General features: G+C 38.2%; 5 protein-coding genes across 9 annotated transcripts in view; 3 read left to right on the forward strand and 2 right to left on the reverse strand.

Annotated features, from left to right (window-relative positions):
• Positions 1 to 4,582: 4,582 nt before the first annotated feature.
• On the reverse strand, positions 4,583 to 7,593 carry mrps6 (mitochondrial ribosomal protein S6). Its single transcript, XM_014473282.2, has 2 exons — positions 7,107 to 7,593; positions 4,583 to 4,686 (listed from the first exon to the last, which is right to left on the reverse strand). Exon 1 carries the CDS (start codon positions 7,474 to 7,476, stop codon positions 7,144 to 7,146), a length of 333 nt encoding a protein of 110 aa, XP_014328768.1. The 5' UTR covers positions 7,477 to 7,593; the 3' UTR covers positions 4,583 to 4,686; positions 7,107 to 7,143.
• Positions 7,594 to 8,006: 413 nt separating this feature from the next.
• nolc1 (nucleolar and coiled-body phosphoprotein 1) lies at positions 8,007 to 15,740 on the forward strand. 2 transcript variants are annotated; one of them, XM_023327410.1, is made up of 14 exons: positions 8,007 to 8,166; positions 8,425 to 8,480; positions 9,595 to 9,733; positions 9,824 to 9,944; positions 10,027 to 10,127; positions 10,214 to 10,385; positions 10,646 to 10,783; positions 10,857 to 10,946; positions 11,039 to 11,503; positions 11,989 to 12,807; positions 12,964 to 13,767; positions 14,487 to 14,617; positions 14,694 to 14,777; positions 14,879 to 15,740. In XM_023327410.1, exons 1-14 carry the CDS (start codon positions 8,056 to 8,058, stop codon positions 15,035 to 15,037), a joined length of 3,390 nt encoding a protein of 1,129 aa, XP_023183178.1. In that variant the 5' UTR covers positions 8,007 to 8,055; the 3' UTR covers positions 15,038 to 15,740. The 2 variants fall into 2 exon arrangements, with proteins under 2 accessions (XP_023183178.1, XP_023183177.1); XM_023327409.1 differs by having other exon boundaries at positions 8,008 to 8,166; positions 11,989 to 13,767.
• A 3,497-nt stretch (positions 15,741 to 19,237) lies between these two features.
• On the reverse strand, positions 19,238 to 61,778 carry micu1 (mitochondrial calcium uptake 1). Of its 4 annotated transcripts, XM_005810987.3 has the most exons (14): positions 61,639 to 61,778; positions 55,261 to 55,425; positions 54,341 to 54,518; positions 50,391 to 50,553; positions 46,561 to 46,604; positions 44,062 to 44,073; positions 35,397 to 35,402; positions 34,595 to 34,709; positions 32,190 to 32,272; positions 31,168 to 31,368; positions 28,370 to 28,507; positions 25,056 to 25,164; positions 21,598 to 21,687; positions 19,238 to 19,937 (listed from the first exon to the last, which is right to left on the reverse strand). In XM_005810987.3, exons 2-14 carry the CDS (start codon positions 55,422 to 55,424, stop codon positions 19,777 to 19,779), a joined length of 1,464 nt encoding a protein of 487 aa, XP_005811044.1. In that variant the 5' UTR covers position 55,425; positions 61,639 to 61,778; the 3' UTR covers positions 19,238 to 19,776. The 4 variants fall into 4 exon arrangements, with proteins under 4 accessions (XP_005811044.1, XP_005811046.1, XP_005811045.1 ...); XM_005810989.3 differs by lacking the exon at positions 44,062 to 44,073; XM_005810988.3 differs by lacking the exon at positions 35,397 to 35,402.
• An 8,261-nt stretch (positions 61,779 to 70,039) lies between these two features.
• On the forward strand, positions 70,040 to 135,636 carry mcu (mitochondrial calcium uniporter). The gene is made up of 9 exons (XM_005810986.3): positions 70,040 to 70,205; positions 101,052 to 101,162; positions 122,483 to 122,546; positions 124,898 to 125,068; positions 126,237 to 126,341; positions 126,423 to 126,583; positions 128,604 to 128,807; positions 129,623 to 129,739; positions 131,116 to 135,636. The coding sequence occupies exons 1-9, from the start codon at positions 70,089 to 70,091 to the stop codon at positions 131,194 to 131,196; spliced, it is 1,131 nt and encodes a 376-aa protein (XP_005811043.1). The 5' UTR covers positions 70,040 to 70,088; the 3' UTR covers positions 131,197 to 135,636.
• Positions 135,637 to 136,693: 1,057 nt separating this feature from the next.
• The window catches only part of oit3 (oncoprotein induced transcript 3), an 11,844-nt gene continuing 4,358 nt past the window's right edge, over positions 136,694 to 144,179 (forward strand). Inside the window, exons 1-5 of the mRNA XM_023327422.1 lie at positions 136,694 to 136,896; positions 140,493 to 140,867; positions 141,522 to 141,632; positions 143,650 to 143,772; positions 143,856 to 143,978. Of these exons, the coding sequence (XP_023183190.1) occupies positions 136,839 to 136,896; positions 140,493 to 140,867; positions 141,522 to 141,632; positions 143,650 to 143,772; positions 143,856 to 143,978 (790 nt within the window). The 5' untranslated portion in view covers positions 136,694 to 136,838. The remainder of the gene's footprint in view (positions 136,897 to 140,492; positions 140,868 to 141,521; positions 141,633 to 143,649; positions 143,773 to 143,855; positions 143,979 to 144,179) is intronic.

Raw genomic sequence — 144,179 nt, forward strand, 5'->3', positions numbered from 1 at the left:
GCTTGCGACCAAAACTTGACCTTTTGGAGGCAAAACGCACTAAACACGTAGCAAAGAAAGACGCAGAGAAAGTAGCAAAAGAGCAAGGATTTGACCGGATTGCTGAAGAAGAAAGGATGTTCAAAGAACAAGAAGAACGTGCCCTCATTGAAGACAGCAAATACAAAATGATGCAAAGAGACAAGGCCGTTGAGAATTTTAACAGAGAACTCAATAAGCAAGGGATAAAAGAATACAACAAGGTGTTGGCGGCATATCAGCGAGACAAGAAGACAGCTGCACAAAAACTTGCAAAAGAAAGTGGGGAGATTAATTCTTGGAACAACAAAGCTGATGAACGCATTAAAAATGACGCTATTAAACGGAAACAGAACACAAGGGCTCACGCCGACGATTATGTTGGCCGGATGCGTGAAAATAAACAAATTGCAGAACAGAAACGACTACTTGGACTAGAGGAGACAAGGCAAATTATGCTCCGAGATGCATACCTAAACCAAAAGGAAAATGAGGACAGAGAGAAATGGAGAGAAAGGGAAAGAAATTGCATTGCGCAAAATGTTATAAGGCCGAAACTCTCTAAAATGGAGCAGGTGGCAAAATCTCGCAAGGAGTGCCCAGTGAATTGGGGGGATTTTCTCTCGACCTCTAGAAATCCAGAAAAATATAAAGCCGACAGATTAAGAGAGACTCAGGTGAAGATACAAACCGTGTATGACAAGCTGGCGAAGATAAAAAATGAGGAAGCTTCCAGGTTGGCTTCAATAGAGGATAGAATGAGGAAAGACGAGGCACAAATGAGGATAAAGGAAAAACAGCGAGCGGAGGAAGAACAGGAGAGAAAGACTGCAATGGAAAAATCTGTTTCAGAAGAAAATGCTTACCGAGCAAGACAGAAACTAGAGGGGATACAAACCGACAAGGAGAAGAACAGAAAAACTTTTTATGAATTGAGGGAGGCTGAAAAGTTGTATGAGGCCGAACAAGAAGAAAAGAACCAACAAAAACGACAAATCACCCTCGACTTTTCCAACTTCAACCTTCGAATGGCGGCAGAGAAGCGTGGCAAAGAGAGATGTAAGAAAAACATGGACATGGAAGAACAGCGGAGGCTTCATCACAGTTTCACTACTGTTTCAGATCCAATTATGGAATACATGAAGACTGAACTGCAGAAGGCTGAAGACAGGGGGCTGGATGTACATTACATCCAAAGCAAATTTAGGAAACCCAAGCCACCTCCAAAAGTTGGTGATTCTTGCAGGGTTTTAAACATTTGTCCCAGTTATGACACTTGTCCCAGTCTTGACACTGGTACCAGTCTTGTCACTAGTCCCAGTTTTAAGCCAGACCCAGCAAATATCATCAAAATGCAACATGCGCAGATAATGAGGCATTTCCAAATGCCAAAAGATGGTTCTCTGCCACCTATAACTTCCAACACTCCCTGCAATTGACTAAAGTATCTAAAACAGTGGTCTCAATCTGCAGTCCTCAAGAGCTATCTTGCATCTTTTAGATGTGCCCCTTGTCCTACACACTTAAATGGCAAAACTGCCTCACTAGCATGCAGTCAAGCTCTACAGAACTCTGCTGATATGCTAGTATGGGCGTTAGGTGTGCTGAAGGAAAGAGACATCTAAAAGTTTCAGTAGACCATCCTTTCAGAACCAGAGTTTGAGACCACTGCTCTAAAACGTGCCCCAGTTCTGCAATTTAATCTCATCTCTTCATCTCTTGTCTTGTCTTCTCATCTCGTCTTTGTCTTGTCTGTTGATTCTCTCCGGGTGCTCCGGCTTTTCCTCAAGTCCACAAACATGACACTTAATTGATCTCTTTAAATGACTCCATCCCCATAGATTCTGTATAGAAAATGCTATAAAATATGTATAGAAAATGGGTGGATAATGGAAGTCAACTTGTATACAACTGGATAAAAAGTTAAATTAATACAGTAAAAATAACAAAATCTCCCCACTATGGAATAGCCACCTTAATGTGTGCACTAGGTGTCCCCAACTCCAGTCCTCAAGGGCTACCATCCTGCAACTTGTAGATGCATCTCTACACAAACACACCTGGATCAAATAAACTCCTCATTACCAGCCTATTGCTGGTGAGGGAATTCAGTCATATTGGAGCAGACATGTATCTTAAAGTTGCTGGATGGTAGACATTGAGGACTGGACTTGGGGACCTTTAGGTCATATCATAAACAGGTTGGTAGTTTATATAAAATAAGCCTTACTCTCTATGTTCAACAGTATACTTGTATCTGCATACTCATTAGATGCTTAAATTTGCATACAAATGCCTGTTAGTTTGTTTGTTAGTTTACTGACTTATTTTTGTTTATCAGTTTTAGACATGGTCAAAAGATCCTGGTTAAATAAGCCAATACTCCACACACCCTTCTTAACAACCTCTCTGGGGTCATATAATTGACAATCAATCAAGCAATCAACTCAACTTATTAGGTCCCCAAAAGGAAATTCATTGGCAAAAATTAGTTGGGACGGCTAACACATTCATACAAATTTTTACACAGCAATTGATGAAACAAAATAAGGTCTATCTGACGAATATCAAAAAATAAAATTAGATAAAGAACACATAAAAACATGAGCTAAACATTATACTGGACAGCAGCAATTCGATAGCAACTTAAAGTTAGTGCTAACCTGACCATTGCCTTCCTGGGCTATTCTGCTCGATTAAAATTTGGTTTATAGCTCAGTCTTGGCTTTCTCCCATTAATTTGGATTTCTCCGGAATTAATATTAACAGTCATCTTGTTTAGCTTAACACTTCAGAGTGGGGGATGGCTATTTACATCATTGGCAATAACCGGTAAGCTTCTTAACTGAATTGGCGCATTACATACAGTACAGACCAAAAGTTTGGACACAACTGTGTGTCCAAACTTTTGGTCTGTACTGTATGTCACAGCCAAACATGATACACAGCTCTACATTACGATGTCACCAGGTGACTCAGAACCCTCAAGTCACTGAACAGATGCTTAGACCAGATAAATGTGTGGAGGTGCCAAAACTTTCTTCAGTTGAATAGAAATAAAACTGAAGTTATTATTTTTGGACCTAAAAAGGGACAATCTACAGTCAATGCAGAGCTTCAGTTATTACAATTAAAAACCCAACCCATTCTCACTCCCAACTCGTCATATATTGACGCATCGGACGGTCAGTCCTCGTCACATATTGACGCGCAGGGTACCCCTTTCGCGTCAATATGTGACGCGAGGGGTTTTACCCTATGCCTTACCGTCATTTTTGCCCTAAACCTAACCAAATCGTCGGGTTTTGAAGGTTCGGCAGCGGTTTCTAGAACCCTTCGCGTCAATAATCCACGTAAAACATGTGACCTACCCAAATCGTTAACATGTGACGCTGAAGGACCCTGCCCAAGTCGTCACATATTGACGCGAAGGGGGTACCCTTTGCGTCAATATGTGACGCATGGTCAGAAATCGTCCCGACTCGGTTGAAAAACCAGCGATCAGGCTGGAGAGCAGTGTTGGACTCTGACCTGAACATTCAGAGTCACATAAAGACAGTTACAAAGTCGGCCTTCTATCGCCTGAAGAATATTTCCCGGATTAATGGACTAATGTCTAAGCGAGATGTAGAGAAACTCATCCATGCGTTTATCTTTAGTTGCATTAATTACTGCAATAGCGTCTTTACAGGTCTGCCTGAAAAATCAATCACAGCTGCAGCTGATCCAGAACGCTGCTGCTGGTGTTCTGATTAAAACCAGGAAGATAGAGCACATCACACCTGCTCTAAAGTCTTTACACTGGCTCCCTGTGGCTATGCACCTTTTGAATGAATAACAAAGACCACAGTTTCAAACTTAATAACACTACAATACCATTAATGTATAATTTATTGGAATTTGTATTTTTTCATCTTGTATTGTTACTTTTCATTCATTGCTCCTCATTTCTTCATGTACCTTTTACATCAGGAATAATAACTTGTTAAATAAAATGTTGGGAATTTCTTGTACCCTTCTCCTGTAATACGTCTTTAGACATCACAATTGATCCATGTTTTACTCACTATGGAAAGAATACTTGCTGTAAATGTCATAAGAAACGCACTTGAGCAATTCCTTTGTCAATTTTTTTTTTTTAAATAAAAAATAATTTTATTTTATTCTATTGAGGTCCAAATAAAAAACCTAATTTCAACAGTAAAAAACAAAGGCATATCTTGTAAGTACATCTACCTGGGTGTCACAGTTATGTTTTTTAAGGTGTGGCTTTTATCAAGCATCACAACAACTGCCTGGCAACTTTCTTGGAAAACCCCAAGCAAAGCGTGGTTTATAAATAGCAAGACTGGTTTTCTTGGGGAAATTCTGAGGCAGTTTTTAAAAACAATTTCTTGAACAACTGTCATCTGGTATGGATGTCTACTTGCATTATCATACATTTACAAAAAAGAACTATCCACAGAGAGTCAAGTCAGTGAGCGTGTGAAAACATGAACAGAAACTGCCATCACATGGCTAAAGAGCACATGGCCCACACTGTCTGCAATGAACTACAGTCAGAGAAAAGGAAATGGTAATTTATTTCATTACATATACAGTAATATCACATCCAACAGCTATGGGCAGGTCAGCAGCATGTTGTTCCGTCCTCATGAGCAGTGAAGCCTGTGAAACAAACATTACATATAGTTAAAGAATAGTAATCAGCACAGAATAAAGTAACAGCAGGTAAAAAAACATGTAAACATTTCTGTATACAGTAAACCCGTTTCTACAAGTGATTCAAAGTGAGACGCATGTTTATTTATAGTGCAGCACAAGAACTGCATATTCTCAACAGAACAAGATGCTAAGTGCATCTAAATTAAAACTGTGCAAAGAATATGATGAATGGATGTGGCATGTAAAAACAAGAACAGCAACGTGTGCTCCATGATGGCTTAATTAAGAAGAAAACATCTTCCTGTTTCAAAAGGAGAGATTTGGTTTTCTCGCATTTTGCCATCACATTTCTAAATCCGTCACAGCTGAGATCATTTCTGCTTAGTGAGACATAAAAGTCAGATGAAACAGGAAATGTTGAATAAAATAGTCCATCTTGTCCTCATGTGTTTTTCAAACAGAAAAATTTGCCTTTTATAAATCAGGTAAAACTGCATCAATACGTATTAATGACTGACAATCTCAGTTTAAACATAATTCACTTAAGCATGTTTGATCTGAAAATATATATTTAGCTTAATTGTCTTTCTTATATTTGAAGAAAGTCTCCATAAAGTTAGGCTGAAGGTAGAAGACAAATAAAGCTTGAGCATAATTTTCAAGGCTGCCATGTTTATATTGAACCACCTGTGAGTAAGTTTCACTCTGACACTAAAGCTTTTCAAAACATCTGCAAGCAGAAATTACATGTAGAAAGACTGTTAGCCTTGTATAGATGTTTATATTTTGATCAGCTTTAGAAGGAAAAATCTGGTAAATCAGGATACAGAGCTTGACACACTTAATCCCTCTGGCTGAGCTTTTCACATTATTCACAGCCTATTTTTTTATTTTACTTTATTTTATTTTACAACTGATCACAGATTAAACAGCTAACTGCCTTTTAATTATGTTTCTAAACCTGGAATATATATACAAAAGAGCTTAATGTTTACAAAACGCTTTACATAATTTTAAAGCATATCTTTTAGACATAAATACTGTATTTTAATTCGGCCTTATATGTGCCATTTATCATCAAGCAAGCACATAGTTTACGGTTTCTACGGTTACAGATCTCCTGCAATAGCCTGCATGTCCGCCTGTACATGAGATGCACCATCAGACAGTCTGGAGGAGTTCTGGTTTTCCAGATTATTTTTTCTAAGGACCGGAACCACAATCAAACTCACTTCTATAAAGTTTGATTTAATAAAAAATAAAATAAAAAATGTGCAGAAAGTTCCTTGATAGAGAGTAGTCCTGAGTTGATCAGAAAAACAAGAAATTACAACATTATTCCTGATTTATGCATTAAAGCAAATATTACTTTTATTTGACTTTGACTAAACTCAAAAGAAAGCAGAACAAAGAACATACTGCTTATTGATCTACTTATAGATCAAAATCTGTAGGAGTTGTAGTTTTGATGCATTAAAATGAAAAAATGAACAAAAATCTGATTATTTTATATTTAACCTGTCAATCACTGATTTGAGCCTATCAATGGAAACTTGGATAAGTAAAAATATCATAGGTTTCACTCTATATTTTTACCTCAGTTTATGTATCAAATATGAATAAAACATACATGTTAAAGGTTACATTATCCCTGCTCTATAATGGATTAAACATTAACCATTAAAGAGCAGTGTAACCACTGTAATATTTGTTTTTTTTACTGATGTTCATCATAACTTGAGCATCTTATACCAGTTCAAATTTGAATTTAAGAATTCAAGGAACATGAAATAAACACAAAATAAAAATATTCTAGGAATAATTGATAACAAAATGTTCCTAAAGTAAAATTTGAATTATTCAAGGTAGAGTTGTGCAACTCTACCTTTTGGTGGAGTTTGGTATCGATTCGATACCAAGTAAGCACAGGGTATCACAGAAAGATACCAATATTGATACTATGTATTATCTAGGTTTTATATATTATCAAACTTCTGAACAATAGGTATTTTTGTGCTTTATCCTTTCAGTTATTTTATTAAAACCAATCATAGAATTCGGACAAAGTTTACAGATGTCTAAAAAAGACTTTCAGAACAGAAAAAAAATTGAAAAGTGAGAAGAAAATTGTGTCAATCTTTTCCTAAATATATAAAGTGCAAAAAATATATAATTTGAGAGAAAATCTAAACAGTTTTTTGAGGTAGTGTTGAGAAAATGCAACTCAAAAATAAAATAAAATTTTAGGACGCAATGCGATCCGTTATGGATACCGATTTGGTATCTATATTATTATTTCTTATCAGTCATCTATAATCTATAATACAAGCGTTAAATTAACTAGGACTTTCCACCTTTCGTTAATAGTTAACATCTACACAACTCAAATTAATCGTTGTTTGTTGCTATGTGCAATTCATCACCTGCGTTATTGGAGAGATTAAAAAAAAGTGAATGACGTTATTGTAAGGGGCCACAGCAGCTGCTTTGGGGCTCCTGCTCTTCCTTCTTCATCACAGTGGGTCTCACCACGTCCACGTCACGGTGCAGGTGGTTGAGCAAGTCGTCGAGGATGCTTGGAGCACAATAAAAGTCCACCAGAAAGTAAGTCCCTCTGCTGTGCCTCTGGTTGTGTTTTGTCATCTTGTAAGGCAGCATCCTCTCTCCCAGGTTCTCCAGGTTTCTCACCACCGCGCCGCGCTCCATCAGGGTCTCCACCGTGCGCCGGACGACGGCCGCCGTCTCCGGTCGCTGCATCGCCTTCAGGATCAGAGCCAGCTCGTAGCGAGGCATGGCTGCAGTGAAGTGGTTCTCTTTTCAAAGGTTTCAATCTGGTTAACAACAAGTTGGTGTCATTGCAGTGAAGGCAACCATGTTATGACACGAGGGACACGGAAGGACTTCAGAATCACGCATGCGCATAACCTCCAAAGAGCACAACTAATTATAAAAATAAAGTTTGAAATATTATATCAAACTAATACAAATATATAAATATAAGTAAAATCCTACAGTAAAAATATGTACCTATTGTAATAAAAAAAATATTCAGTGGCATTCTTTGAAGTTCGGAAAATATACTAGCAGTAGAGGTCTCACTCTGTCCGAAATAGAAAAAAACCTAAACTTTTAAGATATACTTCACATAGAAAAATAATTAACGGCATCTTACATATTGTATTGAATGTAAGACATTGTTTGGTTTATTTTATTATCACACAGTCAGAAAGAACTGTTACCAGTTTTCTGAAGATTCTAAGTATTTTTTATGGAACGGAGGCGGCCATCGCCTCAGAGAGTCGTCTGTTTACGCAATCATGAGGCGCCTGCGCACTTTAGTCACTTCCTCTCTGTCCTAGGAGCGTGGTAAAGATGGCGGAGCCAAACTCTGTCCCGAGTGATCTCTATAAATGCGTTTATTCGTTCCTGCTGGAGAACAAGTTCACCAAGGCGGCTCAGCAGTTCCTCAAGCAGACAAAAGTTGTAAGTGTCTCATTTTGAGCCGTCTGTTGTTTTGCAGGGAGAGGGTCTATAACCTAACTGAACGCACAGGTGACGTGGGGGCCCCGGTGAAATTAACAACACGTGCAGCTGTGTTGTAGTCGCCACTTGTTTTAGAGAAAATGCATTAATTTTTCTTATTTGTGAAAGTATAAAGAAGAAACGAGTCGATATGTGTAGTTGTGATTGAGACAGTTCTTTGACATGAAAGATCAAGTTGCATTTTCTTGCTTCTTCCAGATTCCACAAGATCAAAATGAAGAAAGTCTGGTCAACATCTACAACTTCTGGGTGAAGTCAGTTGCCTTTCATTTTTAGACTCTTTTTCATCAGTATTTCCTCTTTACTGAGAAAAGTAATCTTAGATGATACTGGCAATATCGTCACTGCACTCTTATTTGTTAAATATGGTAGAAAATTGCTGGTGCGCCCTTCAGTTTCAGATTTATTCATTATCAAGAATGCTTGAATAAAATGCTATTGTTTTTCAGTCACATACTTCAATGTACCTTTGTCACAATAAATAAAAATTCAGTTAAAATATCTGGCACAAATAAAGCACTTTTGTTTGATTTTGATGACTTTTGTGATAAAATAAAAAATATATTTTCTCTATAAACTTAAATTTAAGTCCAAGTAAATACATTTTAATGCAGGAATTGTATGTTATGGCCATATTATGACTTGACAGTCTTCCAACAGGTTGTCATTGACACCATGTCTGTCTCGCTTGTCAAATTAATGAAAAGCGTAGTGGAATGAAAAAAGTATGGCATGGAGAACCGCAGTCTTCAGAGCAAGATGAAGCAAAGCCCATTTAAGAGTTAGAGGACGACAAAGTCAAGAGTTTCAAGAGCCACGAGCCTCAACTATCACTATTATTTTTCTGAATTTTGGGGGTTTCATTGGCGCTAAATCATTGACAAAATTAGCAGGATAAAAAGACTTTCAATATATGACCATGTAATGTTTTGAAATAATGAATTGAAAATCTCTTGTAATTTATCTGTAGCTTGCTGTATAGACTTGAGGACCTGAGGACATAACTCACTAAGACGTTGTGTTTGAGCGTACTCCAATGGTTATATTTGGTGCTATTGAGTCAGATGAGATGGAGTTGGAGCACCACAGGGTGCAGTGTTATTCTTGATGTATATGATGAATTGTAGAACCATTCTGATCATTTTAAATATTTAACAATTCAGAAAATACTAATGTGGAAGCTCTAATATACTACAGATAGAATGAATTATTTAAAAAATTAAATTTCTTACTGATTTTATTAAGAAAATCTGGCTGTTTTGCCTGTTCTAATGTTTCAACTTCGAGAAGCAGGAGATCGTGTAAATTCAAGATTTCCTGGTGAATAATCTAATTTGTTAGGAGTAATGGCATTCATTTTCCTCTAAGGTCTCCTGAGGCCAGGAAACGGAAAGCAGCTCCAGCATCAGTTAATGGACCATCAGCCAAGAAGGCCAGGCCCAGCGCAGAAAGCTCCAGCAGTGAGGACTCAAGTGACTCTGAGGAGGAGAAGAAGGCTCCTGTAAAGGTGGGAATCAAAACCTTCATTCTGAAACTCAAAATTTTTGCAGAATTTTCAACTGCACTCAGTTTCTAAAATTACATTTTACGTATGCAGGCTGCTCTTAAGGCTGCGCCTGCTGCTGCAGCGGGTAGCAGCACGAGGAAGAAGGACAGCAGCTCTAGCAGCGAAGAGTCAGACTCTGAAGATGAGCAACCCGCCAAAGCTCCTGCAGCGAGTAAGTCAGAAGACGGCAAGAGTTAAACAGCGTAAAGCTCATAATGAAAATGACTTTACATACGTTTTGCTTTTGATAACAGAAGTCGTCACAGCAGCCAAAGCAGTTGCTTCTGCTCAGAAGAAGCAGGAGAGCAGCAGTGAAGACAGCTCCTCTGACTCTGAGGATGAACCACCAGCAAAGGTAAACAGGAAAAAAGTTCTCCAACCATCATTGTAGAAATGTATTGAAACATGTAATAATGGTTTAGTGTGTTTCTGTTCTGTAAGGCTCCTGCTAAAGCTGCTCCAGTAAACAAAGCTGCAGCTCCAGTAAACAAAGCTGCAGCTCCAGTAAACAAAGTTGCAGCTCCAGTAAACAAAGCTGCAGCTCCTGCTGAATCCAGCAGTGAAGACTCTTCATCTGAAGATGAAACTCCACCAAGCAAAAAACCCAAACCAGGTTTGATTTTGTTTTAAAGTTTTTAAACTTTTTTATTTACTTATAAACAACAGCAATCTGTCCATCCATCCATTTTTTTCATCTACTCTATCAACTTTTTTACAGTCTGTCTTTTGCAACTTCCATATTAGAAGCCTAACCGCTAGAGACATATCTGTGATAAATTGATAGTTATAAATGTTGATATGAAAAATGTAAAGGATGTTTGTTCCTGCAGTCCTTTGTGACCTGATTGTAAATGTCCACCTCTGTCCTGTCAGGACCGTACAGCGCCGTCCCTCCTCCTGCCTCCATCCAGAAGGCTCCTGCTGCAGCTGCTGCTAGCAAAGCCAAGGCCAGTGAGTCCTCAGAGAGCAGCGATGACAGTAGTGATGAAGAGGAGAAGAAGAAGGCGGCTGGTAAGTTTCTCAGCTTTCTCATTCTGACTTGTCAAAAGATTTAACTAGTGACTAAACAGTTAAATAATTACAGTAAAACCTGCTCCTGTGAAGAAAACCACCACAAAACCTGCAGCGACCAAACCTGCAGCAAAGAAGCAAGAGTCCAGTTCAGAGAGCTCCGGTAATGATCCCAGAACCCAAACGTTTTGTACTCTGGTTCATGTGAAGCTCAAGAGATAAAATACATTTTTGCATGTGTTTATGTATTCTTAGATTCAAGCTCAGATGAAGAAGAAGCCAAGAAGCCTGCGGCTAAAGCAGCCCCGGCTAAAGCAGCCCCGGCTAAAGCAGCCCCGGCTAAAGCAGCCCCGGCTAAAGCAGCCCCGGCTAAAGCAGCCCCGGCTAAAGCAGCCCCGGCTAAAGCAGCCCCGGCTAAAGCAGCCCCTGCTAAAGCAGCCCCTGCTAAAGCAGCCCCGGCTAAAGCAGAAGACTCTGAGGAAGACTCAAGTTCAGATGAGGAGGAAGAGGAGGTGAAGAAACCTGCAGCAAAGACTCCTCCTGCCAAACCTGCTGCTGCTACTAAAGCTGCTGCGTCCATCACTCCTGCTAAAAAGGATTCCTCCTCTTCCTCAGAGGATTCCAGCTCAGAGGAGGAACAGAAGGCGGTTAAAAAACCAGCAGCCAAAGCTCCATCTGCAAAAACTGCTGCAGCAAAGAAAGACGAGACCTCGAGTTCAGGTGAAGAACGGTGGAAAGGAGCAGTTTAGAGCTGCAACTATCGATTACTTTAGTGATCAATTATTAAAATTGGCACATCTGCTGATGATTTTTTTCCCTGTTTTTATTTAACCTCTTTAGCTATTTTATACAATTTTAGAAATGCATAAAAAGAGGCAAATTAACAAATTTCCTTTTAAAATAACCATTTTATTTCCCTCAGTGTATCTGCTCTGGGTGAAGCTAAAACTATGAGGCCACTTGAAGAGTTTCTGATAGAACATATATACAGACAAAAGGTGTTTTTATCTTAAATTTATAATGTGTATATATATTTTGTACAGTTTTGGCTTAATTACTGCTCTGGGCGTGTTTTTCAGCAACTTGCATTTTTAAAAATCTGTATAGTCCAGTTAACGACTAATTGATTACTTAATTATTAATCATTTCAGCCATAGAGCATTTCATGTCATCCTGGTTTTGATGCAAATGTTTTGTCTCCTCAGAAAGCAGCTCTGAAGATGAGGCTCCAGCAAAGCCGCCCACCAAGGCCGTGACCCCGAAGGCCCAACCTGCTGCCTCTAAATCCCCTGCCAAGGCAGCAGAGACGAGCTCAGACTCAGAGGATTCCTCTGACGAAGAGGACGAACCCCCAAAATCTAAGCCAGCTGCTAAAGCAGCTGCTGCTGCCCCTAAACCAGCTGCCCCAAAACTCGCTGCCCCAGCTGCAAAGCCTGCTGCAGCAGCAGACAGCAGCTCCGACTCCTCCTCTGAAGATGATGAGCCGGCGAAGACCAAACAAACAGCCCCTAAAGTGGCAACACCAGCTTCAAAAGCTTCAACTCCTGCAGCCAAACCTGCAGCAGCAGCAGAGAGCAGCTCAGACTCTGACTCATCAGACGAAGAAGAAGAGCCAGTTAAGGCTAAGCCAGCGTCAAAACCTGGAACACCTGCAGCCAAGGCAGCTACCCCAGCCTCAAAGTCTGCAGCTAAAATTGCTTCTAAAACTGCAGCTGGCACATCAAAGCCTTCAACACCTGCAGGAAAACCTGCAGCAGAAAGCAGTTCTGACTCTGACTCTTCTTCTGAAGACGAAGAACCAGCCAAGGCTAAACTTACAGCAACTAAAGCACCTACCTCAGCCTCAAAGCCTGCAGCTAAAACTGCAGCAGAAAGCAGTTCTGACTCTGACTCTTCTTCTGAAGATGAAAAACCAACCAAGGCTAAAATTACAGCAACTAAAACATCTGCCCCAGCCTCAAAGTCTGCAGCTAAAACTGCTGCTAAAACTGCAGCTGGCACATCAAAGCCTGCAACACCTGCAGGAAAACCTGCAGCAGAAAGCAGTTCTGACTCTGACTCTTCTTCTGAAGATGAAGAACCAGCCAAGGCTAAACTTACAGCAACTAAAGCACCTACCCCAGCTTCAAAGTCTGCAGCTAAAACTGCAGCTGGCACATCAAAGCCTGCAACACCTGCAGGAAAACCTGCAGCAGAAAGCAGTTCTGACTCTGACTCTTCTTCTGAAGATGAAGAACCAGCCAAGGCTAAACTTACAGCAACTAAAGCACCTACCCCAGCTTCAAAGTCTGCAGCTAAAACTGCAGCTGGCACATCAAAGCCTGCAACACCTGCAGGAAAACCTGCAGCAGAAAGCAGTTCTGACTCTGACTCTTCTTCTGAAGATGAAGAACCAGCCAAGGCTAAACCAACAGCAACTAAAACATCTTCCCCAGCCTCAAAGCCTACAGCTAAAACTGTCGCTGGAGCATCAAAGCCTGCGACACCTGCAGGAAAACCTGCAGCATCCTCTGAAAGCAGCTCTGACTCTTCCTCTGAAGATGAAGAAGCAGCTAAACCCAAAGCTGCAGTGACCAAAGCAGCAACCCCGGCCTCAAAGGCTGCCGCCTCAAAGCCTGCTACTCCTGCTACTCCTGCAGCAAAAACTGGTAAAACAAAGAGCAGCTCAGAGTCTGACAGCTCCGACTCAGAAGAAGAGGCCTCTCCTGCTAAACCTGCAGCCACCAACGGCAAAGCAGCGACTCCTAAAGCTGCAGCTACAGTGGCAAAGGCAACTGGTAAGCCTGCTGAGTCTTCGTCCAGTGACAGCAGCTCTGAGGAGGAAGCAGCCTGTAAAACTAGTCAAGTTAAAGCTGCTGCTGCAGCAAAGAGCAAGACGATGGCGGCAGCCAAAGCCGAGGAGAGCAGCAGCTCCTCAGACAGTTCCTCAGAAGACGAAGCTCCGCGGAAAGCAGCCACGGCTCCCCCCACTCCCACAGCCAACAGTGAGTTCCTTGCATGTTTGTCTCCAGCATCAGATCATTTCTTTGTATTGGTCATCACTTGATCACTCAGTTATGCAAAAACATTCAACCTTCTAAACCAGGGGTGGCCAAAGTCGGTCCTCGAGGGCCGGCATCCTGCATGTTTTAGTTCTCTCCCTGGTAGTACCAACAACCTTGTCAGTGTTGTTCTTAGGCCTTTTATTGGGCCATCATTTGATCCAGGTGCATTAAACCAGGGAAAGAACTAACACATGCAGGATGCCGGCCCTCAAGGATCGACTTTGGGGACCCCTGCTCCAAACTTTTTCCTCTTTGAGTCAGATTTCATAAAACACAAGTGGTTCATAATTGTGAAGTTCAGGGAAAATTATACATGGTTTCCAAAATTATAGACAAAGTGTGCACCACCAGTAAAGTGTGGCGTTGGTGTCACACAAAAGGCTCAGGATTGCTTCTTTCTTTTTATCACCTAAATTTGCTTTAAATCTACTGAAAACTTCCTGCTTGACCTGTCTGCTGTTCTGCTTCATAAAGCTGATTTCTATTTTTTCTGTGGGCATTTGGAGCACAGAATTTAATTTAGGGGCATCAGAGTTAAAAGGTACTGAACATAAATGCACACCACTGTTGGATTATTCTTGCCACCTCATGAATATGCTCAATGTTTGGATTGTTTTCTCAAAGTTTGAGAATAACTCTGAAGCCTCTGATTCATGCAGATACAAATGGAAAGAGGAAACGTGATGAAGAGTCATCAGAAAGTGAAGAGGAGGAAGAGGCAGCTGTAAAGACGCCAAAAAATAAGAAAGTAACGACCACACCGCAGACTTTCCCCAAAGCCAACAAGAAGGTAAAACCTCTGGAACTGATGGCGATACATTCAGATTTTATTGATGAGAAAACTGATGGAAAAAACTTTGTTGCAGTCCACCAACGTACCGTTTCGTAGAATAGTCGAAGAACGCGTAGAAGTCGATCCCCGACTGGCAGATAACTCCTTTGAAGCTAAGGTGAGTTTAGATTTCTCTCAACACTTCACTTTACCCTTGAAGTCATTTTTTTTATTTTTTTCCCCTACTTTTTACATTTTCATTTCTGCTTCTCCTGCCAGCATGGAGCCAACGGAGACTGGGGACAGAGAGCTAATGAGGCTCTCAAGTTTACCAAAGGAAAGTCATTCCGCCACGAAAAGACGAAAAAGAAGAGAGGGAGCTACCGCGGCGGAGCCATTTCCACCTCAGTCAACTCCATCAAGTTTGACAGTGATTGATCTCTCTTAATCCAGCTGTAACCCAGCTGTGTGCTCAGGAATCTGTTGTTTGGTCCCTCAGCCCTTGGAGACGGTCTGAGCATCACCTGAGCAACTGAGCCCAGCTGGCACTTAATGTACTCATCTACCTTTGGTCTTTGATCTGATTCAAGGTGTGATATTACTTATGGCCACTAGGTGGCTGCAGGCCGCCAACTGATGGTACAGAGCTGAAGCTTATGTTAACCTGCCCCTCTGTCTCAAACGATTTGTGTCCTGTAACTTTCATTCTATAGGTTTAATTGTGAATTATCTCTCAGTGAATGATATCCATCCGACCTGTCAGGCTCAGTATGTGTTTTTTTTTTTTTTGTAATGGATCTGAGGTATTGTTAAATTTAGATTTGGAGCAGTGAGTGTTTGGGCTTTTTTTCCCCTCTTACAATCACAGTAAACATTAAAGTTTTATACTGTATTTATAGTAAAATTTTATTCCAGGTGGGATTGTTAGAGCCACCAATTTCTGCTCCATGCCTTTTCTAAAGGAACTTTTGTTTTGATCCTGTTTGTTTTGATGTGAGGATGCTCATGTTAACCCTCCACATTGTTCATTAGTGATGATGAATTATTAGTAAAACTGAGAGCCATCTTTTCAGTGTAATGTTGAAGCTTCTGTTTTTTTTTTATTATTCTTTTAACTTTAAATAAAAATCTAACAATAAAATATTTGCGTTGAGGGATTCTGATGCTTAAAAAATTTATTTTTCACACTGAAACAAATGGAACAATTGTTCAAAATGAAAACGTCACAGAATTCAATCAAATCTTTACAATTACATTTTATTTACATTTTTTTATTTATCAAAATCAAAATTTTACATTTAAATTTTTTCCTTCATATTTAACAATTGAAAAAAAATAATAGTAATGCCTCTCTCCTAGCTCTATAGAGGTTGGTTGATAGAGCAACCAAACACTGTTCTGAAGAGTAGCATTACTTCAAAATAATGCATGAGTAAAATAAGTACCCTGCATTAAAACTATTCAAACAACTTTATTTTTCAAAAAGTTATTCATGAAATATACATAGTCACTACCAGCCTTTGCACTAAACCCGTCTACATGGTAAAACATGGTGGTGGCAGCATTATGTTGTGTGAATTATTGTCTTTATCAGGAACAGAGATGATGAATTGGACTAAATAGTGTTTACTGCACAAAAACTTACAAGGTTGCAAAAGACTTGAGATGCAGAGGAGGTTCACCTGCCAGCAGAACAATAACACTAAAGCAACTAGAACTGTTGTTCTGAACTACAACAATGGTTTATCAAAGCATGTGTAACCCAGAGACCTAGTCAAAGCCCAGACCTATATTTATTTGAAAATCTGTGGGAAATATTTCAGCCTCCAGATGTCTAGTGAAGGGTTGCAGCTGTTACTGCAACAGAATATCTTTATGCAAAGTATAAGTTTCCTTCCATTTTGAAGTTACGCACCATTTTGATATCCTAAAAGATGTACAATTTCACAAAAAATTGTGGCTGTGACCTAACAAAATGTGAAACACTTCAAAAAGTATAATAGTTCTGCAGGGAACATTAAATTTGTGTATTCTATAGTCTTACACTAAAAGAAAAACCAAAAGTTTTCATGGAGAAAGTACAAAAATAATTTTAGGTCATTAAATGGAACCGTTTGGGTTTGTTTCCATCGCAGCCTCCAGGTGGCAGCAAAGCACTTCTGTGTTTCTGTTTACATGTGGAACAGAGAGTACAACATGAACTCTGTTACTGGATGCCATGGAGAAGCTCTGAGTGGGTTTCTGGGTCCAGAAACCAAAAATGTCTGGTTTCCCTTTCACTAACAAGCCTGTCAACATGTGACAGTACGCCTCTAGCATTTCACTTTAGTTAAACAAATAATTTGACTGGATCTCCATGACATTTACAGGTGCTATCAGTCAGAATATTAGCACCTCAGCTGCATTTCTTTCAACCTTAAATGAGAATTTAACACTAGATTGCACATTAAGCCACATATAGATATAAAAAGGGTTTATTCTCATCAGCTTCATCTTCTCATTATATATGTCATTTCTGATAATGGGGCTCTGCTATCAGGAAAACATGGACAACTTGACGGCTTTCCCTCCAGGATGTTTAATTTTGGGTGCAGCTGAGTGTTTTACAGCACCACAGTGGAAAATCCACAATTATGTTGGCAGATCCTGTCACTCATCGCCCACACAAAGCATATAAGTGGGAAAATTTCAGTGTTAAAAGTAAGATCTTGGCAAGTTCAGACAGGAATAGTTGTGAAATGTGGTGCTTTATCAGAAAATTGTTCTGTTATTTAAGAGAATAGGTTTTGTATTCATGGAATCAAACTAGATGATTGGTCAAGAACCTATCGCTGCTTTAATGTGAAACTAAAGCTCTCCTATAACTTTTAGAAACTATTAAGATCATTATTTTCACTACTATGAAAATAAGATCATTATTAATGAAATAAAATAAGATTTCCCTACCCTTCACATGGGTGTAGGGTCACCCATGGGTTTGACCAATTCTCCCACATGAGCTTTGGCTGCCTCCAAAGTGCCTCCAGTTACTTGCTATTCGATTTCTATGTTCAGATGACAGTTTTTGAGATGCTCAAGGCTTGGAATGTTTACCAAACTCAGCCTTAAATATCTCAAACCCTTTAATATCTGATCTTTCCTTTGTCTTCATGATGCCTTTTGTTCTCTAACAAATCTCTGAGCCCTTCACAAAACAACTTACGCTGACCTTAAATTAAATACAGCTAGACTCTATCGATTAGGTGGAGTCTGCAGGTAGGCTAATTGGTACCACTGGATGATATTTATGGTTACAATGTTGTGTACTGGGAACAAGGAAATGCCAACTTCCCAGCCGGAAAAATAAATTGAAACGCCCTATGAAGCCGGAATTCCCAGTGGAAAAAAACTCCCGACTACTACCCCCAGTTACAATCTTTAAAATCCGACTTTGCCACAAGAATATGGCCTCTTCTGACGTCAACAGTGGCTGTGGTGGAAACATATTACAAGACACATGTAAGAATGCATGTAAAATATTTGTTACATGTAGCGCCAGCAACTCTAAACAAATTAAAAGTGGTATTTGCTTATGGAAACTTAAAATGATGTAAGAAGTACTACAAACATGGGCGCCGCCATTTTGAAATCCGACTTCTTCACTATCTGGTACCTGTTAATCTCTGACTTCCAAGGTAACTGGAGTGCAGCTCAGGAGTGCAGCTGAATACAAATGGTCTAAAATCTCATTAATTTTCTTGTAAGAATGTGGTTGAAACAGAACAGTTGTTGTGGTATTTTAATTAATTCAAGAGAAGACCAAGTGGCCTGGTGAGTCACACATTTTCCTCATTGTAAATTAAAAAGCCCTTAGCATTTCAAAAACAGTATTATTAATGTGCACACTCAGAAAAGAGAAGGTGGTTATTGATGTGAATGAACATGAATGAACTGGGCTGGCACCGACTCTGAATCCAGCTTTAGTGAGCAGTGAGCAGTGAAACTTGACCGACCGTCCTTGCTCAGGGTTTACATGAATGGCTCCCTGAAATTCACTCTTCAGATGTGACTGTGTTTTCCCATTTTCTGGGAGTTTTTGCACATCAAACAGTTTCTCTAAAGCAATTTTTGAGAATAAATGTCATGAAGGGAACACCATTTGAAATGAAACATTTTAATTTCAATGTGATTGGGATTCCAGACGTAAACTCCTGGAAGAAAACAGCTGAGGAATAATGATGAGAGGTCCTTGAACCTAATCTCCTGCCTAGCAATCACTCCTGAGCACCACTTCCGCCTGTCAACGGTAAAACATGCAAGAGAGGGAGCAGAGCGGCGTGTTTCAGGCCAATGGTGGGGTGTGTGTGTGTGTGTGTTTTTGAGGAAACTGCAGGACAATCTTTTAATGGGCAGCAGAGACCGAGGACTGCCCATCCTTTTTCATTTCAATTAGACAAAACTGCTGACTGTTTCCACACACACATCCATCGCTTTTATGTTTCTGAGTGTATGAGTTGGCAGATGTGATCAAAACACAAAATTTCACATAAACATGTTATAGTACACTCCATTACGCGTGACGAATGACTCCTGATACCGGTGCCGTTAATCCTTCACTGAGCTTTCCCTAAAATTCAGACTGAAAAGAAGAACGACGCATTTACATTATGAAAAAATCTTTAATAGGATTTTCTTTGAAGATTTATCTTTAGAGAAAAAGAAGTATGTTCTTTATTGGACAAACTGGTGAGGAATATTAAGATAGGAGAAGCTATGGGACTTGATTCGCTTAGTGCAAAACAAACTGAGCGGCTGGTGTCAGTCCTGAACAAACATATCTGGGTAAAAACAAAACTGACTTCCCCATTACTCTTAATTGCAATCAAAAAGGAAACAAAACGGTTGCTTTTAGTGTTTTTAAGTCTGATAATTAAAAAGCTTGAATATGGAAAAAAATAGGCAGAAACTTTGCAATATTCTGAAAAACACAAGTACAATGCAATGCCTCAGAAAGGCACAAGAGCAGGAGCCGTTCAGGATGTTTCAGTCACGGTGGGTTAATAGCTTGAAGTACAGCAGCATGCAGTAATGACTGATGATCGCCCTCAGAGCTGCAGCTTTACTGAGTTCATGTCGATTCTCCTGAACAAGAGCGTCTTTGTCTCTCGCCACACAAAACGCCTCTGAAACGGTGTCCATTACGTCTTCGGAGCGGCGAAGTCCCAGGCGGTGTCCTGGGCGCACTTCCACATGGCGCGCACCAGCCGGGTGAAGCCCATGTCTTTGGGTTTCTCCAACCCACGCATCAGCCGCTGCTTCATGATGGCGATGAACTCCTTGTTGCTAAGCTCCCCGTTCCCTGGAGGAGGCGGACGAGGTGGGAGAGGGGGGAGATGGACAGGGGGAAGGAGGTGATGAAATAATGAAGGAAGGGAAAGTAAGAGGACGGGGAGAGGACTTCCAATTTTCTCAACTCTAGAGGCAATGCAACACGGAAAATATTCACACCCTTCGAACAGCACAACATTTTGTCACATTCAAACTGCGACGTATTCTATTCAGATTTTATCGCAAAGTTGTGAATAATTGCAAAATGATAAATGTAAAAATAACATCCAGAACACTGCAGCCCTATAGTGAAACATGGTGGTAGGAGCATCATACTGAGGGAATACTGTTTTCCAGCAGAGACCAGAAAGCGGGTAGAGACATACCCAAAACACGTGCAGCTGACATGGCAACCAAATTACTGACTCGGGTTGGCCAAACAAGATTTTTAAAGCCAATTTTCTTTTCATCAAAATGTTCACAATACGGAGATGCTTCACTCCTAACATTTTGTTGTCACACTGATATTTATCATCAATCACCCTTGGTGACAGAAACTGCCATCATGCATTTGTGATACCTGGCAATGAGCCTTATCTCACAAAGGAGAAACTTTGTCCTTCGTTAGAGAAAATTGTTTCAAAAATACTGAAGGGTTTCAACTACGATGGGTCTGTTTGAGGTTGTGCTGCATCATCTCAGTTGGATTTAAGTCCAGACTTAGACTAAGACTGCTTAAAAACCCTCCTGTTGGTTTGTTTGTTTTTGTTGGAACATTGTCTGACTGCATCACCCAAAAGGCTGGATGTTCTCTCTCTCTTTTGTTTAGAAACTTTATGATTTGATGAGTATTCACGGTTCTATCAGTTATTTTAAGCGGTCAAAGACCCGAAGAAGCAGAGCAGCTGCAGATCATCAAACCCCCACTGTACTTGACTCTTGTTATGATCACCTTTTTTTGTGATATTTTTATCCCAGCTGCAGTAACAGGATGTAAATCCTAAACAAAGTTTCATTTTTCTCTGGAGGATATTTTCCAGAGTTTTGGGAATGAGAGATGGGTCATTGTGTTCCTTTGGGTCAGATCTGGTTTCTACCTTGGAAGTGTCATGGAGGCCATTTTGCTTCAGTATCTTTCTTATGGTTAAACCATGAAAAGTGAACTTGACTGAGGGAAGTGAGGCCCTGCAGCGCTGGAGATATTGTTCTAGAAATTTTGTTAGACTGCAACTCCTGGGAAGGTTCATTGCTTTTCCATGTTTTCTCTGTGGATAAAGGCTTCCACTGGAGTCCCATTTCCAGACTGTTAGATGTCAATTACTGTGTTTCTCATCTGTTAATTTCTTTAGACTGATGTATGAGGTGTTGCTTTTTGAGATCCTTTGGCCTACTCCATGATATCAAAATGGATATAATTGTTGAATCTGCAGGTCTGGTCATAATAAAGGGTGTGGCTAGTGAAATTGAACCAAAATTAATCAAAGTTAATTCAGTTACTTTTCCACACAAGGTTGATTTGGATACCTGCTACCCGTTAAAATACGCCAACACTGTAGTGTGACTAAAATGTGACAAGTTCAATGGGTGTGAATGCTCCGATGACTTCAGCTTCTTCATATCTAGAGGGACTATATGCTGTGTTTAATTATCTCCAGTGGAGGGATACGATAATGAGACTGTCGTGCGCTTACCGTCACAGTCGAAGAGAGCAAACACGACGTCGCACACGTGATCCGACAGCTCCACCTTGGCAACGGTGCGGGCCACCTGCTTCATGGTAACTGAGAGGGGGAGAGATTTCACAGTAACAAAGGTCTGAGCGAGCTCACACGGAGAGCATTGTGTACACATGTCTAACTGCAGTGGATCAATACTAGGCAGGTTTTTTCCCATTCAGCAGAGAGACAGGAGAGAGGCTGAGAACGGGGAGTATCGGGAGAAATGAAAGATGGAGGCTGTGAGGAGATAAAGGAGTTTGGGATTAGAAGGTGATGAGCAACTGGCATGTGGTTCCCTGTAAAAGTAGTTTCAATTTTGTTGGAATATTATGCGATTGATAAAAAAAAAAGTGGGAAAAAATATGCATAATTTTCAATATTTTGAATGAAAGAACCCCTTCACTCTAATACTTCTAAATATTATCATTTTAAACCTAATGCCTTTTTTATGTTGCCTAATTATTAGATAGAGGCCACCTATGGTGGCACTAGGGCTGTTGTAGATTACTATTTTAGTAATCGAATAGTCTATCAATTATTATGACGAGTAATCGTCTAATTGCATTAAAAAAATTGTCTTGTTCTGTTGTATCTGCTTAAGCTAGTTATTACTGCCAGGTAGCAGCATTATGCTGTGGGAATGCTTTTCTTCAGAAATCACAGGGAAGTTCAGAAATGAGAGTTTACACCAATTATACTCTGTGGCCTAGTAAAAGCCTAAAATCAAATGTAGAATGGAGGAATGAATTAAAAATCAGGTCAAAGAGGCTTTTCATCCAATCTAACTGAGTTTTAGCAAGACTGCAAAGAAGAAATGGCAAACATTTTATTCTATAAGTGTTCAAAGCTGGTAGAAAAGTACTGAGACAGCAGTATTTAGTTTTTAAAAAAAACAATAAAAACATGTTTATCATTTTTGTAAATGACATTGTACCTGGAAAAGGAAAGATATAATAAATTGTAATCTTCCTTCCACATCACAATGACACACTAGCTTGTGTTAGTCTGTCACATGAAATTAATATTTCTGCAAGTCAAGGTAATTAGTGAAATAAAATTATGACAAAGGTTCATCATAATGGAAAAAAGTGGTGAAAAAAAAAAAAAAAACCTGAGACAAATCCCACCAAGAAGCCCATTAGCGGCTTTCTTTTGTACCTTTCAGAGAGCCATTGTGCAGTTCCCCACTTAACGCCCACATAGGAGAGAGAGAGCAGGGAAAGGGTGTGAAATTGTTGGATTTGAGAGTGAGATTAGAGAGATGAAAGCAAAAAGGAGAAACGGGAAAAAGAAAGATATAGAAAAGCAGCAAACGATCTGAGAGCTCCTGTAGGCGGGAAGAGCAGGGAGTCGGTTTTAGAGTGGACAACAGAGGGGAGAAGATAAGGTGCAGACTCATGCCTGGCAAAAGGCTGATGGTTTCAGACAGACGTTGGTGAGTTAATGCGAGTCCGAACTGTGGCACCTCGAGGCAGACTCCTCACCGCGTTAACGCAGCTGCTGCTGCTTCATCGGTGAATAGATGTGCAGACAGAAAACATAAGGAGGTTTATTCATTGTCTCCTGACAATAAACGTAGGAGACAATGAATCATCAAACAGTTTCCATATTAGAAAGCTGCAGATCCTCAGGTGCTGATGTCAAACTGTTCTGATTAGCATGTAATAATAAAAAAAGTTAAGAAATTTAAATAAGCTAATCAGTGATGAGTAATTTAGCCTTCACACTGATTAGAATCTCTGCTAAAGATGAAGAAAAATCTTTCAGCATCCAATGTTCGGGAAATAACGGTTTAATAAAATTACTGGTGCTATAAATATTTGCACCCTAATACCAGCAGGACAGCACTTCTTCTTGAAGATTTCCCAAGGTGGAGCAAACAGAGAGAGGGGTGATTCCTCTCCAATCCTTTTTGCTGCTCTCCTCTCTTCAGCTTGCCATGAGTTTAACAGGATTTATATCTGAGGACTGAGAAAGGTTAGCTTTGTGTCTGGTGAACCACCTATGTAAATATGGACATATGTTTTGGATCATTATCCAGTGGAAAGAGCAACTGATGACCCATTCCTGGTTTTCTGGCAGAGGTCACAGGTTTTTAGGTTTTTTCATTGAGGTTCATGATGCAGTGCATTTTAAAAAGGTTTCCAGTTAAAGCAAAGCGAGTAGTGAACCCAAGAGGAATGTGTATGATTAATAGTGAGATATCTAAAAACCTGAAGTGGGTGTAACAAGAGCAGTCTCCTCCTCTCTGCCTTTCCTGTACTGCTAGTCATTTAAAAGCTGCTTTGTCATGGCTTCTTCTCTTAATTCTGTTGCTGCAAAATAAAGGCTTCAATTAAAAAATACTTTATTTATCCCAAAGAGAAATTAAATGTTGTAACTCGTATCATCCAAGTATCTTCAGAGTCGCCGTGGAAGGTGATGCTGTGGGCAGGAAGGACCTCCCCTAGCAGTCAGTCTTGCAACAAATCTGAAGAAGCCTCTGTCTGAGGACTGTTGCTGACAACCTAACATCTCAATTTCAATGCAGCAGAGAAGATATTCTACAGTTCCATGTCCTGGATGAAACCATCAGTTGTTAGCAAGTACTGCTAATGCACCTCACTTCCTTTTGCCGCTCCTCTTTAAATCTTTGATCATACGGTTAGAAAGCCGGATATAAAAACTGAGTCGTGGATTTGAACTTTTCCCATTTGATTGATGGAAAAAATGAGGTTTGAACTTCCTTCTTCTCTTTCTGCTCTGCTGCCATGCCGTCATATGAAATTGTGTCTTTTTTCCAAGTTTTGAAAAAATTGGGGCATCTGTGTCGGGTCATGTTTAGACCGTAGATAAACAAGAAGTCATTGTTTTTGAAGTTGATGAAACTTTCTAGAAATATTGAATTTGTGATCAAAGAATGCTATTTAAAAATGCTTCAGTTTCATCTATTTTATACAGATTGTGGTAAAGTGGCGTACAGCCTCCACTAAATAAATGTGCTCAGATTAAAGTATATATACCTATTTTTTAAGCATGAGATTAATAAATGCAACAAGAGATGCATTTATTTTAAATTTTTAAACATCCTTAGCAGGAGTACTCCTGGTGTTTTCTGAGGGAGACCACGTATTTATGCCTCAGGACTGCCCCCCTCCACCGTGCAACGACCCATGAGGATGCCGCCATGTGTCGGTGGGAATCAGTAACCTGTACTGCAGGAAGTCGTCTGTCATGTGTGCAGAAGCAGGTCCTGGATTTAAATGTGCTCACAGCTGCAGTCTTAAAGAGAGAAGTGGTAGATAAACAGATGGGTAGAGAAACGAATGACAAAGAGCTGAGTGAGGCGTGGGAACGAAGCCAAGCTGAGAGTAGATTTGGTTTGCACGGTTCTAACATCTCAGCGGGTAAAAGTCATAACAAATAGACCAGTTAAAGCGAGGGGGGCGTACCTTTATCTATTGAAGCTCCAGCCATGTGGTAGAAACTAAGTGCTGTGTCCACATCGTTCACGTTCTTTAGAAAGGTAAAGAAATTCTCCACCTCCTCAAAAGTGATTCCCTGTGTAGAAAAAGAGAGAAAAAAATAGGGAAGGAAAAAGTTTAGTCTGGCCAAAAAGGAAGAAAACCTGCCACAAACTGTCACAATAAGATCTGCAACCGTAACCGAGAACAGCTCTGCAGTGTGACACAAATGACAAGAGGAAGCGGGCAGAAGCTTTAGACACACATGGATGATCAGCACGTGGCGAAAGGACAGGAGAACAGACGGTGTTAAACACACATGCACACAAACACAAACCCCCAGAATCACCACCAGACAGCTGCTGCTCCGGAGTTCATTTGCAAAGAAAAGCAGGCAGCTGCTTTTCGGCAACATATTTCTGTTTTCTTTATTTTATATTTACTTCATGGGTTATTGGAAATCTGAACGCCAAACAGCAGGATGAGAGAGGCTAAATGATGAAAGAGGAGAAACAGGGAGTGATGCCGTCTGATGTTTAATTCCTTAGAGGGAGACAAAACAAGGATTCATCTTTTTCATGAGTTGGATGACTTCTCTGTTTATGGTCCTTTTTCTCTGACAGTTGCTGCACTTCTCTATCAAATATGCCTCATCATGCCTCCCATATCTTCACTAAACTGACTGATGAGCTCATTACACTAAAGAGGAACTATTATGAAACCAGAGCCTGAAGATAAACTGGAAATACTGTGGCTGCCTTTGTAACTCTAGTCTGGTAACTCTACAGGGATGCTCACAGTGAAATCCATTTTTCAGCTATATAGCAAATAAGCCCACATCACAATGCTGCCAACCTTTATGTCTCACTGTAGAAATGGTGCTTATTTTGGTGATGCACAGTTTTCATTTCATGGTTCATAGTTCAACTTGTACTTATCATAACATAAGTAATTCTCCAGTAAGGAGGCCAATCTCCTATGGCCAGTAATATTGATAATACAGGTGATTGCTCTGTTTATGAACCTTTTTCTAAGATAATGGCTGAATTTCTCCATCAGGTTATGCCTCATCATGCCCTGTATAACTTCACTGAACTCACTGAGGGGCTCATTGCACTCAATATGAACTAGTATGGAACCAGAAATAGATCTGAAAGAGAAGAGAAAGGGCATACATGGTGGTTGGCTTTACATCCTAAAAAGGCTGCAAATAACAATTATTTTAGTTATTGACGATCAATCTGATTAAAAAATTTACACATTCTACAGATTTCTCATTTAACCACTTAAGCTTTTTTTATATACAATATTGCATTAAAAGATGCAAATAAACAATTCAATTTATTTTTTAAATAAGGAAATATGTTCTCCTTTTTTTGCCTAAAATTGCAGTAACAGCATTCCTTTAGTGAAACACCTGCAACTAAAACAATATTTCTATCATCAACCTCTAATTTATCATCAATAACTTTTAGGGCTAATTTGTTGGTTATTTGTTTTGGATTAACTGATTAATAATTGGATAGCAAAAATTGATTAACAGGAGTTTTTTTTTTTTACAGATTTTCAACCAGGTGAAGATAAGACTGTGTCACTTGAGGTAGTTCTAGGTAGAACATATTTACAGACAAAAAGTTTTTTTTATCTTAACTATAAATGTATATATTTTTCGTACAGTTTTGGCTTAATTACTGTTCTGACTATGTTGTTCTTTCCTCAAATTGACCTTTTATATCTGTATACTCCAGTTAGCAATTAAATGATTACAAAATTACTTGACGATCGTTTCAATGATCAATTTATTAGGATTAATCTAATTACTCGTTTCAGCCCTACATCCCAGAAATATTTTAGTTTTCATGTTGTGGTTTTAGATGTTTGGTTGGATTCAATAATGAAATATTTTCTCATGTCCAGCATTCCAGCAGACACTCGAAGCTTTTGGCTCAGAACCTTAAAAAAACTATTTGAAATGGTGACCCAAAGTTCGACAGCCACTCCCTGAAGGGTTTCAGCAAATTTTACTCTGTTTTGGATGTTTTATCTTTTATCTTGCAGTTTTTGTTCAGACAGACTAAAAATACAGAACATTGTTTTGTTTTTGTTCCCTTTTCTAAGATAATTTCTGTACTTCTCCATCAGACATGCCTCATCATGCCCCTCTCTGGCATGTGGTTTTCAATATTTCACTGTGATGTTTGCCAGGTTTAGTTTCTAAACCTGCAAAACTTTCATTTTGTGCTCACAGCGTTACACTTTCAGGATGTTAAACGCACAGACACAATTTCACTAAGATTAAATTTTAGACATGTAAAATGAAAGTGTGATGTTTGCCAGGATGTAAAACGCACAGACACAATTTCACTAAGATGACTGATGAGCTCATTAGACTACGGAGGAGCTAGTATGAAAGCAAATACAAAACAGAAGACACAAATCAGTTTTAATTTTCATCTGTTCTTTCCTGTTTTTAGTGCTTAAAGCAATGTGTCTGGGAGCGGTGAAAGAAAGTTGGCGCTGGTGAAAAAAGTTACAGCCTCCTTTCTGGAGCATCAACTTAAATCAAACTAAAAGAAAGCGACTGAAAGAGAAATATTAAAGAAGCCGAACAAAGTCTGAAACGGTTTGAGTCTGTGGAGACTGAGATCCCAGAGAAGCTCAAAGATGGATGAAATGTTGGCTTTTTCTACGCAATGACAGCTCTTTCTTTGATCATAGATAAACAGTGTTGACCAAGTGGATGATGACTGGAATAGAAAGTGTTATCATTTCTTATCGATGCCTTACTTTTTACCTTGCCGTTCACGAACACGGCTGACCAGAAGATTCTTAACGTTTCTTTGTTAAATATTGTTAAATCCAGGAGAGTTCCAGTGAGACATTTGCAGACATGCATCATCAATTTTGGCTGACACTTCTGAACCGCCTTGTTGGGTGAAAAATTCTAGAAGAAACTTGAGTTTGAATTTATAGTTGGTTTTCTCTAATGCCTGTGCCACAATTATACACACAGACTCAGATTCAGTTTTTTGTCTTGACTGTTAATTGTTTTTTCTGTGAACTATTTTGTCTTGTCTAAATGTGGGCAGCTGATTATTTGAGTGAAGCTTGAAGATATTCCTTTTGAAGCAGGGACTTGTTTTTCCTAACCATGGCGATGTGAAGCTTGCTTTAATGTGGATGGTGACGTTGATGTTGTGTGGTAGTTTTCAGTTCATGGATTTGGTGAAATTATGAGATTCATGCACAATACAGTAAACCTGATTATCTCTGACTGCAGATAAACAAAAAGATGGCTCCACCTGTGCATCCTTAAACATCTTCTTCAAGCCCTTCTGCATCTGCTTGAGTTTCCGTGACTGGACGCCGCTGTACGCCAGCAGCATCCCTCCAAACTGCCTCTCCGTGATCCTGCCGTCCACCGGGTCGTTCCTCTCAAACTGTGGAGACAGACAGATAGGAAGTGAGCGTTCCCCAGAGGGACTGACAGATTACTATCAGCAGGATAGCGTGGGGGAGGATGGGGAACAGTAAATACTGGAGTCAGGCTTCAAGCTGAATCTTCTTTAGAGACATTAAAGCTGAATGTGCTTTATGATAACCATGTTTCACTGGATGACTAAACAACAGTGGGTTTTGGTGGAGCCGAGCAAGATTTGATGTTGTTTGACAGCATAAATGCTCTCTGACATGTTTCCCTCTGGATGTGATGACCTCTGGAAATTTGCTGCACTTGGGGCATTATTAAGCTGCTGTGTATGTACATGCTTTTCTGCATGTAGCCAGAAAAGCTTCCTTAAAGTAAAAGAGACCAGAAACCTGGTCATTATTAAAAGTATCCTGGTAGAATATCTCTATAGAGAAAATGTTGTCCTTCTGTGATTTTAGTTTATTTAGTAAAACAATCAGGTCAGAAATTCTCAGTATTTTAGGGTTTCAATTAATGATTATTTTATCAATTATTAATCAAACAAGCTGGCACATTCTACTGATTTTTCATTTACCCTCTTAACCTTTTTTTATATAATATTAGAAATACATTAAAATGCAAAAAAATAATAATTCAGATAATACAGTCCTCCCAGTGAATATTTTTATGTGACCTTTATTTGTACAAGTTGTTTCATTTACAAGAGAGACCTGTTTTGATAAAAATGACAGCAACAAACCAAGAAAATAAGAAGTTTGATTTAATTAAATACGCTAATGAAATATGAGCTTAAAAAAGCAAGTTTTATAAGAAGATTTTCCTTCTTGTCTAAAAAGAAATATGCAGGTGAAGCTAAAACTATCATTATTTCAATAATTGATTCATCTCGATTAATCCCACTGATTGTTTCAGCACTATGATATTGTGTACAGGAAATGTCACATAGTTTGTGTTCCTCTTCCTCGTCTCTTATTATTATCTTGACGTTTTGGGAAACTGCCAATCAACAGAAAACCCGACATGGACTGAAAGCTTTGAATACTGAAGCCAGCCAATTAATTTAATCCCCAAACAAAACCAGTCTACCAGGGTTGAGAAAACTATGTCTGAATCTATTGGAAACACGTCAGTCTCGTGTTTGTAATTTTACTCGCTATTTGTTCATCAGCCTGGGTGCTCGAAATGTTGACAGCATGCATGCATGGCCAACACTGATTGCCTGTTATTGCTCTAACTACAGTGCTGGTAGGCAAACACACTGGTTTTCTTTGGTGCTTTGCTGCTTAAACATTAAAACCTTTATTGAACCCTCTGATTCAATCTCAGCATTCATTCTTCTTTAATAAATCCTGTCAGAATGTCAGATCTTAACATGGTAATATTTGGCACCTCTTTGTTGCAACAGTTCTTCAAATTAGTCCGATTTAGTTCTGGATATTCCCAAACTTTCATTTTCTTCTATTAAATTAATTCTCCTGATTGTCTATATCAGGGGCTTGAAACATTTACAATCCAAAAAAAAAGTTTTCCTAATTCCTCTGAACTAAACTTTGTTTAGAGCCACAAAACATTCACAACCCTTCAAAAAACACATACTACATAAGGCCAACAAAATTCAAGTGAATGTGGTGATAACAATATGACTTGCGATAAGTAAACAAATTCTTAAACAGTGTTCATATCTTTCTACTTTAGGTTGATGTAAACAACCCATATAAATGATCCAGCTATTGAGATATAACTTAAGTTAATTATTTCCATCTAATCAATATGAGATGGAAAAAATTAACAGACTTTATAATTCAAAATTTTAATATTAAAACATTTTACATAATTTCTAGATATTTTTTGACTAAAGAAAACATATTACAGATTTTAAAATGACAGAATGCTCACACATTTTTTTTGAAAATGATTAAACCATTTTTAAAAAGCACCAGTTTCAGCCTCATGACCCAGATATGTAAAAACGGATCAGAAGACAAAATTCCTTTGGAGATTATTGTAATTTTACTCTGGAAATTATGCACATTTTTTGCACATTTAAAAAAAAAAGAACATCTCATAAAAGAAAATGTATCCTTCCTCTTTTCACCTACAGTTTTATATTTTTCTTGTAAACCTAAAAATAAGAATGAAGGGGTGGCTCTTTATATGATCAAAATTTTCAATAGTAGTTATCTTTATTCAAAATGTCAGGTAACATTTGTGGCTCTAAGCAGGTTTTATTTAACTGTACTGAAAGCAAAAATGTATATATATATATATATATATTGCAAACCCCTGATCGAGATTCCAGCTTGGGATTGATAAAGTGCTAAAAACTGAAATCCGTCTTTATATATACAGCTGACAACTAAAGGTTTTAGTTATTGGTGTTTCAAACTTTAACTTCTAGTTCTTGTTGGGATGCAGATGAGCAGATGTTAAAAAAAATGCACTAGATCAGCTGAATGTGTAAATTTTTCAGAGAAATTGTAAGATCCCCAACAGGTACAAATACGTTTGGTGAGTAAATCTTACTGGATGTGCTCAACAGAAATTTCACAGTTATACATCACTGTCGGTGTCTACAAGGAGCCGGTGTGCAGTTACTGATAAAAAAAGAAAAACCTGGAGCAAATTTTATTGATGCATCAAAGCTATGCCTTTAGTTTCCTTTTTTATTACCTCTAGTTTGAGCACATCGTGTTGCAGTTTCCTCTGAAACTCCAGAAAGCTGCCAATAGTGAGTTTTCCCTTCAGGTCCTCTCCAAAGAAATAAGTGGTGAGAGCAGAGCTGCAGCCGGCCGTCTTCAGAGTGTTTCCTGTGGTGGAGCGGTCACGGTGCCGCATGCCCATGCTGGTCTGGGATCGAATGATGCTCTGGACCTGAACACGAAAGATGTCACATGATACTAGACTGCAGGTGCACTGAGGAATCAGTTGGGGGTAGGAGTTGGTGTATTTTTGTCTTAAATTCTTTAGTGATAAGAATCTATACTGTCTAAAAAAACAGAAGCAGACAACACTGTTTCAGTAATGTTGGCTTCCTTAACTGTGCTAGAATAAGATGCTAAGTACTGTTCAAAACACACAACATGACATCAACTTTTCTTCTAATGTAAAACATTAATGAACGCTTGGAGCAGGATGGATATTAAAAATTAGAGATGCATGATATATCTGAACTAACTTTGATATCCGTCCGATCTTGTCATTTTTCAACATATCAGTATTGGGCTGATAAGTAAAACTAAGCCGATATTAACAACCGATATTTATTTCCATCTTGTTGCTGTTTGGTTCTGAAACCAGGGTAGGAAGTTGGTCATGTGGTATTTGTTTAGTCATGACAGTAATAGTGATGCAGTGCAGGATTGTGAGGAGTTTAACTGAAACAGAGAGGCTCATTTTTTTCAAGGTGTTGAAAAGACAATGTAATAAATATACTAGTAAATATAAAATTAGTAAATATATGTCTGTGCATCCCTTGTAAAAAATATCTTGTATGCTGTTCTTTCAGAAATCTGGATACAGACACTGACTTATAGCACATAATTCCTCTAATTTATTCATTTATGTTTGTCAAACTTAATTTTACTGGAGATCAGTCCCAACTCTATTCCATGTCAGTGTTTTACAGTTCAAATTTGACAATTTTTGCTGAGTATTCGAACGTTTCCCATTTCTTCTGCTGTTAACAGTCTGACCTGTTCAAACTCCTCCAGGTCCACTTCTCCATCGCCATTCAGGTCAAACATCTTGAAAGCAATCTCAAAGTTCCTCTGGGGAGCTGGACATGGCAGAACACGAAGACACACAAAGAGATACGCTCTTAAATCAGCGCAGCACAATATGAAGAGAGGAGCAGCAAAAAGTAATGACATATTTACTACGGAGCAGCTTGTGTGATCACACCACTGGGGATGGGCTTCGGGTCAAACATACAGACAATAAACATTCCTCTGAGCACCAAACAAAAACGGCACAATTAACCTCTCCGTCTGCCGGCAGTAGCGCTGCTGTAACATACAACGTTGAGAAAAATGTTTGCTCCTTACAGACATATTGTGTTATACGACAGAAGACATATTCAAGAAACCATACTGGCTTAATGCTGAAACCAGTAGGTGACTGCCTTCAAATCCTCTAAACATGTAATGTTTTCATTTCCTAACATTACTGCTGTTGCTGCAGCATCACAGGCTCTCAGGTCACCAATTCCCACATGTAAAATGAACCTGCAGCTACCAGGATGCTGATTGGAACTATAATGCGTAAGCCCCAGATGAACACCCAGGTAAACGATTTCAGCATCTTAACAGAGATCCTGTGGGATTCTAGATGCATTTGAGCCCTAAGCAGACCCCCCAAAGGTGATTTATAATCTGACCTTTAGCAGACAACGGCTGCTTTGCACGGAAAACCTACAGATATGAAACAGCTGAATGTAATTTAAGTCTGCAGATTTAAAGGACAGATTTGATTTATTTAATATGAATGACTAAGATGGAACAAATTTTTGCAATAAGCATCCATCATAGGTTTACATTTGAATATAAAATGGATTGCAACCTGTCTGGTTCCTCGCATTTCTCCTTAAAAATGACTCAGCCTGAGACGTTCTTCATACAAACAGATTATAATAAATGAACTAGCTAAACTAAAAATGTAAATTTAACAACCTTCAAGAGGAGGGATGGAAGACAAATTTTTATTACTATTAGCTGAAATACTCAGAGAAGAAACATTATCGTGCAACTTCAGTTTTCGTTTTAATTCAGCTGCTAATTTTAAAGAAACTGCCCAGCTGAGCGCACAGGAAAACTGACAGAGGAAGAGGTTATACAACACAAACAGAGCTGACCAAACTAACATCAACTTACTGGAAAAGGTCAGCTTTCATAACGAGTCTCTTCTGCCACATTATAGAAGCAGAAAAGATGCAGCGTCTTGCAAAAGTATTGACACCCTTTTAACCTTTTCACATTTTGCTCCATTGCAACCAGAAACATCAATGAATCTATTTGGGATTTTATGGCTGAGCAACATTTTATTGGGGCATGATTGTGAAGTAGGAGATGATTTATACTCTTTGTTTGTAAATAGGAATCTGAACTGTGGCATGCTTATTTTACCTTGTTTTAAGACCCCTTTTTCTCTGACATCCCTAAATAAACTCCAGTGCAATCAATTCCCCCTCATGCAATAACTTAAAATCTCAAAAATGTAGAATGAATACGAGTTCATTTCAGTTTGCTTAGATAGAGTGCATTTATCAAGTATCACCAAAGATTCTCAACTGGATTTAGGTTGGACTTTGACTAGGGCATTTTTTATATATATAATATGCTAGACGAGGTGAATCTGAAGAATCAGGTTTTCTTCCAGCACTGTCCTGTATCTGGCTCCATCCAACTTCTCATCATGTCTGAGCAGCTTCCTTGTTTCTGCTGAAGAAAAGTATTCCCACAGCGCAATGCTGCCACCACTAGCCTTTCACATAGGGATTGTGGCTTCAATGTGAAGTGTTCAGTTATTTTTTCTCCCACGTATAAACAATGAATTGACTGAAAAACTCAATTTTCATCTCATCTGACCACAAAATTTTCTTTGTCACATCACTTGAGGCAGGCAGATGCAATCTTTGTAAGGATATCAAAGTAAAAAGGACTAAAAAATGGGCGTGCCGTGGTGGCCAAGGGGTTAGCGTGATCCACATTCAGGCAAAACGTGGCCTCGACGCGGCTGTCGTGGTTCGACTCCCGGACCCGACAACGTTTACCGCATGTCTTCACCCCTCTCCTTCCCCCTTTCCTGTCAGCCTACTTTGAAAAAAGGGACACCAGAGCCCACAAAAAGACCCCTTGCGGGGCGATAAAAAAAAAAAAGGACTAAAAAAGTGTGTCACTTTTCAGATACTTAAATTTGAACCTCGTTTTCCTCCTGCAGAATTAATTATTACCTAATTTATGCACAAATTCTAATAAAGTACATGAAAATCTGTGGTTGGAACATAGCAAAATGTGGAATGATGGCATTTGGTGAATACTTTTGCAAGCCTCTGTGAACTTGTCACCCACAGACAAAGTGAACAGATTAGCAAAATACTTACTGGACAGCACTGTAGTGAGGAAAATGTAGTCAGAAAAGGAGATAAGACCACATTCTCCTAATGTGTAAAATATGCTGTCCTCATCTGCAAACTTCTCTCTCTCCTGGGCAATTTTCTGCTCATCCAGGTGAGGACAGAAAAAAAGGGGGAACAAAGTTACAAACAGCACAAACTTTACAGATTCTGCAGCGACGGTGTGTTTCAGAGTTGAAACAGATAGCATGTACAGTACGCAATGGACACATAAGCATTGTTATTTTTTTCCCCACGCACATATCGAAAAAAAAGTCACAATGCACATAAGGATTAATTACGTCCAGACGGATTATGACAGGAGTCATGCAACTGCTGCATACACGTGAAGCCATTCAGATGGGTGAGGGCGACATCGAAAAACAATTAGTGAGTGGTCAGGTCGGGTTGGAGACACATTATCCACCAGAGGCTTTACTCACAGTGTGAAGGTGACATAAAAAACAGGGGGAAACATCATGAGAGACTGTAGCACAAACACACAGTTTTAATTAACCATCTCTGAAACCCGACTCAAACAGAAAACATGTTAATTTAAGTCCCTACACACAGAGATGCTCAGCTGACCTGATGTTTTCCAGTCAGCGTGTGTGTGTGTATTAACAGCATGAACGTCCTTTATTAACATGCACACACTCAGAGAAAGACTTGAAAGACAGAAGAGGGACGCTCCACCACACAGAAGGACAGAGCATGCCTAGTGGAGGAGTGACGGCAGGGTGCGGTGGGTGGAAGGATGTGGGGCCACACTGAGCCCCCGTGGAGTTACCTCCGTCTGCAAACGGGTCCATTTCAGAAGAGGAGGAGGGAGGACAAACAACTGTTAGAGAACATTGTGGCCTCTGCTGTGTTTAGCAGGGCCTTGGATGACAAAAACACGCATGTGGCATTCACAGAGTCACACAGAAAATCATCAGACATCAATGTAACCAATACAAGAGCGCTGGTGGAGGCCACTCAAAGTTAGGCGTTTAAATATGTCTTATCCTGATAGAGCAGAAGTATGATGGGAGAGTCAGAAAAATCCTACACCCGCTTTCTTTAGAATAAGCGGGTTTGTGAAGAAGTTCTTCACATTTAGTAATGTTACAGCTGTCAGTAGATATTAGTCTTTTTTTTTTTTTAAATATTGTATCTGTGTGATAAATAAAACTGGAAATAAGCTTATACTTCCATCTTGTTTCCATTTGTTTCCAGAGGGGAAAGGATTATAGCAAAGAATTGTGGGGGAATTTAACTGAAGCAAAGAAGCAGTGGTGAAGTCAGCAGTGTGGTAGTTTTCTTTCAAGGTGTCAAAAGGATTAAAAATCAGTTGTCGGCCATTACAACAGTTTTAATCTTGAATGTCAACATGGACCCAAATTTTTACATCAGGGCATCCATAGTTACAACAACAAATTTCAATGTATCTTATTTGGATTTTATGCAAATATGTAATGCAAATTGTGAAGCAGAAGGAAAATAATATATTTTTTAATGTTTTGCAACAAGTGTTTCATTTGTTTCCATTTAGCCACCTTAACAGATACAGGCCCTTAAATAAGGGGATATCTGATCAATTCCAAACAACAGCCTTCAGAAGTCTGCTACTTAGTAATTAGAATTAGCTTGTGTGTAATTTAACCTCAGCATAATTACAGCTGTAATGTGAAGTGCTCAGTGTTTTGTTAGAGAACATTAGAGAACAAACTGCATCATTATTAGGACCAAGGAACACATCACATGGATTTGGGAGGTAGGTGTGGAGAAGCTTTCAAACATTAGAAGGGCCTAGCTAAAGGTCAGACCTTAATTTAATTGAGATTTTCTTAGCATGACTCAATTAATGTTAACAGGTATTTTCCATACTTTTTTATATATTTGTTTGTGAATAGTGAAAAATCATGGATTATTTTCCCTCCACTTAACAATGATGCACAACTTTGTGTTGGTCCACCATATAAAAGCCCATTAAATATAATAATATATGATCGGTAATGTGGGAAAAAATAGCTCAGCACTGCATGTTTGTTTCAGCTGAAGTAAGTCAAAGTGATGAAGCACTAATCAGTATTATTTCCCAAGCTGAATGCTGATTAAATCCTGGATAACGCAAATCCCACGTCCCCACTCCCAGCCCTTTAGGAAAAACACAAATAAATGCTTAAAACTGAGTGGTGCCCCGTTCACCGCATAATAATTCATTCACAGTCTGTCCCCAAGAACCAACTCCCTCCTCGTAATATACAGAATGCACAGTGGCTGCTAAAGACAATCAAATTACAGTTAACAAAAATAAACCATTAATTTCAGTCCAGTCTGACTTTGGCAAGTCAGCAAGAGGGACATAAAAGAGCAGATTTTACTGTGACATGTATTATTAATGCCATCTATATTAGCCATATTGGAGGTGGAGAAGGGAGTGTGGGGGCAAACATTAGGTAAGAGAAAGAATGTTATCATTGGAGAGGTGCTTGCATCTAATGGAGAATGAAAGAGAAATATATCAGATGTCCTAAAGGTCACAGACACAGAGAACAATTCAGAAAGGAGTAAAACCAGGAAGAGCAGAGAGAGGTTGCATTTGTAATAAAGGAACTGAAAGGAAGCCGTCTCGGTTTGTGTGTTAATGCCGGACCAAAAAACCAAAAGGGCAAACAAACAAGCATTGCTCCGGTAGAAAGGTATCCTACATACAGCCACAAATACCCAGAGACACACTGGGCCTCGTTATTATTACCATTATCAGAATTGAGGCACAGAGCACATTAAATATAATAGCTTACTTTCCCCCTGGCATGAGTCAAGGACAAAAAGAGCCCCACAGAACAGCCTGACTCACCTTGGCAAAAAGCAAATGCTATAAAGATCAAAGAGAGGGAGCAAATGGCATATTTATCTGGCAAAATAATAAATCTTGGACCAGTTTAGGACCAAACAAACTAGTAAACTCTCACAGATCTTCCTCTTTCTTTCCTTTTCTTTTAAGATCCCAATCTGGAGTCAGTCTATTCTCTCTCTCACACAGAGAGCTGTGAACACACATCAAGCATCATATTTATCATTGGCAAGCTATATGAAAGCACCACTATGCAGCAGCAAATGTAAAGATGCTTTCCAGCCTTTTATAGTGGAACTGGAGTAAAAATAATAGTAAGAATTCAGCTCTAACTGCTGAATGAAACTCTTTGAAGTTCATTTCATCTACAGGATTGGTATTTTTATTCAGAATCTGCTGCTATGAAACTGGACTCGTTCCTTCAGTGGTGGCAAGCCTGGCTCACATGCATCAGCTATTTCTATATTATCTGATCCATATACCACACATACTCCAAAAGCCTTTTGGTTGATCGTCATCAAACTGGAGAGAGTTAGCATAGCAAATTTTGGAAAGCAACCCTTAAATTCAAAGCATAGCTGCTGTGAAAAAATGAGGCTCTAGAACACCAAAATTCAATATGATACTATAATTATTACAATTTTGACAAAAACTAACCCTGAGTCTACATTTTCTTTTAAAGCCACTGATACTAAAATGACTGAAAGAGCTGATAAATTACTGTAGAAACTCGGTGTGTCAGTGTCATTTTTGAATGTTTGCTGTCTGAATAAATCTTCAGGGATGGTGATGCGCCTCATACATCTCTTCACATGCCAGCTAAGTTATAGCCAAGTCCACCAGCTGCACACAGATGAATAAGTGAGCTGGCCCACTAGCATGTGAGATGAGGCAGAAACATAGTGCTGACAGAGCTGCTGGCTGAACTCTGAGCTCTGCTGGAGGTTGGACAGTGAAATGTACGGCTGTCATATAGACACACAAAAAGGGTGAAAGGTTTGGCCGGGTCTAATCTTTCCACTGAATGTCAGCACATTAGGCCCCATCCGGCCAAGATTCAAGAGGAAAAGGAAAGAAACAAACGAGGCTCATGTGAGACTGGATGAATGTCTTAGGACTTAGATACAACATTCGCCACATTGATGTCATACTAGAAAATGAGGCTATAAGACTCCACCTTTACTGCACACCAGGGCATCTGGCCAGGGTGCCAATGGCTGCTTAAACTTGGCCTTCAATGTGTGTCGAGACTGCAGTGCTTTGTCACAGATAAGATCTGTGGCCAACACTGCAGCAGCTCGGTAGTAGAGCAGACAGGAAGCTGAAAGACGGAAGGAAGGGCAGGCTAAGCTTTGCTTAATTTGAAACATTAATATTCAGGTTTTCTCAGTGGTTTTAGATGCAAGTTGAAATAACCTGCTAAACTGGGGTATATGCAGAAATGAGTCCAAATGGATCAACATATACAGCATGAGTTCCAGAACAAAATGACTGAAGGATGTAGTAAATAAAAAGACTATAAATCAGAATCAGCACCTGTATGTCCTCTGTGCCACTCTGTGTGATGTGTTAGCTTAAGGGTTTCTGTCACTTTATCCGGTACAACACAATACACAGGTTTCAGGGGAAGCACAATTCAGAATGACTTGCTTGAGGCTAAAGGTAACCGTTGTCTGACTTGGATATTTCTGGACTGTGGCTCAAAGCTCTGACTGTGTAAGAGAAAAGCTAGAAAGTGTTGTGCTGAAAAACACTAAAGGAAAACCATGAAGCATCTTTCACCACCTTAGAGATCAAAAGTCAACATTTACTGATGCATACTGGTGCATGGTAATAAATTGGGATCAAAAGAGACCACTGTTTGTAAGTGAACAGATTGGTGTGTGTGTGTGTAGGATAAATTAATGCATTCATTCTCCACCTCCAACCCCTGGGGTAAATGGATAGCAGGTGCTATGCTAATAACTCTTGATTACTCAGGGAGCACATTTTGAAAAATGGCTCCTTATGTGGAACATTTATCAACAAATTTTATTTGCTTGAGAAAGTGAAGCGTCTTATCACAAAGAAGAGCAAACAAAACAAGCCGAGCAGTTTTATATAAAACCCAACCTCTAATAAGTTTAAAGAGGAGACGCAGAAAGAAAGAGTTAGCTTTGACAGAGAGAAAAACAGACAGAAAGGTTAGAGAAAGACAGAACATTAAACCAAACACTGTGTGGAAAAACAGTGCCATGAAAAGTTCTTCAGCCTGGCAGATTTTGTCTTTTTTGCATTTGTTTCATATCATCAAACACATTTTAACATCAAATAACCTGAGCAAATACAAACCATATTGTTGAAAAGATAATTTAATTTATTAATGTAACAAAGCTATTCAAAACATAATGACTGTATGTGAAAAAGTAAGTTAATTACAGTTTTAGCAGGAATAACTTTTTTTTTATATCACTATGGATAAATTTTGACTCATTGTCAAACAATTGTGGAGGGTTTTCAAGTTCCCATCTGATCCATCAGACTGTCACACTACCACCATCATTCTTGACTTTCCAAAATTCAGATTTATCCCAAAAGTGATGAGACACACACACTCAAATCAATCTCCACTTCTGTCTCATCAATTCATAGAATAGTCCACCTAAAGTCTTGGGGATTATCTGAATATTTTTTGGTCTTTATGTTTTTTTTGATCAGAAGTGGTTTTAACCTGGGAACTCAGAGACAGCTGACATGTTAGCCAAGCTTCTTTCTTATTGTTGAGTCATGAACACCAACTTCAAATTAGGTAAATGCAATCTGCTAGCATGGTAAAATATTGTTTGGGGTTCTATTGTGCTCCTCTAGATTAGCTGAGGTGCTCAGAGTTTTATTCATTTAAGGCACAGGTGTCAAACTCCAGTCCTCGAGGGCCGCAGTCCTGCAGTTTTTAGATGTGCCACAGCTACAAAACACTGAAATGAAATGTCTTAATTACCTCCTCCTTGTGTAGATCAGTTCTCCCAGCCTTGCTAATGACCTAATTATTCTATTCAGGTGTGGTGCAGCAGAGGCACATCTAAAAGTTGCAGGACAGTGGCCCTCGAGGACTGGAGTTTGACACCCCTGATTTAAGGTTTGGAGTCCTAAATCCTCAAAAATGATTAAACCATTACTTAACTGATAGATGTAAGAAATTTTGACTCTAATTTGAGTTTGGAACATGACATGTTGCTTTCTGAAATATTTTAGCCTACTGGATGTGGTCAGACAGGTCCTGTTGAGTGGGTTGGGCTGGTCAGGCAGTAATCAGGTCTTACTGAGGAGATGTGATCAGGAAATTTTCTGAAAACGTCATTTTGTATTTACTAAGGTTATCCTTGTCTAACTTTAAATATGTTTGATGATCAAAAACGTAACAAATCTGAAACGGAAAAATGTGTTTTCCGGATCCATGTACAATATTTTAAAATAAAAATAAAGCTGTGATGATCAAAATGGTTTCCTGGAAGCTTCCTGTGAAATCAGAAAAGGTCAGCATAACATGAGTTGATGTAAAAAGAGGCTCGTTTCCCGTCCAAACTCCACCGCAGTGACAGCAGTGGATTCTCCATCTTAGCAGGTCACACTGAAAACAGTTTAGCTCCACAAAGAGAAATACAGAAAACCACGGCATGAACACTGGGACATTTTTTTTAGATGAACAGACCAAGTCCTGGTTTCAAGAGCTCTGAACCATGCTCTACAAAAAAAATTAAATAATAAAAAAAACTCATGCAGGAATGACATCTCAACAATCCAGAGGATGGATTTGTGAAGGCTCGCAAGCACATCAAAACAGCCTTGACATTTGCTAACAAAGCAGTTCCCTAGATCCAAACCCACGCCGCGATGCCACCATGCGCAGGAAGGAGGCGCCACCACTGGCTACTTTCCTCTGAGGCACAGGCAAATAGAGCAGTGCATGCTGGAGAGAACAGCTGGAGCACTAAAGCGTGTGGAAACTAGAGCTGATACTTCTTAGAGGAAATGACAGGATGAGGAGAAAAGGTGTGTTTCCAAAGCAAGACAGAGGGAGTGCAGGGGAACAGCACAACTATGATCTGCCATCGACTTTATGAATTAGTCATTTTTAGCTGCTCTTCGCATCTCAGCTCGCAAGGATCGACTTTCTTCATAAAGTTCAATTATACACCTAAACGAAACACACTTTAGGGGAGTGACCGCTATCATGTAAATTATGTAGCAGTGCCGCAGCGTTTAATAATCCCTGCAGAGGCAAAGTATAGTCCTCACTTTCAATAATTCAGCAGGGCAGGTATGGCACGCAGCTGCCTGGAACAAGCTAAACAAAAGGGCACCTGGAAGGTCGCCAGCATGTCAAGGAATAATGCAAAGCCTCATGCAGGCGCACACACGGTGGGTAGTACAGCCACTTCACTGGATGGCACCGCCTATTCTTCTCATGGTGAACAGGTTACAACCTGGCCTTTGCTGCGCTCGCCTTATCTTCTCATTACCCAGACTGACAGAGGTATTCAGACCAGGAAACAGGTCTAATCATTCTGCAGATAAAGCAGTAGGTCAAAGCTCTCCTTATTCAGTATAATTGATCATGTGGTGCTTATAGAAAGTATTCACCCCCTTGGGATCAGCAACACTAAAAGTGTTACTTTTACTGTTGCTGCTCCCAAATTATGGAACGATTTTCTGTTACATATTTGAAGTGTTTGTTTCTTGTCCACTTTTAAAACACTTTTTTATTGTTTGGCTTTTAACACATGTTGAGACTTTTGCTCTTACTTCCTTTATAGAGTTTTATTGTTCCTATTGTGTTTTGTCCATTCCATATTTTGAATGTTTATTGATTTTAATCTGTAAAGCACTTTGTGGCTGCTGTTGTCTTAAAGTGCTTTATAAATAAAGTAGTAGTAGTTAGATGTTTTAACCTTTTACAAATCAATCAGAATAAATGTTTTCTGAATGTGTAGTTCTCCTGCAGATTGAAACAAATTGTCCTCCAAGACTTCATGTTTAATCTTCTACCTCTACAAGCCTTCCATAGCTGCTGCCGAGAGACATCCCCACAGCATGATGTGGCCACCACCATGTTTCACAATGGGGATGGCGTGTTTGTGGTGATGATTGTCAGACACATCATCTTGTTTTATGGGCAAAAAGCTACATTTTGGTCTCATCAGACCAAAGAACTTTCTTCCACTTGACTGTTAAATCTCCTACATGCCTTTAGACAAACTCTAGTTGAGCCTTGATATGATATTTCTCATTGCTTCTCTCCCATAAAACTTTGACTGGTAAAAACCCAGGCAACAGTTGTAATCTGCTGCGTAGTCATGGTAACCTGTTGCCTGCTCTCATGCTCTCACTAACCTCCTTAATACATGTTCACTCGGGATGTGAGGATAGCCTGATCTAGTCAGATTTAGACATCCTTCTATTTCTTGACGGTGGATTTAACTTAACTCCAGGGATAGTCAGTGCCTTACAGATTTTTATATCCATCCCCTGACTGATATTTTTCGATAACATTTTCTTCAATTTGGTGGATTGTTCTTGTGTATTCAGTTGCCAAAAATATTGATCAACTCATTGAGAGAGTCTAGCACTAATTGACTGGATCTCTGTTGATTTAGGTTTAGCCACTTTAAAGAGGGTGAATATTTAGTGTTATATTTTTATCATCATTTTGTAGAACTCAGTTTCTACAAAGTGAGAGTGAATATTTAGTGTTATATTTGTATCATCATTTTGTAGAAATCAGTTTTCACTTTGACATTAAATGGGTTTTTTTTTAGTTTTTTTTCTGTCAATAAAGCAAAGTTTTGTTGATTATAATTGATTTGTAAAAACAAAACAATTATGCAAGTACTTTTTTGGTACTGTATTAGAAAATTATGAAGAGATACTGAGCTGTGTATTTCTTTATGATGTAAGCAGCTACTGTGTCCTTATATGTAATGCTAATGCACAAGACCTTTGAGAGCATTTTTAGGCTTTTCCTCCGATAATTCTTTTTACCCTTTAAAATAAAATATTTTATTTCAGCATCTTACATTGAATTTATATAGAAATCCAATATTTACAGCACTAAATCAGTGGAGGAAAAAAAATACCACATAAAAAAATAATAGTTTCTTATAAAAATCCCCAGAGCCAAACTTATTGGTAGCAGTTTGTCTTCTATGACAGTTCACAAAGTTGGAGCACACAAAGAGAAACATCTTTGACCATTTCTCTTAGAACAATCTAGATTATCCTTATATAAGTATTTTAAGTTGCAACCCAGTTTTTCCTGGTTGGAAAAAAATAAATGCACTGTCTGGCTGCAGTACAAAGTAACCATAAACTAAAGTGAAGCCATAATCTGCCGCAGTCTTACACTTACTGAAGCTGAGATTTGCTAAAAAGAAAAAAAGCACTTATGCAGCTGTTCCCCTGAACTAATAAAAGTGAGACGCTACACTCTTCGTCGTATCAGAGGTGTGAGTAATAAAAAGAAGAGGAAGTTCAGGCTACGAGGAGGAAAAGTACACAGGAGTAAGAGTGGAGAAGTGGTGACTACAAAGTGCAGTTAATCATTCAGGTGCAACACATGCTGCCCGGCACACACCCATACCTGCCAGAAGTCCTGCAGAGAGGGAGGGACAGAGCGACACGGAGACGAGGACGGAGGGACGGAGGGAGGGAGGGAGACAGAGGAGAATTAGAAGAAGTGGAGAACCGGACAAGGGGAGGGGAGTTCGTGGGTGGAGATTGGGGTAATCGGTAGGCGGTATGATTTGGAGCAGAGAAAAATGTGTGGGGTGGTTGAGAGATTTGGAACCGAGGATGATGATTTTTATAAGGGAGGGAGGAGAGGAAAATATGGAGGGGAGGAATCATTTTGGGGGGAATGAGAGAGGGTGGCTGATTAGAGCAGGGGAGAGTAATCAACAGTGAACAAAAGCAACACGTGTTCACATTAACGTTTCTGGCAGCTGAAAGCTGGGACGCACCATGATGGTGGTAGAGAAAAGTTCTCTTAACAGCTGAGAGCAGCACAACAATTTATGATCACATAAAAATCTATTTATAAAGAGAAAAAACACACAAATGGGGACAAAATATCAGCTCATGATGCTAATGTTTTATTCAGACTGATCATAAAACGAAATGATCAGTAGCTAAACATTATTTACAGAGTGCACTTATAGAGAGAATATATTTACCTCTTTAAATGTTCCATAAGATGGAGAATAGTTGGCTAAAACGGTTTTTAAATTCAACCATAAAAAGGTTAGAGAGGGGCAAATGCATCTAAATAACTTTCATCATGAACTATAAAGTCAATCGCTTTACAAACACAATATGTATAACATATAGTAAAACACAATATGTGATGCACCTATGAGGTTTACTTTTTTTAAGTTAATTACAGAAATTAAATAGAAATATTGAGAGTCACCTTTAAAGCTTACGTAGATGAATTGTGACAAAGTATTTCAGAATGAAAGCAATATTCACTAGGTTGCATTTTAAATTACTATATCTTAACATTTAAGCCTTTAAATGAACATGAGATTGATTTTTTTGGGCCAAAGCATTTTTAAATGCAACCACCAAAAGGACAGAGGCTACCCAAAAAGAAAGCTCTCGTTTTACTCACATGACCTCCATGACATCAACTTTAGCGTCTGTTTACCACTCCACCCCGAGCTACAGCCCTCTTTTTTCCACCTTTAACCTTATTTACTCACTATTGATGTTCCACCATCGGCTATTCAGAGTCTAATATCTTGGCTTTTTATTTTATTGCTTTTTTTGGCAGATGATCACACTGCTTTATTCTTCCTCCAACTAGTTAGAAGAGCTCATAAAGCTGCAGAGGAATCACGTATTACTCTGAGCAGCCGGGGTGGGCGCAACCGGTCACAGAGGGAACGAAACACTCGGGGTCCCTCTGGTCATGGCAGTAAATTCTCCTGGGTCAACCAAAGCTAAATACGGTACCACAGTAAAAGCCACGTGTCTGGAGATTTGCATGGCAAATAAAAGAGACATGTGGCCTTGAGATAAGGGCAGCATTTACATAAGGGCTGTAAATGAAAAGTGTGTAATTTTGATTTTTGGGATTCTTCATAATTAACACCTTGCTTTTTTGACTGGTGTACGCCACAAGTTCTTTAGATATACATTTTAAATAAGGGTAATTTGAAGTTTCATCAAATGCAGAAGAAAACAAACATGGGTCTTGTCAAAGACACTGACTCTTCGGGGCTTAGTGGGGTTCATCATTATGGAGATTAGGAGCAGATTTATTCCAGCCCGAAGGCTGATAAATTTCATAATGAGATTGGCAACTACAATCTTCACACTTATGATTCTCTAGTATGAAATGAATAAGGATGGGCAGCTCCTGGCTTGGAGGAAAACTCATTTATATCTATGACGGCATTAAAAAAAAAAAAAGAAGAAAAAGGTCACAACTCAAAATCAAAGAAAGCTGTAATGGTTATAATTATGGAAATGGTGACTCATGGTCATGATTTATTTCTTAGTGATGGTAAATAGAAAAAAAAAGATTGTTTGAGGACTGAGATTCAGTCATTCTGTTGGCAAGATGAGACAGCTAAAGACCCCATTGAGCTTCTTCACATTGTTTTTGTAAATAAACAAACTTATATATTCTTACTTAAATCTTACAACAACTCTAGCATATTTATGAAGTGGAAGAAATTGTATGAGGTACACTTTGTATTTGAATTTCAGCTGCACATTTTTGTGGCATGTTTCTGCATTTTTAGTCCATCTTCCATCACTGTAGTTCAGGCTGAATGTTTAGGGGTATCAGAGTAAAGGGGTTGAATACAAATGCAGAACACAATTTTCAAACTTTTTAAATAAAAAGCTCATCATTTTCCATCCACCACATATGTAACATGACAAAAAAAAACAATGGGAAAAAGCTCAAGGGGTCTAAATACTTAGCAAGGTGCTTGGCCCCTTATGAAAAAGCGCACTTAATGACCCAAATAACTTAAGTAGCTAAAATGTACATTGAAATAGAGCAGTAATGATTGAATTATATATATATATATATATTTTTTTTTTCATAAATAAGACTGATGCTTCTTACCTTCCCATCATAGCGTTTTACAATGAACTGATCCAGGCCGAGATCTAAAGATGACACATAAAACAAAGACGTGCAAATTATCAGAAACAGTCTAAATTGATATTAGGAAAACATAACACAGCAGACTGAAGCTAGGAGACGATACAGTGTCATTACTGTACCTTCTGTGATCAATGACCCACGATGGAGATGGATAATAGCCATTAATAAACCATTTCCACTGCTCCAATTCTTTAAAATAAACAGTCTTCTGCATTCAGCTTTTACTATCACGATGGTTAAAAATTACATGTAGTGGTTAGAATGACAAATATGAGATTTAAAATAAGCACTTACAAAGTTGCTGGACATAATAAGGGAGATATGCAGGTTTTATTCAAATTTTGGGCTATCATGACATATATCCAACAAGAGAAATAACAAATTGTGTAAACAAAACATTTTGAAGCCTCTCCTGTTTATCTGCACATAAACACGCTAGTTATTGAGAAAGGAAGAGCTTGAGAGCTGAAATCCTCATTTTCAACTAGAAAAAATTGAACTGTGGTCAGAAACGTACAGATAATTTTTCCCATGAAAATGGAAACATCCCATGGCATGATGATAAATCCAATGGCATGATGGTGCCACCAGCATTTTTCCACCAGCAGTGGTCTTGATCTGCTCAGGGTTGTTTCCATAGTCATTTGGAAAAGTGACATTTTATAGTTTTCAGGCCAGAACACCTTTCACATGTTTACTGTGTCCACTACATGATTTCTGGCAAACTGCAATAAGGAATCTTTTCCCAACAATTAAAAATATCTTACTGCTCCTCCATAAAGGCCAGACATGTGTCATGCATGATTAATTGCTTGTCCAAGTTACCAGGAACTTTTTAGCTGTTTCTATGATTTATGCCTGGCTTTTTCAGATGGATGGCCATTTCTTGGTAAACGATATTCAAAGCTTTGCTATTATTTTACAACCTAACCCAGCTTGAACTCCTTTACTGATGTTTGAAGTTGTTCATTAATGTTCTCCAACAAACTTCTCGGGCTTTCACAGACCAGCTGTATTTATACTGGGATTACATCACACATAGCACTTACAAATTAAGAGATTTATGAAAGTAATGGATTTATTCAGTGGTAAAAAGAGTAAAGAAGGCTGAATATGTACACCTCATGTTCCAGATTTTACAGATAAAGTCATAACTTTAATAATTAACCACGGATAATTATTTCTTTCAAGTCACAATTAAGTGCTTCTTTAAGTTAGTACATCACAAAGAATCTCAATAATATATATAAAAATTAGTGGTTGTGCTACTACAGCTTTTTGTTGTAGTAGTACAACTACTTCACAAGTAGTAGTTGAGAAGTAGTTGCAACTACTTCGCAAGTATTAAATAAATAGTATAAATTCGTCGCAATGAAGTATTAATACTTTCCCAAGGAATCATATTTGGGGAAAATTCTCTAAACTTGTATTTTATGTAGAAGGAAATTCATGTTATGTTTCACTGAATAAAACCTCACGTCTCATCTTCTACTAAAGAGAAAAAAATCTCTTTCTGCTGAAAAACAAAACAATAGAAGCAGAATAAAGTCGGTCATCTGCAGCTCAGACCTCATTATCATTTCTCTACAAATATACGGTTTGGACATATATGGGTTATGGGCCAAGAGAAGCCGAGAGTGAGATGGTTGCTTATAATGAAGATGGGTAAACTATAGCCTTTTCTAATCCTGGGAGAGCTGCAGAACCACAAACCATTGAGGAAAGGTATTAGATCAAACTACTGAAGTTTAATAAGGGGCCAAGCTAGGAGCAGCCTTGAACGTGATTAGAAGATGAAGGTGGTGGAGTGAAGAAGCTCAGTGTAAACGTGTCAGACCATGTTAAGTCCTTATTAAGAGGTCTTGGATGTTTTTTCTGTGAATGAATCCTTCTAGGGCAACAATACTCACATGCTGTGAAATTCCACAGCAAAATGCATGATGCAATCACATCCCATAAAATGTCACTCAAATCCAACACAGTTTTTGCATTGAATAGTAAGGATGTGTGGAGCTGAAACATGTGTTAATGTTCGGCTTCCCGTGGCTGAAGATCAAATCTCTCTCACTGGGTGTCCTGAAATCTGCTCCAGGTTCAGCCGGCTAATTGAAACAGCAACTGCTGTGTCGTGATTCCCTGAACTCCACCCTGCCCACCCGCCCTCCTCATTGCTACGGGTATCTTTATAAGAAGAGCTGTCATGCAGTCTGAGTTAAGAGCTCCAGCAGCTAAAATAGAGCAGGAGGAAAGGGGAAGGTATTCAGGAATGCTGATACAGCAGCTTTGACATTTATTAGGAAAGATGTACGAAAAGAGCCTTTAAATTAGTTTGCATTAGTAACATAACAACTTAACATTTAAGTTGAGTACGAAATCACTAGTATCAATCTTTCCGACATCCCAAGTTCAAAAAAATAAATGCAACTTAAGTATTTTTAATGTCTACTTTAATGTTTAGGTTGATTAAAGTCCCTAACTACTTAATATAATCTAATACAATATCTAATGCAGGATTTTTGTTTTGGTTTGGTTTTGAAGTTTTAGTATAAATAAAGCCATTACACTTTTTACATGAAGGGATTTAAAGCATTTAAATTAAATTAAAATTCCTTCAATGGAACTTAAACATTTTCATACAGAATGTAGATGACGGTAAGGGAGGCAAAATGTCTCCAAAGGTCACTGCAAGAGCTGTTTCTTACCAGAAACATCTTTATGTCAGAAACATTGATGTCAACCCTTTTGGGTGAAGGTGTGTTCTGTCGCCTGGCTGGACAAGCAAATCCACATTACTGTAACTTTCCACGGGTTTGTCATTCAGGAAGGGCAGCATTTTAGAATCTAAAAGCACTTACCAGTAAAGTTATTTCAAGTAATTCCTATAACAACAGCATAGTTATAGTTTTATATTACTTAGGAATTCACTTCTTTTTATAGATTCTACTCTAGCTACCAGTTGGTGGAGAGATTTTATCAACAGCAACTCACAGTTTAAAATAAGAACCCAATGAGTTTTATGTGCTTCAAGTAAACTTCCTCTGTAAATTTCCAAAGGATCGAGGGATAAGCAAGTCGCCATGGCAACCATTAGACACCATCTTATTGCCAATCCGTTGTCTGGGAGGCAAGCCCAAAAACGTCTCTTCTGTCCCAACATGAGATAAAGACTGAGTTTATGGAAACAGAACCTTAAGTGGGACAAGGAATCGTTTCAAGAGTTGATGATGTGAACTCTATGAAATACCGGGACATGTTTTATGAAAATCAGATGATAATAGGTCATTATCAGGTCGTTCAGCAGATAAACCCAACAGAAAACTTGCAGGGTGAACAGAACATAAGATCATCTAGAAAATTTATAAAGGATTGGTCAAAGATCCCTGTACATTCTGGCCTTGGGATTTGTTATAAGAGGAGACTAAAGGCCATCCTAATAGCAAAAGTAGGTTGTAAAAAGATTAACAGCAAAGTTGCAAAGTGTCATTGGATTTCCCCTGACTGAATAAATGTACTCAACTTAAAGGTTGAATTAAAACTATACATATTCTAAGGATCTTTTCCTCAAGATGTGCCATTACGTCTGGAAAGAGTCATGTTCATAGTAGTAATAAACCTGGACTTCTATACAGTGTGTTTTATATGTGCATTTGAGAATTAAAGTCTAATCCTGGCCTTATAATTTACACTCTCTTGAATTTACAACATTCTTATGATACAAAAAAAACAAAGTAAATCTGAACTGTAGTTAGAAACATGCTACCCTCCAGAGACTAAGCAGAGGAACTCACTCTCAGGCTGCTTCTCATTGGGTGTAATGGAGCGGATGAAGTCCTGTGGGGTCATGTAGACCTCAGCATCCCCTTGCTCGTTGATGACCTTCAGAGTGGCGAAATAGCGGAAAATCTTGTCTGGAGTCGAGTACGCCCTGATTCTGTTCTCATATTCCATCACCTGCCAAGCGAAGAGTTAAAAATTAACTAAAGCTTCAACACATGAGGAATGAAACATTTTTAAGCAGTTTATTATGAATTGTAATAAATCCAGCTGTTCTGTGAAGGCCTCAGGAGTTTAGAAGACAATATTAGTTAAGATACATCATCATGGACTCTAGCCAGAAAAACTAACAGTGCACTCTGGCTATGAATGCACCATCCCCAATGTGAAACATGGTGGTAGCAAGACAGTCGATGCAAAGATGGAGGGAGCTAAAAAAAAATGTAATCCTGAATGAAAACCTGATAGGACTTTGACTTGAGACTGGGACAGAGGTTCATCTTCCAGTAAACCAAGTCCAAACATTCGGCTGGAGCTAATAAAGAAATAGTTTAGATCAAGGTATATAAATATTCAAGTGTTTCTATATATAAAAAATGCTGTTTTTACATAAAAAAGGTGAAAATACCAATAAAATACGTGTTGATATTTAGTCACTTCAAACTACAAATACAGGTTAAAGTTTGAAGTAAAGTAATTTTGGTCCGGCATTAGGCATCTGTGAATCATAAAATCAAAAATCAGTTTGGTTTTAATTTTATCGCAGTATGTTCTAGTTCTATTGTGACAGCAATGAAGATTATGATAAAAAAAACAACTATTTATTACTTATTTTTTAGGTAACTGTATGATTGTGACAGAATATTCATACTGTTCTTGAAAAACAATCCTATTTGAAATTTCATATTATATTATTCATATTATTTCATAATATTTCACAATAAATGATCAACAAAACGATAACAGCCCAACGCAACTCTATGTTCTACAGTGAGGAAAATCTCTTTCAAGAGTTTAGAGAGCGAGTGAGCGGTGAATCAGAGTGAAGAAGCAGGAAAGTTTGCCGTCAGCTCAGATGGAGCAGTTTATTAACCTCTTTCCTGAAGCAACACATCATCAGAAGAGGAAGTCTGTGCTCTCGGTGTCAATATGACTGGCAGCTTCAAATGAACGAAGACCGTGGAGTTATTGCAGCCGCACAAACACAATCAGCACTGCATCAATGACATGTCCAGCTGATTCTGATAACAGAGCTAATTTATTCAGCTCTGTTGCACACATTAGTCACATGAACTGTTTGTTTTAACCATCCACTTTCAGCAGAGTATCTGAAACAGATGCTGCATTGCTGGAAAACTGACAGAGAACTGCGAGGTTAGAAGCTAAGTGGTCCTTTCATGTGACACAGAGCAAGCTGTTTACAATAGCTACTCCCCGTGGAAAAGCACAACACGTTTTAGGGCTTCAGGTATTTCAGACTGTCATTATGTTCAATTTGGTAAAAGGGTGTTTGTGAGACAGACACAGACACAGATCAAGTGCAGAGGAGAGATTTTTCTTCTGATGCAGTGTGCTTCACCACATATGAGTGTTGAATCTTTTGGTATCAAATAAGCTTCACTTGCTTTTCAGTCATGCAACATTTAACATTCACATTAACTGCAAAGGCCTACATGCACAAAAAAACTGAGAAAATATCCAAAAATCCAAGACCTCTTGTTAATTTTTTTATTTAGATGTTTAGTAAGTGTTTAGATAAGTGAACCAGTGATATTAAAGAGATTACTCGAGTCGATTTTACTAGTTCAACACCAAATATACATAAAAATGGTTTAATAGGCACAATGGAAACCATTTTAACACTACAGCAGTCTTCCTCATCTCAACTCTTGGGGGTACAACCAATCAGCGCCAAGGAAAATGAATGTCGCTCCTGGATTGGCTGGTTTGAAAATGGCAGCCAATAGCATGTCACGTAGCTGTGCGTCTGGGTATTAACGCTTTCAAAGCTGCATTTTCTTTCAAATATTTTAGATATGCGCTACAAAATGACTTACGAAAAGGTGGATTTCCTGCAAATAATTTTAAGTTGCACAGAAAAAAACACGAATAGATCAATCCATGAATACAGACAAAGTTTACCAAGTTTTATAGCTCTACCAAGATTTATAAAATATTATAACTAAACCTTTATATAACTGATAAAATATCAGCACCTCTTTCACAAGAGGGACCTGGCATGTCATTGTGGACAAGACAGACAACAACAACAAAAACTAAAAGCAAAACTATCAAGTGGGTCTAATTAGACAAATAAAGTGCAGGAGTTATTGATGCAGTAACAATTTAAAGGTAAAAATATAAGAATATAGTAATAATTTAAGATGTAAAACCCCAGCACAGTTTGAAGAATTTCTGTAGTTGGTTTCTTAAGATGGAGTGGAAAGTTTTCAGTGAAACAAGTTCTGACAGTTTCAGTTCAGAGTGAGAGGCGTTCCAAGGCGAGAGGGCAGAGATACTGAAAGCCTTATTCCTGTTTCAGTTTGAGCAAAACGAGCAGAAAAATACCAAATGTAGTTTGATCATAAGGAATAACAGCGTTCGGTTTTAAACAGTATAGTGCATAAATAAGTAAGAAACAAGCTAAAAGAGCATTGTAAACCAGAGTCATCCAGTGTCCATATGAAGAACTCAAGGACAGTAGGCAACAAGCTGAAACACAAGTATGAGTGAAAAACTCGCAGATGTCAGGAGCTTCTGAACTCTGAGGCAGAATCATGACTTGTTTAAGTCATAGAAAATGAGCTTCACGATTAATTTGAAGATCAAATTTTTAATATGAACATTGAAAGAAAGCTCCCTGTTAATAATTAATCCCAGTTACTTGTAACTAGCAACCAGCTAAAGAGTTTTATCTTGAGCAGTTCTTATTAAGAGGATTTTCTTCAATGGAATAGATGAAAAAAAAGCCTTATTCTGTATTTTTCTGCTTTTAAAACCAGTTTTAATTGCTCCAGACAAATCTGCAATGCATCAAAGGCGGACTGTAGAAATTTAAATGCCTGAGTGTGAATAGCCGTTCTCTCGTATATTTAAAGCCTTCTGCATTAGCAAAATGAAGATTAAAGTTTGATTCACTGAGATTTAAAGTATTTAAAGTATTTCTTTGTATTGCAAAAAAATCCCTATTCATGACACAAATCTGAGGAAAGGTATGAAAGGGTGTAGCAGGTTTTAATTATAATTTTACAAGATTTTCAAATACCATTGAATTAATAGTTTGAAAGCAAAGTGATGACACTGCAAAACTTTATTGAACAAAGTAAAAAATTTAAAAAGGCAATTATCAAAACATACTGTCCACTTTCTCAAAAGTAAAGAGAAAATACTTAAGCTTAGAAAACTTTAAACCATGTTTAAGGTGTGTGTACTTTCCACTGCATTGTAAATCTATAAGTTGGATCACTTCAAGGATGGTGAGAGCATAAATTGCTTTCTGGACCTGAGAGTTTAACTAAGTTTTCTGCTGCTGCGGAGGAAAGAGTGACTGCGCAATGTTCTCATCTGCAGTCATAATTCATATATGCCAGCAAAATGGCATCATATTTCATCTTAAAAAATGGTCCCTATTGTTCATAGTCTTCCTCCTCACTCATTTTTATAATAATAATAATAATAATAATAATAATAAGCAACAAAGAGTGTTTATTTGGCAAGAAAACCTGTCTCTCTTGGTCACCCTTCTGTTTTCGCTTTGTCATCTGATGCCTAATTAAAAGCAATAAAATCCTCAAGAATAATAACTTTCTGTTGTTTATGACAGTGGTAATGCATACTGATTACCTCCGTATGTCACTTTAAATGCTTGCTTAAAATACACTAGCGTTTGCATATCAAACATCGATTATTGGACGCCGTTCTGGTGAGTGACTGAACTGCTGCAGGCCTATAGTTTATTGATTACCTTGCGGTCACGGAATCCTGAGCGGGGTTTCTTCTTCTTCCCCTCTTCGTCTTGAGCTCCCTCGTCTCCGCTGCTGGACTCCACCGATTTCTCAGAGTCTGCGTCCCTCACGAAATCGGCTTCCTCTCCAGCCACTCGCTCAGAGTGTTGAACAGAAGGTCCTGCATCAGCATATGCTCTGGTGTTTAGGGATTAAAAAACACAAGAGAAATAAATCTTAATACCAATAAAATAGTTTTATGCTGCCATGCATGATTATTTAAAACTATTTATCTCCATGCTTTACAAATTGGAGTAGAATTATGAAGCGGAGATCAGATTTTAATATGAAGTTTAATGTGAACTACGGCAACGAAGCCGAAAGGTGTTTTTCCACAGGGGTCAAGGCAAAGTCCCACTCGACCATTTTTATGCAACTGAACTGAAAGTTAAAATAATAATAAAAATAATAATAAAAAGCACCAGAAAGGCTAAATAATTCAAATTAATGCGACATGAGGAGAATGAAGTGTGCAGTGAAGGTCTGGAACCGTCTCATCCCATCAGTCTAAAATGCCCTGAGGGTCCATCAATCACTGCGCCTGGCTGCTGCAGCTCAGTCGCTCTGTCCCTAAAGAGTTTTAGCTTTAGCACTTCCCCTCCTCGCCCCACAATGCTCTGCCTTAACTAAGCACCAGTCTTCTTACTAATGGACAGCCATGAAACACTGAGAATAATTACATTATATTAGAAGTGCTAAAAACTAAAACAGCTCATCTGAAGGGGAAGCCACTTCACAAAGATGAAGAACTACCTTTAACAGATAGAGGAAAGGAAAAAATGCTTAAACTTATCATTTAGTGAGAAGCAGGATCAAAGTCTTAAAAGTTGGTCACTTTTATTCTTATAAAAAGTCAAATGTGTGCAATGAAGTCTCTTACCTGTTCCAGAGAAGTCCAGCACTCGCAGACGCACCAGTTACACCAGCCAGAGCGGCCAGCATCAGCCTCCTCCGGCCAGATGTGCTGGCCGCCCTGCTGTGATAGCGGCGGGACAGCTGGGTCAGTCCCACTGAGACTGCGGACAGAGCCCGCAAGCGGAACATGCTGCAGAGAGGGAAGACTGAAGTTACTCAGCATGATGACACAGATACGACCATAACAAATGTTATTATTCAGGTTTTCTTTAACTGTATGAACTGTAATAAGGTGAACATTGTAGGTGTGTCTGTTTCAATTAAACAAACTAAGGAGTTTCTGGTTCCAAGGATTGATCCAAGGATTCCCACAATGAAGCATGGAGGAAGAAGTAAAGCGTTTTTGCTGTGCTTTATGCAATGTCAGCCATCTTTAGCAGGACCGATTTGGAAAAGTCATGATATAATTTCGTGTGACTATGTCTTACAAAAAAAAGTGTACTGCATGCCGCTATCAGTAAAAGAGCAGAGACATTATTACTCAACTGCCATTGTTCCACAAAAACCACAGGTGACCATGCAGAAAAGAAAGGAAGAAAAAATACAGCTTAAAAGTTTTTTATTCAATAAATTGCTAAGTTTATGAAGCAGGGAAAAACTTATTTCTGGAACTGGATTGAAATAATGAGCCGAATTCTGAGTAAGGTAGCATAGTTTTGTTTGTTTACAGTAATGAGGAAGTTGAACATAATATAACCTGATATATATGAAGATCAACAGATTTGCATAATGTTAAAAATGATGTCCTGGCCTGGTTATGATTAAATGCACTTTTACACATGCTCTGGAGTGAGTTTATGGGTTTTTGCACACAGCATTTAATTCCGAATCATAGATTCACCCGTTTTGCTAAAGCTCATTTTGGTTTAATTTTTTCAAGCTATTATCTTCTCAAAATTAATTTACTACTCTTAGGAACTCTTTTTCTGCCATATAAATAGCCAATAAAAACACATTTATGTCTTTTTAGATTATATTTGAGTAAAAATAATGACTTTATCCAACCCAATGTGAAGATCTGAAAAGCCGTACCAGGAAAAATATTTATACAGCACAATTAACATTTCCCTTTGTGAAACTGCCTTCACCAAGCACTAGAGGCAAAACGAGATGGTATTCAAATCGGTGCATAAATATACTGGAACCTTCCTTCAACACAAAGCAATGCTGAAACTAATTTCTAGCGGTGCGGCTAAGCTCCAGAACTCCATTTTCAGCTGTGCTGCTGTCTCTTAACTCCTGTCACGCAAAGATGATTAACAATTAAGCAGAGGTCTGCAGTGGTGAGTCTGTAGCTCCCATGTGGGCACTTTTTAAACCAAGTGACGGAGAAGTTAACATCATTGAGGCCTACAGCAACCACCTGTTAATGTCACTTTAACAATTGAGGAATTAACTACCAAGTGGATTCAGCAAGAGAGAAACAAGACATTGAGAATGCTATTTGTAGCTCTCAGTAGCACGTCGTAATGAAGGCTGAGGGAAACAGTAATACCCGAAACGAGCGCAGCTGAAAGGTTGCACCATTTTAGAAAATCATCTGTTATTGAAAATTTTCTTCTTTCCTCTCTGCTGTGAGAATCTGTCTAACTTGCCAAAGTGGCATAAAAATCCAAGTTCATAACACTTGGAATATGTTAGCCAACAATCATGTCACTCCAAAACAGTTCTTTATGATATGAAAATTACACAGGCTGATAATACAATGATGTAATTTAGCCTTGCACGTCAATCATCTTTGACGTGTGACAAAAAGCCCACCACAGATATGTTCACTAACGTACCTGAAAGCAATCTGATGTAAAAGCAAACATCTGGTTTGTTCATATTTATCAGTCATATTTGTAGCAGCCGAAACAGAATCTGCCTGACAACATAAAGTTGGTTAGAGGATCTCAAAAATCAACATATCATGCTAGGACCAAAAAGAAATTCCAGAACTGAAGAAAAACAAAGTAATTGAAATCAATTTGTCCAAAATGGTTACAAAACTATTTATGTCGCTTTGGGACTCCAGTGAACAAAGTAAGCACTCCTAAACAGGCAATTTATGCTCAGAAATCCTCCAGTGTGGCAAAATTAAAACAATTTCAAAGTCTCACTCTGTTTTTGGAAATGCTTGACATGCACTTTGAGCAGTTATTGCAATCACGTTTTCCAATTACGACCATGTCAGTAGAAGACATGAATATGTATGTTAACCAAACATATTCAAAGTTTTCATTTTGAGGATTTGGGCCATATAGCTCTATGGCTAAAAATGTCAATATACAGTCAAAGATGTCACCAAAAAATTCCTTTCAGGATGTCAAAAGTGAAGTTACTATTAATACAGCAGGGGGGCTTGAGACCAGCCAATATAACTAAAGCTTGACATTTTACAATTAATCATTTGTTAACTCAAAAAAAAGCTTCTGCTTAATTTGAAGACATAATCTCTGCTGTATAAAGTTTGGAATAAAAATCAAAGCACTTGTGACACAACTTGCCATTCAGAAACCCCAAAACTTTTTTCCAGTTAAGAAAAAAGCTGTAGTGTGTAAAATAATTGAACAAAAACCAATCAGGCTCTTTATAGGCCGATGATTTCTGGTTTTCTTGAGGACTTGACCTGTAGGACACAATTTTCTTTCCAAGGATTACAACACATCAAAATGCAAACTTTCATCCACATTAAGAAGAATTATATAAAAAAAACATTATCTATAAAGACAAATGGGTACTGCAAGCAATAGCAGCTTTGAATACAATAGAAAATGAAGAGATGACCCTCATATTCTGTATGCTTCAAATTATAACCTGTATCTGGTTTTTGCTCAATCCAAAACAAGGCGCATCAGTACAAGCTGCTCAATACTGCAGCTACAGATCAAAACTACGTAGATTTTAATTTGAAGCATCTAATGTAGAGCGCAAAAAGGAAAGCAGAAGACATAGTCAAATATGCAACCAATCAATCACTGTGAAACTGGGAAAGGGAAATGGAAACTGTTAACAATGGAATAGGATTGAAATGAGAGAGGAGACATGTTGACCTCTAATGTTTTTTTTTACGTGGCTCAAGCACCTTGAACAGCTACTTATCCAGGGTTAAAACACAGAGAAGGAAACCTGGATGGCATATTTCTGTAATCACACCATCTCTCAGATTCCTCTGAACAACTGATCAGAAGCTAGATAAACCAAAGCCTACGGAGTGTTTGTCTTGATCTAATAATGTGTCTGCATCCTTCAAAGACAAGACACAGGATTCACAAGATCACTTTTAGACTCTTTAGAAACAGAACAACACCAATCAGACAGTTTTTCTTTGACTTGATTGATCAGCAGACAAATATTGAATGCCACCCAGTGTCCAGAGCTCAAATCAACAGGAACTCTGTGGCGGCTCCTTGAAAAGGATTTCTACAAGAGAGCTCCTCACAATCTGAGAGGCTTGTACTTTTGTAAGGCAGACTCAGCTATGCTGCAGAGACAAGATGTACGTAGGTTACTTTGTTTTATGAAAATGTGCTTCGGCAAAGCTTTAGTTTAAGTTTTACCAACATGACCTAAATTATTACACCTTTTTATTTCATCTTAGCTTCTAGCATATTCATTTATCAGCTGAACTGTACCAGAAAACTTACACACACATTCAGTCACAATGAAAACCTTTTTCACTGTGACTGAAAAAGGTTTTAAAATGATTCACCAAGGTTTCTCTTTGTTCTTCAAATCCCAAAACATTTGGTATTTTAAAAAGAATGTGTGAACTTTAGTGAGCAACTGCACATTGATAATTATTATTTTTTAATAGTGAACCTGTAAAGCTTCAACAGCTTCATGCATAAGTCAAGATGATCTTGTAATTGAATTTCTTTCTTAATTTCTAATGGATTTCAAAGCATCTGCAGCCCATTTTCTTATATTTGTTACAGTCCTTGTAAATAAAAATAAAATAAATGGATAATCCAAATTAGAATCAGGAGATCAGTTAAAACTGTCAAACTGTTCACAAATTGTGCATGAAATTCCAGAACAAAAATATTTCTTTTAACCTACAAATCACAAAAGAATCATAAAATACTGCATATATATTCTAATCTGGAAGACCAGCATTTACGGTTGTATTCTCAGTTGAAACTTGTGATCCACTCACATATTGATAAAAGCTCAACATCCCGTATTACTCTGGGATGTTTCCTTCCTCCAAACCTTGGGCATAAATAGATAGATGGGTTTAATCTATGGAGAAGCAGGAAGCAGAACATCAAAAGCTCTTTGTCTGAAGGCAACGCTCACCATCACCAACCTAAGGAGACATCTAGATTGATCAAATAATGATTTGGAGAAAGCTAACCCAAACTATAGCTCAACAAAAGATGCTCCTCACGCTACAGCTGAACCATAGCAACAATCTTCCTGAACAAGCAGCAGAGGGTGGATCAACAATGCTTGGTTAGCTTTGTGACATTAATCGTTAGCACCGGAAATAATGCCCACAAAAAGGAGCTTTGTCAAATTGTTCCCTTTTTTAATCTGACTGTTTAAAACCAGCCTGCTATAGATAGTGGCAGACAGATGGTTCATCCAATTCGCTGCCAAATATGCTTTGAACGGGAGGCTAAACAAGCCAAGATGACTCCTCATAAGAAACCATATGGTGCATAAGGTCATACCAATTAAAACTATTTCAGACTTTGCTGAAGTATTGGCAGGTCAAGAACTTATTAAATACAACTTTTACAACATTATATCTAAGCAATGTGTGTTTAAAAATGGACATCATAGACAATGGCATCATAACAGACGATAATAGAGGCAGTGTAGTCACTCACGAGAGTCATCGCTGACTATATCCAACAGGAAGATCTGCTTCATAAGTAAAACTGGTAACTTTACAGCAGAAAATATGATTCAAACTCCTAAGAGATGTGACAATCAGGCTTCTTCTGGCTCATTTTGATTTAGTTTTCTTTTTTTGTGCAAAAAAACAAAACAAAACAATAATTTTATTCAAGAGACAATACAGTAAAATATGTACTGCAAGTTTCTTATTTAAGGTGTACATTTCATAAAGAAAAAGAAGAGATTACAAGATTAACACCATGCATCAAGTCATATACAACCAGGGGATGTTTTGTATCTGTTTTGGTCGTGTCCAAAAAGATCCACGATAAAGAGGTCAATGTGAGCTACTTTAATAACCTGATCAAATATGTTGTAATGTAACATTTTCAGAAAATAATTTAAAATTAATTCCTACTTATGTAAAAGTTGAACACTTTTATGACTTCTTACCTGCAAAACTAAGCAAAATACTCAACTGCAAAGAAAAATAAATTAATATTTATTAATGGTTAAGTCTGTAGGAAACAAAATGTGATATTTGTTGAAATGTTAAGATAAGATAGGTGTAAATTCATTTACTGACCCAGAGGGTCAGTTTGAAGTGGTTTCCAGAAATTACAATGAGACAACCAGCCATCTACCTTAGGCATAACATCGTGACCCCTATTGATGTCTTGGTTCTACTTTGTCTGCCAAAACAATCCTGACAAATAGAAGCAAAATGACATAAATGGAAATGCAACTAATCATACAAGATCACGTTTTTTCCATTGGTCTAGTTCGGATGCTTTCATGCCCATTGTTGGTTCTTTCAGAGAAATATATATCCCACCAACTGACAGGTACCATAATGAATAGAGATGAGTTATTCACTTTTTTTTTTTTTGCTTCAAAAGATAAACATGATGCCTTATGACTGCATGTCATTACCAATCAGGCACAGGAGAAAAAAAAATCCCTTTTAAAATCTCTTTTAAAATGTATGCTTAAGGGTCTTTCTGTGCATTAAACCGAGCATAAGGTGTAGGATGAGGTTCTTAGTTTTATAAATCCCACCAGTGTCTGAATGTCTTTTGTTATTTGCCGCACATGAGTATCAATATGTCTACAAACATAATGCATATGTTTATTTTATTGTAACCTTTGATATTCTGTAGTAAACGATGAAGCCCCAAAGTTGTTCTGCTTATAGAGACCTCGGTGTTTTGTTTTTAGCCGTCAACGTATTTAGCAGCAGTCTACGGTGACCCAAGCTTTATGGTTATCTCACTGATGTGTACTACTAAAAACATAATCGTTTTAAAAATCTAATTGAATCTTATAAGCCTTGTCATGGCTCAGATTTGGCTGTCTCGACAGGTAACTATCATTTTTCGCAGCTAATGCTAGTTAGCTTCCCAGTGAACGCAGGGACACATTAGTGCTGTCAGCTACTATTTTACCGACTGACTAACAGCACAATTCTGTTAACAAGCAGTTTTATAGCTACTAAAGTATTATTGTCACTCACATTGAAGGCGACTACACCACCCGTCAGTCCAGGTACGATCAAGTCTTCTCCTTAGGATTAAACCTCGTCCAATTCAGAGATGCAGCAGCGAGTTGAGTTCCGTGTTCAGCAGCAGACAGCGGGGATGGACATCTCTGCAACACCGCCGAGCGGTGCTCCACATTAGGGCTCCCCTGACACCAACCCGCTGTCCCGGACGGACAAACGCTCTCAAAAATAAGGAAATAAGATGTGTGTGGGTGTTTTTGTTTGTTTGTTTGTTGTTGTTGTTTTTTCCCAGTAATGCTGCATCGGGGTTAGCTTACTGATAAATTATATCGCACAAAATTGAGTTTAATGGCAAAAAATCTCATGTTTTAAATTGTATCACTTTTTAACATGCCAAACAGAATAACCATAATGGTGCTTTGCAATAGTTTGTATATTCTTTAAGTACGTTCTCACCAATCTATCACTGGACAACACAGGACAAACAACCAGCCATTATAACAGACATCAGTTAGTTATGTTTTGGACTGAGAGGAAGGTTACCCTCCAGAGAGAACCCACAGATGCAAAAGCAATAAATAAGGAAAGTCTGGGTGTATTTGTGTTCAGCTTTCTTCCATCAATGTTTTAAAGAACCACCTTTCACTGCAGTTATAGCTGCAAGTCTTTTGGACTCTACCAGAAAGATAGCTGAAAGTCAGATTGGATGGATTTCCTTGCAGCTTTGGCTGTACTGTATATTTAAAGTGTTGATGAAGTCTTTTATAAACTTCTATAAGGTGTTCTGGCATTATAGTCCTGTATTTAGCTATATTTATCTTCCCATCAAGTCTTACCAGCTTAACCCAGCTTTAAATTTCTCCATAATTTACCCTTAACCTGTCAGCTGTGTTATTTAGTCATAAAGATGGTATATGTTGACTAATATTGTTTAACAATCAACTGAGGCCTCTCTACCCACATGTATTTGTAAATAGAATAAATTACACACTACTGGACTTCAGGGACTAGTTAGTCGATTTCTGAGGGCCAGTGGTTGGTTGATTTCATTTAGGGGCATCAGAGTAAATAGAGTAACTCCACCATCGCTTCTCAGATTTTTATTTTCAAAAAACATTTACAAGTATGTATCCTGTTCCTTCCACTTCACAGTTGTGTGCTAATTTATGTTGCGTTATTAGGTTGTAGTTGAAATGTGACCAAAAAGGTTCAAAGCCTGTTCAAAGTTCGTATGAGTAGCACCAGTATATATTCATAATAGTGAAAAGCACAGTTTTTCACCAGTATAAATATAGATTATACTGGTGAGTTTCAAAAGGAAGTGGCCCTTTCTGTGACATGAAGACTTCTGCCAGTCATGCATGCCTTGACTGACAGCTTGAACAGTACTTAAAAATGTGACTCGCCCTTTTTACACCAGAGCAGTGCAGTCTCTGTGTTGTCTTGGATACATGTCAGTGGAGTGAATGCAAATGTGAGGGATAGCTGTGTAGCTTCTTGAGGCTGTCTCCTAGATAACAGTAGATAGAGGGACTTGACAGAGAGCACCGACAGTGCAAAGCACATTTCTGATTTATGCCACCCTATATCGACAATGACATGATGAGCTTATGAATGGAAAAGAGTCAAATATTATGAAGTGGCACAACTGAGCAAACACATTTCCCATATACCCATTTCCCATATACACTGTATAAAAAGACATAACATTCTTTTTCTCCCTGTCAGATATTAAATCAGACTGAAGTTTTCCTGTTCTAGGTCAGTTGGGATTTCCAAAATTATTTCTATTTAATTAATACCAGAATAATAAGGGAGATGTTTCTAGAGAATATTATTTTGCTTTCTCTTTATTCAGAAGTTTATATAAATTAAGAGTGTGTCTTAATATGAGAAAGCCTAAATGATGATGATGATATCATGACTTTGTTAGGTTCTGATTGGTTAAGAATATATTAAACCTGGCAAACCTAAGAACACCTTCCTAACTGGGAGCTATGGATGTGGCAGCAACATGTTGTGTCATGTTGCTGTAGGAGGGACTGGTGCACTTAATAAAATAGATAATATCATGAGGAAAGAACATTATATGGAAATATTAAAGCAATGATTAAAGATATCAGCTAGAAATTTACAGCTTGAGTGCAAATGGGTTTTCCAAATGGACAATGATTTCAGACATACCTTAAAATTAGTTGCAAAGTGACAAAGAACAACAAAGTCAGTGTTTTGGAGTGGACATCACAAAACCACAGTCTAAAAACCTGACCTACAACAGGAAAAGGTTTCATTTAATGCTGGAGAGTGAGAAAAAAAGGCTATACGACGTCAGTGTATGCAAATATCTAATTTTAATAGTACACATGGCATTACAAGAGAAATTTCTAATTTCTGCAGTCCTATAGTCTGGAAGAACCATAAAAAAATCTGTGCATATCAAACAATAAATTATTTAGCCTGTAGGTTAAAACAATGGATTTCACTGAATGTCACTTTATTAGATTTTCTTGCATGGTCGGCGAATGCAATAGTCCTAAATTACTCTAATGTATCAGATCATAACTTTTATATGGGGCCTTCTTAGGCCTCGGTGCACAGCACCATAAGGTTTAATGGCAGTAGATTGATGAATGAGCTCTATCTTTGAGAAAAGTGAGCCAAGTGTTAAATCTTCAGTGTTTGTGATATATAGGGGGAATACAATTGAATCCTTTTTGAATGAATCATTGTCCTGTAATTACTGTTTGATCAATACAACTTTTACAAAACCAAATGGTCAGAAATGTCAGAGGATACTGACAGTGTGGCTGATTGAAGGGAGTGTTTTTTATTGCCCCATTACATGATTATTATTTACTGTTTTCGGAAATAGAATGTAAATAACTTGTTAAAATAAAAATGTTGACATATAGTGCAGCACTGCACTCAGTAATAACCTTTGTCTGCTCCTTTTCTTCTTCATTCCACAAATATGCAGTACAACACTATACTGCAATTGCATTGCTTCTCTGCAAGACTTATTAACATAACCTATTCATAACAGAATGGTTAAAGAGCCAAAAATATTTAAATGCTGGTTTTTATGTTTAATGAGAATAATGTCACAACAGCAGTGTTCTCAGTGTGACCATTGAGTCCACAATGACTGCAAAATGTTTCGCTAATTCAGAGCTATTCATTTATTCTCATACACTATACACCAGTCTTCTAATAATCTAATAAGTATGCAGGACATTATATTTCATTATATATATTTTTAATCAAAATCCCTAAACAAGAACTTGGAAAATAATTTTTTCTTTGTCAGATTCATTCAAGTGACAACTTCTAGTAATTATATCCTCAACAAAAGGATCTGAATGCATCCCGCTCCCCATTGAATACTCGCCAGCTCATTCTGGGAGAAGCCAAGGCATTATCGGCCCAAATAGCTGTGAAGGTATTTAGGGATACTCTTCTTTTTAGGCTTTTTTTCATTCATTCTGAATGAAAACAGTGTGCTTTCTCACCTGTTTGAGATCAAGCTATTGCATCTTGATTAGATTTAAATCCAGACTTTAACTAGACCGCTCCAAAGCTGTGTTTATTTCTTTCAACTATTCAGAGGTGAACTTGCTGGTGTGGTTCAGAATTTTTTCTGTTAGAGACCAGAAAACAGGGCTCATGAAATCTTCCAAAGTCTTGGGGATCACCAAGATGTTGTTTGGTTTCTGTGTTTAGCCTTGGAACTACAATGGATGACATTTTTCCAGTACTCTTTCCTATTGTTGAATCATAGACACTGACCTCAACTAAGTGAGGTGTGTTCTGGGTTTTTTGGTAATGTGTTGATTTTCTAGATCTTTTACATAATGCAATCAGACGGGTGATATTTAATTTCTTGATTACACAGGTAGAACAAGAATCAGGCCGAGGTATGGTGAGTGAAACCGAATCCCCCCAAAATGATCAATTTAGTTCATGATTTAGCAAGGTGGCAATTATATTTCTACATGTGGCAATATTTTTTCACAGTAGGTGTCTATAGGAACGATTTGTTTTTTTGACTCTCTTGCTAAAGTATGACAGACTAAATCAGGGCTCATATTACTGCGGGCTTTGGCTAATCCATCTTCTGCTCCATACCAAATGACCAAAGCACCTTGAGGGAGTTCAACCCCTCAAGGTGGTCTCAGACCATTTTTGGAGGCTGGGAACAAGCTTAACTTTGTGCCAAGAATGTAAACACACCACTTGCTTTGGGCATCCACGGTCCAGCACCCCATAATCTCATAGAAAACTCACAAAGTAATTTGAGGGACACAACATAAACCTTCTCTGTGAACTCCCATGTCCCCTTCAACAATTTCTTTTGGGTAAAGATGTGACAAAAATTTTTATGGCCAGTACAAAAGCTACACTTCTCTTAAGTCTAAGGGCCGATGATTAGTCGGATCCTCTTTTCCAACACTCTGGAGAAAGATTCTCCAGTGTGGCTGATTGCTTAAAAACACACCTTTTAGTCCCCTATAATAAAAATTGGGAACACCACTCCGCAGATATGGAGCGAAGAAGCTAAGTAGGACAAAGTGTTTTTATACATATTATTTTAAGTTTCTCTAGCATGTCCAGGGTGCTTTGTGTTTAGTTTTTTTGCCTAAAAATATAATAAATTATCTTTTTCTACTTAACGAATCCCATTTGGCATATTTTAATGTTGATTAATGGTTAAGAAGTTGTGAAAGAAAGGTTTGTAGTTTGCCTTGTTGTCTCACAGCAGTAAATGTAACAGAAAGGCAAATTGATTAATATCATGCTATTGCAGTCCGAAGGTGGAGCAGAAGATAAGGCGAGCCTGCAGAGTCTCAGACCATTTTTGGAGGCTGTTTTTATTACAGACAGCGTTGCTGCCTATGTAACAGGGTTCAGTGTGAGACTTACTCTGAGGGTTACATGAGAAACATTTCTGTGTGGTGGCTCTCTACAACCACAGCACATTTTGTTCCAGTTAATCATATTTGGCTGTTGAAAACTGGTGTAACTTGATCCACAAACTTCTTTTGTGAAGAGATGAAAAACAAAACATGAGCTGCAAACAATTGCTGGGCCATATTTCTGTGTTGTCCAACAGCAGTACACCCTTCCTTATTAGGACTGTGTTTACAGAACCCATCAACTACTGCTGACAGAACCAAAATGGCACACCCATAGGGATTGCCTTTTTTGTTCTACTGTAGGCGTTGCCCTATCTCACTACTTCAGTCGTGCACAAACATGTTCACACACAAGCAGGAACATAAAGCCTCTTACACACCTTCTCAATTTTTTTCCCTCACACAATTTCTCAATCTTGTTGCAACTCTGACATGTCAGTACAGAAGGTTCGGAAATGCACATTTTACCACTTGTATGTTATTATCTTTAAGTTGTAGAAAAACTGAAGTAACAAAAAATTGATGTGTACAATGTTTGAAAAGTAAATTAATCTTACTATGACATGAACTCTAATAACGGTTAATTAATGTGCTAGGTTAAAGCAGTAAAGTTTTAAAGAACTCATGCCACTAAGTTGTAATCTTGGACTATTATACTTTGACCTGTTTAGATAAGGGTTAGATTTTAAAAAGAAATTGCAAAGGTGGAAATCATGTTTTATCTTTGGTATTTAATCCAGCTCAGATTTAATATCTAATTTAAGATTGTTTTGAAAACTACACACTCCATTTTTTATTTATCCAAATGCTGGGTGTATGGTGTTTGAGAAAAAGTTGGGTAGTTTTAGACAAACCGGTAGCTTGCTAGGTATTGGATTTTTACATTTTTTTATTTTCCAATTCAGTTGTTTATCTAAAACAGCTGTTTTTATCTGAGCATTTTCTATATAAAACATAAAGGATCATTTGAAGCAGCAAGTTTAATACACAGAATTGCTTTTGAACCCCTTTCTGTTTTTAATTTGCAGGTTTTCTCTGTTCAGATGTTCACTTTTTGGTAAGCTTAACATTAGCTTTCGGGCACTTTAGCCATTTATTTGGGTGTGAACATGTAATCCAGAACACAAACATGTTGTGTTAAATCAAAATAAGCCTGGATCCGTCCATATTTGACAACACAAACTGGTTTGTTCTCAACCAAACAATCTTTAGCGTAAATTTGATTATATTTATTGGTTTATTTAATTTTTAGAGCACAATACAAAATCAAACAATATCTTATGTCACGTTTTAAGACATAAAACATACATTAAAAGCTACACTTCCAAGAATTTCAACTTCATTTGTGGTGTACATTAAAAATGCATAGGTTGTTACAAATATAGTGTAAAACGTGTTTGTGTGCTTGGTAATATTTAGAAAACCACAGAGATTTTCACTTTATGAATCAATGCAGCTTTAAAGCTTTGAGCAGGTCATTGTCCGTGGCTGAAAATTAGCATTTAAATAGCGTCGCCCACATGGGTCTGATGTTTTGCACCGTAACAGGAAGAGAGGGGACGGGAATGAGTTCAGGAGAAATTACGTAGGGCTATGTTATTGCAACAAAATTACAATCAACATCACGGTAACCGAAAGCCTGTTAGCCTTCTCATTATATGTCTTACTTACTGTACATGTGTTATATTGTTTTAAGGAATAGTAATGATAAGTAGCCCTGTTATCACACAAATCTGTACCCTGAAGTTACACAACATGAGTTATTGCGGTATCAGGTTTTTCCTTTGACCAACACAGGTGTGGCACATGACAAATTTATGAAGATTAAGCAATACACATTCCTCAGAGGAGCGTTTCCTTGGCATTCATTGACCAAACATACCCATTACCTCTATCGTTATCAGCATTTGCAGAGGTTCAGGGATTCTGGACAGAAAAAATAACACCACACCTCTAGCTTGACTTGCTCTATTGATTGTCCAAAGAGGATCAGAAAGCCTGAAACATATTTAAAATAACACTGGATTTTGAAGTTTCTCTTTGAAAGTGGCAGATCTTAGATCTGATCCAGTTGTACTGTCTTTTGAGACATGGTGTAGTCACGAGTCACTGAAGGACAAGCTATTTTTACTTAGCTGAATGGGTGCTGTGGCTATTGAAGGCACACAGTCATTCATGTTTTTTAAATGTATTCTCCTTTTGCAAGGCAGATATTTAAAACAGGATTTTCTAAATTAAATTATACAAGAAGTGTTGAACTAATGTTTAAAGCTATTGGCCACAGCTCATTTTAAAACCATTCAACTTCACTTTAGACAATGCTTGTCATCTCTAGAATGCCCTGTCATAATTATTTGCTTTTGCTGTCTTGTTCTCAAATTGTATTATTTAAGATAAAGTCTGCCTTTCTGAGAAGTGTCCATCTACAAATGTCTTTCACACTGAACAAAAGGAATCAGAACAGAGTTCTATTGAGACAAGTAATTAAAAATGTTATTGTTACCCCTGTTATTTGCCTGTTTTTGATAAAATTCCTATTTCAAATGGTTTTTCTGATATCCTGTATAAAATGTTTGTTTTTATGTCCAGTAATGACATTTATTCAAGTCTATGTTGAAATTTGTTGAAAGTTGTTCTTCTGCTATCCTTTGTTTGTTGGACTCACCAGCTGTCACATAAATTATTTAACACAGACAAATTTTTTAAGCAGTTATCAAAGGGACGAATGTAGAAATAGAAAAAGGCAGGTCCAAGTATTGAGCCCTGCTGCACACCAGGCAGTCACATAAAAGTTTTGGTTCTACACATAGAAGATAAGCCACTGAAGAACAACACCAGAGGTTCCAACAATTTCCTTGCAACTTAAATCCATTAAGTAAAGATCAGAATAATATATAGAAATTAGTGGACCTAATTTATTTATTAAAAACTTAATAAGTCTCTGTGTGATCTTTTCCTCTAGATTGTAAGCAGTTGGACTAGTGAATGCAAACTGTAACAAACTGGTAATTTTAGGGTATTGTCCATTTATATTCACAATCAGAGAGTTATTTATTTTTTTGTAAAATGAACACTGTAGGAAAGTAAAAAAATAACACTGCCAGTGATGACTTTTTATTCTGTTGCAGAGTGCAATCTGTGTGATTTTTTACATTAATTTTATGTACTTTTTTAAAACTTTTCTGGTGACAATATTAACCGCCACAAAAATATAGATAGTACACTTCACGGTGCAAGATTTCAGTCAATGAGAGTGAATTACACATAAGGTACCTGTGTGAGTGTTTCTTTCTTTTTTTTTTGGACACGTGGAAATGAAGCCTTGCTCTCAGTGAGTACCCTGTGGAGTATTTTATCATTGGTTACTGGTGCAACACTGGGCATGTGTATGAAGAAATAGTCCAACCCCGTAACCCGCCTACCACCCTCCCTCTTCCCCTTGGTGAGTCTCGGTCCGCCCGCAGCAGTCTCCTTCCCGGTGAGGGTTTCTTTTTTTTTTTTTTTTTTTTTTTTTTTTTTTTTTTTTTTTTTTTTTTTACTACTACAGAGATGGCTGCGAAAGTGTGCAGATCGGTACTCCTGTTGTCCCGGAGCAGCGGAACGGCGGCCGGCAGCCTCCCCGTAGTTGTCTCTTCTTCACAACGGCACCAACAACACATAAGACCGGTAAGTCCCAGGACGACTGAGCTCTCCGAGCGGAGAGGGCTGTACGGAAGGGTAGGGTTGGGAGGAAGCACCGGGCGGGCTGGCTGGACCGGAGAGAAGGCTGGCTGGATGGCTGCTGGCTGGCGAGGGGGTTTGCTAAGGAAGTAGTGCTAACTAGCCTGAAGATTTTCCGCTGCTGCCTCGCGTCCTCATGGTTTGGCTCCTTTCGGAAAAAGGTGAGGCTGAAGATGAGTCAACACCCCTCTGTTGTGTGGTTTTACTAATCCTCAGCGGGACGTGGAGCTTTGACAGGAGGCATTGCAGTTTTTTTTGTTGGAGCACTTGCTGAAGCTCATCGACACCCCGCTGGCTCTGCCCCGTTCACTGAAACAATCTGCTTTTACACTGAATGCTTCACTTTATTGTCCTTCAACTTCACAACCAGAGCTTTTCACTATGGCTGCATGTGAGTTAAGATTTTGGGTCATTTCCTTGCATCTGCAGTGCGATGTGTGGCTGGAGTGATTACGCGTGGCCACATTTGACTGTCATATTTCCATGCTTTTGCAATAGATGTTTGACATTTCCATACTCTGTGTGTAGACGGTTGCTGGGTTGGCTTTATGGGGTTTTATCTGTGTGAACTGCAGCAGAAACTCAGAATAATGAATATCTGTTCACAGCCAAAGAGGAAAGCTACACATCTGTGCACGAGTGTGTGTCAGTGTGAGAGGTAGCATGGGGAGAAAGTTTGTGTGCACACACACACATGAACACCCAAGCCCGCACTTGGATGATGTCAGACTCTGCTGGATGCTTTCTCCCCTCCCTGGGTGTTTCCCCATTCAGCTGGGAGATCCTGGGTTTTCCTGCAACCTCATGCAGGTCTTGGACATGGCCTCTGTGTGTGTGTTTGTGTGTGTGTAGATGCAGCTTCACTGTGGCTCACAATAAAGAAGGAAAGCGATTGTGTTTGCAGAACTGTGGCTTGTTCCTCTCTTGGTGACCCCTTCTATTTAACTGAAACTAGGGAGGGTTTATTACCGCCTCCGCCTGAGGTTAAAGGTGAAACAGGGAAATCATTTGGAAGTAAAAGAATGAGGAAGTTGTAACGGTCCTTTTACATTCGCTTTTGTTTTTTTGACTTCCTTTGACATCATACTTTTCTCAGGTGTCAGAAAATTACAGATGCCATAATGCTAAAACACATCCTGTAAAAAGGACAAATGTACTTTGATCATAAATAAGATTATAACCACTGAAAAGTGACTTCCACGGCTCTTTTGCAGGGCAAATGTTCATTTTGCTTTAACCATGGATGCTATTTTAACACTTCCACTATAATCTTTTGTTAAACAGCCACAGTCTCTTCGGACACCGGTACCAAAGTACAAGTTTTAAAAAGATACTGTTTCAAAAGGACCAAAATGTTCTTTCACGCTGCTGTTAAAATTTAGATTTCTTTCAGTAAGATGCCAGAAGTTTTTGTGGCAGAAAGGAACACTGTAGCACTGCTGCACACTGTCCATCAGCTGGCTGGAGGAAGGGTATTAGACTATTTTCCTTGCATTTTTGGGAAAGACTAATTTAATTGCCTGAAAATATTTCCAGTTATCAAGGAAGACTGTGGCAGTCTAAAGGAAAATGTTACAGATAAAGCAACCCCAAACACAAACAGTCAATAGATGTTAGAGGTATTTTAGGCAGCTTTAAAAGTACCCAAACAGAAAATTTGCCTTAATAACAATTTAGTTTTAGTTTAGCCTATGTTACTTTATGAATACAAGAGGAAAACCCTATAAGGAGGAAGACGGAGGAAAATTTATAATTTGTTAGGGTTTACTTGAAAATTTGGCTAAATTTAGCTGGCTAAATGTAGATGCTTGCTTAGGTGCACACCAATATTATCTGACTGTCTAATTATTTTTAATTAAAATATTGTCTAATTTCAGTAGCAGCAGCAATAATTAGTTTTTCTCTTCAAAAAATAATACTCCTGGATCATGTTAGACATTTTTGCTTTAAACTTTTGTATAAATACCGTAATACTGTGAAACCTTGACATGTTTTTCTGAGCATTCTCATGAGATTCTCTCATCGCCTCATTCTGCATTTGGACCTCAGGGTATCTGGACCAGTGAGGAACTACCTCAGTTTTCCTATTTTCACTAGAAGCTCTGGGAATCCCCAAGATTTTATTAGCTGGTGATCTCACTCAGTACTAAGTAGGTTGTCAAAGTATTATGGATTTTTAGTCCAAGTCTGAGGAGGGGTATAATTTTATCCTTCTAGTGTCCTATTTAAACCTTCACTGACTCCATTGGGTTAGTCACTGCTCTTCGTGGCAGGCTTTTTAAAGTTTTCATTTCCTTTCACTCTCCTCACATTACTGTTTTGTTTCTCTGTCACAGAGAGGCTCTTTAGTCCACTGAAGTGTTGCTGTCGCAGCTTCTATAATGCAAGCCTGTCAATTTGTGACAGCCAAGTGTCTGTATTCACGTGGGACTTCCCAGCTGCAGAAACAAATTTTTGTTTCCATATCTCTATTTATAAAGCTGCAGAGGGATGTATATGCTGTTGTCCTGGAGCTCATAGTCTATGTTTGCAGGAATGGTTTTCTGAATGCTTCTGCTACCCTAATGTAGTCTCAGTCATGATGTCCTCGCTCCCCAGGGACGGAGAGCAGACAGACGGCTCCAGAGACTCATGGACTGGATTTCTATTAACTCAGCTGTCGTATAAACTCCTCCATTTTGACATTTGAGATTTGTGAAAGATTTATTTCCATTGCATAAGCTAATCAAAGCAGAATTATATTAAAAGTAACTCACAATCTGATGTCCAAATTGGAAGTTAAAGATTAAGTCGTTCCCTGTACTTATTTATTTCCTTTTAAGCCGACTTGCTCATCAAAGCTGAGCTCCCGGTGCCTTTAGCCGTCGGAGTCAAAGGGTCAGGGCTCACTTCTTGCTCTTAATCCAATCAGAGTAGGAGTAAACTAATTTATTCCCGCCGTGCTCACAGCCTCTGTGCTCGAGTTAGCAGGATTAGCCTGATAAGAGAGTGACAGGAAGCTTTGTGACTGTGCTGAAGGTGATAAGGTAGCAGAATGATTGATAAGCTAACCATCCACCCAGACAGTTTCATTAATGTACTTCACCCTTTGCACTCAGTGGTTTCTGACCCCATTTTCGACACCAGTTATGCACATGTAGGCCTGAATAGGGCAGTAGATGCAATATAAACACTTTAATGTGGCCTCGGTGGTGGAATGTCACACTTTGGGTCATTTTGGCTCAGGGAGATGATGGACAGCTGTGTGGCCTGCTTTGAAAACAGAGTGTGAAACTTTCTTCTCTTTGGAGAATAAAGAATCCATCTGTCCATCTGTCCTTTACCATCTAGTTTTAGTTTGTTCATTCGTTTGTCAGTCCTGTTTGGTAGGGATTTAATGTTTGTCTGTAGGACGTATATTTAAAACCTGACCTAATCAGAATTATCTTTCATAAATTCATAGAGAAGTTTTGTATTTATATTTCTACTGTATTTATTATTCATTCTTCTAAATATAGACTGAAATGTTATGGTAAAGTAACATAAAAATATGTACAAACTCTCTGTTTTTGACGATTACACAAACTTCTCATTTCACGTGTAGCCTCTCTGTCAGAGTAGTGTCCTGCTGATTTCTTTGGTCTGCTTGAGTAATATTTAGTGATGCTCAGAGAAAGTGTCTGTGTGCACGGAGAGAGTTTCTCTGAGTGGGTGAGAAAGCTGATCCAGATTATTTTCCTACAGAGTGATTAGGTAGTGTTTCAGTCAGAGGTTAGTAGTTACAAAGCGAGTCATTTGCTGAATGGATATTCCTTTCAAGTCTATAAACCATTCTGTGTCCTAGCTGCCGATCATTACATGCTAACTGTTTCCACATCAGGATAAAGCGTTTGCCTTGGTGGTTGAAACTTAACCTTTGAAAAGTGCAATTACGCTTAATAGGAGCAGATTGTGACAGTGGACGTTGTAAATGGAGCACAGAAATTTTGTTTGGGCAGTAGGGGAGGAATATGAGGGTGTCACTTACAAGTTTTACAAAGTAAGTGTACGTGGTTGTAATCAAACCTGTGTGGATCCTAACCAGAATCATTTCCTCTGTGACGCTGTGCCTGTGGCTCATGTGGTCTTTGTAAATATGAGGCGAATACTGTGAAGCACACAAAGAAGTAAATGTCAAATAAATATGTAAATGCAGCACATTTACTCTGGGTGCTTAACTTTTTTTGAGTCCTACAGTTTATATGTAACAAATATATCATCATTAATTACAATATTAATATTGTAACATGCTTTGGGTTCCCAAATCAGACACCGATCAACCAAAGGCAAGGAAGAAGAGAGGCAGATGAGAGAGAAAGAGGAAGGATGAAAAGTTTGAATCACTGCAATCAATATCATCATCATTAGAAGAATAAAATTTACCAATTATGCACAAGTTGCTTGATTTAATAAATCCTGCTGGCCTACGGACTGTTTTTTTTCGAAGATGGGATTTTAAATGAATAATAATAATTATTGTAATACCGATAGTTATACAATACATTGGCAGAACCATCAATACTGGCCTATGTTTGTAATTTTCTAACATGTTGGTATTGTTCCCATAAATAAAACTGACCTGATCTTAATAACTAATGTTATATTGAAAACTACTGCTTTTATCAAATATAATGCAGCACATTTATTTTCCCTTTTTATATATATGTTTTTTTTTTAAAAGGAAGCAGAACTGGTTAAAATCTGGTTTGACAGGTCAGAATTCAGAGAAACTGGGATGTCAGTATTGGCTCGGAAGAACCTGATCGGTGCATCTCTGCTGGTTTGTAGTTTATTAAAACATTTTGGATTATGAGATATTTTTAAACCAATCTCATGAAAAGGTCTTGAGTTAGTGGAAGTGTTTACTTCAGAGTGTGAAAATGGACCTAGCTTTTGCGTTTAAAATGTTATTCTTACAGTCCATAGTGCCTGGATGAGCATCTTATAAAATTTAAAAAAAGACGTTGCTTATCTTTGGGCGTTTCCCAGAAATTGAATGTTTTATTGCACCATCACAGAAATATTAAGTAAACTAACTTACAGCAAATTTCAATCAACTAATTAATCAATACAAGTGAAAATTCTAGATTTGTTTACCTGTAAATGTGCTATTGTTGTCTTTAAGCTCAGTTTTATGCAGGGTTTGCAGTCAACAACTGGCTGACAGTTAAATAGCAATGTTCTAAGCACAACACAACAGCAAACCTCTTATGTTAAGTAGTGCTGTAGTACGGAAATGACAACCTTACCTGAGACTGCAGTAGAAGCAGCTGGTCCTTCTACGCAGTCACAAACATCCTCGGCTTTCTCTGCTTAATAATCTGCGTTTTCCCTGTTAAACTGGAAGCATGTGACCAGATTTTAGTGCTCTGTTTCTGCCTCTTTATTTCATGTAACTTGACATCATTTTTGTGTTTCATTTTGTGTTTTAGATGCTCCTGATTAGGTGACAGTATTTGTTTTTGCATACGGGTGTGGAAATGTGAGCGGGATGCCTGGTTTAAGGTGTGACCATAGAGATAAAATGCTTGGCTTTGTTCACTAATTTGGTTTCAACGTTTATTCACAGACAGCAGAGAACTTCAGTTCTGCCTCTGAATTTAAAAAGTAATTGAGCCCTTCTGGGGTTTATGGGATACAGTCACTGGGCAAACATGTCAATATGGGTGAGTGCAAAATACAAAGAACATATCACCTTTACCTGTTAGATGTCTTTTGCAGGCATTTTACAGACTTTAATGAGAACATATTGATAAAGTTCTGAGGTATGTGATATATATATACAGTATATATCTTAAAATATTCATTAGTATTAGGTGAGCAAGATTACAAAAAGGTTCATCAAAGGCACAAGGTAAGTTTTATGGTGACAGCCAATGCTACTGGAGCCATTAACTTTGTGTTCTCTTTATTTTTCTATCCTATAGAAAGATTTCCTGGCTCAACGGCTTTGTGCTTAGCCTTGCTGCATTGCCAGTCAGAGCTCTTGCTTTTGTTAACTCTGTGTATGTTCTTCTATTTTCTTCCCCTGGCTTAGTACTTCTGTTATAGGTGTTTCTATACTAGGCTGATATGTTAGCAGAGCTATTGTTGTCGTTAACTTTGTGCATTAATTCTGCTTCATCGTGGAAAGTACTACCCGCCCATTGCCTTTGTTTTTTTTTTGTGTGTTTCTGCTACCTGTAGTCATTGCTACTTTTTACTAATTACCAGAAATAGATCTAATTCAACAGTTCTTTGTTTCTTTTTTTTTTTTTACATAAATTTGACATAAATGTACCGAATTACAAATTTATTTGATAACACTGTACCAGTACTGCACACTTAAAAACACCAGTACCTTAAGAAGCTTGGTCAAATGTGTAAAAACAACACAAAAGTGCAATATGGAACTTATTCACTTAAGTTCTATGCTTTGTGCTTAAAATACAACACATAGAATTAGACTGAATAGATCTGCCGTTATGGCAGATGATATACATTGTCACCAATACCCCAATTTGGAATGTCTTTTAATATTGGGACTCGTACAGTTATTAATATTGGATTGGTTTGTCTTTATATGTAGCCGATTCTGAATATAGATAAATTTTAGAATATTTTGGAATGAATTTGAATAATCTGAATTGAAATTTGAACCAAAATGGATTTTAGTTTGATATGAATTGTTTGTCTTGAAATTTAATTTGCTGATATCTCATTTCCTAAAGTATTTATCATATATTTTTAATTTATTACATTGTATATGCTTTAACATACTAAAGCTGAAGCTCCTGCATAAAAAGAGATGAATTTCATCCCTTTGTTGCTTCATTATCCCAGAAAACAAAGGAATTCTGGTCCAGTTCATTGGCGCCGAGAGGAAAAACTCTCCTCCTCCTGTCCTCTGCTAGATTTCCAAGCTTCTGCGTTCCCTGTTTCTCCCTGCTAAACCCTCAGCACATCACATTACAGCACCTGCTCAGCATGACACCCTTTCTTACGCTCACCAGCTGTTTGCCCTGTAGTCAAAGGAATTGTTTTAGGCTGAGGTGGTTCAGGTTACTGGACCGTATTTAGCGAGGGAGGCTACAGCACAATCCTTCAGATGCAAACTGGAATATGACGTTGCATTCTGCTGTTATCTAGTTAGAACGATGTTGTCGTGTTGTAATGAATGAGACTACAGTGATGGACAAAGTCCTCATTAGCACTCTGGAAGGAAATTTCACCCTTGAAGTGGTAAATGACTGGTGAACTTCTGCCTTTGGCAAACTAATTAGCTGCTTCCCATGTTTCTGTGTGGCCCAGCGTGTTTCCAGTCAAGTCTGAAAAGGACATTAAACTGGGCCAGTGTGCGTAAAGTGATGATGGATGGAAGCAGCACCTGGTTACCCTCCTTCTCTCCAGGCTGTTTGGAACCTCTGCTGGGAGGCCAGGTGACCCGGCGGCTCCAGCCTGAAGGTCATCGGCCGCCCGCTTTTTATGTCTTTTTGATCGGAGATTGGCGTCATTATTAGGGTAAATATTTAGAAAATATATCTCCAAATGAGCAGCTGACGTTGCTCAGAGAACAGGCAGCTGTTTTCTGAGCCTTCCCAATGGAGCAATAAATGATCACAACGTTGCTTCAGATGTTTTAAATGAATTATTAAAAATTATTTTATGCCTGTCTTAACTAAAATTAAAATTAGTATTTAGCAAATGCATAATTTAAGTGTAGAATTCACTTCTAAATATAGACTGAAATGTTATGTTATTCAATGCGAATTGAACCAATCAGGCATTATCTGTCAGATATTGATTGATTTCTGGTTTTCTTTGAGTTTTATTGGTAACACTCTTTAAAACATAACACTCATTTTAATGCCCTTATTTAGCAAAATATGTAAAAAAAACAACAACTTGAAATTATAAAAATTAAAGATTAGCCAATTAGGCTTTTCCTGGTTACTAACAAGTTCATAATTTTTAGGTTTGAGGTTTATCAGTGTCACTATTTAAAACCTAACAAATACCTTTATTTATACCTCTGTATGTATGTTTTTAAATATAATATTGTTTTGACTAAATGTATCTGCAAAACACTGCTTTACTATAATTATGCAAAACACACCAATCTGGCTTTTGTTTTGGTTATTTTGATTATCTTTTAGGTTTATTGGTACCACTATACTCTGTAATTGACTGATTAACCTGGACAATGAGTTAACTATAGACCAGTTCAATTGATAAGGGCAGTAGGAGTGACCATTAACTCTGATAAAATATAAATGTAACCCATACTTATTTGGCATTTTAATGACTTAATGACATGATTAATTAAACATTAAAAGCTTGTTTTTTCCATAGAAGTCTGCCACTATTGGAGTCCCATATTACAGGTGCTGGTTATTTTTAGTTGTCAAAATTTGGAGGTCATAGACCTTAAAAGGACAATGGCTACGGACTGTGCAATTTGTCACAATGAAATTTTTGTCCTGCAGAAAATCAGGGCTGCCTGAGCGTGCAGCTAATTAGCAGGACAGAGGTACGGTTGACCTCTGCTTCAGGAGGTATTGATCCCTTGTACCTTTGTTTTCCCAAGTTTATGTGAAATAATGAAAGCTCCAGTGAAGGATTGATGCTGGCCAGATATCGGGACACTGGCTCATGACTGTTTACCTTAAAATAAAAGAAGATGTAAGATGAAACCCCATCTCCTTAATTACGCCCCGTCACTATTATAAAATCTTACACTCATCACACTTTAAGTGAAACACATTGTGATTTAAATGTTGTTTTTAATATTTTGAACATTAAGATTAGGTAAAACTAGCAAAAAAGTCTGGCTTCTATCATTTTTTCCATGTAAATGTTCACTTTTTAAAAATTTGATGGCTCTTGTTTCTCAAGTACTTTAATCTACTTTATTCAGATTCAAATTAAATGTGATTTAATACTGATTATTATTGACTCTGCACCTTAAACTACACCTTAAATTACCCATAGGGTCTATTTGTTTAAGTCTATTTAATAAGGTGGATTAGAAAAAGCAGAATTGCCCTTCAGTTTCCCTCACTTCTTGCTGCAGCCAAAGGAGGCAGCTTTGATTTTCCCTACTGTTTATCGAAATTGGGAATATTTCTGGTCAGAAAACATGGATAGCCTTAAAATGATGATCCAATGCTGCCCCTCCCCCACATACTGCTAGGTAGCTTTCTGAAACAAGGCTGCATTGCTTTCCCCCTGTCTAAAAGATAGACATTAAACTGCTTGGAAATATTTTCATTAGTACACAGACACAGACCAAAGCCCTCACTCTGGCTATCCCAGCAGATAGCCTGACTATGATGAATGATTAATATATAAATGATTTAAGTTGCATAACTATTTTTTAAAAGTTTTATGTACTGTAGTTACAGCAGAAATAATAGCATCTTGTTTAAATAAAAGTGGTTGGACCATAAAGTGCATTTCTGTTTGAGATTTCATGGGTAAATACTGTTAAAACTCAAGGTTAAAGTTATTTAGAGGTCCTAATACTGAGCCATGCCTGGTATTGATATTTAATTCATTTGATCTAGAAATTGTATGTATATTATTAAATTATGATTATACTTAGAATTTTGATTATAAAGTCATAAAAAGGACAGAAATGTATAGTTTAATCCAAGCAATCTGATATAAAAGATTTATGTAAATATTATCTCTGCTGTTTCTCATATCAGTTGCTCTATTGAGCCATTTATCTAAGCTTCGACATCAATTATAACACTATATACTATATTTATTTTTGTCAATCTAAAATGACAGATGTCAAGTTTGAGGCAGAAAATTGTCACATCAGGGCTTCACAGTGAGAGGAGTATCACCACTTCAATAGAAGCAGCAGGAGAGATAAAACTGGCTCGGCCATCAACAGCGAGGAAGCTCTTAATTGGAACTGGAAACATCATGCATGAACGAGTCCTATTTTACTAATGGAGTAATTTGATGGAGATCGCTCAGAGGATGAGGGGAATTCTGATGGGAGGATTCCCTCGGCCTTATCTTCACCCCCTTTTATTAAACACAACCTAGCTGCCGTTTTTCTCACCATCAGCAGAAATAATGAAATGATCATTATTCGAACTTCAGGAGTACAGAGTTTTATTCAGAAAACAATTACCTGCTCTCAGCAGAGGCAGTGAAAAAAAAAACTACAATAAAGAAACATCAGAATAGGTGGAGAATGTATGCTACGATAGAGGCTTGTCTTTGAAGAAGTCTTAGAATGATAGATAATCCGTTGCTTTCCCTTCACTACACAATTTTGCCTCATTAGGTTACAGTTTAGCTAAAATGGACCACAGCGAGAAAACAATCAGTCCAATCTAATTGAAGCTAAAAGCTCAGGACATTCCAGGGTTAACCTCTTCACCTCTTGTTGGATTAGTAGCAAGAAAAGCCTAATCTTTTTTTTGTTTTTTTAAGTCTCACTACTTTCTTTGGTCATATCGCTAATTATTGATTCATTTTTTGTTTAGAATATCTGAAATGCTGACAAACTGGTGGTGTGACCGTTCCTGTTTTATACACAATTTTCACTCCACGCCATTGTTTTTTATTTTTATGCAGTTATGAAGCAGTGTGGTGAAACCTGAAAATGGTTCTTGCACAAGTTTCTCAAGTTGTTGGTAGGTAACCAAAAAGTGAGTGTGTTGCTAGGTAACAAAAGAGTTAGTGTGTTGCTAGGTAACCAAAGAGTGAGTGAGTTAGTTGATTCCACCATCCTTGCTTTTGCTGTGAGAAGTTGAGCAGCTGAAGCCTTTCCTCTGCCTACATCCCCCAGAGTGCTGTGCGGTTTTGGATCAGAGTTCAGTGAAATTATTGAAAAATCTACTAGTGTTGATAGAAATGTCTATCGCAACATATAGTATTAATGATTTATTGTCCAGCTCTACTGTGAGGGCACAGACTTATTTGAAAATCAGAGAAAAAGAGTACGGTATGTGCTTTGAGAAATGGCAAAAAAACTACAATGGCCTCAGAAAACCAAGATCGTGCCTCGTTCTCTCCTCCACTTTAGAATGATGATTCTTCAGAGGTTGACTAGGTGGTTTCCTCTGACAAATCCAGCTGATAACTGGATTGATGAACTGGATAACTGGACAACTATTGCGGAGAAGTCAATAGTTGAGGCGTTCCTGTTTCAAGGAACTCTGCGTGTGCTTCTGTGTTGCTCTTTGTAGTGAAACATGCTTCACTTGCCAAGGATATGAGGGTGTTTCATGGTTAAACAGGATAAAGAGAGTATTGTGGCAATATGGTTGTGTTGAGGCCTTTACTTGGAATGGGATTGTGTGTCACTAAGGAGTCTTCTCAGCAAGGCCCAGTGCCAAGCTGGCTGCAGATTGTCGTTACTTCTTCAGTGCTATTTCTACCCTGGGTGGTTGACATGGATAAGCTAAAGCCGTCGCATAAAAAAAAAAAATCACTTGAAGCCGTCAAGTTTGACATCTTTTGCCTTGGACAGCGAAACTCCTGATGGGAAGGGAAAGTCTGTTTGTGTAAACATATGCAAATTGTGTTTCTTAAAGTAATTTATCAGCTTTTGAACATAGTGGTACTCAAGGACAATGTATTATTATTATTATAGAAATCTGCTTTGTTGTGCTTTATTTTCTGCTGCACTTTTATGCATACATTAAAAGATAATTATTCTAAGTTCATCACTTTTCTTAGCTAGGGAACATTTTTACACTTTGAGCTGAACCTGGGTTAAAGTCTTCTCCATTTTATGAATACCTAATCTTTTCTTGGAGCTTCTTGGTGAAGTTATACTGACTCTTCTAAGCTCTTCGAAATTAGATGTTTCTCTTCCTTTCTGCATCTGGCTTCTCTCTTCCTGGGATTAGATGTCTATATTTTGTGAAAGATGCTCATGAATGCCTCATTAAACCACCAGAGGTCAAGGAGTGAGATTTTAAGTGAGACAGAACGGGCTCGGAGCACATCCACATAGTCAATGATCCCCATGAAGCAAGGCTCTGTGTTGGGCTTGATGCCTGCTGTATTTGCGCTGTAATTACCCAGATTGTAGCGGTGCCATGGTAGACACAGGCACTCACAAGGGGTATTCACCATGGAGAAGATAAACAAAAGGTGTACACCTCAGTCAAACAATGGACTAAATTCTGAAGTCCCTTTTGTATTATTTAGAAGTGATTAGTTGAACCTGAGAGACCTGACAAACATGACTTCTTTTTTGTGTGTTTGAATTTGGGTTGTAACCTCTGTCTCATAAATTTCAGGTGGGATTCTTGATGTTCTGTTATAAAGCTTGACTCTAATAGGAAAGGAAAACTGACTATTCGATTGCTAAATTATAATTGCGTCAGGAGTCTGAGCCTTGAGCCTGGTCAGTTTTAATTAACATACTATATCACCACAGGAAAGTCGATGCTTGGAAGCACATTGGAATAAACATGCTAGAAAACTAGGGTTGCATGCATGAAGGGGGATAAACACACTATTTGTAAATACATTAAGAAGATTAAAACTTGGGATGTCATGAATTTAGGGCTTTTAGGTTTTTATTTGAGCCTTTATTTTTGCAAGGCTGACATGACAGACAACAGTCAAAAGTTGCATTAGATTAAATTTATTGCCGATTTCCTGAAATTTACACAGGGTTAAAAATATAGATCGATATTCAAATCTATAAACCCACGATGTCAGGAAAATCTGTAATTGGAATACTCTTGCTGAAATCATTGATAATGATTACAATTAATCAGCATTTTCCATCCAACTGGCCTCATAATGTACTGACATGATATTGACTGATTTGATATTGTGCAGCTCTTACCCCTACTTACATTTGGTTAAGCATCTGTACTATGTTTTGTAGCAATTAGCATTATTCTGGCTGGATATTTGACCCAGTTTCTTGGCAGAAAGCTACACTTTTGTTAAGATAGTTGCACAGACCTTTCTTTTAGATGTCAAAAGAAGCGTAGTGTTGACCTGCAATATCCATTCTGAAACCAGTTTTTATGTATTTGTTAAAGGGTAAGTTGAAAATACTTAATTATTAAACCCTCCACTGAAACGACCCCACAATATGATGCTGCCATCACCTTGTTCTACAGTTGGTTCAGTGTTCTCAGGCTTGAAAGTCTCCTTTTGACTCTATCAAACTTCATTTCCTTACGACTAAAGTGATCTGTCTTTTATGTCCTCACATCATAAAAATCATGTCCTGAAGACTTTTTGTTCTTATTTATGGGCAACTGGAACTGTGAGTCGAGCTAAAAGGTATCCGCTCTTTCTCCCGTGTATAGATAAAATTGAACCTGTATATATTAGAGAAAATGTACAATAAATTGAATCTTGTGGACCCAGCCTCGGTCTTGAAGAGCACAATCTTTTCTCTGCTCAGCCAGTTTGAGTTAAATGCTTTTGTAAATATCTCAGTTTCTATGATGCATTGTTGTTGAAGCCCTGATGTGAAAAAGCAACTTTCTTTTATTGTTCTGCTCCTTCAATGGAAGGAAGAAAAAACACTTCAGTGTTCACTCACGGCAAGAATGGAGCTAATCAATACCAATAGTATACAGTGGCACTGCTAAAATGCTCTTATTTGAATAAAATGGCGGCATTCTGCTGTCTTATTAGGCGTCATTGTGAATTAGTGGGTTTTTTAATGAAAGCTGACACCCACTGTTGTTGTTCTCGGTCACTGAGTTACTGCCACACTGTTTGTAGTTGTAGCTGTTATTTATTGTGCAGGTGCTCTTCGGTTATGAGAAACTCAGCATTTAATGAAGGCCTGGCGTCAGCAGAACCGGGGAGGGCTTTTCCCTCGAGCTCTGACTTTTGTTTGCAGACACCAAATGTGTACAAAGCTTAAGCTTTGCTCGAGGTTGTGCTACTTCCATGCTAGCCTGATCATAATTAGATAACCAAGCTGTGAGGTCAAAGGGTAATGTCCAGTTATTACCTTTACTGACACTTTGTTACTTTTTATAGTACCTCGGAGAAGTATTCATACCCATTTAATGTGTTTGTGTTTTTGTTGTTGCAACCACAAATTTTATAGCTGTTATTTGAGGAGTTTCATGAGGAATTTATGTGACAGACCAGTACAAAGTTTTCATTTTATTTGACAAGTGTGCAGCAAATACTAAATACTTAAAAATTTATAGCCCAAGCAAATCTGCAACACCTCTCCGTAACTGATGATTGCATAATGACAGTGGGACATCCCTTTCACCCTGATGCCCCTAGCATTCAGTGCAACTCGTTATCTTCAGAAGTCACCTCACTGGTAAGTAAATTCTACATCTGTGTGTAATTTAGTCTCAACTGGGTTTAAAGGTTTTTCTTTGACTGCACTTATTATGTGTCTTTTAGGGTTTGCTTATTCCAGCTTTAGACATCTGTGGACCAAACTTTTTCCATATTCTTCTTTGATAAGCAGTTCAATCAGATTGTCTATAAAAATCATTTTTTTAGTCACAAATTCTCATTTGAAGTATGAACTTTGACCAAGTCATTCTATCACATGAATATGATCAAACCATTTCGTTGCAACTCTGACTGTATGTTTTGGGTTTCTGTACTGCTGGATGGTGAACCTCTATAAAAACTCAAGTCTTCTGCAGCCTTTAAACAGGTCTGCTTCCATTTTCCCATCAGCTCTGCTCAGCTTCCCTGAAGTCAGCCCACAGCATGATTCTACCACTATCATCTTTAACCTTTAGGGTGGTGCATTAAGGGTAAAGTGTTTTCTGGTGACTTCTGAAGGCAGGTGGTTGCAGTGACTTTTATATAAGTGTGTATGTATGCATACCACAGTTTTCAGATATTTATTCCTACAATTTGAAAATCATGTTTTATTCCACCATACAATTTGGGAGCATTCAGTCTTGATTTAGCACAGAAAATCACATTGAATTAGAGAGATCTGTTTCAGTTTGCAACAGGCACTTCTGAGGGTGTGAATGCTGTTTGCAGGTTGCTGTAACGTCAAGAGTTGAAAGGAAGACTGTGGTGAAAATCGGCTGAACTGGAAGTTGTCTGTGGTTTCCTCATTTTCATTCAATACGCGAAGCTTAAAAAGTAACAGAGCGGCGGCGCTGTCAGAGGAGGTCAGGGACGACATCGCTACCTGCTGTATGCACGCCTCGTTCTGCCTGTGCAGCCTCTGCTGATTCTTGCATCAGCCTGAAATTCGAAAACTAATGCACACACAGACTTCCTCCAAGCATGCTGCTTTACCGCTGTCAGAGTCAGCTGTTTGTGTGAAGCCTTTGAGAAGAGGGAACGATAGATGTTTCCACTCTCACTGTACTGTAAGTCATATTAGCTGGCTAGCCTCGTGGTCGGCTGCTCTATAAATAGGTTTGAGGAATAATTTTGGAAAATGCATTTCCATGGAGACAGTCTTGGGCGTTGTTATAAGCCTGCCATTGCGGAGGGTGGGATTCTGACTGTGGGTTAAGTATGTGCTTCCTGTTGTCATGGCATACCAAACAAGACAAAATCCAGCAAGCTTGTTTCTTAGGAGTTGATTGCAACAACAGCTGCAACATGCATCCCCATGTTCACTCAACAAACACGTGATAAGCCGATGTAGGTCTCTGCGTTTCAGTTTACATTGACCAGCCTTTTTGGATACCATACATTCATGCACAGATGGCTAAACAAATGCGCTGCTGTTCCAGTCTGCTCACAAATGCAAAGTATCTTGTTTGGAGAGGCGTGCAAACATGGATTTAAATCTGATTTTCATACGCAGTCTCTCTCTTCTCTCTGGCAACCTTTCTGTAATTTAATCGATAGCAGGTCATACTGGAACGTACTGCCTTTTTGTAAATGTGCACTGTGATTCTTTTAAGGTGTTTAACATGACCAACATGCTTGCAACATGTTAAATTACAGTGTTGGGGAAACCTTTTCCGTCAGTTGTTTTCTTGTTTGGGTAATAGAGCGTAACTCATCCCTGGAGCCCCGAACTGATTGTGTCACTGGAATAGAAATAAATAAATAGAAAACCTTTGAGTTTCCATCATGAATATGGAAAGCTGAGCTTAGGTGTGTGAAAAGCTTAACAATCAGTTGATGTTTTATTGCACAATCTCTTATTGAAAGGAAAAAAAAATCTAGTTGTAGAAATAAATATTAATACAATTAGTTGTTGTGCATCTGAAGATTTATATTTGGAAAATCTCTCTAGGGTCATTTGTTCCATCTCATATTCCCTGCAGCTCACACCACTGGTTTTCCATTGGATTTAAATCTGGAAAAAGGTTGTTTTTTGTTTCTGGTGAAGACATTTCTGTGTAAATTTGGTCACGTCTTGAATCGGCAAGCTATTAAAAACCCCACTGACAAACTGTTTTATGGCTTAGAAAACTAATAGGGTTTTGCTCATGTAGTTTCAGGTGCAGAAGGGAGTGGAGCACTACTGAGAAAAGATGGTATCCTGACTACAATAACAACAATATGTGGAAATATTGAAACAACATTTCAAGACATCAGCCAGGAAGTTAAAGCTTGGAAATGAATTGGATTTCCAATGGTCACTGATACAATATAAGTCAGAAACAAAGTGGCTTAAAGACAATTACGTTTTGGAGTGGCCATCGCGAAGACCTGATGTCAGTCCCATACAAAGTTTGTAGGCAGTATTTTTCTTTTTTTGGGAGGAATATTCTAAAATTAAAGCAAATCGTTGTGAGAAGCTTGTGTGAGGAGACACAAAACGTCAGAGCCTTTTTGTGCTCACTATGAATAAAAGCCAATTCTGCCAAATACTAAGAAAATGTATATAACCTGCTGAGTTTAAATAAAGTTTTTAAAAATCCTTAATTATTCTGACCTTTTTAACTTATTTTGGTAATCACAAGGGAGGTAGTGTTAGCAAAAGCTTAGTCTAATTTATTGTGGGAGGAAAATGAAGTTGTGTTTTTTATATTAAAGGATATGTTAATATTTGGTATCAGCTGTATGTATCTAATATTTAGTGGCATAATCTGCCTCAGTAATAGGTTTCCACACGGCTCTAGCTGCCTCACGTCTACCTGGCTGCTTTGTTTAATCCGGGGACCATGCAGACAAGTGGAGCTGAGTATAAGAATGGATCATTTATGGTCTTTTAGCCTCACTGCTCCCTCATCTCGGGGCCCTTTGAGACAGCCTGGGGATTTCTCAGCCTGGACGTGAACTGTATGGAGGGAATAGATGGAGGCCATGGGAGTGGAAACAGAGGTTAGCAGCATCTTTTTTTATGTAACATAAACCCAGTCTCCATTTTATTCCCAGCCTATAAATGAACTGAGCTCTACTTTTAATTTCTGATATTTTATTTTAGCATTTTGACATTTTATGTGTGAGAAAATGTCTCTGGTAGCCTATTTTCAGGTTTAAGACAACAGTAAGCGTACAAGTACAGGTTCCTAGAGCTAATCTGAAAGTCCCCATGCTGTCGTTGCCACGGAAACGCTCAGAACAATCAAAATGTCCTTTTTTCCAACAGGGGATTGAAGGTTATCCTTCTCTCAGACTCGATGAAAAACGGCTTCTGTGTTAATTTCATCGAGCAAGCTGTGTCAGAACAACATCTCCAGGCTGAGAAATTTATATTCCATTTATTAAATACATCACATTTATTATTCCTGCGGTATTTAGTTAGGGCTGTGAAACTAATTGGGCTGAGTTGCGTTTTCTGTCAAAGCTGCTTTGAAAGGACTTGCTGTTTACATCTGTCACCAACCTTATGAGAAGATATGAATAAAGTGTAATATTTGCTGTCTGTCTCTTTACGCCGGCTTGGCTCATAACTCTTCCCTGATGCTGCGTCCTCTCGTTTTACAAAATGTATTTTGGTTTGTGTGTCTTTTATTTTTTTCAGAGGCAATAAACGTGACAGAGGAGTTCATGCTCAGCAGTCTCCTACCTCACCAATATTTATTCAAGCAGACTGGATGAGATTTATTTCCTTTTATAGTGACTGCTTTTCCTTCTCCATACTCAGACAGCGTCTGTAAGTTTTACTGCTGTACAATCAAGCTAATATTAAGACATCTTTACCTGGCTGCCGATCTCTACTGCCCCCTCAAGCCTTTTATTAGTATTTTAGAATACAAACCAACACAAATGGTGCTTATTTGTAAAGTGGAAGCAATTCTTTTCTTCCACTTTTTTTATTGTTTACAAATTTATCTTCTTTTACTCTAGTACCGCTTACTAAAATTCTTCAAAAGTTACTTAATTAGACTGCCTGTGTTTAATATGGGTGATAATATGAGTAGGGCTGAAACAATTAAACAATTTTTTAAATAATCCTGAAAAAATGTGAAAAATAAAGAATCTGCTAGTTGCATCTTTTCTGCTTTTTATGAAAGTTGGGGTTTTATGTCTTGGGGTTTATTGTTCCTATTTTCCCCTCTATAATGTCCTTTAAAATTGATAACAAATCCTACCTTACAATAAAAGCAGGGTTGTTAAGTGGTGTTTCCTTTTAAAAACCTGCAATATTCAGTGTTTTATAAGCAGGGATAGAAACAACCCAGTTTACTGTCATTGGGGCGAATTTACAGGCTGTCGGTTCATAACGTCAAATCTAAAATTGGCTGGAGTAAGAAGAAGGACAAGATCTACGTCTTCAGCTTTCTTCAGCTTTGGCCGAATGATGTGGCTGGTATTTAATTCCTACAGTTTGAAAATCCACAAAACTTTAAAACAAAAGCATGATCTAATTGCTCTAGCTTAAAACAGAAAAGCAACACTATTACTGCTGCTAAAATAATCTGATATTTGAATTAAAAATTATATCTGTAATATGTCTTTTTTTATAGCAGCTTTCAAGGCAATGAAAAGTGTAACAGTCTTAGTTTCAGTCATTTGCAATGCACACTACTACTACCACTAACTTTGGTACCAGAAGAAACCGTGCAACAGGAACATGTTGCAGTTTTGAAACCATAAATTTGTACCTTGGTACACTTTGATCTTGCAAACAAGATCCCTCCTGGTGGTAGACTAGCCTTACGCTGTGAAATTACTTTGGTAATACCTGTTAAATGTCAATCATTTATGCAGTCAGAATTACTGAAAAACCTGTTTTCCTTGTGCTGTTGGTACATCCGAGTGGTGACAGAAATGTCAGCCATGTGAACTAAGTAAAGTGTTTCTAATTTCACAGCATGTGAACATAGACTGAAGGCATTAATTTATTTCACAGTCAGGGTAGATAGAAGGAAAATATTTGTTGCTCTGCGTTTTGTGTTCCTGGTTCTGAAAATAGGCAGAAAATCTGTTGAACATGATTGTATTTAAGGTAGGTGGATAATCTCTTTGCAGATTTGCTTTTAATAAAAATATGGTGGTACATAAATTCCCTCTACTCAGGAACCTGTCCTGCAGGGAAGCTGCCAGGCTTATGTAATTTAAGCCTCAATTTCACTTGAGACGAATGACAGAGCCAGGAAAGCTTCACTGATGTAGTAGACTAGAGTTACAGCACAGGCTCAAATTGTAGTAAAAGCCAATCTGTGGCGTGTTGATGCTGTTTTTAGGTCAGTTTATAGTAGGAGAGAAGCAATATAGAGATTGTGTTTGTAGAGACATTCTGCAGTCAGGCTAGATTTGTGTACAAAACTTACAAAACCATGGAGATCTGTTTTGACTTGCTGTATAAAATGTGTGTCACTTAGGTTTTGGCGCCAGTAGCCTGTTGAAAGCCATGTTTTTGTTAGTATTGTTAGTATTTAACATGCAGTATTCGTGGATGCCACTTGCCTTGACTCCCACTTAGCATAAACAGACTGTTGATAATTATACTTTAATTGAACAGTTTGAAAGTGTGTTATTTTTCTGCTCCAGTATTAGAATTTACCACTGCTAGTCATGCAAACTGTGCCAGTTTGTGGATCTTGCTATCTGTGGATCTCTCTGTTGCTAAGAATGAACGCTTTGTTATCGATACAGAGACCTACAGATATGCAAGCACTCTGATGCTTTTCTTCTTCTTGCACCATCGGTCCTCTGACGTTTGTTCACCAAGTCTCTCTCTGATTCACGCCAGAGCTTCTTCCCACACGCCCACTCCTTGGGAGGATGTGTGGGTCTTTTTTAACCAGAAACAAAACAAAAACAACACTTTCAGTGGATTATTTTGAGCTGCTCAGCCATTCACTGACTTTTGTCTTTGTACAGCACAACAGCACACCTGATCTGCTAGACTGTTGGTTTCAGAGCCTCACCTCAACACTATGTCTCAGCATTTAACTCGAACTGGCTGAGTTTGAATCTGGGAACTTAAAATGGCCAGCATGACAAGTCCAGCGCAACATATTAGTCCATTTAATGAAGCCGTCTACTAAGCATCTGAATTTACAAAGGTAGGAGGGCAAAATGCCCAGCAGCTACAGTGAAACATCCCCGCAGCATTATGCGACACGGAAAATGAGTGCCTCTCCTGAATTGGCTGCTTTGTAACACCAACCAATAGCTTATCAAGCCGCATTGTTGTTGGGTATTTCAGCTTCCCAAGCTGCATTTTCTTTCTACTATTGTAGAAAATTTAGTACTGTACAAAAAAATCTGTGAATAGTTGGAAGTTGGCCGTATTGTGTTAGTTTTTTTTTCAATTTACATCTCAACTCTACCAAACATGATTTCCTATTTCCAGATCTAATGGAGCGTTTGATTTGTTTCTGAAGTTGCAGATTGGATCTGGGAATGACATCACATCCAAAATTGAGAGAATTTTACATGAAAGCCCAGGAAGTCGGAAAACCAATTCTAATGCTCTCTGTTATTAGAAATAAAACCTAATGCAATAACATTTCCCTTTAGGTCATGTCCAGAAATACTTTGTTCACAAATTTTTTTTTTAAGGTGTGGCAGCCATATTGGCCTCTAAACTTGGGTTCTGTGTCACAACCTTTTACTTTCACAGATGGAATAAAGTTAGAACACTGAACCCACCAAGAGTTCTTATTTTTAATGCTGGCTAAAACGAGCCTGGCTTTCAGACTCTGATTAGGTCAGCATCGTTAATTCTGACACTTTGAGGCCATTTCTGAACTTATGCTATACAGATATTACTCTGGTAGTTTTTCCTGCAATATAGGCGGCTTTTTAGTGACACCTGGGGCCATAAATCAGATGAGAGTGTTTCCACCACCTTTTTGTTTCGTATTTTTGCTCCAGTCTCTCCTTTTACTAAAATAAATCTGTATGCATTTGCTGTATTTCAGATAGTGGGTGCGTGTTTACGTCATGCATGCCAGCAGGTGTGTGACTGAATGTCTCAGCTGGTGAGTGGTTTCTGCTGGATATTTGCTTATTGGACCCCTGCAATGGGATCCCGGTAATTTCTCTCACCGAGGCTGCAGCAGAGCTCACACAACAAGACACGTGCTGGACGCGCACACATAATTGTGTCCTTGAGCATCTGAGACAGCGGGTGGAGGTGGAGAAGGGGGGTTTGCAGGTTCAGTGAGAATATGATTGTCTGCAAAGTGGGTTAGTTTGAGGCTGCCGCATCACCCTGTTTACCAGGACAGGTTATTTTCTCCTTCTCCTTGAGCTTCGGTCACATCCGCCTGTCATCTGGAAACATCCAGGGGAACACCTGCAAATTGATCAGTTCTCCTTGCTAATCTAACACTTTGACTTGCTAGGAATCACCTGGCAACCACACACCTCTATCGTAACCTGGGTTGTCTTAATGCTTCGGAAATTTCATTTGCGTCTCCCCTTCTCCTCTATCTTGCTCTGTTCATCTTTCCTTTCAGCGACCAGAGATTGCCTGGCCTCCCCTGGGGCTTACTGCCTTTCTCCTTCTGCTACTGGAGATGCAGAGATAGCGAACAAACCGAGCTGGGAGAAGATCTGAGAGAGGGAGATAAGGGCATCTGAGGAGATCTGGAAAATTAGTCTCTTAACTTGTACTGTAACTCTCACTCTGTTGATGAGTCATAAAAAAGTTTTGCAGAGATGCGGCGACGGAGTTTGTCAGTCATGTCATGCTCGCAACATGCAGTATTAATTAGTCTCATGGATACCTGAGCTGTCTGTGGCAGCCGCTCTCACTTTTGGATGCCGTCCTTTCACCATCTGCTAGCAGTTAACTCTCTGAATTGGGAGCAAATAGCATTCCCATCAATATTTCTGCAGTTACCAGCTTACGACCCACTGGGTGTATATGATCCGCAGTGTGAAAACACACTTCATGTTTTCATACCTGCCAGAGCTCTGCGTTGTTCCTATTATCTCAGATCAGCTTGTTAGATACATGCTGAGTCATGAGTAGTGAGGGTCTTTTCTCATGTGTTTGTTAGAAAACTTTGTTGGAGCTTCCTTCTTTGCTGATTTGATCAATTGATTTGTTAAAGGCGCAAAAGTTTCAGTTTCTCATATTTGGAATAGGTTTTGTGGTTGGGAAAGAATTGTCTTAATTGTCTAAAAATAAACTTTCCTTTTATAGACAAGCAGCTTGTTTTAGATACAACTTTTTTTCTTGCAGAGGTATAACAGCATAATTAGCTTTTTAGAAGACATTCAGCGATTCAATTTTCAACTCTTTTTGTCAAAATAATTTACTTTCTTTTAGCATTAAGATCTGATAGTGATAGTACACCCACCTTGTCTGCAAAAATATAACTCTTCGTTGTTGCTCCAGGTTGGAAGGGACATATACTCCCTCCAGTGAGTGGTGGGTTTGCTCTGCAGGCTCCTCCTGGGGTTGTGCCATGAAAACTTCCTTATCAAATGTCTGACTCCTGTTGATTCAACGACCTTCATGGCAATTCAATTAAATTCAGCTCAACGGTGCAAGTCAACCTGGGGAACCATGACTGACACAGACTTTTACCTTTTCAGAGGTCAACAGATTATTTTATCTAACAATCTCCAACATTTGCATACTGCTGTTCGCAGAAAATAGACTCATTAAGACTCATTGACTTTTAGGTGGACCGTGCTAAAAAACACAGCCTGACGCGAGCAAAGCAATCTTATCAAGAAGACTCAGATACAAGTGTGTGTAATTGAATTAGGCTTTTATTGAAAACATAATTTATTCCGGTAATTTGAAGCAAAAAAATGTAGAATTTATTCATTATATAGTTTTATTTCTTACAGGGTGAAACATTTTATTAGGGTTCCAACTAACAAATATTTTAGTAACGGATTATTCTATCAATTATTCAGATGATTACCGTAATTGATAAAAAAAAAATGCAAATGTTTCATTTAACCATGCAAGCCTAATTTATACACTGTTAGGAAAACATTAACTGATTCATAATTGGATGGCAATAAGTGCTCAATCATAATTAATTGTGATGAATCGATTATTGAAATAATCGTCAACTAATTTAGTAATCCCCATTTGCTGGAAGAACACAGTCAGAGAAGTAATTAAGTCAAAACTTTACAAGAATATAAAAATATGTTGCATTTAAAATATTAAAAACCTTCATCAATGTCTCAACCATACATTTCAGGTGATTATTTTTTGATAATCTGATGGTTACTGGTTAAAGCTTCTTAAAAAAAAGCCAAACAGTTTTAATGTATTGCAGTCCGCCTGACCAATGGATCCTCTGGACATTGGTGAGGAAATGTTTCCAATTATTGAAGCAGCTCGGATTCCCAGCAGTCTCATGTTTTGGGAATGTGCACAGAATCTTCTTGTCTGACCCAGAACTTATCAAAGCACTCCCAACTGTACGAGTTACTGCATGTCAGGTTTCAAACATGCAGACTGACAGCAGGTAACCAGGGTTACGGTGGATGTAACTGAGTACTGGGGAGAGCTTGGGTTTAACATGTCTGGTATCAGTGCAGAGCGGTTTCTGAGCTCATAGCACGGCATTGCCATAAGTCAGTTAGGAAATCGATACACTGCAGGGAGTGGGCACTTAATTTGTGCATGTGACATGGAGTATAAAGCATGTCCCTGCCTGAGTCACAAATGTGTCACACATGATGGAGTTATTTTAAAGATAGAAATCTGAGCTGCAGAATCTGCGTTATGAGGTTAGTAAATAAATCAGGTGTCACTGCAGTGTCTGAATCTTCAACAGGAAGCCCTATAGAGCTAATTTTATCTTTAGAGCATAAAATACAGAGTGGTTAATTTTTACATTTTGAGTGACAGGTAGCAGAAGTTCCTGTATTTAGTACAGTAGTTTTGGTTATTAGAGGAAATCTTTCCTTTCTAGTCTCATAGCATATGTCTAGTTTGCAATTCGTCCTCTGAAAGTTTGCTTTCTGCATGCCACATTACAAATTGGCATGCCGTCCACTTTACCGCATTGAACTTGGTGCATTATGAGCAGAAAATTAGCTTTTCTCTGCACGCATATGTCATTTATCGTGTTTTTATTCTGCAAAGCAGGTGCTGTCAGTGGGGATTTAGCCAGGTGGGACCTTTTGTATCAGGAGGACAAGGTGATGCGGTTAAGTGTGTTTGCATCATATGTGCTTCGAGTCTGTTGGTTATTTAGAAGCTGTAGAGAGCAGCTGTTGTCTGTGGAAATCTGATAACAGAAATAGACCCCTTCATAACTCACATAGACCTCTGCATGCGGTGCAGAAATGTTCTGGTCTAATTTTAAGTTTCCATGTGAAGTGTTACACAGTTAGAATCGAGTTGTTGGCATTAAGTTGCATTACTGTATTTGTAGAGTGCCTTGGAAAAATATTCACACACCTTACTCCCATTTTGTTTTTGTTTTTTTACATTTTGTCATAACAACCACCAGGTAGACTGACAAAAATTATTACACAGGTGAAATTCCAATAATGCACATTTTTACTTTTTTTTCTTTTTAAACTTTTGCTAATTTGTTTTCAATACCCTTTACACTGTTATCCTTAAATAAATTCCAGTGCCATTGCCTCTGGAAGTCACCTAAATTGAAAATTCACTTTTTTGTAGTATAAATTCAACTGTGGTGGCAGCACTATACTGCGGGAAAGCTTTACATTAGCAGGTACAGGGAAGATAGAGCTGAATAATCTGCAAAACACTTAACTGGAGCAGAATCCATCAGGACAACAAAAGTAAACGTACAGCAAGAGCTACATTGGACAGGTTTAAATCAAACCAAATTGATGTGCTAGAATGGTCTAGTCAAAGTCCATGAAAAATCTTGGGCAATACCTGAAAAATTGTTTTTTTATAGAATTTACTTACTCCTCATTTTGTGTTGTTCTGTCACATAAAATCACCAGTAAAACATACATGTGACAAAAAGGAAAAATTAAAGTGATGTGAATGCTTTTGCATGGATATTAGCGGTAACCTTACATATTCGCATGTGTGTTCAACATGGCCGTAGACAAAGCAAAAGGAACTCTCCAGAGACACCACCTATGAGCTGCTGCCTTATACCTGGCTTGTGAAAGATAAGGAAGACTCTGTATTAATCCTCCAACAACTTGCTATCTCAGCAGTAAGGTCCATTGCGCATCTTAATGTGGCGAACATAGTCCCTGAAAGGTTCCCAGTGATATTACACACGACTCAAGCTTCGTTGCTCTTTGATTTTTGAGACTGCAAGTGTGGCCAGTTGTTGAATTTGGTCTCCTTGGAAACCTAGTAATTTGCTGCGGTGTGTGTGTGTGCTCAAAAGAAGTCAAACACAATTATGAACAATGGACGGTCTGTACGCAGTCGTCCTTTCTCCAATTAGTTCTGCTTGTTTGCAGCTGTAGAAACGTGGAGTTAAAAGGAAGCAGAAACCAGAGGTGATAATCGCAGCTCTTCCCCAGGAAAGCTAATCTTGATTGGGACTGAGCATCTGGCTTGGCTGCGTCCTGAGAAGTAAAGATTTTCCACCGTTTAACGAATTTAATAGGACAAGCCATTCCCTGATGAACGAAAGGGAAGTGTTCACTGTAATGTAGACCCTTGCAAATATTTTCTTATTTCCCTTTTTTGCAATATTATATTAAAACTTCATGTGTTTTCCTGGAATTTTATATGGAAAACCAAAAATGTAAGTTTGTAATTACAGCGGAAGTGTCGTTTGTGCCCTTTGCAGGTTTTATATCAGAATTGGGCCATAATTAGTTCCATCCATCATCCCAACAACTTTAACCCACTTTACTGTCTCTCCTGAAAAAACACAATGTCTTTTGGCTGTGGGGTGCAACAGGGGTCTGTATTATCACCCCTTCTTTTGCATCTCCTGCCCTTTGGTTACATATTTAATTCATAATCTTGTGAAAAAACGCAATGCTCATTCTGTTAATCCTTTGTTTCAAAGCTTGGATGGCCCTGAATCATTTTGAGCTTCAATGATAAAAAAAGGATTGTAACATTAAATGGTCATCTTAGATTTAACACACAAGTTAATTCTGTAGTTAAAACATGTTTGTTTTCATGTCTGTATTACATCACACTTTGATTATTTTAATGCACTGCATTTCAGGTTCAGACAGGCTGCATTTTCTCACCTTTAGCTCGTCTGGTTGCTCCTCACTTTTTCACTGTGTGCTGCAGAATTGATTTTAAAATCTTTTTTTCCCTTGGTGTTCAAAGCAGCATGAGTTGTGGTGTTGTCTAATGCTGTTTTATGCCTGTTTTTACTTCATTTAGTGTTTTCTTAGTGTTTCATACCTGATAGTCCAGTAGACTCTGTTCGACTTGGGGCCAAAATTGTAACATTTGTTACATTTTCAGCAGGTGCAGTTTGCTTTCACACTGCACTATGTCGAACCCAAAAAAACCTTTGGAAAACCTATTTACCCCCTTGCCTGTGGTGAAGCTGCAACAAAAACCACTGAAGAAAATGACATGAAAACCTCAGAAGACAATGAACACAAATTCCTTCTTCACAAAATGTACACAAAAATTAAGTGCTGTCAGATTTTAGCGATGGTCTTTCTCTTTTTGTTATTGGTAAAAGACCACTAGCCATTTCTCCTCAGTTTCTCCCAGAAAACTTTCCATGCCATGTGCTCAGATCGCTACGGCTGTCATGCAACTATCCACCATGTTTTTGAGTTACAAAATGTTTAAAGTTGACAGGAAATTTGAAAATATCATATGATAGTTATGCATTTTTGGAAGACTGGAAGATTAATACCTAAACACAAACCATAAAGTCTTTAAAAAAAGGCAATCATTAAAAAAAACGAATAAATTAACAAGGCTAAGCCTGGTGGGGGCCCAAATAAAGACTGGTGGCCCGCCAGGCTTATAATACATTGAGGGAAACTCTCCTCCTAGTAATGCTAGACTCGTGTTTGATTTGGTTGTATTTTCCCAGAATGCCCTGCACTGTAGTTTGCTTCATACTTTTGGTGTGGTGTCCAGTTCGCTTGGCATTTACATATACAGAGCTTACTTTAACTGAACCAATACCAGAGTTCCCTTTTTTGGTCTACCTCACATTGCGATTACACATTTCCACTTCCCCATACAAACCAAACTTCCTAGAAAAAGAATCCAGAGTTTGATTAAAGTCTAAACAGGGGTGAATGCACAGTTATTCTCTTAATCTTTGGTAAACCATTTGTTTTTTTTTTAAATATGACATACTTTGCTTGTAGCAAACCAGCTACCCGGACGTCTTTCCTCTCTTCTACAAAGGCCACATTTATGCTAATGGCTGTCTCCCGCCTGAGCTGTAGCTATCTGCATGAATTTTTGTAACGAATACTTTTTAAAATTTCCCCTGCACAATATGCGACTTTGTGCAGGGGACAAAGCCACTTATGAGGTATGTTTGACTTATATCTCATAGGTCAAATAAAGTACGTTGAAATTTGTAACATTACTTTTGTAGTTCACTCTTTTTGGTTTGCCAAAAACACAAGGAGACAGTCACAGCTCTGTCTTGGCTTTTAAGACACCTGATGGTTGTTAGATGAAGGTAATGCTGTGTGTAGCGACAGAAAAGTTGTAAAATAGACATTAGCATTAATTGGACTTTTGATGGCTAGCAAACTGCTACTTGTTATGACACAACTCTTGAGTGAAGGAGATCCCACTTAAATTAAAAATTTAACAAGCAAATATTAACTTGTCTTAAATGAATTAATAAACATGCACACAAGTCAGAGTAAAAGCATCGTTAAGATGTATTAGCAAAGCAAAAATGCTCTTTTTTTCTGCTAACATGATTTTCTACTATTTGGCCTAATATATGACTGCATCAGCTTTAATGTTGCTTGAAATTGTGTTTTGCAACCTTTTGCAGCCAGGGTGGGTGCTGTGCAGTCACGTGGGATTTATTTTTGTTATATCACGAACACAAGTGACAGATTGGAAATGCTTCAGTTTGTTGGTCATTTTTGAGAAATAAAAAAAAGGTATCTTAAGCGATGCCGTATGCATGACGAATCAGATCATTTGAGATGTAGATGGTTTAACAAACACTTTACAGCAGTTGTTCATTCTTTACTCAGCTTAACAGAGTCTTGATCGAAGATCGCTACGTGGTTGTTTTATCTCCTGTTTTGTCAAAGTCCATACAAAACAGCTCTGGGTCAATTCGACCCAGCAAGAGCAGAGACATTTCTTCTCTCTCTTGGGCCTTCTAGAAATAAATTCAATCTGTTCTTGCAGATTTTTGTTCTTTGCACGCATTCTGGGCAGACACTTTTTTTCCTCAATTTAATTAAAGAAACTCTTTATTGATTCCATTTAAGGAAATTTAAATGTTTGAAGTCAAGGTTCTTCAGAGATGTTGCTGAAGGCTGTGGGCAGGGAAGATCTCCTGTTGCAGTCTGAGTTACACTGACTCTGAAGAAGCCTCTGACTGAAGATTTTTTAAGTACGTTAAAAGCCTTAAATGGTCAACCATTTAAAATAAACAGCTTGGGATCTAAAGACCTCAACAATCTGACTTACATAGACATCTATTCTAAAACAAGCTATAGAAAAGGTTCTGTGGTTTGATGCAGGTACTTTGCTCTCTGTGTTTAAATTCCACTTTATCTCCATCTGATCTCTTGTCAGCACTCGCAACCTGGGAGCATCTGACTGCATATTTTCAAGGTGAAAGTATTTTAGGCATTTCTAGAGGCTGTACAATCCAGAGGAGAAAATCTGTCCAAGGCACAACCTCTGAACACACCCCGCTGGGATGTGTTCTAAAGTGAGAACACATCCCTAAAGTGAGAAGCAGTCAGCATGTTTATCATGTATTTTATTCAAGTTTGCATTGAGACGTATTCTTATTTTTTTTTGCTTTTTCTCAAACATTAATGCACTAAGAGTACAGATTTGAGTTGTATAGGCTTGATCATCTCTTTCATCTGCAGGTGTGAGCTGCAGCAGCAGGCTGGATCGCTTGCTGTTTAAAACATAAGTGGAAAATTTCACTTGACATTCAGACGGCTGTTGAAATCAATACAAAAGAGAAATTGCAAGTTGGTGTGACAAAAATAGCAAATAAAATCAAGTTATCACTTTGAAGTCTTATTTTAAGCCTGTTTTAGCTCCCAGACATGCGCTGCATATATTGATGTTACCTCATCTCAGTCCACAACGCAAAAATGGTTTTGCAGATTTCTTTTTTTACAAATGAAAATCTAAAAGAAACCAACAGCTTTCAGAAATCAATGCTTTAATAAAATCTAGTTTGCAGATATTCTGACACTAGAGAGTAAACAGCATTGTGAAGATCAAGGAGCATGTCAAATGACATAAAAATAAACATTTCGGATTACATGTGATGGAAAAGAGACATCAAAATGAACACACTATCCGCACTATGAATCGGTGGAGGGAGGATCGCTCCTTTAGACTAGCGGCAGCAGCAACTGGCAAACACTTGGTGGAACTGCACATCGGCTGAACTTACCATACAAACTACGTCTCAGTCCAACGCTCCTTATAAGAACGAGTGTAAACAGCATAATGGTGGAGTATTGTGATGACGTGCTGAAAGGGAAAATGTCACAAAGAGTAGGAGGTTCTTAAAGAGACAATTTCAGAGGTCCAATTTCAAGAAATTGAATGGTGAAGTCAGGTTTCTAAAGTCATGTTTGATATATACAACATTTTTATAACAACTGAAGATAATAGTTACTTTATTAGGCTCTAAAATGGAACTATGTGCCAGACAAATACGTAATACTGCCCTTTTAACGAGGAAACTGGTGAAAGCTGATGGAAAGATCATTGCAGAATAATCTTAGAAAGCCAAAAGACAAGCAGTTGTTTGGCAGAAATCCAGGAGAAGTCCCATCTGAAGTTTGCCACAGGTCATGTAGTCGACACATCTAACAGGTAGACATAGTTCTGTTCAGTTGAGGTCAAAATGCAACTTTATGGCATACATCTAAAATACTATTTGGGTGGAAAACTGAACTTAATGACCCGAACTGCAGCTCCAAAGTTACATTTGAATCATTTAGATCAAAGCGTACGCATGTGTTAGGATGGCCTAATCAAAGTCTACCTCTAAATTCAGAAGAAATTTTGTGGCAAGATCTTTAATGTTCTCAAATATTCTTCAATCGCTCTGACTGAGCTGATTTACAAAGAAGAAAGGGGGGAAAAACATTCAGTTTCTAGATACAAAAAGCTGGTAGAAAAGACCAACAGCTCTTCTGCTGTAGTAAAGTGTATGACCCATTGGCTTCCACTTTACTATTATACATGACTGAATGATAGTTAATCTATCATAGAATCTCATTACAATACATTAAAATCAGTGGATGGAATGTGACAAAATGAGAGAAAGTTTGAGTGTGGATATATCAACAAGGGTCTGTGCTGGCCTCATTTTCTTTGAGCCAAAGATTTTTCCTTAACTTGACGTGTGTGTGTTTGTGTCTTTCCTTCTGCAGGAGGTGCTGCCTGCTACTTTCACCCGTCAGACTGTCAGGAGAGCTCATGGTATACGGTCAGCAGCCCACTCCACGCTCTTCACCCAGACCACCACTGCCCTGTCTCCACAGGTTAGCGTTCTGCGTGCCTCTCTGTGTGTGTTGGTAAAAGAAAGTGACATGCACAAATTGATTCCTCATTGTTTGGGTTATTGATTTCTCTGCCATTTCACAAACTCAAATGAAAATCAATATTTTATTGAGCCGTGATCAAGCTAGTGTTTGACCTATTGATGGGTGACAGTAATGACCCCCAGGAATGTCAGGCTTTTCTGAAATTTCATCATTTATTACACCTGTTGAGTCATTTTTAAGGTCAGCTGGGAAATTTCTTGATCCATTCTGAAGCCAAGATTTCAGCCTGTATTGGTTCGGAAAGCTAGCCAGATATTGAAACTAGTCTCATTCTGCCACAGAGAAGCAGTTTGTTACCATCAGCAAATGTTTAATGTTTCATCTGTTTGTGGAATGTGTTGCTGTTCATTCAGAAAAATCTCACATCAAGCAGCAGTGGGCTGCATCAATGATTAAGTATTCACTTGTAGGCTTCAGCTTGTGTTCAGTTTTGTTTTAAATGAGGAAAACATTCAGGTTATTTATATTTTTACAGGTATTCACTTACTCAGAAGTGAGATTTTTTTTTGCAGGCAAGTCTCCAGTGTGTCTGCAGATTAGCACCAAACTGTTGCAGAAGATTGGTAGCTGAGACCTTCTAACCAAACATGACAGACAGTTCTAAGATCTTCACCTTCTCACCATTACCACTTTGTCCTTCACTCCCGTGTCTTCCTCAGACCACAACTCTTATTGCTCTGTGTTGCTGTGAGTAAAGGCCGACTGGAATCCAATAAAGCATTAGGTTAAAAAGATCGGCTGAATGTTGAGTGGGTGTATTTTTTCTTATTTATTTATTTTTCCAGGAAACACACTTGGCCCACTAGCAGAACTTGCATGGGGATTAAAATTTGATGATGAGAGCAGGATATTTGTTCCTTGAGTGCTTGCAGATCTGTGGATATCTGTGCATTATCTCCTCTGACCATCAATGCAGGGTGTGTATAAACTGCTGCATTGGCAGGGAGTGGATGTTTGGTGGGTTTTGTTTGATCTGCTGCATATGTATTTATGTCATTGAGTTATGTGAAACATAAAAGGCCATTGTGGGGTTTTGCAGGGCGTTGTGGGATGCATGGTGAAAGATGAGCAGCACCTTTCTGCAGACTGTTTACACTTTGCACAGGCTCAGAAAGGACAACGTAGGAAGTATATGCATTACATCAGGTCACGGCTGTTGTAAATGATTATATTAGTAATCAAGTAATATATAGATTATTCTGACGATTAACAGATCATAAGAGTAATCTGGTATTTTTGCTTGAGTAGCTCCTTTTTAAAATAGTATTTTATTGTTCAAAGTACAATACGTTTTGAACATCACTCATGATTGAAGCATGATTTTTTTAAATGTAAAAATAGATGAGAAATAAAACATTCCACATTAACTTTTAAAAACTAAAAAGCGACAATGGAGGCGGAAGATATTAACATTGATTTATATCGATGGATATTTAACAAGCTAAAAACGGGTAAAGTTACACTAATAAAACTACAGAGAGGAAAGTCAGGTTTGGAAGTAAATAGCACTTAGCATTCATCAGCAGCTCATTGGAGGAAGTGAGGGCTTTTCACAAAACAAAAAAACATCACCTGGCAGGAACACAGTACGCTAACTAGTGAAAATAATTTAAGAAGACATTCTACTAATCCTTACAGCTAGGGATGCAAACATTCAATTGACTTACAGCTAACTGTTGAGTAATGGTTTGTTAAATTACAATCAGTAACAGTCGATGAACTAATAACGCACACTTAGACTTTATTTCAGTGTTGTAGTTTGGCCGCCATCCAGCAGAGGGCGCCACTTGTCATCCTTAAGCTGAGGTGTTGGAAGAGAAAAAAAGATGGCGGAGAGTGAAACAGTCCAAGGAGATTCTACTGTGTGATGCAAAATGCCCTATAGGCAGTTCTGTTTAGAAATATAAACACTCGACAGGCTCAAGCAGTTTCTGTCCAATCTGTGGACAGAAACTGAATATATCTGTTGATGGAGGATTAAGTGTTTTATTCTTTTTATCTTTTTCTCTTCTATCCAGCAACCTAAGAGGTTCTTAGGTTATATTTTATAATATCAAATATTATAAAATATAATATTTTATAAGTTAATAATGTGAGTATTATACTGACTGTTTATTCAGTCAGTAAAATACAGCTGAAAATGTATATAAAAATATGTGCTTTCGTAAAATTATATTATGAAAAATGAGCCCAATTCGTATTATGGAAAAATGGTCAATCCCCCTTGATAAAAGAGGAAACTTGGAATTTTAAGAAAAATGGCTGCTTATCATTTAATCATTTGTCAATTGATAAGTACAATCGTCTCTTTAGATTAATTTATTAACCAATAACTTGCGCCCTTAGTTACAGCCCTAAATTACATACATTGTTGGATAGTAAAAAGGTGTCTGCTGTGGACTCTTGGCCTTATTCACAAGGGGAAGAAGCAACACAGCTGATGGTGAGTTTCTCTGTTGTCCCAAGTGTGTCTCCTTGTGCCGTGTATCCTCCTGAGGGAGCTGTTTGTGCAGAGGGCAAGGACTGAAGGGAGGGAGGGAGGAGACATGCGAGACTCAGCAGGGTGGGTCTGCATTGCCAGGTCCTCATGCCTCAGTTGGGTACAGCTAAAGATGATACTGTCATAACAGGATTAACTGGAGGAAGCAGATATGCTGTATGCAAGCTTTGTATGCATAATAAAGTGACTCTAAACCCATCTGCCAATATGTGTTCTGCGCTGTTCAGTCTTTTTTTTTATATTGCAGCCTCTCCTTCATATCTCTCCTCCGTTCTCCTGCATTGCTGCAGTACGGTACACTCGTCTCCTCCTTGCCAAAGCTGGCACTCCCTCCTTTTCTCCCTCCCACTGTCCCTGTTTTAGCATCCGTCGGTTTAACTGCAGCCTCCCGCGGGGTTCCTATGGGTCACGGCCGCGTTCGCCCTCACGCACGCAGGGCCAGCCTCTGCAGCGCCGCAGTTCTTGGATAAACCTTTCGATGCGTCTGCAGCTCAGCTCCTTGTGAAGAAGAGCGGTGACAGTTGTCAAATCTCAAAGTGGCGGAAGGACGAGAGAGAAATCTCAATGAGGAAGAAACAGAGATGTTTGTTCCTCGCTGGAGCTGAGCCATGTTGCTATCGTGCAGGAGCGTTGGAGCTGAAGTTCGCTCCGAAGAGGAGATGGTCAGTATTGAAGCTGACAAAGATGGAGTATGAAGAACATGTAAATCTTTGGAGGAAAAAAATGCATTATTCCCCCATTTAGGCATTTGTTGTTCTACACTACAAAAACACAAAATCTTAACACATATTTTGGTCTAGTTTCTAGTGCAAATATCTTAGTACACTTGAAATAAGACAAGCTAACATGATGTAAGAGCTTTTTTAAGTCAATAACTCCATATTAATGAAAAAGTACTAGTTATAAGTGAAATAATCTACCAGTGGAACAAAACATTTGAACTTGTAATATGGAAAACATTGTTCAGTTCCACTGGCAGATTATTTAACTTAAAACTAGTACTTTTTCAACAATAGAAAGGAATTATTAACTTAAAAATAGCTCCTCTAATGTGCTGAAAAGATACTTGAAAGTTGGTCTTGTAATAATAATAATACCACAAATTATCATCGCCCACCCCTAATGGTTGACTGTGAACACTACGACTCCAGCATCTTTCAGTTAAATAGCCTTCAACCTTTGTTGTTTCTTAATATCTAAGTAATTTTCTTTTCATCCCAGAGTGACAGTTTAGGTCAAACACAAGAGACACAAGTTTGACTGGAAAAACTGTATTTTCATTGTAAAAATTAATCTGACCTTGAACTCCAGACCTGAACTGTCAATAGAGTCTGAACTCGACGACCAACTTTATCAATTCTGTGAAAAAATTTCCAGCCAAATTTATACCCGAAGCTTATCGATCGCAACACATTAATTGTAAATGTAATTTTGAATTTGTCATGTTTAAAAAAAAAAAGATTATCAAGAAGGTTTTCTGTTTATATTATTATTTTTTAAAATCCACTTTGGCAATGATTTTCTCTCCTAGCCTTAAGTGATGTTTCAAGTATTTGCTGGTGAGCTGCTGGTTTGTGGTTAAGTTGAAATATTTCAAGATGGTTCTCCTCCTTTTTGCACAAGAACATCTGGAAAACACACCCTCCGCAGGCCTAAATACTGGAGAGCGAAGGACAGATGTTAAGCAGATTGTTTAGCCCTTGTGTAAAAGCACAAAATGTTTGACTAATGAGTCAACAACCCAGCAGCTCTAATTAACGTCTTTTACTGTAAATCCTTTCTTTGTGGAGTATTTCAGGAGAAAGAACTGCAGATTAAAATCTGATGGTTCTGATCGTTGGATAAAATAAATGCCTGACATTGACCTGCTATCCCACATGCAACAAGCCTCCCGTCTGTCAAACTTTTGTTTCAGAGGATATGAATTTATCAAGCATCTCCTCGCCTGTTTCAAACCCTTTTCGCTCCTTTTATGGGTTTCTGTCTGAGAGTGCTTGTGTAGTGACATTTATTTGGATCGTAAACAGCCCAAGTATGTAATTTATCTCCCAAACAGCGACACTGTCTTACTGAATCTCATTTTGCTTTATTTGTTTGGGTTCTAAAATCACCAAACCTGAGCTATTAACCTATTTATATGAAGGAGAAAAACCTCTGTAGCACTCTGGGAAACTTGACCTTAATAATTAAAGAAAAATGTTTCTCATTAATTTTCTGTATTATGCCATTTGGTAAACTGCTTTGGACGTTCTTATGTTTTATCAGATGATAAGAACCAAGCCCCAAAAAATGCAGCTCACATCTGCTTGGTTCTGCTTTTATGATTTCTAAACTTTCAGTTTCAGCAAATGAATCCAGGGCGCGCAGACAGTCTTACTGAGCTTTAATTAACTCAGTGCCTAATTAGGAAGTCGGTTCATTCTCATGTAATTGCCTGTTTTTAGTGACAGCGCTCAGTGAGTCATTGCTGCTGTTATCAGATTTTCAGGTGGCAGCTGTCAGCAGACGGGACAAAAGTTGAGAGAGCCGGAGTTTGAAGGTTTGAAGGTTTCATGTCAGTGTAGCGCTGACTCAAACTGTCAGCTGAAGGTAAATAAAAACAGAAACTTCAACTCACATCTTCAGGACTGCTTCCAGGCTAAATGATCTCATGAAGGATCTGATTTACTACACATTTTTTTTAATTGAAGCTTAATATTTTTGCATTTTCTGTCCTGCCAGAGCTCCATGTACTTGAAGAAAGGTATTGATCTATGCTGCCTAACCTTTCATTGATTAACAAAACAAGCAAACAACATGAACAAAAGCTGGGTTGATCTAGTTTATGTAAATTTCCGGTGCCTAGAACATCAGAGAGAAATTGATTTTCCGTAGGTGAGGGAATTTAAAAAATGAGGAGAGCTGCCATGAGAAGTTCTGAATATTGGATATGAAGGCCTGGTGATTAAATCCGTGAGCATCACCATAATGGAATCGCATTCTGTTTTAATGAAAAATGGAATGCGGTTAATTATTTTTTAAAGCATAATGAGTCGATGCCGCTTGGTAGTAAAGATTGGAGCTGATGCTGAAAATAAACCTGTAAACATGTTAGCAGATATACAGAAACACAACAGGAGATCTCACCAGGGCTCCTACTCACCCAGGAGTAATCTGGAGTTAAAATTCAAGATTTATTTCAGTATAGAAAACAAAATAACAATATGGAGATGTTTTAGATATCATATTGTCTTTTGTTGTCCCTTCTGCTCTTTCCTTTGTCACTACCACTCTTAATTCCTTTGTTTCCTTCCTTCTTGCCTACCCTCTTCTCTTTTCTCACATATCAGCAATTTAGTCTTTCTTCACTGTCCTTTCTTTTGTTCCTTGTTTCCTTTCTTCCTTTCCTGTCTTGTGTCTGCCTCGTTCTTTCCTCCTTGTGTTTTTCTTACTTCCTACATCATGACATTTAATTAGTTGTTCCTTCCTTGTCTTCCCTCCTTCCTACTTTGTGGCCTTCTGTTTAATTATTTTATAAAAATAAACCCTTTCACACCAATTCTTTTAAAGAACATCCAATTTGTAAAAGAAAAGTATGAATAACAAAGTTTAAAACCTTCTCATTTCCGATGCACCCTTCAAATAGCAGAAAATATCAAACTATCTTGAGAAGATGCATTATTATCTGTAAAATCCTATCACATAAAAAAAGAAAGGAAAATAAAACACCAAAATGATCTGTGTATCAACCCACTAGGTTGACTTTAGGCTTTGTGACCAATTTTTAGCCTCTGGTTTGTGTAAAACTTTGACCTTTTTTTTTTACTCTGTTACACTTTCGTACAAAGAATATAAGAAAATCTATGAAGATCTATGAAGGAAACTTTTTCAATCCTTTCTGGCCTGAGTGGTAATTATTTTTCTTAGCAGCAATGGCGTTTTTACTCTGTATCTGAGAAGCAGCAGCTGTAAAACAAGAATTTATCTCTTGCCAAAAAACAAATATAATATCTGATTTCTTAGGTTAGCGATCAGTATGGCTAAAATAAGGCACTATTTTTGTGCATTTCCTTGAGAATGTCAATACTTGAACTTTGAGATTTCTGAAAGACCATTTTGTTTCATCACAGACAGAAGTTAAAAGCTCAGATAGCAGATAACCTTCCTGTTCTGAAAGTTTTGCTCTCTCTTGCTCCCTCACAGCCTGAATGAACTGTAGATCTGTCTTACCTCCAACTTCACTATTAAACACCTAATACTGAAAAAGGCTAACTAACTGAGTCTTTTTTCCTCAGTTATAATATCCAAACTGAAGAGCGTTGCTGTCAGTGTGACGTAGTTGCTCTTACGTAACATTAAAAGCCATTGCTTTGCTGAACGTCTTAATGAGAAATGTGACAATAATAAAACAGCCGAAATTTGAAAAGTTCTGTACTGTAGTTTCAGGAAGTATTTGCGGATGTAATTTGGTGGCATCAAATGATTTCTTTTATCCCAGTTAACACCAGTCATCAGCCAGGGGTCATCCGGTGTCAGGGAGGCTGCTAGGGGTGACCCTTACAAATACTCACACTGAGACTCCTAAACCTCCACTTACTGTGATAATAGCTCTCAAATTAAGTCTCAGTGCACATTACCGTCCTGTGGTGCAGCTCCGTGTTTTCTGAGTGCCCCAAATTGTCTCTGAGAAGCGAGTAAAGCTGCAAGGCTTCATCCCTAGTGGGAAAGGTGATGGGAAGTATTGGGCGCCCTTGTCCAAGTTCATTTGCCAGCATGCAAGCTGGACCAAATCCTTCTGTGACGGATGGAGGACAGTGAGGGAGAGAACAATAGCAGCATGGGGTCAAGCGGTGGAGGAGGCCCTTGAGAATGATGGAGAAAGAAATCACATTGAAATGGGAAGGTATTGAGGAGGAAGGTTAGGACACTGGGCAGCATACTGATGCTGAGGATTACGATGAGAATGAGGACAGAAAGATACAGAGGCTGTTTTTGTCGGAGTATTAAGGAGGCTGTCTGGCTTACTTTGATGTTGGTTCAAAGTGCCACAAATGGGTGAATTTGAGGCAACTGCAGTTAGGCAGTATCTGATCTGGTAATGCTTTATGAAATTAGGCATGGCCTGGTGTAAGATTCTCATGGTAAGAGTTAAAATATCCCAGAAAATTTAAAACGATAAAAAGTACAAACCTTATTTTCTTGAGTAGCAAAGCAAAAGTCCTATTACTGCCAAAGTCTGACAAATATATTGGTTACTATGATTATAAAAGCATTTATTTATTGGTTGCTTTATTTTGATACATAGTTAAAATGTACAGTATGTATCCATATTCAAAGTTGAAATAAATTAATGAATTAGTTAGAAGGAGAAAACAAGGCAGTCCAGAGCAAAGCCAGAAGTTGCCAAAGAGTGATACTTTTAAATTTTGCAAGCTGACCTTATGTATTATTGTACAACACAATACCTGTACGAAGTAGCAAAGTCTGCAGCTCAAAATTTACTTCAAGAGATTTAAAAGCTCTCCATTTGCCTGTAACTTATTATAATGGGTAATGGCTACTTGTGAAGAAAGCCTACAAATATTTTTGCCGCATGCAGAAGGATGTAATTTCTAGTCCTGCTCTGCCATGTTTTGTTACACCGATGTGCACAGGCTTACTATAGTCTTTAACCACATTTTAATCTCACATAGGGACTCACAAATGGTTATATATCTATGGTAAAATTTTCTGATTCCATAAGCATAATGAGTATTAAAATGTCAACATTAGACAAGTTATTTTAAAATAAAAATACATAAATAATTAATGGAGATGTGGTGAAAAAGCAACATAACCAGTCAGGATGCAGCAGAACGCTGTGAATTCTACCCCATTGATTCCAGTTTACACGCACAATTCAAAATCACCACCAAAGCAACATGTATACTGCAAAGACAATTAATAAATTCTCTATATTGAAAAACGTGCATTTGCATGACATGTTTTCTATACCCCATCAAACATGGAAAAATAGAAAGCCAACACTAAATAGCAGCTTTGGTGTCTGTACTGTGAACAATTTGACTGCTTCCAAACAGCCAAATGGCTTTTTTCTTCAGAGCACAATGACAGTGTAGTGAAAATTTTTTTCAGCCACCTGACTGACTGTGAAGCCAACTGGAAGGAGAGGGTCACTCTGACACTTTTTCTGGCATTTTATTAAAAGGCCTCTAAAGCGTAGAAATGGTATTACGTAATATTTATTTGGTTTTGAAGCCATAACGTTTTAAAACCTTGCTGTACCTGCATGCCGATTACCGACTCATCCTTCGGGGACATTATTTGACCTGTCTCAGTGCTGTCAGTTTTGTGAACTCTGTGTTTGGCGTGACTCCCAGAGCTGTCAAAGTCCTGGTCATCATGTTGGGTCCAGAGTACTGGTCCGCCCCCAGAGCCGTCTTCCATCTGGTGGCCGGACAGCACGGTAATTTGGCCGCTGTGACTTTTCCTCCTGCTGCTCTGCAGGTGTGCAGAATAACCGGAGCTTCACAGGGACCTGACTTATTTCTGCAAACTGCCCAAAGTGTGTATGAAGGCATGCTGCTCATCACGTGGCCCCGTTTCACAGAGCCTGTGAATGTTTGATGTTTGTTGTGAGGAGCCTGGAGTGTTGCGTTTGCTGGCAACAGCCTGAAAAATAATCCTAGACTTAGATTCTTTTTATGAACACACAAAATTATCTTCTCTAAGAGAGATTTATGGTGAGTAAGCAGCATTTGAGTGTTAAGCACAAAAGTACATATCACAATAGCACTCATCGATTTATTGCTTCAGCATTTTAACAACTAAAGAAAAGTATTTGGGGAGTAAACACTGTCGCTAAATGAAAGTTATTTTTGAAGGAGACCTATTATTCGAAATGTACGATTTTTATGTTTTTGTACTTCCATTTGGTTCTCAGCTGCTTCTAAAATCAGCTTAAAAAAACTCACCCATGGCATGAACCATTTCAAAACTCTCCCCGATTGTTGAGTCACCCAGTGCAGTTACCTAGTAACCTCAGCCAAGTCCAGCCGGTTACATAGCAATCCAAGCAGAAGTACAGCACGTTTGGTCAGCTGGTTTTACCGCTGCATACTATGTACAATAGCTGCTGGAAAAGACGAATATTTTGTTGTTGACTTACTATTCAGACTTACTATTGCTGTATTCTTGCTGCTTGTGCATAAAGCTCAAATTCTGTTTTTCAAAGATGTAGAGTCGTATAATTGTGCATCTGTTTGCAGCCATTTTCACATGTGAGTGTACACCTTCAATTGGTGGGCGGCACTTTAAATCCAAACTGCAGCAGCTATTTGGATTTAAAGTGACAAGACACCCTAAAACAGCTCAGTCTAAAAGAAGCTCAAACCAAGCAGAACTGAGTGGACTAAAATTTCATTATAGAAGATTGATTTTATGCAGAAAATGTAACGGTCGTGTTTTTTATATGCCACAGAGCTATCCTAACCTCACCTTTAAGTTTTATGGCTAACTGAAGACTGTTGGTATCGATGCTAACATGAAGAGATCTGTGCTTGAATGCCTCCTGTATGAATCAGATGTTGTCCAATTCCCTTCAACTCCTTGTGCAGTGTCTGCTCAACTACAAGCCTTTCATTATGCCAGTGCTTCAACACGTGCCCATGCTGTGTGTAGCTCACAGAGATGCTGAGCATAACGTGTCGACTCCCTGACTCAGCCAAGCGAGCAAGACTCTGAGTTCAGTTTTCCAGACTTTTGGATGCACTAATGAAGCCAGATAGCCAGTGAGTTGGCTCTGACTTGGCTGGAAATTAGATGTGAGCTTTAGTTTTTATAAATTATTTCATTTTATAGGACTTGTAATAAAAAATGAGGGCTAGAGAAAGAGGGGGAGAAGATTCCTCTCAATTTATTCCCAGGCTCTGCTGCATAAATAACAGATGCTACTTTAGGAGGAAGTCACAATAATCTGTGAGATACTGTACAAAGCCCTGAATGTCACCTCCTTACAGACAGGGAAAGTCGCATGTTGTTGTAGTTTAACCCTCCTTTGTGTGAGAACAACAACCTTGTGAATCCGCTGTGTTTGTGACTTGAATTTTGTCTGCTTGACACGTTAATGTGTCAGATAATTCTCCTAAATCCATAGAGGATATATTTTCCCAAAATATGCCAGGGAAAATTAAAAAGCTTTTTGGTTTTGATTTTTTGTAGGGTTTTATCTATTCATCCATTGTCTTCAGCTTATCCTTAATAGCTGTCACCTTACTTAACACAAATAGCAGATCAGCCAATAATATGGCAGCAACTCAATATATTTAGGGATCTTGATGTGGAGGAAACGAGTTTCTGAAATTTGAAAGAAATGTGATTTTTAGGTGACTTTCGATGTCACATGGTTGTTGGTGTCAGACGGGTTGATGAGTGTTAAAGCTGATCTGCTGGGATTTTTATGCACAACCTTCTCTGAGACAACTTTTCACTGAGAAAAATCTGAGAAATATTTTTATTCAGCAAAGTCCCTCGTCTGATAGTTTTATAGGTTTTATAGGCTGTTTTTTTTCCTCCTCATTTCACAGTTAACAGTTCGATATTTGAAGTGGAAAATTCCATGTCCATGTTGATACCCTATGATCTGTGAAAAATCACTTAGCACATTGTTTCTTGCCTTTTTCATTATGTGAAGAGTTTGTGCTTCTGTTGAGGTACGTCACATATCTTGAGATTACAGGAAAATGGTTTAAAAAAAAACAGTAAAAAAAAGAATAGCGATAAATAAAAGTCTGCATTTCCTCTGGGAGATTCATTTGATGGATCAAGTTATAGAAGAAATATTTTTCAGTTTGATTCAGTGTGGGAGCTCAACTCCAAGGAGAGTGAGCTGAAGGTTGCCTGTACACGGATTAAAAAAAGAAGAAGAAGGCGTTAAATATAAGAAAACAAAGCAATGAAAGTTGCTACAGACTGCTTCAGGAAAACAACTATATCACTGAGTCCTAAAAAGCAATATCTGAAGTTTTACAACAGAAATTAAACCCGATGTGTACAAACCTGAAAAATGTCTCAAGCTGAAGTGAAATGCTTTAAGAACTCAGAATTAGATCTTAACAGCCAAATGTTGAAACCTCTTTTGCAGACAAATAACCATAAATTGTACCTGAACATAACATAATGCAAATATTTCTTTCCAATCCCATTGAAAAGCTCAAAATCAGTCCTTTACAGTGTAACAGAGGTGTTATTTCTATGCAGAAGTGATTTTTAAAATATATATGACACAATGAATATTTAAGGCACATAAATACGCACTCATTGCCCACAGGCTTGTGCTTTGCAAGAAACTGATCTATAGAAATTTGTATGTAATTGGCACGAGATGACAGTTCTGATTGATGGTTCACACAGAAACCTTGCAGTTTTCTCCCCATTTCACATGGCTACTTTCCATCTTTGTTTACTTCTGCAGAAGCATGTAGTTGCAACACATTGTGGTTTTGAGACCATTTTCAAGTAATATAATGGTAATGGCATAATATTGTAAGTACATATTCTCTAAAACACCAATAAGCTTATATTTCTAGCAAACAGACTGCTTCAGAAAAACAACTATATCATTGTGAATCCTCCAAAGCGGTATCTGAAGTTTTACAATAGATATTAATCCTGGTATACATACCTGAGAAACATTTAACACTGGAACTGGGAGACATTTTAAATGTCCAAAATAAATAAATAAAACAAACGAAAAATAAAATGCATGCTGAAGTCTCCAACAAAATTGCCCTTCAAAATTTTTAGTCTCTAGTTGAGACCAATTCACAAGACGGGAGCTTTTTTCATCTAGTCTTTAGTAAAGAGAGAGATGCATGGGAAAAACAAAAATGCAAATGGAAATTAAGCTTGTTTTAATTTATAATATGATTAATTGATTTATTGCTTATTGTGGCTGGCTTAGAAATAATATTTCAGTAGTGTGTCCGTGTAGCAGTATTGATTTATCTGGAATACTTGTGAAACAAAGGAGCCACAGTCCCCCACCTTTTCACGCTTCTGTTTCCAGATCAACCCTGTTGCTTATCGACGAGGTCAGGGTTGGTGTGTTTATCATTCATTTGAAAACAGGACTACCTTTGGATGCATTCAATAAATACTGATGAGGTCACTTTTCCTTCAAAAAAGAGAAAAATTGAAGAAGAGAAATAATGAGAGAAAAATGGTTTGCTTCTCAGCTGAACATTGCGTTACTGAAATTAACACGGAAACAAGCAGCTAGTGCCATCTGGTGTATGAGCTTTCAAACAAGGTCTTACTGTGCCTGCAGACTGACCACACAAAAGCACACATGCAATAAATGCATTATGTGCAAATATGTACACATCATTTATGCAAACACAGTTTTCAATAATTAAGCTGCTCTTATTTCAGAGGCGATCCAGCGTGTGCAGATGCTGCTTCTTGGCACGATTCAGTCCTTGGATGCGCCGCCCTGCAGAGCAGCGTGCCACACGGCTGCCTGTCTTCTAATCACAGGCGGTAAAACCTGCACTGCTTATTAATAATGCATCATGTTCCAGTGTTGTTAGTCCCAATGAGGAGTGTGTAAATGTGTGCTGGAAGGATGGCTATTACACTGCAACTGGCCCATATGTCGAGAAACAGATTCATCCAAAGTTGAGATCTTATCCCATGGATTAGGCAGGCCATGAGTCGGAATTAATTAATCAAAGCTTGTTCTCGAGCCTGAAAGGCAATTTATTGAAACGCTTTGAAAGATTAAGCAGGAATTATTTATATCTTGCTGTGACGGGGGTCGGGTTTCTGACGGCTTCATTGGGGGAAAGTTGTTTTCAAGTCTGCATTGCAGTGGAGCGAACAGATTAGTGGGTGCTTTCACAGGGCACGGCGTGCTCCGTCACGGTTTCCCTCACACGGCGCGTGAACGGAGATTACTTAGCGGCGAGGCTTTCAAAGAATGACACTGCACATTTTACATCTGCTAATGGCTTTTACAAGGCAAGCAACACAATCTGTAGAAAAGGCAGAGATTTCTCGTTACATAAGCTCATCACCGCCGAGGCGCTAGAAACAGCGGCGTGTATGTTATCGTTCTTTTTTTTCTGCAAATCCTGAGTGGCTACCTTCTCTCTCTCTCTGTGTGTGTGTGTTCATTTCTCTGTATTTAAGAGAAAATGGAGAATGTGTGCGAGTGTACAGATAACTGAGAGCCTTGGAGTACACACAGGTATGCTTTTAGAGCTTTAAAGAAAAGGCACATGTTTTGAAGAAGAAGAGAAACCCATATAGTGGAATTAAATTTAGAATTTATTTAGGTGTAAGCCTCACAAATAATTGCATCAATAATAGTTTAAAAATGTATCAGAATTTGACGAAATACAGATTTTTAAAAAGGATACTGAATAAAATAAAACACATCCAGCTCTACTGGTGCTGATAACGTCACAAGAGGCACAAAAATCAAGCTGATTAACTGGCATTGAGAATTGTTTCTGCAAAGATTTAGTTGCATTTAAATGCAAATAATTCAGCCTCGGATGTTTTAGCCAGTGTTTAACTCCAGTGACTGCTGAAGCCACGATGGATACGGCGGTGGATTGTCGACCTGAAATGCGTAGTAATGACGATCATCTTGAGAACTTCACCTATTAATATTTCATTACATTTTTTTATTTGATTTTTTTTTATTCATATTTTCCACTCGGGATATTACTAAGATCTTTCATGATGAAATCTCTCCATTCCAGTCTGTATTGTTCTTTTTTGCACCCTTGAAAGATTAGAGTTTGTTTTCTGTCATTTTCAAATGTGGAAAAGATAAGATTCTGAATTTAATGGATTTTTTTTTACATTAATCTATAGTTGAATAATATGTGAAATCTTTAATGTGTAAAATTGAAGTTTCTGTTTGTTTGAGTCACTCACAGGACCTACATAAAAATTCACAAATATTCAAAAATAAAAATCATAACTTATTCATACAGCACTCAAAAAATAACAAAAGCTGAGTAAGGTGCTAAACAAAAGTTCTCTAGACATTCAAATCAAGATTTTCATAAAATCTTGCTAACTTGGTTAGCCAGTTCATGACACTAATATTTTTTGGAGAAATTTCAAAAATAAGAGAATCAAAAATCATAAACTGTCCTAAACAGTTTGAAGTGCAGAGCAGTTTATTGCAGATTTCTGAAAGTATTATAGATTTTGTGAAGTTTCTGGGTTGAATTTACAATTTTGGATAGTGACTTTAAAATTAGGCTGTTTGTGCATTACAGAAGAAAAGATCAGAAGAGGTTTAAATGTGTTGCAGTCAGCAGTCTCCTAATATGCTGTAAAAGAATCGTAAAGCCAGAAAGACAGCAAGCCAAAAACATGGACCTTTTAGTGGGTTAATGAAAGAGTTTCCCGTGGCTCCGAGTAAGACAGTTGACTCAGTGCATTTTCTATTTAATAGCTCATAAACCTCCTTTGTCATCCCTGATGAAGCACAAAAGTCCACAAAGTGTAGTCAGTGGGGTCTCAGCTGACGGCACTGATACTCTTCATGTTTTATTCATTAGTTTACTTTATCTCAGAAAGCAGGTTCTTCTGAAATGTTTTCCTTCCCTTTTTGAGTGACTTTGTGACATTGGCACTTCTGGTGTAACTAATTACTTTATGAATGAAGATCAGTGTTTGGCAATAATTTTAAAGCTTACAAATATTTATATGTAGTTTGTCACAGTTTATTATTATTATTATTATTATTATTTTCTATTTATTATTTAAAATTCTGTCACACAAGAGATTTAAAAGTAGTGGAAGATTTTTTTCTGTGCTTTGTAACCAGGTGGTGTTAGCTAGCCCAACTAGCAACACAAGGAAGTTAAAAAATGTTACTTCAGTATAGAATACTTTAACAAAAGTGCAGGTTGTCAAGCTAAAATCAGTCTTCTTAATGCCCAAGGCCAACATTTTATAGCTTAGACTCATAGAGTAACTTAATTTTTTCAGGATGAAAGTCATAGTATTTTTAAAACATGATGTCGCTACACCCCTTGTTTGTTCTTTCTACTGTGGCATGCATGGAGTGCTTGTTTGATGCTCTCCTCTGATAAATGCTCTCCTAACTTTCAACTGTCTTCAGATGTGAGATGATATATTTGACATACATTTTATTTTTTGTGCAAATTGTTCTTTATAGGTGTTTCCTAGCGACAGCTCAGTGCAGCGTGTTACCACAGAGATGAAAGCAGTCGTGCAGTTTAGAGACCGCGGTTTCTGCCACTCAGCCTCAAGGGCACCATGAAGTGGGAGTTATGTCAGCAACATTATTTCTCAATATTGGTGTCTGTTCAGCACTTACCCAGATCCAACGTATAAGCTCTGCTTGGCACCTATTATTTAGTTGGAGCTAAAAGGATAGATGTGGGGAAGAGGCTTTGAAACTGCAGTGTAATTATGTGTTGAGATCCCTGCATGGAAACAAAACTGGAACGATGAAAGGTCAGTGCTGTCTTGACTCGTCAGCCAGCATTGGGTTTAACATAAAATATCATCTCATATCAACCCAGCTAAATCTCCCTTTTTTAAAATATATAATAATTGATAATGCTACTGAGAATGTTGCATTAATAGAGTTAGTAAAGTTTTTTGTTTTTCTTTCTAAATCATTACAATGAGAAGAAGAAATGATGGAATTAATTCACTTTAACTAACAATATTTATATTATAAATATAAATTAAGCATTTCTGTGTTTTGTTCCTTTACAAGATAAGAGTATCTATCTAGAGGCTTTAAATTAGTGTTCCTGTTTCTCCAAGGTTTAAACATGAGTTGACAGGGAAGAGACAAGAAAACATCCTAATAATTTATCCTAAATCATTAGGATGTAAAGTAAATGCTTGTTCGTCCTAATAATTCAGAAAAGGCTTTCAGAAAATATCTACTGGCCCAAATTCACCCATATAGTGAGTGCTATAAGTAAAAAGTTTAAAACAACTAGAAGTGTGACAAACGAGGCAGCATGAGTTTATCCTATCGCACACAGTGAATACAAGGAACATAAATAAGTCTTCAAAGCTCAATGTTGAAGATACACATCAAAGACGGGCATCTTGACATCGCCATATTTTCTCAACAACCATCAGATATGGGATACAGAGGATTTCATCTATATTTATAGCATGATGAATAATTGTATTCAGCTAAAAATGTATTTGTTCTAATAGATTTTGTTTCTGCAACTAAAAAACTAGACTTTTGACTCGTAATTTTGCACATCTTTTAAACATGCTTTCAACGCCTTACCTTAAGTGGATAGCACGAGATGAACCATCACTGTGAAGAGCCTTTTTTAAAAATTCTGCCTAAAACTTCATTCTCAACATTGCACATCTGATATCCTTAAAAGCAGCTGAAAACATTAAAGGTAAAAGAAATAAACTGCAATGCAAAGCGGCTACAATCTGCTGTTGAAAAAGCTTCACTTCCCATTCAAAAAGCTTCTTCACTCCAGTATTCAAGTGCTTTGGCTTACCTTGACCTGCAGACTTGGCATCCATGCCAACAAATCCACTCAGTAAAAACTGCACCAAAGGTAAAATTGTAACTTTAAGTTTGGTGTCAGAGTGGGAGATTATTGACAGTCAGGCTGAGCTAAGTCTCAACCCTTAAAGACCTTAAAAATCACTAAGCTGCCATATAAAATCATCTTGTTGCTAGGGATACAAAATCCAAACAGCTGCATGAATTTATCAGTTTACTGGTGTCAACGTAGGGCTCTGCTTTAAGGTCTAAAGCAGGATCGGATCTTGATGTGTCCTGTATTGTGCTAATATTGTCCAATCAAAGCCTAGACTTGACTTTACATCCTTTCAGTGCAAAGCTATGGCATATGAAAGCATCATATAAATAACCCAGTTTCATTAATTTTCCTCAAATCTGCTGCCAACAGTTTTTTTGTTGTTTTGAATACGACCGTGCCGGAGGAGGAGGAAACTAATAAATCTTGCATATATCCCCACATGCATAATCACAACTGAAATGAGAACAAGAATGTGATTATGGTGCTGCGAATTCACTCGACAAATGGAAACGGTTACACATACAGTAGGGGAGGTCTTGTAAACACACAGAGCTGCAGCTCTTTCTCTCTGTGAGACTGTGTGTCAGCAGCGTTCCTCCGTCTGTCTGCAGCATAATGGCACTTGGTCGTGTATGAAAAGGGGATTGATCCTCGCTGCAGAGCGCTGTCATGTCTCTGGTTCGTCTCTAGCTAACACAAGAGCCGTTTTGATCACCATCTTCTTCCTGTTTTTGAAGCACAATGTGATGGGCTTGTAGTTGATTTCATACAGGAGTTTATTATTGTAAACTGAGGAAAGCGCTCCGATATAAGTGAGAGCCCGGGTGAAGCGCAATGCAGATGAGATATGATGGAGGAGCAGTAAAGGGAACATCAGGATTCAGTGCAAGTTAGTCTGGGATGCGGGGAAGGGAGGGTGAATTCGAGGGGCAACCCCCCCTTTGAAAGGCGAGGGATTCCTTTGCTGCAGTGATCAGCAGCCTCCCCATCTCTCCCTCTGCCTCCTTCTCTCCTTCCCTCCAGTTCCTCATCCCCCTCTCTTCTATTTCACAAAGTGGAGTCACGTTTCAGAGAGGAGGGATTGTGTGCTGCAGGGTACAGTATGAGCAGCACATGGTTAGAAACGTAAGCACACTCGTGACTCACACCTCTCTTCTCCATCCTCCTTTTATCCTCACACTTTCCTCCTCCTGTCCTTCCTCGCCTCTTTCATTTCTCCAGCTCATCAGACCATCACCTCTACTGAAGGCTGTTTCTTTGTTTCGCCTCGGCAGTGAGAGATTGATTCCAAGGCTGCTGTGCTGTTGACTGCTGCCTCACTGTTAAATATTTCAGGCTGCGTTTCAGTGGCTGCGTGTCTGGGGAGAGGGTGAGGATCTTGCTCAGCCTCTCCCCAACCACAACTGACAAACAGCCCGGCAAACAGACGGGCCGGCACACTAGTGTGCTTCTGTGCCAGCGGCGCTCGCGCACGGCTACATGTCACTGCACAGACACCCAGTCGGGCTGCATTTGCGTACGATTTTCATGTTTCTGTGGCGAGTCAGGGCTGCGTGGGAGGTTTGACTGCGAAATCTTCAAACAGGAGAAACTAATGAATGAGGAAAGCAGAGCTGGACGGCTCTCTGTAGATGGTGCAGTTATTCCAGACTGGCCAAAAGCAATTTCTCAGCATGTCATTCGATCAGCAACCTAATCACTGTTTGGGCTCCACTTGGTGCTATGGGATGACAATAGGTATTCTCATTTACAATACCAACACAGAGAGCTGCTGAGGCAATTGCTTTCACAAATGTGGAGGGTCTTCTTTATTCTTTTCAAAAGGAAGAATAAAAACAGGACAGTACTGATGCGTTGAATGAGTGACGTTTTGACAGCAGTTAGTCTTTTGAAATGTAAGACTCACCTGTAATTTAGTGACTCGTCAGCGCTGGCTTTGTCCATTTGGATTAACGATCGATGGGGGTGGGCATTTATTGTATCGTTCATCATGATAACTGTCTTATAGTTTAATTTATCGTCACAATAATGTTTTAAGTCCCCCTTACACGCTGACCGCTACAAAATGTTCAGCCATATAAAGCTCTGGAAAAAAATAAGAGCCCACTGCACTGAAGCCCATTGAGAAGCTCCTTGTTATTCCACCAAATATTGATGTCTGAACTCTTCCTGAGTTAAAACATTAGTATTGGTGTTTCTAAATGAATATGAACTTGTTTTCTTTGCATTATTTGAGGTATGAAAGCACTGTGTCGTATTCATTATTTTGACCATTTCTCATTTTCAGCAAATAAAAACTAAATATTTGCTTGGCTTTTCAGAGACATGTTGTCAGTAGTACACAGAATAAAATAATAATGTTCATTTTATTCAAACATATACCTATAGAAATTAAAATCAAAAAAATTGATTATTTTTAAGTGGTCTCTTAATTTTTCCAGAGGTGTATTGTGAAATGTTTTATTGCTACTTTTGTGAAAATTGATATAGAAATTACAGATGTCTCTAGAAAACTAATTCCTTAAATGTTTGAAATCTTAAAAACGAACAAAAATCCTCATATTTCCATGTCTATACATCTTCTGGAAGATTATTAACATTAAAAGAATTATGAATGAGGTTATTTGAAGGAAAAAACACTGAAGAAAAATGAGTTCCAATGTAGCAGAGAGGTTCCTTTATCTTGAAATATTTTGAAATCCATTTTTTAGCAATGAAATAATTTTGGATCTTCAAAGTTCTATGCTTCGTAGGACTCAGAGATGTCTGTGTAATTCCCGCCATGCAGCGAAACAGGAAAGATGCCCAGGAGCGTAAACAGTTTGTGGATTGGCTGCGTGTTTCAGGTGGATGCTGGGTTTAGCGGTTATCCCACTGCAGGATCTCTCCCCGACTGCTGTTTGCTGTAAGAGCTCGCACACAAATACGCTGCTCTGCTCCGAGATATTTTTACTCTTTGTGGTCATAAAGGTGAAGCCCTGAGAGCCCTAAATGTCTGCTGCTGTGGTTCACCTCCACGAGGGACTGCATGCATGTTGTAAATCTAATATTAAAACACAGTAGCCTGCTGTTGTAGACACTATGTACACACAGTGAGTGAGAAAGAGATGGAAATCTGCTTGAAAGCAATGCCTTAAAGATGTTAAATGGCGGGTTAACGAACGGTTAATCATAAAGAGCAGTTTGACAGGGAAGCATATGTGTGCATGACTTTAATCAGGGAGGTTTTGCTTCCCAGAGTTCTTTTGCTTTATTAGATTTTATTGTGAGACACTTTTGTGCCGTAATTTTTAGAAATTAGGAGTCGTGACAGTCGCGTGTCACTCCGGGTTTTACATCTAAACTTGTGACAGGATGCTTTTAACTTAAAACATCTGCAGCATCATTTGTGAGGGAGATCACATCAGGTTGTGCACAAAAAACAACAGGGACTTTCTCGCAATCCCCTCATGTTTTCATCTTTCTCTCCAATTTGTAACAAAAACACAGAATTCATATGCTGCGTTTTAGTGGCCTTGCTTTTTGTTTTTTTTTTCTTTCTTTTTTCCAAGTGGTTATTTCTATTGGAGTAATTACAAGAGATACCAGGAGCTTAGCTGTATTTTCTTTCATTATGCATGACTGTGTACATTGTTTGTGTGAAAATGAAGCTGCAGATGTGTCCATTAATCTTCCTTCCTTGGGTGGAGCTCTGGTTTGCACAAACTGGATGCTGTTTTGTAAAGTAAAACCAGAGGGACGGATAGTTAGAGTAATATATTAATAGAGTTTATGCAGTCTGGAATTTAATTCAGTCAGTCTTATAATATCTGTATATACTGGGTATAGAAAAACAGACTAGAGGAGGGTTTGTATTTTCTGAAGGTTGTTCCTTCTGTCCATTTAACCATTTACTGTTTAATTCTTTCACCCATTCCTCTCAATTTATCCCTCTATCCCAGGGGTCAGCAAACGTTTCAAAGAGCCATTTTTGACTCCACTGCTACAAAATAAAACTCATTTCGAGCCACAAAAACGATTTTTAAATAGGTTTATTATTAAAGCTAGCAAATCAAGCTGCAGCATGTGTAGTGAAAAGTGGAAAATAGTGGCCACATCATCCAGCAACATATTTGGTTACTCTCAGGATCAGCGTGTTAGATGAGAGTATTGTGTTAAAAATGTTCTTTCTCTCTCTCTCCTGTCTGCAGGTTTGGAAGAGCGCCCCCTCATGGCCTGGGCAGAGACTGTTTTGTTCCTCCGCTGCTCCACAGGGTAAGCCCTCTTTTGAGCCACATCATGATGTTCCCTTTAAGCCAAAACTCCCAACTAATTGCCTTCCCTTCCCATTCCGAGACAAAAAAGAAGTGGACCAAAGCAAAGTTATGCATTAATCAGACTGCAGAGGCTCATTTGGAGTTAGCAGCCAGTGGATTATTAATGTGGATTTTGCTCTCAGGAATCACCTTTTTGGTTGGCAGAAAGAAAGAGGCAGCAGCACTGCAGAACAGGAGGATTTGGTTTTAAATTTAAATAGGGCTTAAATAGCTGTGGGATTGGAGCAGAGATGAGCACAAGATTCCCCCCACACTTCAAACGGTGAATCTGTGATGGCAGGATAAAGGAGGACAAAAGGGAACGGGTGCAAGCGAGGAGCAACCCATCTATTCCCCTGCAATAAAGTGAAATGAAACGTCTATACGTCTGTTCCTTTGAGCGCCTGTTCAAAAGAGAGAATCCCCCTGAAAGCAGCTGGCAGCTGATGATCCTTCACCTCGGTGTGGGATTGAGCAGAGAAAGTGCTGATTCACTGCAGCACTCCGGACCGTCTCCTCTCCGGGCTCTGCCTTGATTCATGGATCTGTCATTGGAGACCATTCAGTATGATAATGGTACAAGCTGCGCTGGCTCTTTATAACCACAGTTTGGTTATGGACCAATAGAGTTGTGTTATTGAGATAATTACTATGCAAGAAGGAGCTTCTGGGGAGCTGTTTGGGCAAAATTAACCATTCTTACAGCAGTGTTTAAAAACGACATGTGCAGATAAAACTAACAGCAGGCAGAATCAAAATAATTGAACTTGAAAATAGTGTTTCGGGACCGCTGTGTTAGTCTCTTTTGTCTTCCTTTTGAGTTTTTTTGCTGCTGTGGGAATCTGCTGGGAACGATGATGGCACTGCGATGCGTACCTGAATGGCATTTTGATCTCACAAGAGCCTCATCTAGAGATATAAATAGACCTTTCTGTGAGAATAAAAACCAAGTGCAGTTGGCGTCAAGATGTTGACTGCAACTCTCTGTTTTCATTAGTGTAGGCCTTGTTTTCACAAATCAGCAGTACGTCCATGTGGTTTATATTATGTAGATTCAACTTCACTAGAAAATTACATACGAAAGGTTTCTGTATAGGACCAAATGTAACTGAAATGAAATATTAACAAAAAGGCTATTTCAGTAATTCAGTTTTCAATACACTTTGCTACACAATCTTCTACATTCTTTCCTGTAATTAAACTTTCCATTAAAATCCTTGGATAAAGCTCTTTGTGAACTTTTTTTTATGTTTATTTTCTTGATTAGAAATTCAGTGTTTATCGGTCCTAATCTTAAAATTTTCTTAGACTACTGCTGTTTCTATTTGCTATTCGCCGTAATTATCAAAATGAAAAGAAATGAAGGCTTGAAATGTGTAATAAATCTACATTCGAGTTTTGCTTGTTTAACTGAGTAACGAAGATAAATTGACCTTTAAATGAACTTGTAATTTATTGAGCTCAGCATGAAAATTACAAATAGCTTTTACATCAATCAGTGTTATTGATAGTAGTCCGATTCTATTAGAGTCAGAAGTAAATTTCTAGTTCTACTACAAATATGTGACATGCAATTTCCTTTTTATGTTTTAGGCAGATGAGGCATTTTTCTCTCTGGTGCCAAACGCTGCTAACCTTGGTGTAACGCTGTGATCTGCAACTAACAAAAGCAGATCACCAAACCATACTCTAGTTATCTTACTGAGTATTTTGTTTTGTCTAGTTTCTATAATAAATATCTTAAAACATTTGCAATAAGACTAATCTAACTTATAAGGAATATCAACCAAATATAGGAGTTTGTTTGAAGTGAATAATTCCCTAATATTGATCCACTGGAAGATTTTTTTCGCTTATAACAAGACACTTTTCCCATATTATAAGTGAAAAAATCTGCCAGTGAAACAAGAAAATAAAAAAATCTATATTAAGGAATTATTGACGTAAAACAACCTCCTACATCTTGCTGAAAAGTTACTTGGAAGTTAGTTTTGTCTTATTTCAAGCAACAAAACTAGAAACTAGACAGAGATTTTGTGTTTTTCCAGGGTGCAGTTTGTATTTAACTGTTTTATGTATAAATTAAAATATCTTTTTCTGACCTCTAATTAAGTACTATAGGTGTCCACCCTGTACTTTAAGTCAGTTTTTTTTTTTAATCAACTTTTAGGACTTGATCAAGCCTGATTCCAACGGGTTCACAAATGTTCAATCATTTTTTATTGTAAATTCTTTGGTAAATTTTTCTCATTAGTTCTATGAGTATTTGTGGCATTTCCCTAATCCCTCTTCCTTGTTATGCTCTCTCAGAGGTGACGGTGGTGTATCAGAATGGTCTGCCTGTGATCTCGGTCAGTTTGCCGTCCAGGAGGGAGCGCTGCCAGTTCACCCTGAAGCCTCTGAGCGACTGTGTGGGCGTTTTCCTGCAGCAGCTGCAGGCGGAGGACAGAGGCATCGACCGTGTGGCCATCTACTCCATGGGTAAGAACCACTGCTGTCAATCAATTGAGAAATTAATCAGATTAATCACGCAATAGCTCTGTGATTAATCAAGAGTAATCACTATGCCTAACTTTGAAAAGTTGAAATGTAAGAATCAGCATTTTAAAAATATTTGAGAAAATGTTTTATTGTCTCAAACCAAACATCTCAGTTTTCCAGGTTTTCATATCCAGGAAGTTTTGAAAGAAGCCATTTTGTTTCAGACACAGTTTATAAATGATAACTAGAAATTGGTTGGTCTTAGGTGGTAAAATAAATCACAGTTGAGGGTCCATCATGGTGTTTTGTTTTTTCTTAAGGATTTTTTGCCACTAGAGAACATTTTTTTACAATAATCTGTCAGGAAGGGGGCAGAGAAAACAGGGGTGAAGACATGCAGCAAAGGAGCCATGGACAGGATTTGAACTTGAGCCGTCCAGTCTAACCAGTCTGACTCTCCTCATTCATCTTTTCACTCCGATTTGCGACTCTGTATTGTTAAACGCAGTACAAAACCGTGTAATGTGCTAAGCGACCTTTTACAGGAGAAAGACTTTTTGGTCAAAATAGGGAATGTGATCAATCTGCATTAAACACATCAAACTTTTTAAATTAACCACATGTGTTAATGCCTTAACAGTAACTGTATTTACATTGACCATGCAATTGTGCAGTTTGATATATTGAAAATAAAATTGCTTAATCGAGATATGGCAATTGAAAAAAAAAACTTTACAAAAGTTTTGCCGCTATGATGCGGTGGTTTTTTGACCTTATCGAAACAGTGTGATCTTAATTGAGATTTTTATTTATTGGAAACACCGCAATTGCAAAATTGTATTCCGGAAGGCCAATAATGCCATAATTAAATAATATTTTTGACATTAGCAGAACATTGACAAAGTTTTGTGCATATTTGTAATAGAAACAAAGTTGTTGACACCCCAAGAACACACCAGACTAAATAAACTAGAACATCCTATTTATATTGGATTCTTTCAAAAAAAGAAATACATTTATTGTTTATTTGTATTAAAAATTCATATTAGACATTCATATATCCAAATGCTACATATTTCACCCTCTCAGTCAGATTTAACAGACCTGATTTTCCAGAGTGGGGAGACTTACCGAAGCTGTTTCTCACTATTTTATCTTTTTTGTTCAGACGGAGCGAGGATCGCCTCCTCCACTGGCATAGACATCCTGTTGATGGATGACTTTAAGCTCGTCATCAACGACACCACTCATATTGTGCGACCACCAAGGAGAGGTTCGGACCAACAGAGAGAGAAGGATCTCGTTGAGTCTTTGGATCACGACTGAACTCGTGTTTATGTATTTGTTTGAGCAGAGATCCTGCCCCACGAGGAGGCCGAGAGGCTAAATGACGTCAAGTTTCTGGTGCAGCAGCTCTACACCACACTGCGCATCGAGGAGCACCAGCTCAGCAAAGAGCGGGAGCTGATTGGACGACTGGAGGACCTCAACTCTCAGCTGCGCCCCCTAGAGAAGGTTCATTAAAAGCTTTTGACAGTTAGTGGTAGAAACCCCAGAAAACACTGCGAGTTATAGAAAGGTCAGTTTCGTGCCATTAATCTATGGAGATGAGGGAGCTGAGTTAAGCTGGTCTTGTTGTCGTCTTCCTCGTTCATCGTAATGAGAAAATTAATTTGTGTGACCGAAACAAAACAGCTAATCTCATGATAATTAAGCCTTAATCCGGTACATAAATTTCAAAAGAACAGTTGTATGATGTAATATTTTTCCATTGTAACTCCTTAATGGGATTGTTTGAATTATTGCAGTTCTGCCAAAAATTCAAAATACTTTTTCATATACAAAAGCTCTGGAAAAAAATAAGAGCCAACTGCACTGAACCCCATGGAAAAGCTCATGGTCATTCCACCAAATATTGATTTCTGAGTTAAAACAATAGTATTGTTGTTTCTAAATGAATATGAACTTGTTTTCTTTGCATTATTTGAGGTCTGAAAGCGCTGCATCTGAACATTTCTCATTTTCTGCAAATAAATACTAAAGTTTTGCTTGGAATCTCTTGAGACATGTCAGTAGTTTGTAGAATAAAAGAGCAATGTTCAATTTACTCAAACATATACCTATAAAAAGTAAAATCAGTAAAACTGATCATTTTAAGTGGTCTCTTATATTTTTCCAGAGTTGCAGCAAAAAAGCAGCAATGCAAATAAAGCTGACTCTTTCAGCGTTTCATACAAAGCTGCAAACTATTGGAACAACCTACTTTGTATAAAAAGACAGAAATTAATGAAAATAAGAAAATTGTTAGAATGAAATGCCTATAATGCAACAATCTGATAAACAGTTAATTACTAAATGAAATTATTTAGCAGCTTCCTAGTCATAGCAACCACTATAAGTCCTTTACCTTTTGTCACATTCACCAAGCTGCACACACAGCTACGTGTCGGGTCTAAAATATTTATAAAATGCCTAATTAGTCAGCAATTGAATCAGCTCCAAGTCTCTCACAGCGGTGCATCATGAATCTATTTTGTCTGTCAGCTTTACCAATCAAAGTGTGTGTGCAGTTTTTGTGGTGCTCAGAATGAACCGTCGCATAATTAGAAAATGAAATATTTGTAAAAGAAAACAAATTTACATGAATGAATGTTGTTAATAATAAACAAATAAATATACAATCAATTCTTTATTAATGATCTTTCTTGAAATGCAGCACTTTTGATCCTCCATATTTTGAGATATTATTTTATCAATCAAATCAATGACGTTTTTATCTGTTTACTGCCTAATTATGTCAATCAGTCCCTCTACTTTGTTGTGAATTATCGTGAAAATTCACACAAAATCAACAAATCCCTTAATTCTTTTCACACAAATACATAACTGCGAGTTTATTGCAGATTTTTGGCAAAAATTTTGAAAAATATTGGATCCAAGAGACTATTTATGCCCACCTGTTTAATAAACATTTGCCTCAGCCTTACTTGATTTATAATCCACAATGATGGGGCGTGTAATAAAAAGTCATATTTCCCATCATATTAAGTGCAAACATTTCAAAATTAGTACCACAAACACCTTGATTTTTATTGAAAAAATCCCAAAAACAGTTGCGAAATCCTGGAGGGACTGAAAAGACGTTCAATATTATTTAATTTTAAGAATTTATTTATATTTTAACAGCTTGTTAACGGGTTTGGCAATAGATTCTGGCACAACCGGTCCTTTTAGAACACTCATGATCTTGATTTGGCCCAAAATTAAATTGAGTTTGACACATGTCATATAGAGCTTTTGTGGGAACCCTGATCAGTTTGAAATTACTATTTTACCATTAAAAAATAAAAAAATATCTTTACTTAAGTCAATTTTACAAGACAAACTGAAATATCTTTCGTCTAAAATAATTACTTTTGTTTATTTTGTTTTTATGTTTTATCACCCGTTTGAAGCCTCCAGTCCAACTCGTAAACTGAGTGACTGACCTCTCCGTAAGTCTGGCCGTGCACTTCATGCTGCTCTGTTTGTGCAGGTGAGAGAGGAGCTGAGCAAGAAGGCGGAGCGCCGCACCACCTGGGTGCTGTGGGGCGGCATGGCGTACATGGCGACGCAGTTTGGCATCCTGGCCAGGCTGACCTGGTGGGAATACTCCTGGGATATCATGGAGCCCGTCACCTACTTCATCACTTATGGCACTGCGATGGCAATGTATGCCTACTTTGTGCTTACACGTCAGGTAAGGCTGGAGATTATATAAAGAAGGTGAATTAAGCAACGCATCTTAAAGTGATAAAACAAGTCACCCAATTTATAGTGAATAAATTGTAAAAAAATAAAATAAAATAGATCAGGGGTGTTCAAAATTTGTGGCCTTTGAACTGGTTTTGTGCATTTCAGAAATGATACAAAGTTGACCTATTCAGACTTTTTATTTTTACGCAGGGTAAAATAATAACCAACATGTTCTTTTAATCAAAAATATTGAGTACAACACAAAGTATTTGTCTTTTTATAACAACAGTTTTGTAATAAGTAGAATCCCGTTTGTCCAGAAACTTTTACTGAAAATTCGACTTTGTTGCATCAAATCAGATTTTATCTAATTTATTAAACTTGGCTAATTATAGCAAGCATTTTTGAAAGAACATCCTGTTTTTATGTACTGATGATACATTTGTTCAATCGAGACGCCCAAATTTTGAAAACCAGATGCCTTCCTTTAAATACAGCAGCTGTGCAAAGACTTTTTAAATTCTGGGATCAACAGTAAATAACTTTATTTGCTTGATTTTACTTGAATTTTGGAACACAAATACTTTTGACTTGATGATTTCAACCCAGGTGACAAAAAGCTTGGACACCCCTGACCTAGAGTAAAGAAATCTTTTTTTCACTTTTCATACATTTCCTCTAATTTTAGCTCCAAGGACACAGAGTCTGTTTTTCCCTCAGTGTGATCCGTCCCAGAGACACACAGCAGAGCCTGGAGGACATCTGATAAACTGGTTCTTGTTACAAAATGCTCCATCTTTGTCTCCCTTTAACCTGCAGGAATATGTTTATCCTGACGCTAGAGATAGACAGTATCTGCTGTTCTTCCACAAGGGGGTGAAGAGGACACGCTTTGACGTCGAGAAGTACAACAAGCTGAAGGATGACATCGCTGAGGTACGGGAATTTAGCCTCTTGCTGAAAATCTTGATTGATTTCTTTTTGCTGTCAAGCAGACGCTAAATTAGGCAGAGTGTGTTATTTTGATTGTAAGCAGATATAAGGGGTGTAAATATAGGTACTGTATTTTCAGTGCAAAGTAGAGAAGCTACAACAGTTACTTTGATATCTACTAAAGCCTGGAATGGGATTTCTGTATTTCCCAGGCCTTCTAAAGTCGAGAAAAATTTCAGTTTTTCCAAACTTTAATCCCCATTCTGTTGCTTAGATGTTGTCTTTCCTATTTTGCTTATTTTCTTCCTTCTCTCCTTCCTAGACTCTTGGTGTCCCTTGTGCCCTTACGTCCTTTGTTTCCTGTGCTCTTCCTTCCTTCCACCCTCATTTTCTGCATTATTTCCTTTTTCCAAGTGTTTGTTCTTCTTTTGCTTTGTGTCCCCTTCCTTTCATCCTTTATTGTTTCCTTTTTACTTCTTTCATTGGCCCCTTTGTTTTTCTTGACTTCTCTTCCCTTCTTTCTCCCTCATGTCCTTCCCTCTTTCTCCTTTCTTTTCTTACACTTTTTAGTCACTCCTTCCTCCCTCGGACAGGACGGAGGACTTTGTTTTTGTTTTGTGTCATGTTTTTCCCTCTGTCCTTCCTTCCTCATGTCCTTTCTTTTTCCTCATTTTCTTCTTTGCACCCTTTTTCCCTTCCTGTCTCCTGTACTTCCTTTCTCACCTTCATTGCCTTTCTTTCCACCCTCACCTACTTCCCTTCTTGCTTTCCTTTCTTCTTTTTTGTGTTTCTTTCCATGTTTGGTTTTGCAGGTTCTATATGGAAACCCTTAAATAAGGGTCTTTCACCTCCTTATTTAAATCAGTTGCTACAGCATCAGATACTACAAGCATTATATCTCACTATATAATGCGTACTCCATGTTATTACATCGAAAATCCCTAAGTCTTGTTTGTGGCTCACAATATACTACATCTCAACACTGATTTCATTTCCTACTTTTAACACACACTAAAGGATCTTTTTAAGAAGTCCTGTAACTGTTTTGCAGAATGAGCACATTTCTCATTGTATGTATGTAAATGTTCTCCTCTCTCCTCTCTAAATTTGTAAGTGTTTTAGTACTTTCAGGCTAACATTTCAAATGAGAAATTGCTCCCAATATTTTGCCCGGTGAAATAAAGGTTTAACTAACTAGCTTTAGATTAATATTCACAACACATTTTTCCATTCTGAAATTGGATTTGTAAATTTCAAAATGGAAATTTATAAGTCCAATTTCCATCATCTTTGGAAATTGGATGCTCAAAGATGATGTTTTTGACCAATTAACTTAATAATTGTTATATGTTTTTGTATTTTTCCTATTCTCTGTCCAGGTGGAGCTGGACCTGAAGCGCCTAAGGGATCCGCTCCAGCTCCAGCTCCCGATTCAGCAGCTGCCCAGCGACAAAAATTGATGGCAAGCGTGACTCCCCTCATCTCTGATCTCCTGGAACCGACCCTCTTTCTTCCCCTTCCCCCCCTCTGGTGTCTGATAACCCCCTCTATACCCCTCCTATCCTCCTCTCCTTCTTTACCTGTCCTTTTGTTTATTGTGGAAGGTTGTTTCTTTTTCTTTCCTGGCTAAAATCTATAGTTGGAATTTGAGAATGCCTCAAACTGAAGACTTCTCACAGCTGAAGGATGAAGAGGAAGACGAAGACGGTGAAGATTATCAAAGCAAATTGGATTAGCCTCAAACTCTGGAGGGGCGACCTGCCGGTAAACCGCAGGGATGAATGTGAATTCGCTTGCTTGTAAGCACTCTGAGATAGGGAACATGGCGAGGAGCAGCCTTTGTTGAGTCAGTGTGTGTGTGTGTTGAAGAGGGATCACCAAACGCGACGGTAAACACACACGCGCACACTCTTCCTCCCGGCCTGTGCAGGCTCAAGAGACAAGTTTACAGGAAGTTCTGACTGCAGTCGCACCATCATGGAGACTCTAGTTTCCCTGCGTTCGAACTCTGCCGCCTCCCCTCCCTCTCCGTCGAGCCGCGCCTCCTCCAGGTGACGGGCAGCTTCCCTTCGTCAGGAGCATCTGTATCTCTGCAGGAAGCAGGAACGCCTCGCTTTCTCTTCCTGTTGATGTCCTGTAAGCGGCTTGGCATCCGCAAGTCAGAGAGTCCTACCGACAACAACATCACTGTGTGTTCTTTTATTCCAAAAAAAAAAAAAAAAAAAAAGTTAATATTTTGGCACTTTTTATTTTGAAAGCCATAATATATTTGTTATGACAAAAATATGGGTATATATGTATACAATCAAACAAATGACCAGAGGCTAGTTTTTTTCCCCTTTGTTTTCCAGTGGGGGGAGGAGCTCTCCGACAAACATAAAAAAAATAAAAAATCATCGGTACCTCCTAAAAGGACTCCACTAACAACAGCATTGCACTGTATTCAAGAAATACCTTGTACTAATAGCTTTGTACATTTTCATGACAAGTGCACAATATATATGTGGCGTTCATTTTCAAGAGAAGAGCTCCTGTGCATGGTCTCTGAGAGGGAGGAAGCAACTCTGAAGCCAGATCAGGGTGAAAAATGGCTTTAACTACAAAATACATGTATTTCTCAGCAATGTGAATAAGGCTGTGCTTTATCTCTTTAACCAACCATTGCTGCAGAGTATTGTGCAATATCTTCAATGAAGTTAAAAAAAAAAGAAGAAAAACTTGCCCTTATGTTGGAGTATAACCTAATTCGATTCATGCAAAATAAATCAATAAAATTTCATCCTAAGATGATACGGAATAAAGTCAGAGTTTTCTCCTCCCACTGCTGCTGTAATGGCCTCCCCCCCTGCTCTCAGTGACAAGGCAGGGTAGACTGCATGCTGTGGTATGGCCTCAGTAGAAACTTGTGAACGTGTAGGAGCATTATAGCAATTTTGTACTTAATTGGGCACCTTCTTTACACGCATCCTTTTGACGTCCATCAGCATCTCCATGAAGTTTTGCAACACACCGTTAATTCAAACCATATCTTGATTTTTCTTTAGGCGTGGGCTGGTATGAGATTCTCGCTGCAGGAAAATATCGGACAAAATGCTGTGACTTTACTGTGTTGGGCTGAACGTATCAAATGACCTAATCATGTTGATTTAAAACGGAAAATTGATCTTGCTACACCAAAAATGTAAATAAATGCAAGTATTAAAATTATGTTAAATATTTTGCATTATAACCCCTCATTAAATTTCAAAGTAGTTTTTGACTGCTTTGTGCGAAATACTATACATTTTTGCCACTGTTCTGTTTATTATATTAACAGAGGCACTGATCACGCTTTTCCGTGCAGATGTTAATTTTATTTACATTTGACTTAACACTGACTATAATCAGAAGGTTAGTCTTCAATTGAACAGAAAAAATAAGGAGTTACAAGATTATCACCATCTAAGCATATGACTATCCTTTTATCAAACATTTTATTTACTCAAAAAAACTGCATCAGAATATGTCCTCTTCCCTGATGAACCCAAATGATGGGATTTCTTGGTTTTGATCCAATAAATAATCAGATTTTCAGTATTTAAAGGAAAATTGGTCAGACGGGTTTAATTTGTCAGATTAAATGTCGTTAATAAGTCGATCTTCTCAAGTCAGTAGCAGACAGAGACCAACAGGTGGCACTGCTTCAGATTTCAGAACTATTTCCAAAAAGTCAAATTTGTCTTTTGCTTCAGTCAGCTGAGTGGTGGTGTGCAGCATTGAGCTAGTCTATGCTCCATAACACCTGGAAAAGCAAAATATTACTGGAAAGCCTCTCAAAAAAAAAAGATTTAGTCCGTAGGGAACGATATGACAATTTTAGCACCGTTGAAAAGGTAACTTTTAAAACTCTTGGTACCGGTAGCCGGCCCATGCCTAAAGCTTTTTTGCAAATGTTTACTCCATGAACTTCTTTCAGAACGGCAGAGTTTTCTGTTCAGGGTCCGGTTTGTCGGCCCCAGCAGGGGTCTCGGCATTTCGCTCCCTTCGCCATTTTATCCCTTCATACTTTCAGTCGTTTGGTACCATCTGCCATTGGATGGGGCCCTCTAGGACGTTTTTCATCTGCTCATGTTCTACTGGTTGTCTGACTCCAGTAATTGATATCCACCAGCAGATGGCTGATCAGAGTTATCTTGCTTTGATTAGGAGTCAAACTCTGTTCTTTTTCATATGAGTGAACTGGTTCAAAAAGGGATCAGAACCTAAATGAGAGGAAATATGGTGTAATTAGAAGTTTTCACAAAATATATAAAATCATCTGTGAGATTTGACTGTTATATGCGCGTTTATCTCTATAATTCATGTAAATACTTTGTGAAGTGATAAAAAAAAAATGTTTGTTTTTTTTGGCATGAAGAAATGGCTTGAGTAACTCTTCATAGGAATATTGGATGCGAATTGACAAAAGTACAAAGTGAGCCCCCTAGTGATCCAAAGCCCATTTTTTTGATCATTTATTTTTGCTCCAAAGACAAAGCCAGTTGTTTTGACTCTGAGCTTCCGTCACTCGGCCTGTGCAGCGGGGAGGCGCCGTCCCCCAACATCCTCCTGCATGGAGTTCAGGACCATCCTGAGCTCGAGTCCTGCTGGGGAGCGGATCTTTCATATTAAAGTGCATGCTTTGGGCTCGAATCATTAATTAGCCTTGCAAATCTAAAGACAGGATAGAGCCTTATCTGGTGCATTGTGTGTGTTTGTTTGTGTGTGTTATTGCTTAGAGAAATTGTGCCTTTTGGATAATAAATGACGTAATCTGTGTTGAGATCTTGGACTTAAATGTTAGGCAGATTCAGAGACAAAGAAAGGCAGAAACGGGTTTGTTTGCGAAGTGGAAATACATTTTAAAATGTTTAAACGGTGCAAAAATTTAAGAAAGTTTCTGCATCTGTGATTCTTTTGCTGCTTGTCAGTGCAAGTAATAGTTGATGTTTCCTGAATATATCTGCTTTCACACACAATACACTCAGATCCTGTAATAGTTGGCTGTTTGTGGTCTGGTTCCTCCCCTCTGCTGTCTCTCTGTCCGTCGTCACTTTCTCCGTTTTTTTGTTTTTGTTTGTTCGAATCATACCATCCACCGTTTACTGCCTTTTGTTTGTCTTTATTTTTTTTCTAAACAAACTATATCAATTATAGGGAAACTTATGCTAAAGAGGGTGTTGCATGAATGTATGTTTACATGGAAACTTATCTAAAAAGAAAAAAAAAGATGATTTATTCCAATACGTGCAAAGATAATTTAAGGAACGTCGTTTGTAGAGATTCCTAGTTGTAAAAAGGGACAGCAGGCGGTTCTGCGTCTTTAAAATCCAGCCTGCCAGACGTCATCCAAGTCCCAGCCAACCAACTGCTTAAATCCAGTCCATTTTTATCTTATGTATTCCCAGTATCCTGGTCCTCACTGTGTGTCCTCGTTCTCCGATAAGTGAAAAATCCCAACAACAAAGGCCTGAGAGCCTCTGTGCTAAAAGAGAGACGTCAGTTTAATGCTTTAAAATTATCTGGGAACACCTCCGTTTTTTTTCACCCATCCTCGCCTTTGTTTTCTCCAAAGTATCATTATTACTCTACATTTTTTGATGTGCGTTGAGCTTCAGATTTTTGTGATTGATTTTGTTTGGACATGCTTAAGATTGAAGCAGAACATAGGACTGAATGGATCATGTACTTCATTCGGACCTATTCTACTCTGTTGTTTTTGTTTGCTTCAGTTGACATGATGCTGTAATGTTGGCGAAACAAAAGATAAATAAATAAAGAAAGAAAATGTAAAATCCTGTATCATTTATGAAATATGTATAAAAGAGAAATGTAATTCAATTATCAATAAAATCCTTATCCAGGTTTTGGAGCTAATGGTCCCAGTGAGAGTCTTTGTTTTTATTGTGCAGCTGATGTTTATAGAAATCCATGACTTCCTCTGGTTTTCATTAGCATCTGGTTTTACTGGAAGATATCTGTAAACGGAACACATCACATTCGCTTTGTGTAGGAGTGAAATTAAGACATATCAATCTATAAATCCTTGTAATATTTGGTTAAAGTTAACTAATAAACAAAAAGTATATTTAATTCATTACACAAAGAATTCTATATTTTAAGTGTTTATTTCTGTAAATGTAAATGGACGCAGCTCTGGCTAAAAAGAACGTCATACCAGTAGGAAAACTTTGAGGTGGTCAATGTTGGTCAACCTGCTTCCTAAAGGACAGTATTTGGATCTCTGTTCAACTCAAACATTTTCCAAAACACAACAGCGAGTCCTGATGTAAATGGGAATATAATAAAGGTTTTAAATGGCCCAGTCAAAGTATGGACTTAAATCTGATTGATATGTTGTGGTCTGATCTTAAACCGATCTTGATTGAAGCTGCATTTAGGCCACATTTAGTTGTGTTTACTAACTTCTACTCAAATCTCCATGTGCCTCTTGTGTGTTTTTAAAGCAAATATTCATTTTAATTCAGTGGTTGAGAACAATGTCCTCACATAGTTCAAAATAAAGGTTTATAAATAATTGTGATGTTTAATAACATACATTACTGGATATTGTGTTCAGTTGAGTCAAGAATTTAAATTCTAATAATTTAAAACAATAACTATTTTAACTTGACATTTTGAGTGAAAGTTTTCTTGCATAATATGAAGTAAAGTGATTAAAATCACAACAGGAAGTTATAACAACTCAGTTCAAGATCAACGTTAGGGTTTCTTGTTGAATCAACTTGATAAATTTTAATTTTTGAGTTTTGAGTTAACTTTACTTTACTTTACACATGTTTTACAGTGTAGTTTTTACAGCACTGCAAGATCCATTATGCTAAACCAAACACTCCAATCATTCCCAGCACAACAGCAAATAAATAAAGAGTGTAAATGAAGGAAGGAGGACAGAGGGCTAACAATGGAAGGGTGATCTCGCCTGTGGATTTGGCCAGTGGAAGGTCAAGAGTTCAAGGTGGGAAAGAGGCTTTCCAATATGACACAGATAAGGGGCAGCTATTTAAGGCAGACATGAGAAGTAAACTTATTTAAGTGAAGAACTCAGATAAAACGATCCACCATGATGCTCTTAGTTATTCTCAATCTTCTGCAGAAGGTTCTTGGACTTGCAGGTGTAGGTGAGTGAATTGTTCATGTATTTATACACCAATTATTGTTCAGACGGTTAACATGCAGTGAAGAGTTTATATCGTACCAGCCGTGTTTCAGTCATTTCTTCTGCTGCAAAACTAAATTACATGGTTTCTCTAGTCTTAAGGTATATTATCTCCTATAGTCTTAGATGCACAACCTTTTTAAAGTGGCCAGTGCATGAATGTTTGTTATATGTGGATTTGAAACCAGACATTTACATGCACTTTATAAACTCGTTATTTTTCTCTGATGTGATCAACTTTGTACATAATTTAGTGATATATTGATTCATTGATATTAACATCCTTACTGATCACTTGTGAGATTTATTTGATATTTCTATATAATACTCTTTTCTCATGATGCCATCTGTTTTCTGAAGTCCATCAGTTATGCAGCTAAACACCAACACAACATGGTGCCACCCACATTTTATTTCACTGTTAAGATTCTGATCTTGCAACCCACTTCCTTTACGCAATTTGTAACAGCCATTATAGCCAAATACGTTTAGTTTGGTTTCATCAAACCTCATGACTTGCCTCCAAAATTGAGCACTTTGTGAAACTTTGTGAATGTAAAGTAGTAGAACAATCTCTCTCATATCTTCCTGATAAATAGAAACAGTTTTAGTACTGACTGACCCAGAGATTATCGTCCACATAACAGGCAAACATTTATTCCAGGAATACCAGAACTGAAGTAAATGGTTTTAATACAGAGACTGTAAAATCATAGCAATCTTCAGCTTTATTAATAACTAGACTTAAATTAAAATAAGGCACAAATACATAAATAAGGCAAAAATAAACACTGCTCAGACTCATCCAGACTCAGTTGTTCAGGCCCCATCTGGAAGATTTAACGCTCACATTAGCATCCGTCCTCATGAGTCAGCGCTCAGCCGTTTCTGTGCAGCTGGAACTGGAGAGCTTCGGGTCAGTCGTATGTCTCCACCAGAGGAAAAAATTGCTGTTAATGTTGGGGGTATTTTTATTGCCCGGTGCAAAAGATGAAGTGTCTGATAGGAAAAGCTCATGCAGCTTTTAGTTTACGCACTCATCCCATAAAAGGTTGTTTTTATGTTTACTCCTTCTGAAAGGAACAAACACCTCAGAATTCACTTTTTCTATCAGAAACTAAAAAATATTAATAGACGAACTTTGCATTGTAGTTAAAGTAATTTGAATTAAATCCACACATTACAAAATGTAACTGTAACCTTTGTGACCCTTTCATACCTTTTTACATGATGGGCCAACATAAAGTATCACAGAGCTGCTAAGTTGGGTGCTAAAGGGATAAATTGTTTTCAATTTTTAAATTGCAGATAAAAATCTGAAGAGTGCTAGCCATGTGTATTCTGTTACAGTTTATTTATTTAGACAATAAGAGGAGAGATGGATGGTGCCAGGTTACAGGGGAAAAAATGCTAATTACCGCCTAATTACACACAGATGAATGTTTGAAAGACTTTATTTCGGTTAATTATGATGTTTATCCACTTACAGGTTATAAAAACATATTTCAAATTAAACTATTACGTCACACCAATAAAAAACAGAAGTTTGGGCATAATGAAAATCATATTTAGTACCTTTTTGAAGATTGTCCATTTTCAAAAGCTACTTTAAATCTGACAAATTAGACTCATCAGAACTTACAGCTGCTCTAATTTATTGAATACTGTAAATACTTAAGATAAAATTGAGTGAGCAGATTGTGGGTGAAGTGTTACCAGCTCACCTGTTTCCTGCCTCCATCTTGTCTCTGAGGATGTTGAGCAGATCAACCTCCTGCTGTTTCTCCGGTCCATCTACAAACTCATTAACAGTCTCACTCTCGCCTGCATTACCCACGCCTGTCATGTCTTTTTTGTTTAGCATATGCCTCTTAATTACTGTGCTGAGAGGACATGGAGTGGAGAGAAACTATTGACTATTCTTCTGCACTTTGTTTACAGCTTCCACTTTTTTTTTTCAGCTGAACAACTGAAAACGGACAGAAGTTTCAGAATAAAGAGTTCTGTGTTGACAGCTCATTGGCTTTTACCTCAGTCACACCTGACCCCGTGTTTCCATTTATCTTGGTTGGATCCAAATGAGCAGGACAGATCGTTTAGAGGGAGTTATAATGTTTGCTAATGGCAAAGCAGAGACTCTAAAACCTGCTCTAAACTACAGGTGCATGCCAATGAATTTAAATAAAACAGAGTAGAAAGGAACAGAATTTATTTCAGTATTTCAATTAAACAGTGAAACTCAGATACGGTCATAGTTACGTACAAAGTGACCAATAAAGAATTTATTAAACATTCATTACTTGTTGCTTGTGCACAGGATTTTTTTCTTCCACTCCACTTTCCATAAAAGCCACTTTCAGTGACAGTTTAGTAGACAATTGTTGAATTAGAGGTCTTCCCCATAATTGTGTAGGTAGTGATCTCAATCGAAACTGTTTTTGTTATTTTTATGCAACATTTTGATTTTCTTAATGGAGTTTTTCTGGTTTTTATTCACTGCAAGCAATAATCATCTAAATTAGTAAAAATAAACTTTTGAAACTCATCACGCTGTCTATCATGAATATATATAATACATGAGTTTCACATTTTAAATTGACTTCCCGAAGTACATGAAAAAATATATTCACATCTATTAAGATTCGGGTGTAATTAATGGAGAGAACATCAAAGCTAAGAGTCTCATCTAGTTTCACATTAAGCTAAATTAAAGTGACATATTTTCTCACTAATACAGATTTGATTTCCAAAATGTCGGTCTCCATCCAACTGTAATGGAGCTGGATTAAAGTACGGCTGTGGCCTCCAGAACTCACAGCACTGGAAAATAACCTGTGGAAAGTGTTAGAGAGCCAAGCTGAGGGAAGGATCATAAGAATCAGCCAAGAGTGAAAGCAAATGGCTGTAAGGAATGGGCAGCATGAGTCTGTTTTTGAGTTTCTGGGAGTCAAATTCTGCCTCTCTGATGGAAGGTGGTGAAAAATGAGCCTGAGCCTTCAGAAGCCCTGACTGGACTCAAACCGAGTCGGATGCTCTGCACAATGTTAATGCAGAAATCTCAAGGACAAAAAACTCAAAACTCAGAGAAACTCAGAGAGTAAAACTGACCAGACTGAAATGTCACCGTCTCAGAACAATTTAGTGCAACTAAATGTACTGAACATGTTTTGCATAGCCCAAACAAAACATTCTAACCTGTTCTGGGAAGCGTAATAGGTCATCTTTGATATCTTATCTTGAGGGACATGTTGCTCTAAAGCAGGGGTTCCCAAAGTCGGTCCTCGAGGGCCGGCATCCAAGCATGTTTTAGTTCTTTCCCTGGTTTAACGCACCTGGATCAAATGATGGCTCATTAGAAGGCCTAAGAAGAACATTGACTTGTGGAAAAGATTGTTGGTACTTCCAGGGAGAGAACTAAAACTTGCAGGATGCCTGCCTTCGAGGACCGACTTTGGGCACCCTTGCTCTAGACAGTAATATTTCAGACTGTAATAAAGTCTTTCAAAGTTTCTGCTCACACTTGATATGTTTCTGATGTTGCACACCCTCTCTTCTCAGCTCTTGACCCCTGCTCTGCCTACATCAGCTTGAACGAACCTTGGAGGAACTCGGACTTCCACGTCAACCGGTCGTCCAGTGTGCCCCTGTGTGACAGCCACATGTCTGGGGAGTGGTACCGCTTCACTGGCATGGCCGGGGACGCGATGCCTACCTTCTGTATCTCTGAGAACCACTGCGGGACCCACGCCCCCGTCTGGCTCAATGGCACCCACCCACAGCTCCATGAGGGGATTGTGACGCTGCCAGTCTGCGCCAGCTTCAAGGACAACTGCTGCCAGTGGAACGCCAGCATTGATGTGAAGGCCTGTCCTGGAGGATACTTTGTCTACCGCCTTCCCAGGCCTTCTGTCTGCTTCCACGTTTACTGCGGCCGTAAGAGAACATCTCAGATTCCTTACAGCTATAATGTAACTTTTACAAAAAGATGTTTTTTTTTGTTTTCTTTTTACATATTTCTTAAAACTGTCCTGACAGTATATGAGATGGATAATCTGGATAAAATTAAGTTTCTCCACTTCCTCCCTGAGCTACTATTGCCATCTCAAGAAATGTGTCGCTCCTGGTTACAAACAAGAGCTAGGAGAAGGGCTTAGCACTGTCAATCATGCTTGTGTATACGCTGCTCAAAGTGAGCATTGTGCAGAAACATCTTACAGTTACAGGAAAACTGTTTATCTGCTGTCATCATTAGTCATGCTAACTAGCTTGAGCTTTCATGGTAGATTAGCTGTCTGAAGGAGCTGGAGCATAGCGGAGAGCTATGAGGAGAGAGTGTGAGCAGTGCTACACAAGCTTGATTGACAGCGCTAAGACCTTTCTCCTGGCTCTGATTGGTTGGTTCTGTAGTTAGGACTGAGACTACTGGGTGGGATAAGGCACAGGAGTTTGATTTTTTTCACAAATGATCTGTCTCATACTTTCACAACAGAGTGACAGTTTTAACAAATATGTAAATAACTTTTTTTTCTGCTTGTTTAGGAGGCATTTTCATTTTTGGCTGATGCTATTTTTGTGTGTTTTGTGCAGATTTCTATGATATCTGTGATGAGGTGGACTGCAAAGGTCCCAGATGTCCAGAGCCTGAGTGCCGCTGTGCGCCGGGAACTGTCCTGGGACCAGACGGGCAGACGTGCTTGGGTGAGACAGGCGGGGAGGGAGGAAGAGATAAACTGTGCAGAAGGCAGAGATAAACCAGAGGACTCTGAAAACAGATGAGCAGGAAATGTTTGAGGAAAAACAATAACAAGTCAATCAATCATATTGAATTCTGGTTGAGCTTCCACTTGTTGTGACAAACCCCCTCTATGTTTTTGAACGAGCTGCTTGTTTCTCTGTGTTGACTATACTTAACGGTCATGTCAAGTGGTCAATTTCTCTCTTCACTGAAAAAGTAGAGTAAATAGAATAAGATACATGAGAAAAACAAAAACTGGTTTTAAAAAACGTTGGTGAGTCTTTTTTAATGCATCATTCCTGAAAAAAAGAAACTTCTACTTTTATTCATTTTTAAACTGCTGCCGAAACATTTTAGTTGGTTTTATTTTACTTTCATCCCTCAACAGAAAAGTATAAGTATTACGTTATGAACTGAAGTTACGGTCAGATGTTCAAAGGCACTCATCATACAAATGAATAGCATATTGATTTTGAGCTTTTAATGTTTCATTAAAACAGTTTTTCCCCCACAAAGTAATAACAAAGTAACAACTTTTATTATTCTTAAAACAGACATTTTTGTGAAAGTTTGAAACCACAGGGAGTTTTCTGTAATACACAAGCAATCTAAGATTAAACAGGCTAATTTACTTACACCCCTAAAGTCAATTAGCAAGTTGGATTATGATGAGGTGTTATTGACATGTTTTCATGCATTTTCCCTGCAAAACCTCTGCTTATTGTTTAAGTTAAAGTGGGTTCACTGCTGTTTCCAGAATATGATTGGCTTGAGATCATAAATTATAATTTTTGAATATCTTAAGCAAGCTGAGATGAAACTACTGGAATAACCCAAGACAACCCTGCAAAGGTAAAACTATTTAAAACAGCTCAACTAATATTGATAAGAAAATTTGCCAAATGTTGAGCCAAAATTATGCCAGAACCTTAGCTACAAAATTAGTTGTGTATGTACTTACTTCACATAATATTTACTTCAAAACCAATTCAAACTTATGCACCTAAAAAACACTGAAGTATATAATATAATCATTTCATCCTGAGAAAATAATTGTTTAAATGCATGAAGATTTTTGTTTCATGCCTCTTTCATAACGTTTATTTTTACCACCAAAAAATGCTGCATTTATACAGCTAGTTTTCATGCCACAAATGTTTTTATTTGCTTTTTATCCATATTAGCAGTGAGTGCTCACACCTTGACAGCATTATAATACAAGGAAACACATGCCTTCTATTTTCTTACATCCTGTTCCTGTTGTTTTCATTTAGCATAGTAAAAGGACTGCAAGGACAACGTGCTAATAGTAAAAGGGAAGTCACGGGTCTTTAACAATTTTTTATCTGCATCACCAGAAATGCAAATCAAAGATTTACATTTTTAAAAGTGCTAAAACTTTGCTAAGAGTAACCCAAAATAACAATGTTTAAAAAGTATTTACATTTTCTATTTCTCTTGGTTGTTCTCAGTAAATAACTGGGATTAAAAGCTATGCCAATCCAGTCCGTTTACATAATAAAAACTGACAACTTTTCAGACGCATCCATTTAAAAGTTTGAATAAGGTCAGAGTCTATTAAAAATGATGAATGAGTGTAATGTCCTCTGATGTCATGCAGAAGGTTTATGCATCTGTCCAATGTGTGGGAGCCCATAAACCTACAAACTGCCATTATCTCATCAGTCACTCATAAACCCAATCAGGCTTTCTGGAAATGACTTTCTCCATCCTCACACCGGCCACTCTCTCCTGCACTCCCACATTACTCTTCACTCTTATTTCATCCGTCATTATTTCTTCACCGGGCTCCTCTCAGCATTATAAGTTCCATTTTAAAGCCCATCAATCATCATCTATGAAAAATGAAAATGTATTGCCTGGAGGTGATAAACTCCACCCATCTGCGGCTCGGTGGATTAAAACAAGACTCATCTGATGATAGTATCTGACTGTAGGCTCTGCGTCTCCTGTGTTCAGATGTAAATGAGTGTGATAAAGAGAATGGCGGCTGTGCCGAGGCGTGTGTGAACACCAAGGGTTCGTGGCGTTGTGAGTGTGGACGAGGACGTGTGCTGGATGAGGACGGACGCAACTGTAGAGGTATATGACTCTCCAAACTGAGATAATGAAACAGGAACCAGCTTTGCATTCTCACTACTTTCCTTGCTCCTTGTCCTCTGTAGAGATTGCAGGTTGTCACGTCAACAACGGCGGATGCAGCCACGTCTGCTCCCAGATGCGAAACTCCTATCAGTGCAGCTGTCCCCGAGGGCTGGAGCTGGGAGAAGATAAAAGCACATGCCAGGGTGGGTGCCTGTGTGTGAAGCAGGTAGATGTTTTAGATAAAGAGTAGACACATGCTTTTATTTATCTCCAGGGGTCTAACAGATAAAAAGCATTTCCAACGGCATTAACAGCAACATTCAATCTGTGATCGTTTTTATAATAACTCGTCTTTAACAACTTTACCATTTTAAAGAAAATATTACAACAGCCACATTGAGCTT

Source organism: Xiphophorus maculatus, chromosome 22 (genome assembly GCF_002775205.1).
Source record: "Xiphophorus maculatus strain JP 163 A chromosome 22, X_maculatus-5.0-male, whole genome shotgun sequence".
Taxonomy (NCBI): Eukaryota; Metazoa; Chordata; class Actinopteri; order Cyprinodontiformes; family Poeciliidae; genus Xiphophorus; species Xiphophorus maculatus.

Bases quoted from the DNA above. Each gene is read 5' to 3' on its own strand.
- mrps6 (XM_014473282.2), bottom strand. From the start codon at position 7,476: ATGCCTCGCTACGAGCTGGCTCTGATCCTGAAGGCGATGCAGCGACCG.
- nolc1 (XM_023327409.1), top strand. From the start codon at position 8,056: ATGGCGGAGCCAAACTCTGTCCCGAGTGATCTCTATAAATGCGTTTAT. The intron at 8,167-8,424 runs GTAAGTGTCTCA...TGCTTCTTCCAG, and splicing joins TCCTCAAGCAGACAAAAGTT to ATTCCACAAGATCAAAATGA. The intron at 10,784-10,856 runs GTAAGTTTCTCA...AAATAATTACAG, and splicing joins GGAGAAGAAGAAGGCGGCTG to TAAAACCTGCTCCTGTGAAG.
- micu1 (XM_005810987.3), bottom strand. From the start codon at position 55,424: ATGTTCCGCTTGCGGGCTCTGTCCGCAGTCTCAGTGGGACTGACCCAG. The intron at 31,369-32,189 runs GTCAGACTGTTA...TTTCGTGTTCAG, and splicing joins ACCTGGAGGAGTTTGAACAG to GTCCAGAGCATCATTCGATC. The intron at 25,165-28,369 runs GTGGAGCCATCT...TTTTCTACACAG, and splicing joins AGATGTTTAAGGATGCACAG to GGAATCACTTTTGAGGAGGT.
- mcu (XM_005810986.3), top strand. From the start codon at position 70,089: ATGGCTGCGAAAGTGTGCAGATCGGTACTCCTGTTGTCCCGGAGCAGC. The intron at 122,547-124,897 runs GTAAGCCCTCTT...ATGCTCTCTCAG, and splicing joins TTCCTCCGCTGCTCCACAGG to AGGTGACGGTGGTGTATCAG. The intron at 125,069-126,236 runs GTAAGAACCACT...TTTTTTGTTCAG, and splicing joins TGTGGCCATCTACTCCATGG to ACGGAGCGAGGATCGCCTCC.